The sequence below is a fragment of the Globicephala melas genome, chromosome 14 (genome assembly GCF_963455315.2).
Source record: "Globicephala melas chromosome 14, mGloMel1.2, whole genome shotgun sequence".
NCBI classification, from domain to species: domain Eukaryota; kingdom Metazoa; phylum Chordata; class Mammalia; order Artiodactyla; family Delphinidae; genus Globicephala; species Globicephala melas.
The window spans coordinates 70,947,528-71,091,706 of record NC_083327.1 but is presented as its reverse complement, the minus strand read 5'-3'; the positions used below and the strand labels follow the sequence as shown (position 1 = coordinate 71,091,706).

At 41.3% G+C, this 144,179-nt stretch overlaps 1 protein-coding gene across 1 annotated transcript; it reads right to left on the bottom strand.

Moving 5' to 3' along the window:
* Positions 1–84,106: 84,106 nt before the first annotated feature.
* On the bottom strand, positions 84,107–138,293 carry SAMD5 (sterile alpha motif domain containing 5). Its single transcript, XM_030852853.2, has 2 exons — positions 137,557–138,293; positions 84,107–84,598 (listed from the first exon to the last, which is right to left on the bottom strand). Exons 1-2 carry the CDS (start codon positions 138,019–138,021, stop codon positions 84,536–84,538), a joined length of 528 nt encoding a protein of 175 aa, XP_030708713.1. The 5' UTR covers positions 138,022–138,293; the 3' UTR covers positions 84,107–84,535.
* Positions 138,294–144,179: the final 5,886 nt, after the last annotated feature.

The following is a 144,179-nucleotide window of genomic DNA, read 5'->3' as shown; positions in this document are numbered from 1 at the left end:
AGAAATTTCCACTTAAGTGTCCCACTAGCACTTCACACTAGACTCAACCTCCGCAAATCTGATCGCTTTATCTTCCACCCCACTCAGAGCCAGTTCCTTCAAACTCTGAATCTTTGTAAATGGTGTTACCATATGCACAATTCGCAAAACCAGAAATCTTAACTTCATCTTTTTTTTAAAGTTATTTATTTATTTATTTTTGTTGTGTTGGGTCTTCGTTACTGTAAGAGGGCTTTCTCTAGTTGTGGCAAGCGGGGGCCACTCTTCATCGTGGTGCGCAGGCCTCTCACTATCGTGGCCTCTCTTATTGCGGGGCACAGGCTCCAGACGCGCAGGCTCAGTAGTTGCGGCTCACGGGCCCAGTTGCTCCGCGGCATGTGGGATCCTCCCAGACCAGGGCTCGAACCCGTGTCCCCTGCATTAGCAGGCAGATTCTCAACCACTGCGCCACCAGGGAAGCCCTTAACTTCATCTTTGATTATCCTCTCTCTCTCTCACCCCCTGTATCTATCTACTCAGTCACCATTTCTGACTTATTCTACCTCTTAAATGTTTCTTGCAAACTTTAATGGCATTTCCACGTCACTACTCTGCTTCAAGGCACTATCCTCTCTCCTGGATTACTCCAATTACCTTCCGAAAGATCTCCCCATCTCTGTGATCATCTCCATATTCACTGATGTCCTCAATCTCTTCTCTCCACATTGTAGCCACAGTAATCATCTGAAAACTCAAATTATCAAGTCATCCCCTAGTTTAAAACTCTTTGTGTAAAATCAACATGAAATGGATTAAAGATTTAAATGTATAAAACTATAAAACTTTTAGAAAAAATATAGGGGAAAAGCTCCTTAGCTTTGGTCTTGGCAGTGATTTTTTTGTATACAATCTCAAAAGCACAGGCAACAAAAGCAAACATAAGCAACTGGGACTACATCAAACTAAAAAGCTTCTGCACAGCAAAGGAAACCATCAACAAAATGAAAAGGCAACCTGTGGAATGGGAGAAAATATTTGCAAACCATATATCTGGCAAGGTTAATATTCAAAATATAAAAGGAACTCATACAACTCAAAAGCAAAAATCCAAATAACCTGATTTTTTAAATGGGCAAAGGACCTGAATATACATTTTTCCAAAGAAGACATACAAATGGTCAACAAGTATGTGAAAAGATGCTCAAAAATCACTTATCGGGCTTCCCTGGTGGCGCAGTGGTTGAGAGTCCGCCTGCCGATGCAGGGGATACGGGTTCGTGCCCTGGTCCGGGAAGATCCCACATGCCGTGGGGCGGCTGAGCCCGTGAGCCATGGCCACTGAGCCTGCGCGTCCGGAGCCTGTGCTCCGCAACGGGAGAGGCCACAACAGTGAGAGGCCCGCATACCGCAAAAGAAAAAAAAAAATCACTTATCATTAAGGAAATGCAAATCAAAGCCCCATCAGATATCACCTCACACCTGTTAGAATGACTATTACCGAAAAGATAAGAGCTAACAAAGGTTGGCAAGGATGTGGAGAAAAGCGAACGTTTGTGTTCTGCTGGTGGGAATGTAAATTGGTACAGCTACTGTGGAAAACATTACGGAGGTTCCTCAAAAAATTAAGAATAGAACTACCATAACATCCAGCAATCCCATTTCTGGATATATATCCAAAGGAAATGAATCAGTATCTTGAAGAGGTATCTGTACTCCCATGTTCACTGAAGCATTATTCACAATAGCCAAGATATGGAAACAACCTAAGTGTCCATCAACAGATGAATGGGTAAAGAAGATATGCTGTACACACACCATACATACACACAATAGAATATTATTCAGCCATAAAAAAGGAAATCCTGCTATTAGCAACAACACAAATAAACCTGGAAAACATTATGTTAAGTGAAATAAGTCAGACTCAAAAAGACAAACATTGTAGGATCTCACTTACATGTAGAATCTAAATGTCAAACTCATAGAACCAGAGAGTAGAACACTGGTTGCCAGGGGCTGGTGGTAGAGAATGTGTGGGAGGAACGGGGAGCTATTGGCCAAAGGGTACAAACTTTCAGTAATAAGATGAGTAAGTTCTAGGGATCTAATGTACAGCATGGTAATTAAAGTGAATAATACTGTATAGTATACTTGAAATTTTCTGAGAGTAGATCGATCTTAAGTGTTCTCACCACCCATAGATGTGTTAATTAACTAGACTGTGGTAATCATTTCACAATGTATACATATATTCAATCAGCATGTTGTATACCTTCAAAAAAATCACATTGTACAACCTAAGTATACACCATCTTTGTCAATCATAACTTAATGAAGCTAGAAAAAATAAAACTCTTTGTTTTGCCCCCTCTGCTTTATCTCTCCAGCTTTATCTTTCCTTGCCATCTTTCATCCCTATCTTGAATGCTATCTCCAGTTATATCAAACATCTATCACTTCATAGGCGGTCCCCCGTCTTCTCACCTCTGGGAATCCTACCTACTTATGCCTAGAACACCATAAATCCCATCACTATGATCTTCACTTAATCAACTCCTACCCACCCCTCAAGGCCCAGATGAGCATCACCTCCTGGAATCCTTCTCCTCTTGTGTGCTCCTTAAGTATCTTACCCTTGCCTTCATCTGCTGTATTTTAATTAAAATAAACTATAAGTCTTCTGCATTTGTCTCATTTCTTATTGGATCCCTAAAGCTTAGCAAGTCTCTGAAAGATATTACGTATCAATAAATATTTGCGAACTCAAACTCTGAGCTTGAGGTCGGTCTCCTTTTCTTCTGACATACTAGCTACTAAATTCCACGTGAGTTACCTAACCACACCAAACTTCAGTATCCTTATCCGGAAAACAGGATAATAATACCTATTTCACAAAATTGTGGCAAAGATAAAGGAGCTCACAGATATAAAACACTTGGCACAGGGCTTGCCAAGTGGAGTGAGCCACTCCATTGGCTCATGGAGTGAGCCAATTGGCAATGACCCCAGCGCACTGAGGAACCCAGCGCCAGTTCTGGCCTACAGATGCATTTCACTGGGCTCAAAATATTAAGACTGAAAATTCTCAAATAAAAACGTGAGCTTTACTTTCTTATGAAAACAAGTCTTAAGAGTCTTAAGATCTGACAGCCCTGGATCGCTATCTTTTATGCAACCATCAGCTAGAGCCAAGTAACACCAACTCTTCTTGGATGATACATAGGCCTTAGTTTTCCTCAGACCCCACTAATCCTTATGCTCTTATCCCTGACCTGCTTCTCAGCTGAAGACCATCTGTGCTTAAGACCCTCACTGTACAAAATTATGGAAAATCCTCTGAGATGAAAAGTGTTAGCATACATGTGCAAGATTATACCTAGTACAATGGACTTCAATGTAACAGGCTCTTTCCCTTTCTCCAGATGGCCTATACATGTTTAAGCTGCCGTAAATGTATAAACATATTCAGCTATAGAAAAATGCTATGATTCTAACCCACAGGTCAGCATTATCACCACAAGCAGAGGAAGGGACAATGTCCCTTTTGTTTTAAAAACAGATTGCGTGAGCTTAGAGAAATGAAGTTGGAGAGTGCTTTTTCAAAGACAATTTCCAAACCCTCTTCCACAGGTGGTGCTGTCTGGAATGTTGACCTCACATAGCCCAGGGGAGCTGGCCTTTTCTCAATTTCTTGAAAGAAAGATGTCAGGCTCAGTGACCCCCAAGTGGGGATTGTCTTCCCTCTTTGCACTTGCCATCAGCTGTTGGTGGCATTTCTTCAAATCAGCGAGGCGTCCCGTTGTGCGGGTGGGAGGAGGGGTGCTCTAGCCCAGCAGTCCCACAGAGCCTCTGACTGAGGCATCTCCTTCCTAAAGTCCCTGGATGCTGGTGGTGTTTCACATCACAAAGAGGGCTTCCCGGGCGGTCTCTGATGTTCGGTTTTGTTGTGTCTTTTCACAGAACACAGAAACCCGTCTGTGAGTATCTTGACCTACGATTCTATGCAGATCAAACTACGACCAGCATGTTTCAATAACGGGCCCAAAATTCAGCGCCATTGGTGAGCTCTAATTCTAACCCCGATCCTAATTTATTGTTTGACCGAGAGGTTAATCAAGGGGCTTCTATGAATCTTATTTCTCTGTGATGATTTGGAGAATTACTGGCTTAAAACAGTTGACACACATACACACATACATATACAGGCACATAAAATGATTTACAAACATAACCCTATAAAATCATGTTCTACTTTAATATAATGAAATGAAAGCACTATGAAGCAAAGTGGTCTTGAAAAAATCAATCTTTTCAATCAATGAAAGTATTTGATAATGTTTGTACAAAACAAAAAGAAATATCTATTTTTTGACCAAGTTCTGAGACTCTCTAATTATTAAAGCCTTGAAGAGACTTTGTTCCTACAGTCTCACAGTTGAGAGTTGTGTTTATTTCCACAGAGATATTAACTTTATAAATAAAAAAGCACATTAGATCAATAGAGAGAGGAATTTTAATAACATAAAACAATATAAGAATACATCTAATTTCTTCTAGAGGCTTTAAAAATATTTCCTAAGGAATGTGTGTAAAATGTCTTGGTCCTCTGACCTCTAAACAGACATATTCTATATATTCCTGGAATATACTGCCCAGTTCCTCTCTCACTTCTCCTAAACAGAAAGATAGACATTAAGGGAAATCTAAACCTCAAAAGGGCAAAACTCCAAGTCTCCTTGCCTCTTCTGATTGGGTTTAAAAAAACCAGTTTTCTAATTGGAGCAGCATTTCAGAAGCATACACTTCTAGGCTTGGCGTCTACATTTTACAGTCAGTAAGAAATATTGTTTATAATTTCACGGAAGGTAAAACATTTCACCAAGGGCAAACATTCATCACGCCAGTGAATCAACGACCAGTCACCTTTATCCCCATTCACATGCAAATATCGTCCCGATTTTCCTACTTGTCATTATATGTGACATTTAAACCCAGTTACTTTGGACCTACAACACTAGTTAACCCCAGGCAAGTTAAGATCCCAAACAAACCCTTGCTAACCTGTCAGAAGCTCATTTCTTTCTTCCTTTGTGTCTAGTAAAGTCTTCCATAAACATATACCACATTCTGTGCAACAAAATGCTTCAGACTATACACTTTACCCAAGCAGAAAAGCACAACTTAAAATTGCTTCTTACTGGTAAATAAGTGACAAGTCTAATGAATTTGGGATGATTTTCCAGTTGGAGATTTTATCTTCTTCCCTCTAATTGTTACCACAGGGTAAAAGAAAGAAAATTCAAATCAGACAAATGGTCCACTTTTTTTCTTTAAACTATATCAAAGTCAAATGAAGGAAAAGAACTACTACTCACAGTTGGATAAAATTAGCTTCTTTACTGTGTGTTTTAGTTGCTCTCATCCCCACGCCCATAGATAATTAAGAAAAAAGTCTACCCACAAGATTTAAAGGACTGTAGAAGGGACACCTAATTGTTAAGCAAATATTTAATTCCTTTAAAAAATGAATGGAATGTTAAAGCCCATAGAAAAATACATTTAGAAAAATATATCAAGTATAGAGAAAAATATATAGTGTATATAGAATAGAGAACATATATAAAAATCAAATATGTGGAATATATTTGAGTTAACAATAAATAAAAATAAATTCTTAATTTTTAAAAGAAGCATTAACGAGTGAATGAAACATGGTCTCCTCAACTTACAAACACTTTTCAGGAGCTCTCAAGGTATTACAATATTAAGCTATTATTCAGGCCTCATTGCATACACCCTTCTAGTATAATGATGTCACCTGTTGGTTCAGTCATTTTACTGAATACCTTTCACTGAGAACCTGTGACTTAAAATGCCTCTATTTCATACTTTTTATATAGGTGTTTTATGGTCACTTGGTTGTGAATCCTCCCTCCAGCCCCTGTTGCCCCAGTTTAAATCACTGAGGTTTACCTTTTTATGTGCTGATCACTACCAAACAGAAAACTATGATCTTCTATTATAGAAGCATATGGATATTTTTATTGAATACACAGGGTTCACCCATGAACATTGCACAAGTCATCACATTCTTCTCTTTCCGCATTCTTATACTTTGGTCAATGGGCAGAATTTGCCATTTCTCCTGCTTCCATATAACAAAACTTACAGATTGGCTGTGACTCACTGTGGCACTGGTTGTGGCAGAGCTCTTGGTCCAGGAACCATCAGGCTACTTCTCAGTTTACCACGTATCTGGTATCGTTAATTATACAGAGGCAACAATATACTTTTATTTGTCCCCTCATGAAAACTGAGGTCTTTTCTTTAGTCTAGCTACAGTATTTTTCCTTTCAAGGCATTTAAACAACAACAACAGCTGTTTGAGAATCTGTGAAAACTATGGATACCTTTCTCAAAGCTATGAGCCCATGCAGACCCTTCTCCCGGCATGCATAACCAAATTTGGCTTTCAATTTAGGGAGAGCCTTGTTACAATAGCCGTTGTATCACCTGATGTCATCCTGAAATCCCACACTAGTCCCATTACAAATGACTATTTAAGCAATTTAGGTTGTTGAATGTTTGGTGGAGATGTTGCTTCAGATGCTTCAGCTGGAAAGGCCTTGGGTAAACCTCACCAAATAAAATAGAATGATACTTTTGACATTGTAGGAAAATGGAATGTTACGATGGTGAAAGATTTGATGAAGTTTTTTTCATCCCAGCTGGAAGGATCAATCAGACTAGGGATATCTCTGGAATCCAACCAAAATTTCCAGCAGGTCTGAGTTGTGGACACAGGAGGTAAGGTCACCATATCTTGCCCAACCTAATGATCTAGGTCCTACCTAATGATCTAGTCCTGGAAGGAAAGTCAGCTCCACAGGCAAAAATATTGCTAAAGATGGAAAACTGTTTCCACAACCAGCTTTATGAATTTTCAGAGTTGTACTCATTTTGTATAATTTGAAGGTCTTGAAAAAAAGATGAACAACAGAAATTTGATCCCACACCTCCATTCTCATCTCCTGCCAGACTTTCTCCCATCACATCTTCATTTCTCTAGGCCAAGCAATTCTTTCCTTCTAATACATTCTTAAGTTTATCAGAGGACTAGGCACAGAGCATTAAATTTAAAATATAAATCTCTGGCATGTGCAAAATGCAAGCACTAAACATCTCAATCTTTTAAGATGAACGGTAAATAAAGTAACTATTCACATGTCTGTAGACGTGAGAATTTGCAGGATCAAGCAGAGTATCAGAGTAGAGAGCATGAAACAGATATGAAACAACTAAGTGTTCCTCACCAGAATAAAGAATAAAATTATTACATCATGATAAGTTTATTGGCTAAATTTCTTGTATCTGGGTAAGTAATAATTATCTCCATAAAGTGAGACACACTTAAGTGGTATGTATTTTCTGTTTCTTTTCAGTGACTTTATTCTGAGGTGACAATGGTGCAGATGGCAACCAACTAACCACTGGGACCAACCCCATTCACATTCGCACTGAGCCCCTCCACCCAGATAAGCAAGAAGGCAGCCTCAGAGGCAGTGGGAAGACTTTGACTGTACGAATATTTTAGAGAATTAGCTTTGAAGTTTTGCAGCCTTGGTTTGGGATTATTTATAGTAAGACTGGGGTCCCACAGCTATTAGAAAGCAACAAAAAGTCAGTTTATTTGCTCTCACATTGTTGTTTTAATAAAACACTGTTTTGTTTTCCTTATCTGTAAAATGAAAAGGTTGGGATACATGACCACTAGCACTAAATGCTGGTAGATGTCTCTAAGAACGAATGTCTTTCAGGGAACATGTAAAAGAGGACCTTGCAGCTTGAATGTAAAGGTCACGTGTCAAAAATGCAGTGCATGAGCAGGATAATTCAGTCACTGTAATGACCTATTAACCTTGATTGCTGCCATGATTATACTGTCATCTGAACTGAAGGTTCAGCAGCAGAATACACATTCTTTTCAAGTGCACATGGAACATTCTCCAGGATAGAGTGCATGCTAGGCAATAAAAGAAGTCTTAGTAAATTTAAGAAGACTTAAATCATATCAAGAATCTTTTCCAAGGGCTTCCTTGGTTGCACAGTGGTTGAGAGTCCGCCTGCCGATGCAGGGGACACGGGTTCGTGCCCCGGTGCGGGAAGATCCCACATGCCACAGAGCGGCTGGGCCCGTGAGCCATGGCCGCTGAGCCTGCGTGTCCGGAGCCTGTGCTTCGCAACGGGAGAGGCCACAATGGTGAGAGGCTCACGTACGGCAAAAAAAAAAAAGAATCTTTTCCAAAAATAATAATATGAGACTAGAAATCAACAACAAGAAAAAAAAACTGCAAAAAACACACGGAGGTTAAACAATATGCTACTAAACAACCAATGGGTCACTGAGGAAATCAAAAAGGAAATTAAAAAATCCCTGGAGACAAATGAAAATGGAAACATAAGGATTCAAAGTTTATGTGACCCAGCAAAAGCAGTTCTAAGATGAAAGCTTATAGTGATACAAGCCTACCTCAGGAAAAAGCAAAAATCTCAAATAAACAACCTAACCTTACACCTAAAGGAACCAGAAAAAGAAGAACAAACAAAACCCAAAGTTAGTAGAAGGAAAGATATCATAAAGATCAGAGCAGAAATAAATGAAATAGAGACTAAAAAACAATAGAAAAGATCAATGAAACTAAGAGTTGGTTCATTGAAAAGAAAAACAAAATTAATAAACTTTTAGCCAAACTCATCAGGAAAAAAAGAGAGAGGGCCCAAATCAATAAAATCAGAAATGAAAGAGCAGAAGTTACAACTGACACCACCGAAATACAAAGGATAATAAGATTACCACGAACAATTACATGCCAATAAAATGGACAACCTAGAAGAAATGGATAAACTCCTAGAAACATACGATCTTTCAAGACTGAAACAAGAATAGAGAACATGAACAGACCAATTACCAATAATGAAACTGAATCAGTAATAAACAAAACTCTCAACAAACAAAAGTCTAGGACCAGACGGTTTCATGGGTGAATTCTATCAAACATTATCATGGTGATCATTTCCTATGTACGAAAACGTCAAATCATTATGTAGCATACCTGAAACTAACATAATATTTGCACACCAGCTATCTTTTAATTAAAAAATAAAATAAACCAACAAATAAATAAATAAATTGGAGCTTCAGAAGATTTCTGGGATCATCTAGGGTACATTTTACTGATAAGGAATCTGAGGCCCAGAGAACTGACATTTCTACCAAGGATATTATTCAGGGCCTTTTTCACAGCCTGTGATATATGAAATTAAATGCACCAAGAACACCAATGAATAAGAATGAGAAAAGCTGGAAGCTAAAAATTTTTATCAAATCTTTAAAGCATGAAAGTTGAAAAGAAGATGGATATTTTTTTAACTAAGAAATAATTACAAGTGCCACATACATTTTGCAGTAAGCTATAATCTAGCTCATTATTTTCCTACAAAGAAAAAGAAAAAACATTGTGTGATGTGTGTGTAATAATCTCATTGTGTGTAATAATCTCATTGTTCACTTTACAGGAAACAAAAGGGAACGTTTTAACAAAAGGTGTAATTCGTTATTTCCAGACTGAAGGAATTAAAACAGAAGAATAAAATAGGAAAACAAATCAAACATCTTCATGTTAGACTGTCATTGCTGTAACAAAAAAATCAAGTATTCCAGGGCTTCCCCGGTGGTACAGTGGTTAAGAATCTGCCTGCCAATGCAGGGGACACAGGTTTGATCCCTGGCCCAGGAAGATCCCACATACTGCGGAGCAACTAAGCCTGTGTGCCACAACTACTGAGGCTGCGAGCCATAACTACTGAGCCACACCCACAACTACTGAAGCCTGCGCACCTAGAGCCCGTGCTCCGCAACAAGAGAAGCCACGACAATGAGAAGCCCGCGCGCAGCAACAAAGAGTAGCCCCCACTTGCTGCAACTAGAGAAAGCCCACGCGCAGCAACACAGCCAAAAAAAAAAAAAAATCAAGTATTCCAAGAATATTATTTTTCCTCTAAGCATTTTATAACTGCATTAAGAGGAAATTAATTTTAGTAAGTACATCATGAAATCAAACTCCAATGAAGCAAGCAAGAATTTTACTGCAAAACTCTAAAAGTTAAGTTATTCCACGTTTATAGGTAAAATGAATAGATTCTGTATTGCTTGCCTCCCATCATACACTATAAATGTAACCACACAAGTCTTGCAATGGCATGTGGGGCAGAATACCAAAGAAAGCTCACAGCAGGGTTTGAGACAGCTGGATGCTAATCACGTACAAAACTCTTGAAAATTTAGGATCTGAATCATTTAAAAACACACACTCTTTATAGACATTTTGAAATTTTATGATGAGAGTCTAGTCATCCAACCATTAAATTTTTGAGCAAATAACTTAAAAAGACAGAGAGAGGAAGAGAGTCAGAGTCACATAAGACAATAACCAAGTTGGAGAGAGCAACCTGACATGCAGAAGTTCTGAAAGGTGCCCTTCCTTGTGCCTCTCTCCTGAACACTGCATTTTACTATGTCCAACAGGTCCATCTTCCCAATGGGGGTGACTTGCTCCATCACACCCACTGTGAAGAGGGCTCTTTGACTTCACTGAGGCCAATGAATCAGCTAGCATCTAAAGAGAGCCCCCCAGCAAGTGGGCAGAGGACTGACTGCATCACGCGTTGTTGAAGCCCCTTTAATGGAAGGACTTGGGAAAAGAAATTCTTGGGGGAAATCTTCCAATCTTGGACCTCCAACTTTGAATCAAATATTTCAGCTGCAAGAGCTGAGCACTGAACGAGCTGTTACAGGCAGAAGAATTCAGGGATCAGGTTAAAAATCTAGACTTCTCAGATCTTGTATCCCCACCCCACTCTACAAAGCAATGCCCATCCATCATTGTCCAACTATTATTAATGTCTCCTGGATGTTAAAGCAGGTTTACAGAGGATTAAGGAAACTGAAGTTACTATTATGCAATTTTAAAGTTTCTACAAGGGTTCAGTGAATCTTCAAAGGGATATTTGAGGAGTTGAGGGGGGCAGAACAAGGGAAGCTAACATGAAATTAAAAAATACTTAACTGCTTAGCAACAAGATAAGCATCTGAGTGATCTTCTTGAAGACAAAGTCCCCAGGTCTAACTTTGTAGGTCATGGCTTTGAAGCAAAATCTGACAAAGCCAGTGGCCGACTGACTTGGCAACTTTTCTAGGTGCTTTTCCATTTTGGTATTAAGGCAAAAGCATCATAAAATTTTACTTTTTTTCATAAGGAAACTTCACATTGAACCTGTTTTAAATGGGGTGAACAAAGTAATCCTCGTTTACTGGGTAAAGTTCAAAAATGTATCTTTCTTCAATTTGTGAGCACATTTTAGCATTTTAACCATACTTTACGATTCCTCCTTAGAACTTGACGAGGTCTTGAAGAGCTCTGCTTAATTTTACACTCATAATCCCTTACCTCTAAGCCTTTTAACTGCAATGTGTACAGCCTCAGCTGAATAATTCAAATAGTAACTTACTCTTTTCCCCCAACTTTACCCTCACAAAAAAACCCTGCAACATTCTTGCCCTTTATAATCAGAAGCAACCTTTCCTAATAAAAATAAATCAATAAATAACTGTCTCAATTAGAAGTTGTCCTTGTTTCTACATGGTTATTAAAAAAACCTACACTGAAGTTTTTAGGGAATGGGCAGCCAATCAAAACAAAGTGGATGTTCAAACTGATGAATCTGAATAACTATTATGATTTTCTAAGAGGGAACATATGAAAATCCTTCCAGAGAAAGAAGCAGAGGAAACATTTATAAGCATGTTTTTCAATCTTTCTGAGTCAGAAAGGCAGCTAGCTGCTCTGAGGGAATGCAAGCCTATTCTCTTCTCTATTCCTGCTTTTCTTCCAGGCCTTCTGGCTAACAAAAGAGAACTTTGGTGTGGGGAGGATGCAGCACCCACACTTTGGTAACGGAGCCCGCTGAGCTGAGGATGAGCCGTCACTCCTCAGGGGCCCCCAGAGCAGCAGCTCCATCCTTCCTGACCAGCGTGAGCATAGGTTTGAGCTACGCATGAAGCTTGGAGACATCTCATATTGAAAATACCATTCACGCTAGTAAATGTATACATTGGCTATACAGAATAAAACTTTAATATCCTCACCTTGAACATACATATATTTTCACAGATCAAGTACTGGATAAGGTTCAGCATTTTTCAAACTACAAATTTCATTACTTGTGCTTTTTTTTTTTTTTTTTTTTTTTGCGGTACACGGGCCTCTCACTGCTGCGGTCTCTCCCGTTGCGGAGCACAGGCTCCGGACGCGCAGGCTCAGCGGCCATGGCTCACGGGCCCAGCCACTCCGCGGCATGTGGGATCTTCCCGGACCCGGGCACGAGCCCGTGTCCCCTGCATCGGCAGGTGGACTCTCAACCACTGCGCCACCAGGGAAGCCCTACTTGTGCTTTTGTATTTTGTTACTAATTCATATTAACTACAGTATTATACTTAGATCAGAATTGTAACCACGTCAAAGTTAGAAACTCTGGCTTCCTGGCATGGATTCCAAGACTATAAAAATTTACAAAAGGTTAGAAACTGAATAACTTTCATTTGCCAAGTATTTGCAGATTACAGCCTAAATAATTGACTTTGTCTTGTCTATCTTTAGAACCAGAATACACAGCACAATGCCTGCACAGAACGTATCCAGGTCAACTGATGTCTACATATGTGCCCTAACTGTTCTTTCTTACTGGGAAAAATCAGCAAGTATTTGGTCTGAAACAAACAAATTAATAAGCGTGTTTGAAAACACTAGTCTACCAAATCATTAGCTAGTAAATGAGTATATTATTAAATTTGAATCAAAATGCACATACAGGTAACACAAAATAAACTTAACAGCACTGTCCCTGAATTAGAGAAGGTCACCATCTAAAACAGAAAATCCCAAAGCTGACAGACTCATGAAGAATAAATTGTGCCTTTAATTTACCCCATAACAGGCTATAAAAGTGTCTGGCATCAAGGATGGAGAGCCCCACACTATTTACCTGAAGATGACTTGGCCAATCTGCTGGTCATGGCACACGCACGGTTACTCAGGCCCACAGTTCTAAAAATGATACCACACAGCTCAGGGCAGGCCCTGCTGGGCAGAGCTGAATTTCAAACCAGGCTCAGGAGACGGGGCGAGCATCAGTACCCTCAGACACCAGTCTCCCGTGTCTTACATTCCTAATCAAGCTTTTCAAAGGCATTCCCAAGGTAGCTGTGATTCACAGAATGGACGGAGAAAATGTAATTATGCTACTTTAAAACAAAATCAAATTGCCAAAGTATATATCCAGGCAGAAAAAAAAATCTTTATTTAATTCCTTTGAAGCCTTTGGTGAACAAAGGAAAAATTTTCAGTAGTGTAGATAGATGGACTAATGTTCCTAACTGACAAATAAGTAAGTTACATGTGCTATAACCGTCCTGCTGCTTATCAAGAGCACAAGCATTTTCAGAAATAACCGTATTTTAAAATAGCATCAAAATTGACTTTTCCTTTGCTTACTGCTATATTTTTTCCAAATATTTGGTGGAAAGAGAGAGATTGAGAGCACAGGAGCAAGCAGGTATAAATGGTAATGCTTTTCTCTGTAGTCCTGTTACCATCACTAAGTGTAATTGAATGTATGAGGAGGTCTCTGTTGGGATGTGATATGCTAACACACTCTAATTTTCATTAGTTTCTCTAAACTGTCATGTGAGGAATTTAAAATATGTTCATGAGAGAAATTAATAATGGCTGTTACTGAACAAAAGTATTAAGCTTGTTGAAGTGGAAAAAAAAAAAAAAGCAGACTTTGCCCATGAAAAAGAAGACATATAAATCATACACAGGAAAGTGCTCTGATGACAGTCCCCCATTCATTTTCCTGAAACAGCTGCTGTGCCAAAGAGTAAGAATGAACCCATTAGTCCTCATGTCCCCATCATGGTGAACAGCCTTTGGTCGCACAGGGGGGTATTTAGAAAAGCTAAAAATTTTGATGAGACGGTTTCTTTTTCTTTTTTCAAAATGAAAAGGCATACAAGCATCAGCTAAGCCTTGCCGGCTAAACTGCATGTTTTCTTTAAGAGAAGACTGTCGATTAAAAAAAAAAACAAAGCTTTGCTGAGATGTTCATACCTGGGCATCTTTGGGAAGTACCAAGATGGCAACAGCTTTCTAGTCCTGCATCCCTTACATCCAACAGGGACATGAGGGTTTGTCCATTTATATGCAATATTTCATTCCAACCATGAAACAACCCCAAGGGCAACAGGTAGGTATTATCCTCTCTGCTCTACAGAGAGGAAAAGCTGTGGTTCAGAGACATAAAGCCATACTTGCTCATGATGAGGCAAGTTCACCAGGGATCTGGAGCTAAAACGAGTTTATTCCTTCAATGTTAAGTTTGATGGAGAACCTTAGGCGCTGAGCTGAATATGGGGGGCACCCTTCACCGAACCTGGACTCCCCCTGTCGTGGAGGGATCTTCTCTCTGCTTAACGGGATGGGGGCTTGGCAGATGGAGCCGCGCTGCCTCGAGTGTCTTGGCGGGTCCCAGAGAACGGTGGCTGGCCGGCGTTTGGGCAGCTCTGTGCCAGGTGAGCAGTCCTCCATGGGTTTTCCAGCACCCAGATCTCAGCCTGCTGCCGGCTGCTGTCACTTCTCTCGCCTTGCTGTCCTCACATGGCTGGAATATTACTTGCTGTGATGAGTGATTCTAACACACATTCCTCTATTCACCCAACCGATGTCTTTTTTAAAAAAATTCTCTAAATCCTTCTTTCATCTAAATTAAAGGTATACTTAAAATTTGTCTGTTGAGCATTAGGTAGCAGCAAGGGACCCCTGTGTCTCAGGAGCCGTTCATCAAGGGTTTGGATCATACTGTGAATAATAGTAGTTAACATTTGGTAATGGTCTGCCACGTGACTGACGCTTTATAAAGGTTACTTGGTGTAGAGCGGCTGGATCTTCACCCAGGTCTATCTGACCCCAGAGCCTAAATGCATAACCACTGGGCAGCAACATGCCAGGCAATGGCCACAGAAAAAACTAAAAATTGGTGAGAAGTGACAAATATAGGAATCCAATGACAGGTATCTTATTTTTTATGATCCAGGCCAGGTGACATAAAAAGAACGAAATGAGGGGATTTTGTATTTCATTTCTACAGTTTCATGCAAGTATCTTGATCACGTGCTCATACAAATGAATTCTTGGGAGATATTCTAATTTTTCAATTTTTGATGATCGACATCTAATTTCTCAATTTTTGATGAGGGTGTTATCTCTGTTTGCTAGAAACACGATTGCCAACCTCATGAAAATGTACATTTCTTGGTGTTCAGCAGAGTTTAATCCTATTACTTGTTACATATATTACCTTGCATTCTCATAGTCCCTTAGCCTTTCTGGATACATCCAACCATTCATAATATTCTCTTCTTGGAACTCGCAGAGCATAGATTTAGCCACCTGCTAGGGCACTAACCAGCTTTTATACTGTCTTCTAATAATGTATGGACACATCATCTTTCCTGACTAAATAAACACCAAATGCAAGACAATAAAAACTTTACTGGGGCTTCCCTGGTGGCGCAGTGGTTGAGAGTCCGCCTGCCGATGCAGGGGACGCGGGTTCGTGCCCCAGTCCGGGAGGATCCCACATGCTGCGGAGCGGCTGGGCCCGTGAGCCATGGCCGCTGAGCCTGCACGTCCGGAGCCCATGCTCCGCAACGGGAGAGGCCACAGCAGCTAGAGGCCCGCGTACCGCAAAAAAAAAAAAAAAAAAAAAACAAACTTTACTGGATGCATCTTTATAAGCCCAACACCTGCTACAGTGACTGACACATGGTAGACAATCAAATCAGCCTTGGCGAAATTAATTACTAAATAAATGAAAGAACAAATAGATACCATTATAATAGTCAAAACTGCTGCTGTAGGTCAGTGTAACCTTCCACCCCAACCCGGTTGCTTGCAGTGTCAAGCATTTAGTCTCATGCTCTTAGATTTGTGCAGTTAAGCTGATCCGAGTGGGTTTCAGGTTAAGGGTCAGCTGGGCTTGGTGCCCGGCAGCTTGGCTCAGGTCTGCTCCACACATATTCATTTTAGGCCCTAGACTGAAGGGGCAGTGGCTATTCAGGCATCCTCTTTTTGTGATGGATCAATAGAGCATGAAAAGCCAGCCAAAGAGTGCAAGCACATTTAAGGCCTCTGCTTATATCATGTCCCTTAATGTTCCAGTGGTGAAAGCCAGTCACAGAAGCCCAGATTAGTTGGGTGGGAAGCACATGCCATCCACAGGGAGAACAGGAGGGGTGTGAATATTTACTAACAGTCATCCAAACCACCATAACTATGAAATCATCACCAAGTCAAAAGGGACTGAAGCAGAAACTGGATTAAAAGTTTAGGAGCTACGGGGCTTCCCTGGTGGCGCAGTGGTTGAGAAACTGCCTGCCAACGCAGGAGACACGGGTTCGAGCCCTGATCCTGGAAGATCTCACATGCCGCGGAGGAACTAAGCCCATGCGTCACAAGTACTGAGCCTGCACTCTAGAGCCCGCAAGCAACAACTACGGAGCCCATATGCCACAACTACTGAAGCCCACGTGCCTAGAGCCTGTGCTCTGCGACAAGAGAAGCCACCGCAATGAGAAGCCTGCGCACCGCAACGAAGAGTTGCCCCCGCTCGTCGGAACTAGAGAAAGCCCACGCGCAGCAACGAAGACCCAATGCAGCCAAAAATAAAATTAATTAATTAAAAAAAAAGACTTAAAAAAAAAGTTTAGGAGTTGCAACTACAAATTACTTTAGAAAAATGTATGTATGGCTATCAGAGTCAGTAGTCAAATCTAATTCAAATTCCAACCTCACTTTTCTCATATGTAAAACTGGGGCTATTAATAGGTCCTACCTCATAGAATTGTTAGGAAGACTAACAAAATAACACATGTAAAATGTTTTAGGCTAGAGTCCTGAACACCAAGAAACGGCCATTTTCAAAACATTTCAATATGCAGTCAATAAACGTTCACGATGCTTCTGCTGATGGTGGTGTGACAATAGCAGTGACATGATGGTGATGGCGATGATGAAGACGGTGACAAGCCACAAAAATGTCAATTATTCATGAATGAACTAGTTTCCCATTCTAATTTCAACAACTTCATGATATCTATAAAACTAAACAAATAAAACAGAGCAAAATTTGGCAGTTGTCTCTGCCAAAATTTTCAACATAATCTGTGATAAATACTCTAAAATTTTGGCTCTTAACTCAAACTGCTTCTGTGTGTCTATGCGTGTCTCTGATTGGCTATTCCTGCTCTCTGAACCTTCTTTCCAAGGTCCTCTGTGTCCCACTAAGGTGCTTTGCCCCTCTTCTTTATTTTACTCCTTTTCAAATTTCATACTCTTTCAATCTATTATGTCAAATCATTTCTCTCACTGTCCCTTTCATATCTTTCCTTCAGAACCTTCACTCTGCCAAAGCTAAGAGAACAAACTCATTTTTTCCACATATACTTCTATAACATCAATTCAACACTATTGAATTTGCACTATATTGCAGGTGTTGTATTATATGTTGCAGAAAACAAGCCTTGTAGGGGAAAAAAAATCCCTGCCCTTAAAATACTTATAATCCAATAGATGAGCTAAAAACTTTGAGACCTCAAGAAGAGAAAATGGAAATATGGTATATCTGTACGATGGAATATTATTCACCCATAAAAAAGAATGAAATACTGATTCACGCTTCAGTGTGGACAGACCTTGAAAACATTATGCTAAATAAAAGAAGCCCATCATAAAAGACCATATATTAGACCATCTAAAAGACCAGACATATGATTCCATTTATATTAAATTTCTAGAATAGGCAAATCTATAGAGACAGACAGCAGATTAGCAGCTGCTGAGGGCTAGCATTGGGTAGGAGTTGGGGATAAGTGGGGAGTGACTGCCAACACATACAGGGCTTATTTTTTGAGGTAATAAAAGTGTCCTAAAATTGACTGTGGTGCTGGTTACACAACTCTGTGAATATACTAAAAATCACTGAACTGTATACTTTAAATGGGCGAATTGTATGGTATGCGGATGATATCTCAATAATACTCTTTTTAAATAAAGGGGAAAACAAAGTTTGCACCAAAACTTTTTAAATTCTCAAAAGGAAGGAAAGGAAAAGGAAAGGGAAAAGAGGAGGAATAAGAAAAAGCAGCAGTAGCATAACTTTCTGGAATGCTGTAAAAAAATGAACTGGAATGTTAAAATTATATACAAATTACCAGATCAAGTTAAATGCTTTGCCCAGAAGCTGTTGTGCATCGGCCTCCAGAGAAAATTATTTCCATACCAATATCAGTACTTTACTTGGAAAAACAGCAGTTGTCGGCTCATGTGGGTATAAGCTTCCTCCTACAGCTATCTCCACAAAATGCTAGACTGCGCTAGTGTGAGCAGATGTCCCCAGTTACTCCCGATCCACTCAGCAACCAGCAAAGCGAACGCTGTCATTGGCCATCCCACCCCCCCACCCCCCCCACCCCCCCCCCCCACCCCCGTGACAGAGGTAATGAGAAACTGCAGCCTGAAGGCCAGGAAACCTTACAAAGAGAAGTGAGAGCAAGAGGGGCCAGCTGGAATTTTTTATCTTCTCAAAGCAAGTAGAGTATAACCCCTGGCGAGAGTTTATCTGCAATAATTACTACAGTTTTAAAATAAAGAACTAGGTACTTGGCCTCAAAAATGCTCTATTTGGTGCATTTTGGAAGAAACTGCATTGAGCCTTAGGCATTGAGTAAGATGGTCTCTTTTAAGAGAGTAACCAAAAACTAAAACTGCCCGTGTATCTGTCATTTCATTCAACTTACTTCTTAGTCCAAGGGTTACACCTGAACACTGACTAACCGACCTCACTTTATTCTTTTTGCTCTCCAGAACCTGTGGCATAGAAAATGCTTAATGTGTTGAAGGAACAAAGGAGAAAAGAGGTTAAGACAGTGAGAAGGGAAAAATGTGAAAAAAGAGAGAAGGGAGAATTTATACTAATTATAAGATTTTAATTATAATTAAATAGCCTGTTAAAATTTGCTATGAGGCACAAATAATGGAACTGATCTAATGTTCTCCACAGCATGAGTTTGGAAAGAATATTATTTTTAAGGCTTATTGTTATTTTTTAAAGAGCATTAGCCATTTACACACACTTTCAAATTTCATGACTCAGGACTAGATTAGAAGTGAAAAAACAGTCAAAATCAGTCTGTTGTCACAGGACACATATCAAGTCTATGGCCTGAAACATCCCTGATTCTTTGATTCATCTTTGTAAAGAATGAATGAAAAACTAGGTCAGTTTTGTCTTAAGAAAATCCAAGGATCATGACTCATTAAAAACTCTTCAATGGATGGGAGTCGGACTTGGATCTTTCAGAGTAATCACTGCCGGTGGCTAGAATGGCAGTCAGGATGCCGCCTCCGTTGCCTCTGGGCTGTGAGGAGAGGTGGCACAGAGAGGAGTTTCTTGATGAACCCCCTCCACCCACACACACACACACACACGAAGAAGCTATATGGTCAGGAATCTGGGGATCACAGTTCATGTAAAGTAAAAGTAAGTCTGACACAGAGCAAGTACTTAACAATCATTATTACAATACTGAACCCCACAGTTCAGATTGGTTCTGACAGTCAGTGAATGTGAGATCCTGTGTTGCCCTGGCCCAGATATTAACTTTTTACTACTTTTGACTACCAATTATTTTAAAATTGACTGAAACCCCCAAACCTTTCTCATACTTGCTGCTAAATTATATCCTCTGTCTTGTATGCATATGACTGGTTTTAATAACCTAAATGCAGAGCTTTTCATCTATGCCATTGCATTTCATCCTATTGGATTTCCTATCACTCTACCCCTTGAGAGCTTTTTAGAGTCTGATTTTGCTGTCCAATATGTTAATATTTCCTCTAGCTTCATATTCAGGAATTTGATCATCACCAATGTCTTGATCTACCCAAGAAATTTAGAAAATGGGAAGCATGAGAAATAGAGGATGAATGAATCTCTGTGACATTCCATTGCAGGAGTATTGCAGAATGTCATCAAGTCAATAATGAGTACTATTTGGGTATGGTCCTTCAACCAATTACGAAACCAGCCAAAGATGTTATTCTATATGCCAGTGGCTTCCCATCTGTTCTCCATAGAGTATTATGAGGTCCAGGGGCTGCAGGAAATAAAGGAGCAAAGGGTCGGTACTCTCTCCTCTCCCTAAGCCGACTCTTTCTCTTTTCTTTTTTCTTTCCTTTTTATTTTTTTGCATACCATATTTCCTCATGATCTTTTGTTTGAAAAAAAAATCCTTTGTGTTCAAACGAATCTTTGAAAACCATTGATTTAGACCAAATTTCTCTATTTTCTATGAGTACATCAGGAGATCCTTTGACAGATGTCTTTTGAAATTCAGATAGACTGTCCTGACCTCTCCTCACTAGCACTCCCGCAATCCTACCATCAGAGCAAATCATCTTAGCAAATCCACATTGGGTCCTGGTGATCCACTCTTTTTTTTTTTAATTCTCAAAATATGTTTGCTTAAGAAAGCCTCTTATACTAGACTGCAATGGGCATTAAGGCCATACTTGCCAAACCATAGAATTTCAGAAATTATCGTTTATCCCACAAAGCCTTCAAAATGATTAGTAATGGTTTATAAATACAATTTTCAAGTTATTTCAGTATGTTAGATTGTAAATCATTCATAGCAAGAGGTTATAAAGTCATTTAAAGGAGCCAGAAGCTTTCTTATAATCTCCTTGTATTTGGGGCCTTATTTCCCCTACAAAAAGCTTGTAATGAGATTAAAGAAACTTCACCAACATTAGGGGAATCAAACAACAAGCACATCTATCAGCAATATCTATTGGTGCACAATAATAATTTCATTCACGAGGAACTATACCTTTTCACAGACTGAAAATATTTACTAGGCTTTCCTTCAATAGTAACTATTCTGAACAAATCCTGGGCACTGAGCTATGGAGGCCGATATTATTAACCTTTCTGCACATATCAGAGGCACAGAACAGGGCTTCCCTGGTGGTGCAGTGGCTGAGAGTCCGCCTGCCGATGCAGGGGACACGGGTTCGTGCCCCGGTCCGGGAAGATCCCACGTGCCGCAGAGCGGAGCGGCTGGGCCCGTGAGCCATGGCCGCTGAGCCTGCGCGTCCGGAGCCTGTGCTCCGCAACGGGAGAGGCCACAACAGGGAGGCGCCAGCGTACCGCAAAAAAAAAAAAAAAGATGTAGAACAATAATCTAGTGGCAGGAATAGCTGTACAAAAAAGAAATAAAACATCAGTGGAATGTGAATAGTGTCTTTAAAACTCTGGTAAAATTTCGTTTTTGCCAGTAGCTTGGTTCCTTTTGAGCCAAATTTCATGGAGGTATAAGGCTGGCAATACTTTAGGCTATCATCCAAATACAAAGAAATTTTCACGGCAGATTTACTAGACAGCACAGCAAAATCTAGACTGGGCCTCGTGAAGAACACAGGAAAAGGGAAGCATAATTATGTAAAGCCAACATGTGACTGCATTGTGTGTGGCTGGCAGACTTCTCCTGACTCACATTAATATTCACATCGGGCGCTGTTTAATGATGCCATTCAGAATGGGGATTTGGAGCAGGAAGAGGTATATAGAGGCAAATCAAAAAATAATTTATTGCAATAGAAATATTCCTCCTTTTGAAGCATCACTTTAGAAAGAGGCACATTTTTTCCCCTGTTCCTAATTTTACTAAATAGATTCTCTTCCCTGTCAAAACCCCAAGGGTACTTTATGAGAAATATAAATTGGTATGATAAAAAAATCCTACACAAAATGTATATCACTCAGGTGACACACCACTTGGATCCTTTAAAAATCAAACTGTGCTAAACATAAGCAGAGGCCTTCAGCTGGTAATAAGGTGCTTTTGTAAATATCTTTTTCCAGTTTACCCAGGTAACATTTGAAACCTGAAAGAAAAAGAAATGCTTCCTTTGCTGTCTTTGTACTCCAAATCTGTCCAATATCAAAAATTCAAATTAAGGGCTTCCCTGGTGGCGCAGTGGTTGAGAGTCCACCCGCCGATGCAGGGGACGCGGGTTCGTGCCCCGGTCCGGGAGGATACCACATGCCGCGGAGTGGCTGGGCCCGTGAGCCATGGCCGCTGAGCCTGCACGTCCAGAGCCTGTGCTCTGCAATGGGAGAGGCCACAACAGTGAGAGGCCTGCATACCGCAAAAAAAAAAAAAATTAGAATTAAAATTCAATGAGAAACCATCAGGCTGTTTCCAACCCTGAATTTAAAAGTTTAAGTTTCTCCTCCTTCGGTTAAGTATTTCCTGAGTAGTTCTAAGGCCATTGCCTTTGTACTATTAGTAAAGGGGTGCAGGTCCATATATAACTTAAAATGTTTATCCTTTTAAGTTTAAGACCCAGAGAAAGAAAGAAAGAGGAGAAAAAGGAACAGGGGAATCAACAATAAAACAACAGCAGCAACAATACACATTTCTGAGCCGTAATCATGTGCCAGACACTATGCTAAATGCTTTACATGCATTAATTTTTAAGCCCCCAAAGGACCTAATGATGTTAGGTACTATTATTATTCCCATTTTAGAAATCTGGAAACTGAAAGGGTAAGTAATTTTCCAAGGTTACAAAGTTTATTTAAAATGCATAAATTAACACAAATTACAAAGGCTAAATCTATATCAGGGTAAGTACTAAGGAGGTGGGGCAATTATGGATAAAAATAAAGAACAAAAAAAGTCCAGTAACTCTTGATTGACCAGAAACTATTTGCTAGGAAAACAAAACAAAACAAAACTGGAAACAATTGGAATTTTTGGAGTGGATCATGCCCCTATCAGTAGGAAGATATTTCACAGCGAGTAACAGACAAAACCATTGCAGTGGCTTACGTAAACATGGATTTAATTTTCTTACACACATCTTGAGATAGGTGTTTGCTGCTCTTGGTTTAATAATGTAAAGGCCAACGACCCTGCAGTCTTCTTGGCCATTTCCTCATGGTAACACCAGCCATCATATCACATTCAAAGAAGTAAAACAGGGGCCGTCAAATCAGAAAAGCAAAAGCTTTCCCCAAACCACTCCCAGTCCCCCAGTCAAAAGATTTCCACTTAGGTCTCACAAGTCAGAACTAAGTTACATGGCTACTTTTAACAACAAAACAGGCTGAGAAATATGAAGAGAATCATCATGACTGGTTGGATCATTTGTGCCCAACTATCTGGAGCTAAGAAGCCTGCTGCCTGGGATTGAAGTGGGGTTCTGTTAGCAAGGCTGGGACTGGATTTGGAGTTACCATGGTCGGGTATGGGCCTTAGGGAGTCTGAAAATTATTCCTGTAAAGAAGCTGAGAGTAAACATTTTAGACTTTGAGGGCCACATAGGATCTATGCCATATATTCCTGTTTGTTTTTGTTTTAACAACCCTGAAAAAATCCTAAGCTACCTAAAAATCGACTGTGAGTGGGTTGCAGTTTGCCTGAGGTTTGGGACAAGGCTCCAGGTATGAAATGTAGCACTGAAGAAATTCAAATCAGTTAAGACTGGTTAGAAGCCTTAACATATCCCTATATCTAAACTTTCATTTTCTCAAAAGAAATAAGACTGGAAGTTAGGAAAACCAAATTCCTACCGTAATAAATTAACTAATAAATAACTGAGTGATTTAATAACGGAATTATTTCAGTAACTCACCTAATAATTTTAGCTCTTTCAGCCAGACCACATTCTGTAGAGTGAGAGTTAGACCAGACAAGCCACAAGTCCCTTCTAGCCCCAATACTGAGAGATTCTAACCTTAGGAAAGCATAAAAGATGAAAGCAGCAGCATCTATCATGATGACTAAAAGCCCAAACAGTGGGAACATCCATCCACATTAACCAGAAAATATTATCGGATTGATTCCATAACCCCCTGGGAGACCCTGAGCCCTTCCCAGACATGGGATATTCACATGGATATACGCTGATACTCACATGGACTCTCCATGTGCACCCCGCACCCCAGTAAAACCCACCCCGATGGAATACCTGGTCTAAAATAAAAGAACTATTTCTCTCCGTCTCCCTATTTGAGTTTCACTCCAACTCCCCCCTCCCCTACAACTCCCAGCCTAAATGCCACGCTGAAGGAGGACTACCCTAAACAGGCAGTTTTTAATTTTTTAAAAGTTTAATTAAAAAAAAAAATCAAGCTCTTTGTGCATTCTCTCTATAATCTACCTCTGTTTGCTTTAACATAAAAATAATGTTTTTCTTTACTTCAAGTTAAGTAAAACCAGTGCCCCAGGCAGATGAGCCATGGTTCCCGAGGCCCTAGTTACTGGAGGACCTCCACATTCCTGGGGAAGGGGCAGGGATATGCACGCCCCAGCCAGGACTCACTTTCAGGTTCCTTGTTAGCCTAACTGGGGGTTTTTAGATTCTTTTCTCTCCTTTGATTTCAGAATTACAAAAATTTGCAAAGTAAAAGAAATTTACCCAGGAAATAAACACAATAAAAAAACAAATGTATATGCCCTCTGTTAAATTTCAGTCTCATTGAAATTGGCATCTACCATTTACCCATTCTTCCTTTCTCTAATGTGTGCAATCTTACTTAAACTCAATGGCCCTTTGAGGTCACAGGTTTTCAGATACACTAGGCAAAATGAGGTCAGAGATATGATGAGCAAATGCTTATTTTTCCAAAATATACACTGTTTTTAGGAAGAACTGTTACAAGGATCTGCTGAGTTATATTGTCTTCTTCAATGAAAATGTTCTAACAGGAAAATAAATCATAGAAATAGCAAAGATAATATCAGATTACACCATCTTCCCTATTCCTTCCTGTATACGTTTCAGTGCGGGAGGAGGCCAAACACCTCTTACAATGCTAGTGTAGTGTTTGCTCAATGCAGCTCAAAAGCATAGCATACGACCTAAAATATAGACATATGATTTTTGTGTCAAAGTCCTTTGGTATTAGAAGAATGACTTTGACATTAAAATAGTTTGCCATAGGTGGCTAATTCTCCATTAAGAATCCTATTGTGGGAATTCCCTGGTGGCCCAGTGGTTAAGACTCCATGCTTGCACTGCGGAGGGTCCGGGTTTGATCCCTGGTCAGGGAACTAAGATCCCACAAGCCTCCCGGCATGGCCAAAAATAACCACAGGATCCTATTTGTGCGTGAGGGGTTATTGGAAGATAGTAGCCAATAAGCAATAAGAATATAAGAACAGTAGACATGTTTTGGGGAGCCTGGGCAGCTCACAGGGAACCGCCTGGCTTGCCCCCTGCCCTTCACACACACACACACAGCTACCCTGCTTGTGCACTGTAATCTCACTCCAGAGCAGCTAATCACACCAGGCCAGACTGTCTGCCCAAGAATGTGAGATTGGGGCCAAGTAACTATATTCCTTTGGGGATGGTCTCCGGAGAAGAGAGACAGGAAAAAGTTCCTGGTGCCTTTGACAATGAAGGATTCCATCCCTCCCTTATTTCTTACAAATGAAACTTCAAAAACTCCCCCTAGGACTTCTCCAGCCTCTCTCCCCTTTCTAGCCCAAGAAGTATATAAGTACCAAAGAAGCTTCGCTCCAATTATAACCCTCCACTAGGCATAAACTTCACCGACAACCCAAACTTCAAAGTAAAACGCCAGCTCAGCAGCCAGGCGTGGAAGAAGGCCCTGTGTGATGACGGCGCTGATCCATCTTTTCAGCCTTATCGGCTATTGCTACGCACGCAAGAACCCAGTCACATGCACAAACACAGAAAAACACAGAACTATCTCTACTTCCTCCGTCTAACCTTGTCTCCCTTGCAACTGCCCCTCATAGCAACAATCCCGACGTCCAAATCTAGCCCCTCTGTAAGAAAGTGTTCTTACCGTCTTTACATCAGGATACACACGGGAAATGACCACTTCTGTACAGTCCACCGAGGTAAACTGATCTGGCTGGTAACCTCCAAGCCGGCCAAGCCTTCCATGGCTGTTGGGCTCACCTGTATCCTATTCTCAGCACCCGAGGGAAGAAGCGCTCGCTGCTTTAGGGAACACAGCCTCCTTCAGGAAGCCTCTCCGGTCCTTCCGTAAGTGTTTTCTCCCCCCGGTAATTTACACGCTCCTGCAGCATGTGATTTACGTGCTCTTGTGGCCTTGAGGCAGAATAAGTTATGCCTGTGTCTTACCTCCCCCCGCCCCGCCCCCCCCCACGCCCCCACCGTGAACTCCTACCCAGGCTTTGTCCCTGATTCGTATTCAGGTTACAGGAATGAAAGCGCACGTCAAATACTGTGCACTGTGGCCTTGGTTCTGAGAGCAGAGCTGTGTAGGAAGTGGGCGAAGTCGGTGGCCAAGGGGTCCTACAGCGGTAAGGCTGAGGCTAGAACCTGTGAGGAAGAGAGCAGTAAGAGGCACTGAGAAAGAAAAGGGGCAGGCTAGCCATGCGGGTTGCGCTCCGAGTTTGCTGAAGTGGAGCAGACAGCAGGTAGGACGGACGCAGGACAGCTAGTGAAAAGGGATGAGACCCACAGGGTGGCCCGGGACCGAGGAAGAGCACAGTGCCCTGGCTCTTTCCAGCAAGGGTAACACGTGGTTCCAAGGAGGAAGCATCAACAGTCAATCGGTTTTGATGAAATACATTGTACTTCATACAGAATCCAAAACAGCTGAAAGGGTGATCATGTAGCCCGAGGCCACTGACCAGAAAAGATCGGCAGCAGAAGCTTCCGCAGTCTACTAGAACCCCACCAGACCTTCCCTAGGGAATCTACCAGGCACTAGCCTGCAGGGGCTCCTGGTACCCTAATGCCTGGGTGTCAGTCTTTGGGGTAATCACCACGAGAGGGCGCCCTCCCTTGCTAGGCTGCCTAGCTGAGATGCGAATGGCCTCTCTAGATATAGCACAACAATGACTATGGTCCAAACACTCCTGCAACCAGGAGTGAAAAGGGATGAGAATCTGTGAAGAAGAGAACAGTGTGGGGCACTGAGAAGAGAAAGGGCAGGCTTACTTAGATAAAGTAAATAGTTATCTCTGGCCCCTGATACTGAGAACAGTTTTCTCCTTTCTGCTCTGTTCTTCAAAAATTTCTGAAGGGGGCAATTCTCCCTCACTCTTAGAAATCACACTGAAGCAGAAACGGTACAATTTCCTCTCCGATTCACTTATTTAGAGACAAAAAAACAAGCATCCCTTCTTGTATTGGGTAGGCCAAAAATTCCCTCTACGGAAAACTCCGAATGAACTTTTCAGCCAACTGCGATATAATTTGTGACTTTAGAAGTCACAAATTTACTTAAAAATCTCCTTAGGAATAGCATATCTGCCACACTTATCGAGAAATGCTTATAAATATCTCCTTAGGAATTGCATATCTGCCACACTTATCGAGAAATGCTTATATAGAACTCAGGAAAGTTTCTCTCCAGATCAAGGTATTGTGCTTCTTTTCTGTCAGGTTATAGGAACTAGATAATCCAGTGCATTTCCCTTTTTACCTTGGCTACTAGGAAGTTCAGATATAAAGGCAATGTTCACTTACGTATTTAATTCATTTCAAGTACACAGTGACTTTCTATTATTTATTTATTTTTATTTTCCAATTTCATGTATTTCTTTTTTTTTTTTTTTTTTTTTTTTTTGCGGTACGCGGGCCTCTCACTGTTGTGGCCTCTCCTGTTGCAGAGCACAGGCTCCGGACGCGCAGGCTCAGCGGCCATGGCTCACGGGCGCAGCCGCTCCGTGTCATGTGGGATCTTCCCAGACCGGGGCACGAACCCGTGTCCCCTGCATCGGCAGGCAGACTCTCAACCACTGCGCCACCAGGGAAGCCCTCATATATTTCTTTTAAATAAGAATGGGGAAGATGTTATTTTTGAACAGTGTGAAAGCATAGCTCCCATTTTACTATGTTTTTGCAAAGAGTTCTAACTTCCTAGTTAGAGACACATTCTCCTTTTTAAAGAGGAAGTAACTTAAAAAGCATTGATGTGCCGTGGGAATGTACCACATGAATACAATACTTGGAAGAGACAGACGTGTGTCGCTCAAATGACTTACTAAGAAATGGGATGCTCAGGAGAACAAGCTTGGATGGTTTCTTTAAATGTCTTTTCTGCACTCATGAAGTGGCCACGTACCCCAAGGGATGCATCCCACATTGGCCAAAAGCTTCAGCAGAAACAAAGCTCTCCAGGCTCGCTAGATAATGGGTTACCCACTGAAGTCTGCGTATTAGAGGTGCTCTCTGTCTCCTCACATATGGCTTCAGGGGCGGACAGTCTCCCTGAGTTTCTGGCCTCACCTTGCTCTGTCTGTTCCGTTCCTGATAGCTCACTTTACTTTGACCTCTGATATTTTAACCACTGGCTTCAAAGTCCAGCTGCTCAGTGTATGCTCCAAGCTCCCTTTTGACCCACCTTTCTCTTAGAACCACACCCACCTTCCCCATCATTTGGTCTAAAGTGCTTCCAGGTGTCCCTCCACGGGGCTGCATCTTTAGCGGGTCCTCCATCTTCAGGCCGGTCAGTTTTTCTATTCTTGTTCTCCCTCCAACTAGGCTTTAATGTCCTTGTGCTTCAGGCTGTATCTGATTGATCTGTGTGTTCCTAACACCCAGCACAGTGCAAGCACATTTAAGGCACTCAGCAAATGGTGATCAAATATTTAACCTCTTTGCCTCAGTTGTATCACAGCTTCCTCACTCATAAAACAGAGATTATAGGGCTATTGTGAGGATTAAGTGAGCTAAAACGTAAAAAGTAGAGTGTTCTGGCATATTCTAAGCATTCAGTAAAATTTAACCATTATTATTAAGTACTCAATAAATAACCAAATTATTTGGCATTCGATAAATGTGAATAAAAGACTAAATATGGATATAATGACAAAATCAGTATTAAAAATTAAATGACTCACTTGCCCAGTAAATTTTGCCTTTGAAACAATCTATGTCAGCAAACCTGTGCGGTAGTCATGGGATGTAGATATTATTATTGTACAAGGCACGTGCCTGTCACAGACAGGGCTGGAATGCCACCAGAAGTATATACTGTATGGGAGACAGTGGCCAACTTCCCTTTCTCCTAGGTCTGTGCACTTTCCTAGAATCCAGGCCAGTATGACAAGTTTTACATGTGCCGCTGGAGAAAGTGACCCCCATCAGCTAATGTAACCCAGCATTTGTTTCCAGCGTCTGCCAGAGTAATTTCAATTAGCTTCCAGAATAGACACTACTGTGCAGCTGATGCAGCAATTTCCATTGAAAGCACTATGAAGCAATTTCATTTCATAAAGCAACCCCTGCAGCTTAGATTGGAGAGTATGTCGCATTTGCAAAGATGGAAATGACATAATTATGTTCTAAGTCAAGTTTATAAGTCACAAACCAATTCCAAAGGACAATGAATCTGAAAAGTTGCTTTTCCCAGGTATCTTTTTCAGTCTTTTGGGGCCCAGTGGCATGGCGGCCAGAGCTAGGCACACAGCCTACACAAGAGATCTTGCTTTTACTGGGCTTCCTGCATGTTTCTCCCTTGCTTTTCAAGAAATACTATTAATTTTTCTTAATATCTTTTTGGGTTACCATAGCCCTATGCAAATCTCCCATTCAGAGAACAGCATCTTCTCACACACCAGGTAAGAGTCACCCAGAAAAAGACTGTTCACAATATCCCTCCTATGATGAAGAGAGAGAGAGAGATCCACGTGATCCCAATTATTGGAATTCACAGATGAGAAACGTTTATCCCATAACTTCAACCTGCTGTGTCCAACATGAATGTATTTATTAACACTGAAAACAAGGAAGAAAATCTATCTGAACCAAATATCACTCACTCTCTTCTTAACTAATTTATCTTCTGAAATTACCATACGGTAAGTGAACAGAACTATTAAAGCTAAACGCTACTGTATGAGTAGCTAATAGAGGGATGGCAGTGGCCACGGTATCCCCAGGAAAGGAGGGAGAGAGGGTTGGAGGGAAGAATTTATCGAGCATCTATTATATGCCAGACCCTGTGCTTTCATGCATTCACTTTTCACGAGGCTACACGTGGCGGCAGGTATTAGTAGCTGGGATTCCATTTCTCAGCAAGTCATTTAAGCAACACGCGTCTACCAATAGGATTCATCTCTTCCAAACATGAATCCTTGTTTCTTTGGTACACCCCCAGGGCTCACCAATGTTTTTTAAGTTACTTCATCCTTAAGGAGAATGTCTCTAACTAGGAAATTGGAACTCTTTGCAAAGACATAGTAAAATGGGAGATATGTTTTCAAACCATTCAAAAATAACATCTTCCCCATTCTCATTTAAAAGAAGTATATAAAATTGGAAATGAAAAAAAAAATTAAAAGTCACCATGTACTTGAAAGGACGTAAGCACTTAAGTGAACACTGCATTTATAAGTGAACTTCCTAATAGCCAAGGTAAAAGGGGAAATGCTTTGGGTTGTTTAGTCTCCGGGGTCTTCTGCAGCGTTTTCTCTTACCAACATAAAAGCCAAGATTAAAGTCATGACCTCTGGTCCAGAGTAGCAGAGTTACAGTGAAGAACCTGTTTATGTCTTTGGTATATTTCAAACTGTGCCTAATATAATTTATTTATTAAAAAAATACTCATGCATACACTTTTAGTTCACAAAAAATATGAATCTTTGCAGCCAATATTTTCATATCACTCTGTTAAGGGAAGTATGTTTATACTGACACACACCCCAGGCACATTTCAAAGAACTAAACATTTATTAATATTTGAATTTCACTAGTATAGGAGGCACGGGAACTTCCTCAGCTTTTCTGGAGGGCTTTTATAAACAAGTTCACAGTCATGAATGAAATAATGGAGACTTTGCATCTCAAATAAATAAAAATCTCAACTTTCTTCAATTTTATTAATTGTTGATATAAATAAAAATGAGTACTTTTCCCGAAGTCATAGAAAATAGGTGTCCCAAAGGCATGAGACAAACATTATCAGTGATCTATTTTTAAGTTGATAAATATTTAAAGGTACCCATTTATTAAATCTAATCTTCAGATCAGAACTATGATGTATTTGCACGGTGTTAATGCAGCCTAATTTTAAATTTCAACAAGCTTGTAAAAATTGGAAATATAAATTGTAAAATCCGGGCTAGTTGTTTAACAGACTTTCTTTGTATTGGTATTTTAAATGTACTATTCTACCTGTAAACTTTCTTCTACTTAGCCTTTTTTTTAATTGCAGTATATTTCATATATAGGGAAATGAAAAAACCTTGTGTACACCTTGATGAATTTTTATATACGTATGCTCCCGTTTCCTCGCTACCTAAATCAACACATAGCAACTTTACAACATCACAGAAAGTTCTTTTGTACCCCTTTTCCCAGGTATTACCCTCCAATTCCAGGTAATTACTTTACAGCTTCTAAAATCATAGATTAGTTTTGCGTGTTCTTCATCTTTGTAGAATGGGGTCATAAGAATGTCTCTTTGTGTCTGGCTTCTTTGACTCAACATAGTGTTTCTGAGATTCTGAGACCGTGGTATTGTCTGTGTCAGCCCTTGTTCTTATCAGCTCATCTTTTTGCAGGCTGGTCTCCCAACCTCAGATGCCACCTTCTTTGCCTAACAAATTCTGCTGATCTTGTTGGGCTCACCCAACGCCATCTCCTCCATCAAGCACTTCTCGATCTCCCCAAGACAACATTAGCAGCTCCTTTTCTGATCATGCCTTTTTTAAAAAGCATATTTCAATCTGCTTCCTGGGGTGTGACGCCCCCATTCTGCAGAGCAATCGCCAAGAGAAGATAGGAAGGGTAGCCAAACGAATAGTCACTTAGTGGATGAATGTGAACGGGAGGTGCAGCTGTGGAGCACTGGTTGAGAAAAATGTACAATTCAGACAAAGACCAGTTCTCGCAATTTTCCCTCTCTCCTTCCTCTTCTACCACCTTCTGTGCCTCTGCTCTCTCCATCTCTCCCCCTTCTTTACTTCTCCCTCCTCGTCTTCCTTATCCCTTCCATCTCCCCCTCTTTCACTTAATCTAATTTTCTTTGCTTTCTTTGCATTCATTTTTTTCTTCTCTTGTGTTAGTTGATTCATTTGAAAAACACTTAATGAAATATCAGGCTACTGAGTTCCCAGAAGTTTCATTAACCCTGAGCCCAGGCATCACGTGATGTGCCTGGTAGTCGCTGCACTGTGTCTGGTGATATCAGGGTATCAGGAGGAGAAAATGAATGACTCAGGTGTGCCAGTGCAAGAGAAGAGCTGTTAGGTGTACAGAAAAATCCCTGTATGAGTGAACAGGTAAGTGCCCAAATGTCTAACTGGCCAGAAAGGTATTAGACTGTGACCATGGGTTCGACTGGTCTCTTAGCACATGGGGCTCTAAGAAGGCATTTAAGAGGCTCCGGGTGCTCAACAGGGAAGCAAAGCTACAGATTCACAGGGCAGAGACCCACTGTCTGTACACTCTCCCTCTGCACTGCACAGTCACTCTAGGGGGTGCAGGAAGAGGGGGCGCAGACTACAGAACAAGTGACTCTGTAAAATATAATCATAATCAACTTTCAAACAAAACCTGAGACTTTAAATGCAATGATTTTAGAAAAGAGAAAGAGAGAGAAGACTGAGTCCACTCCCTGGCTCAGCCCTCCAGGGGGTATAAGAGGAAGAAAGGAACTTACATAACATGAGGTACCTTAGTATATTCTGTAACTGGCACAACGGCCCAGAGAGGACAGTAACCCATCCAATATCACACAGCAGTTTCCTCTGTTCTCTAGCAGTTTTTTGAGTCCAAGTCTAGCATTGTGCCTGTCACATTTCTCAAAAAAAGAGGTTCAGGAGCAAAACTTGATAGGGAAAGAAATTCAGAGAGCAATTCAAGATAGTGGGGAAGGTTAGAACAGAATACTGTTGGAAAAGAAAGTTAGGAAGGCAGTTTAAGGTCAAATTACTAAGGATTTGCATGCCAAGTAAGAAAGTGTAAATTTGTAATGAAATTAAGGACTTTTTTTTTTTTTTTTGGGGGGGGGGTACGTGGGCCTCTCACTGTTGTGGGCTCTCCCGTTGCGGAGCACAGGCTCCGGACGCGCAGGCTCAGTGGCCATGGCTCACGGGCCCAGCCGCTCCACGGCATGTGGGATCTTCCCGGACCGGGGCACGAACCCGTGTCCCCTGCATTGGCAGGCGGACTCTCAACCACTGCGCCACCAGGGAAGCCCCTGTAATGAAATTAAGGACTTTTTAATCGGAGGATATGGAAGTAAAATCAATGTTTACGGGCACTGAATTAGTCCAGCAATGATGCACACTGTGGCTTATTGGGCTGCTTGTGTTTGGGTGGCCAGGCTGCAGGGTGGTACAAACCCACAGCCTCTGCCACAAGTCACCACGCTCATGCCATGTGACGGCCAGAGGCGGGCCCTTGACCCAAGATCAGTTCCCCTGCCTGCTGGAAAGCAACTAGGCCATAGTCCAGCCAACTAAACCAACAGCACCCTTGCTTTGTGCAAGCGTGAACTTGAGACTGAATAGATCAGCAATGGGTGGTGGCGGTAGAAGCTGAGGCAGATAAAGGAAAACAGAATCAGAGAGAGAAGCGAACTACATCGATGGCCCCCGCAATTCATTTTTAATTTTAGAATTTATTAAATAAGGAAGCTTATTTGTTAAATAAGAATTTGAACAAGACGGGGAATAGACGTTTATCGAGAGCCTGGTGTGCTGGGGCGGCCGGAAGATAATCATAGGTCCCAGCTGTCTTAGAGCCCTGATGATAACTATCCTTTTCCCAAATGACATGTGTACGACTGTTCCCAGGGGTCTAGGCGACCTGAGTGAGATTCCTGCCATAGATCCGTATAGCCAGACTACATCGCTCCAGGTGACTTCAGGGAGTCTCTCTTCCTCCTAAATAAAGAATTTAGGCGGCAGAAAAGTTGAGGACTGTCTGACTCAATTCCAGTCTTCAGAGGAGTCCAACGCACCCTTCCCTCTCCCATCGTGGAAAACCCCGCTGAGGTCAGGGCAGTTGCCGCTCATTCTCTCTGGGTACCTTGGAACAGCTTCCACTTTAATCAATTCTCAGTCTCTTCTCTCAGCTTCCTCTCTTGCACTTTCCATCTGAGAGTGTGCATCTGGTCGCTCCAGAGCCAGGTTTAACTTCCTACAAAGACCTCTGGCTTTTATGGACCCCACTGGTTCTTTCTGCCTCTGTCTCTCCCCCGTAGAACACCCATCCCAGACCATGCCTCTGGCCCCAATCCCAAATCCTGATCAAACCGGTTGCAACAATGAGGGAAATGGAGGCCAGACCCTCCCGAGAAAAACTGGCTCGGGGACGTCGGTCCATCTCATAAGACTGCGGCTCCAGGACAGTGTGTGAAGGTCAGATTTAAAGGAATAATAGGTGATCTGAATTTCAAAGATATTCTGCTGTTACTTTGACATGTCCAGCAAGTGTCTCACTCATAGGAAACTACTAGTAATAAGACAAATTTCAATTCCATGCTTGAATACGTTTTTTTAAAAATTAAGGGGGGGGGGCTTTGGTTTTGTTTTTTTATAAATTTATTCATTCATTTTATTTTTGGCTGCATTGGGTGTTTGTTGCCACGCGCCGGCTTTTTCTAGTTGCAGCGAGCGGGGGCTACTCTTTGTTGCCCTGCGCAGGCTTCTCATTGCGGTGGCTTCTCTTGCTGCGGAGCATGGGCTCTAGACGGGCGGGCTTCAGTAGCTGTGGCACGCGGACTCAGTAGTTGTGGCTTGCAGGCTCTAGAGCGCAGGCTCAGTAGTTGTGGCGCACGGGCTCAGTAGTTGTGGCTCACGGGCTCTAGAGCGCAGGCTCAGTAGTTGTGGCGTACGGGCTTAGTTGCTCCACGGCATGTGGGATCTTCCCAGACCAGGGATCAAACCTGTGTCCCCTGCATTGGCAGGTGGATTCTTAACCACTGTGCTACCAGGGAAGCCCTGAATATGATTTTATAGGAGATATATTGCACAACAGATGGTGGTGGGGAGAGACTGCGGGAGAATCATGTCCCCGGGGCTCTGCTTACACGCAACATCGCCTGGCTTCACAACTGCTCCCAGGAGCGTAGTCACTGCACCAGACTCAGTCATGTCTTGAATAAAGTCTCTGTTGAAACGGGACTTTTTTCTCCTATTTTTTACTCCAGTGGGGTGGATCAGCGAGGAATAATAAAAGTTGCAATGGACTAAATGCTTCAGGTAAATTACTTCCTTCCCTCCATTGTGTGTTTATCAGCCAGCCCAAATACGTTTCACATATAAATGTAAATGGAAACCTGAACACGTATAATGTAAGATGTGTAGCAAGACCTGTGTGCCCAGCATGGAAAGTATCTCATAAGTGAGAAAATTATGTGCATCGTCTACAGAGCACAGCATCGAGTATAATGTGGGATCTTCACGCTTTGTTGGTGGCTATTTTCCCGACTGTTTAATGAAAGCAACAGAAGTCACAACGAGTTGCGTTAACGTAAACTGGGCTGTTAGAAAAATTAAATCCAGGCGTACTTGAGGAAAATAAATATTTTATATGAGGCAACTGTTTTCTCTGATCTACCAAACATATTCTCCTGTTGGCAATCCGGTAGAGTTGTGAAATAATGTCTTTAAGGGAGTGCATTAGTTTTGCTGGGGCTGCCATAACAAAGTAGCACAAACTGAATGGCTTCAACAACGGATTTACTGTCTCACAGTTCTGGAGGCTAGAAGTCCAAGATCAAGGTGTTCACAGGATTGCTTCCTTTTGCAGCCAGTGAGGAAAGGATCCATTCTAGCCTTTTCTCCTTGGCTTGTAGATGTCTGTCTTCATGTTCACATGGTGTTCTGTGTGTCTACCTCCAGATTTCCCCCCTTTTTTTTTTTTTACTTTTTTTTTTTTTTTGTGGTACGTGGGCCTCTCACTGCTGTGGCCTCTCCCGCCGCGGAGCACAGGCTCCGGACGCGCAGGCTCAGCGGCCATGGCTCACGGGCCCAGCCGCTCCGCGGCATGTGGGATCCTCCCGGGCCGGGGCACGAACCCGTGTCCCCTGCATCGGCAGGCGGACTCTCAACCACTGCGCCACCAGGGAAGCCCAGATTTCCCCTTTTTATAAAGATACCAGTCATATTGGATTAGGACCCACCCTAATGAGCTCATTTTAACTTGATTACCTCTATAAAGACCCCATCTTCAAATAAGGTCACATTTAGAGGTACTAGGAGTTAGGACTTCAGCAAATGAATTTTAGGGAGGACACAGTCAAACCCTTATCAGGGAGTTTAAAAATAATAACTTTTAAAGGTAGCTCTTGTTTACCTGATACAAGAAAACAAGCATCCTTTAAAACATAATCGCTTTCTGCTTTCAAAAAGAATTTCAAAATTCCACCTGAGTTTATAAAAATAATTCTAAAAACTAAAATGAAGTGGAAACATCAGCTCTTCCTGCCACACATACAGGGTATAGAGGACCCAGTGTGGGCCACCCAGGCCTGCCTTATCTCACCCATGGCTTTTTTTTTTTTTTTTTTTTTTTGCGGTACGCGGGCCTCTCACTGTTCTGGCCTCTCCCGTTGCGGAGCACAGGCTCCAGACGCACAGGCTCAGCGGCCATGGCTCACGGGCCCAGCCGCTCCGCGGCATGTGGGATCTTCCCGGACCGGGGCACGAACCCGTGTCCCCTGCATCGGCAGGCGGACTCTCAACCACTGCGCCACCAGGGAAGCCCACTCATGGCTTTTTTATTTTGTTTTGTTCTGTTTCAATAAATCCGAGGGCACTAGTAAAACCTCAATGTTTGCCAAAACAGAATGAAGAAACTGAGTAGGAATCCAAGAAAAACAAACAAACAAAAAAGATCACTTTACAGCATGTCAGAGTCAAAAAAAAGCCAGCAAAGTCCCCTGACCCCATCTTCCATGCACTTCGTGAAATCTCTCCACGGCAACCACACTAAAGGGACATCCAGTCTGCACTGAGCGGCGAACTCACCCAGAGGATGACGGTGCCCCTTTACACAGTTGGGAGGTAGAAAGTTCTCCCTTTTACTGAGTAGAATGGATCCTAATTCTATCTATGCGACCAAACAGAACCTATCTAATTCCTTTCACATGACAAGCCCCAAGCATTTGAAACCTGGTACTCATGCATTCAGCAAATATTTGCTGTGTGCGTACTATGTGGCGACAGAGTCCGACACCGACTAGAATCTTCTCCGTGGTAAACACTCTTGTGCCTCAAACGTCCCTCATTGGAAACAGTTCTATTCCCTTTACCATTCTGGGTTTTCTGCTCAAAAGAGGAATTTTTCTCCTTTTAAAGTATATTGCCCAGAACCAGATACAGTCCTAATGGTTAATTTGTTTATCTTTTGGGTTCAACTGGTCACTCCATCTTGAATTACTTCATGATAAATTTGCAAAATGTTGAAAACTAATGAGTGTAAATTCCGTTGAATTGAAGAAAACATAAAGAGGTAAATGGTTGCTTTTTATGGAATTTCAATAGATTTTTTTAATGGGTTAATATTTTTTAAAACATCCCTCCTATCCTCCACATTTTCTGTAAGTTGTTTTGTTTATTTAAAAAAAACTTGGGACTTCCCTGGTGGCACAGTGGTTAAGAATCTGCCTGCCAATGCAGGGGACACGGGTTCAAGCCCTGGTCCAGGAAGATCCCACATGCCACAGAGCAACTAAGCCTGTGTGCCACAACTACTGAGCCTGCGCCCTAGAGCCTGCAAGCTACAACTACTGAGCCAGCATGCCACAACTATTGAAGCCTGTGCGCCTACAGCCCATGCTCCGAGAGAAGCCCGTGCACCACAACGAAGAGTAGCCCCCGCTCGCCGCAACTAGAGAAAGCCTGCACGCAGCAACGAAGACCCAACACAGCCAAAAATAATAAATGAATAAATAAATTAATTTAAAAAATTAAAAAAAACTTGAAAAATATTTAAATTTATTTCAAGCATCTTACATGATTCTTTGGTTTCCGGAATAAAACTAAAGCCACAAAGATTACTTACAGATTCTTCACCATCCATTCCTACCAATACATTTTATAAAATTAAAAATGCTGCTAAAAACAGCAACATGAGCACGACGTTAACCTAGAGCTAAAAGTGACACACCAGATAGTGTCAGAGAAATCTTAGATGTGGAAACACAACCAGACCATATTTTAGTGCTCAAGTCTCTGATTGTCCCACACAAGATATAAATCAGCGGCCATAGCTTAGAGCTTCAGAAGTTCTTATGACAAATATTTTTGTTCACCACTGTCTTTTTTTTAAGTAACTTTCCTACTCTCCATCCTCCAGTTATCCAACAAGGTACAGCCTGGAGTTCTCCTAACAGCACTCGTGGAAAGAAGGTTTCTAGGTGATGTACGTGGGGTGCTGTCAGTAAGGCAATTACGAACCAGGTGAATTCATTTGGTAAATTTGCCAGGCTTGGTTCACAAATTCCATGATGCTGAAGCTTAATTAAGCCAGTGGGGCAGAGGATCAAAAGAATTCTTCCAACCAAGCTGAGCAAAGGATCTGTGGTACTTCAAGGAAAGATAAGCCAACACTAGTTCCCTTCTCAAAAACCAGAATTGAAATTGGATTCCCATCTAACACTGCTGGCACAGTCTTGTGTGTTTCAAAAGTCCCCAAATCTGCCAACTGTTTCCCCCCTCCTGAAAATGACTTTGTAATTACATAGCACTTAACCTAATAGGGAAACTATCTCCTGGCTCAGATTTACATGGTGGGAGGGAAAAGGGCATAATTTCCTCACAGTCTCATACCAAATGCAGAACACTTTTGCTGTCTTTTTAAACTATATTCATCAAGAACTGCCCCGTCTTTATAGCAGGAAAAATTAAGCGTAGTATTAAAAACGAGATGTTTTTCACTGATCTAAGCACTAACTCAAGCCTTAAGTTTGAGATGCTAATATTTATGCATCATATAGTTTTAAAAAAACAACAGTTAGTACATATTACATAAAAAGCGATCTTGTCAGTCTGGCATAACTCACTTTTGGTGCTTTCATTAAATCTAAAATTTCTCCAATTGTCAGTCTTCATGTTAGAAACAAAACATTATTTTCTAATAATATTAAGCCTATATCCCAGATTAAAAGCCAGAGTTATTAAATTTAAAACTATGTATTTTTAATCCAGCCACTACGGAAAAGTAAGGCCTAAAAATATACATGTGGCCCCATAAACTAACACAGAAGGCCTTTTAGAAAAAGTATTAGAGAATAGTATCTACGAAAGCTAGACGCACACAGTCCATCCTGCCCAGCTTTCAATTCCTGCACAAATACGGGAAAATCTAAAAAAACCTGTGTCTCCCAGCAAAGGTGGTTTTTTGTATCAAATGAGTTTGCTCCATTCAAAGATATGCTAAAATGTCAATTTACCTGAAATCTTTGTGCACCAACTTTGTGGATATGGGTCAGGAAATTGGGAAACCTGGCTTTTCAGAGAACTAGTTCTGTGACACAGCAAGTCACCTGCCCTCACTGGACACTGAAAAAGCTAGAGCAGACAGCAGGGAAGACACAGGCCCTGGGGTTCTGAGACAGGGCGCCACTTGCTCATAACTTCCCCCAACTCAATCGACTTACTATTGTCAGTTTCTAACAGGAGCACACTTGAAACACTGTTTCCAGTAGTTTTTTCTTTTTTTCCTCGCAGTCGGAACATTTAACATGAGACCTACCTTTTTAACAGTTTTTTTTTTTTTTTTTTTTTTTTTGCGGTACGCAGGCCTCTCACTGCTGTGGTCTCTCCCGTTGCGGAGCACAGGCTCCTGACGCGCAGGGTCAGCGGCCATGGCTCACGGGCCCAGCCGCTCCGCGGCATGTGGGATCTTCCCGGACCGGGGCACGAACCCGTGTCCCCAGCATCGGCAGGCGGACTCTCAACCACTGCGCCACCAGGGAAGCCCCAACAATTTTTTAAAGAGCACAAGGCAGTATTGTTAACTATAGTTACAGTGTTGTACAGCAGCTCTCTAAAACGTATTCATCTTGCATAACTGAAACTTTCTATCCTTTGAATAGCAACTCCCATTTCCCCTTCCTCCAGCTCCAGAACCACCATTCTACTCTCTGCTTCTATGAGTTTGACTATTTAAGTCACGTCATGTAAGTGCAATCATGCAGTGTTTGTCCTGCTGTGGCTGGCTTCTCTCACTTAGCATAATGTCCTCCAGGTTCATCCAAGTCATCACATATTGTAGGCGTTCCTTCTTCTTTAAGGTTGAATAATATTCCATCAAAAACACATACCATGTTTTGTTTATCCATTCAACTGTCGATGGACATTTAAGTTGTTTCCACATCCTGGCTATTATGAATAACGCTGCAATGAACATGGGAGCACAAATACTGCCTGGAGTTCTTGATTTTGATTCTTGTAGTTTGAAAGTAAGGGCTGCCTCAGGGAATACCTGACTCTAATAAAAAAGACAGAATAAAACTGGAAATCTGATAAACTATATCTCTCATTTTGTCAATATAAACCCATATTAACATCTATATAGACCTCCACACACACAAAAATTATTGTATAAAGCACTAAAAATATTATACTTGCTTGGGTAATATTATATCAGTGGGTCTAAAATATGCTGACAATAGACTGTTTTATTAATAACCTGAGATCTCTTCCTCCCTAATACTCAATTTAATTTCTGTTGTAATCACCGAGAAATAACTTCAGTTAACATATCTGATGCAATTCCTTAGGAAGAAACGTAAGATCAGTTTGCTTTTTAAAGAATTCGAATCTTGAACTTAAAGTCTTATCTTTTCAATTTCATCTTTACCTTTACATGGCTTTAAAATTACAGCATGGGTACTTGCTTCATACTTAGAAAATGTACTTCCATTACATCCATTCTAGTTGATGCTTATCAACTTGAAATAATGTAGCTGTTTTTACACTAGTTCCAGTGAATTGTACGCTTTCGGAGTCCCCCATCTTTCCCATCCCACACCCTTTGTTTCAGTATTCCTGACCAAATATTTCCCTATTCTATTTTTAAATACCTAACAATTTTCCTTATTCTGGAACTATACTTACACCATAGTGGTGAGAAATTTTTGTGACTATGTTTCCACAATGATCCCTTCAAACAGAGTAAAGGCACACTTCTGAAATATGACCTAATATACTATTTCCATATGTAATTTTAAAAATAGGTTAGTATAGGGGCTTCCCTGGTGGCGCAGGGGTTGAGAGTCCGCCTGCCGATGCAGGGGACACGGGTTCGTGCCCCGGTCCGGGAGGATCCCACATGCTGCGGAGCGGCTGGTCCCGTGAGCCATGGCCGCTGAACCTGCGCGTCCGGAGCCTGTGCTCCATGACGGGAGAGGCCACAACAGGAAGAGGCCCGCGTACCATGAAAAAAAAAAAAAAAAAGGTTAGTATAATAAAAAACTGCAGAATTAATGACACTGACTCAGCACTGCCATCCTTTCCAATCCAGAAGTTCTGTTCTGAATTCAAAATGTCATGTTGAAAATGATGCACTTTCATAGCCAAAAAAAAAAGAGCATGAAGTCTTCAGCCTATCCAACCTCAAATGGGAATGAAAGATATTTCATAAGTGAGAGATTTTACCAGTTTTCAGGCTGTTATGGCGCTCTGAATCTGTGCTAAAAATTTCAAAAATGTAAAATACATTTCTGTCTTTTACAGAGTAAGACAGCACACATGAAATGAAACAAGTTGCTGCAATTTGGTGTGAGCACATTCAGGCAGCTGCTGCTGTGCTAACGGGGCTAGAGGTTATCTCTCCAGCTCTGCTGAGTCTTCAGCCCCTTCCTTAAGGATAACTGAGCGCTAATTCAAGGGAAGGGGGCAATGGACCAAGATCGTTTTCATAAAATATGAACACTCCCAGCACACACGTCCCTTCTGACATCTGCTTCTTCATGAAAATTCTGAAATGCACCATCACATACACAGTGAAGTTAGCTGTGTCAAGTCTGTGGGTTGGCCAACAGATCACAATTAATTCTTTTGTGCCATATGGGATGAGAATAACAGTAATATAACGTGAAAAATCATGCTTTGATGTAATTATTTAATTTTTTTCTTACTTTATATCTTCTTAACAAGTTTTCCGATCCATAACTAGGACTGAGGATTGTAATCCAAGGTACACTTGTGTTCGTGCAATGCGGATATGTGTTCATTTGTGAAGGTTTGAAAAGAGGGTGCTCTCAAGATGTTTTAAAGTTTCAAGTCTCTGAAACAATTTTAAGCAGACACACATACACGATGGTATTTCTAAAAAATACCAAATCACAAGTTACAGTTAAATACAAATCTTAAACTAAAATAAACTCTTACATGAGTTAGAGAAGTTGTTCTGGATAGAAAAGTAACCTGATTCTCCAAATATCTGAGGGAAATAGTTGCATGCAGATCAGCAGAAAATTCTAATTGTTGGTGTTCAGTGTGTATGCAATTTATTAACTTGTAATCTATAAATTCAGGTGGCAGAGACCTGATGGATTTCATGATTTGTTTATTTTTGGATACCCCTTTCCTAATAAATCACTGCCAACTTGCTAGCTATGCTGCACTGATCCAGAGTAAAAGACGGATCTCACACAAGAAATCCCATTGCAGAAGCACATAAATTCGGTCTGGTCTGTCTTGGGGTCATCTTGTGAGTTCCATGTAAAGCCTATGACAAGCTACTCTACCTGCTGGCCTTTCACCTTATGTTTGTCGCACAGTCATCAGAGTCCAAAATCCCAATCACGGCAAGAAAAACCCACATCTATTTTTGAAAAGTCTACTCTTGTGGATAGCTCGTTCTAAGTTTTAGCATTCAATCCCCATTGCTCAATGAACTAGTCACACAGTCAAGAACGGAACTGCTCTCGTGCTGTTTCATTCCCTTAAGGAATTCGGATTTGGTGTTGCCTCGCCTCACCTCTGCCCTCAACCGCAAGAATCCATAATTTTTTCTCACACTTCCCACTTTCTCCAAGTCTCTTGAAGGTGTCCTATTACCATCTGACAGAACATAGAGACCCTGTGATCAAGTCTTGACAAGCTTCATCTCATTAGTGCCTTTTTTAATCATCAAGGGTGACAACCCATGATAAATTCTGTCAAAACATAGGATTCTAAATGAGGAGAGAGAAAGTGAGGGAAAGGAATGTACTCCAAGAATAGATGCGTTTATTCACCTAATTTTGAAATTAAAGAGAGAGAAAGATAAACCCGAGAGGGTAGGGGGCACTTTGAGCTAGATTGGGATGGGGGCGGGTGGCAGGAGAAGTGAGGAGGAAAAATTGCAAATGAAACTCCCCAAAAGGGAACAGATGGAGGGGAGCTAGTCATTTCTCAGTCCTGTTTAGTTACCTCTTTTACCTATCAAGGGATAGAGAATTTGTCTGAATCCAAGGAAGGAAGGAAGGGAGGGAGGGAGGGAAAAGAAAAGAAAACGAAGGAAAAGAAAAGAAGAAAGGTAAGGAAAGAAGAGTTCGGCATCTCAATCTGCAGACACTTGGTTAGTTCTTCTGCAGAAACAGGATGACTCCTCCATAAACTCCCTGAAGCAGAGTTGTCTGGAAGAGCAGGGACCAGGGAGAACCACTGCAAAAATCACTACCATTCCCTGCTACACGGAGCATCCAGGAGGGGCCCTTCCCCCAAGCTCTTCCCACTCTAAGGGAGTTTCTCAAGGACCCAGAGGCTGAATATGTAGCAGCTCTGACCACACTGCCAAGAGCGTCCATAGCTGCTTGTCACTTTCCTTCCCCTCTCTGCTACTAGGAGTGACTCTCCCTCCTAAACATAAAAGACTCCAGGGGAAGACAGGCAGGGGAGAAGGAAGGGGAGAACCCTGAGCTCCTGCTCTAAGGCTCTCCCTGAGCCCCAGTAAAATTTTTTTTTTTTTTTTTTTTTTGCGGTACGCGGGCCCTCTCACTGTTGTGGCCTCTCCCGTTGCGGAGCACAGGCTCCGGACGCGCAGGCTCAGCGGCCATGGCTCACGGGCCCCAGCTGCTCCGCGGCATGTGGGATCTTCCCGGACCGGGGCACGAACCCGTGTCCCCTGCATCGGCAGGCGGACTCTCAACGCCACCAGGGAAGCCCCCCAGCAAAACTTTGAGTTTAGCAGCTGTTGCTGCCTCACAGGTCAGGCTCATCCAATAACATGTAATGACTGAAAGAAAGAGCCCAGGATCAGTTTGATGTGGAGGGATCTTTAGTTTTACCAAGTAGTCAGGCAAAGATGTGCTCTTTTCACAAATCTCTTATGACAAGGAACTGACTGAAATATGACCTGACAATGGGTCTGGTTCTCATTGCTTCTAATTCTAACTCAGGAAGGAAACATCTGAGTTGAATGCTGAGGCATCCAAGATGTTCACGAAAAACTGTTTGGATTGGTTCTTTTTCCCCCAAAGTATTTCACTAGTCAAAATATCGGGTTTAATCTCCAAAAAGAGAATAAAAGATTTAAAATAATGCATTTTCCCTCCAACTCTGACAAATGCTATAGCTATATTAGATTAGAATTTATATCTTACTTTAATCATTAAAATGGAGGTGATATATCAAGTTCCATTTTTATCATTGTAGAAACCTTATTTCATTGCAAATTTTGCATTTTTTGGGCAAGCAAAACTGTCTGGAACATATCACAACATGCTCAGTCTCCTTCATCTCGAAAAACAAACCCGTCTTAACTCTTCTTGCCTCTTTTATTGCCTTCTTTCCTACAAAGCCATGCTTTTTTTTTTTTTTTTTTTCTTTTGCGGTACGCAGGCCTCTCACTGTTGTGACCTCTCCCGTTGCGGAGCACAGGCTCCGGACGCGCAGGCTCAGCGGCCATGGCTCACGGGCGCAGCCGCTCCGCGGCATGTGGGATCTTCGCGGACCGGGGCACGAACCCGTGTCCCCTGCATCGGCAGGCGGACTCTCAACCACGGCGCCACCAGGGAAGCCCAGCCATGCTTCTTTGGAGAAATCTATATTTCTACCTTCCTATTCACTTCTAAAACTATGACAGTTTGGCATTCTTTGTCAGGACTGCATAAGGTCACCAATATCTTGGACTTGCCCAATCCAAGAGACACTTAGAATTTGTCCAGATGCCCACTTGCGCCTTGGAACTCTTCCTTTGTCTTCTGTGACACCACCCACTGTGGCTCTCACCCCCCGTTTTTCTCCTCCCACTCCAGCCATCACACCTCCTTACTGTTCATTACTGACCCTCTTCTTCTGCTCTCCCTGTAAATGTCTTGTTCTCCACAGGTCCATCCTCAGCCTTTGTTTTTTTTAATTTGCATACATTCATGCTGGTGACTTCAGATGGGTCCACAGCCTCAACTACCGCCCAGGGCTTTTTCTTTCCTCTGCTCCTCTTCTCTACCCTTATGCACCTAGGACACACCTTCAAGACATAAATCAACACAATGTTGGACACATAATGGATGCACACTTAGTACCATAGGTACTGACTGAGGAATGAATGAATGAATGCATCCGATGTACAGAACGTTCTTCCAAGGGCTGGGTTTCCAAAGAGGAGCCTGGATTACATTCAGCCTTTCAATAGCTCAGAGCTACCCTGTAAAGTCAGTATCATCATCATTACCCTCTGTTTAATATATGTTCAAATCCAGGTCTTTCTGATTCTAAAACTGATGTTGTTTTTTGCTATATTATACTGTCCCACAGAAACAGAGGGGAGAACCATTCTTTCCCACTTTTAAAAAGAATACCCTGCAGCTTTGTCACCTCATGGACTCCACTGCATCAGTGGGTCAGTGAGGCTGCGCTGGACAGCCTGGCATAATTGAGCCAAAGTAATGTAACTCCAGGAAGGAGACAGCTACACAGCAGGACTGGCCAAGCAGAGCTGAGGTGCTGGGTGGCCTTCAGCGGACAAGGGTGGTTCTATCTCTGCAGTAGATGCATGACAAAGGGACAGAGCAGTTCAGCCACGCCTGGAGGAGAAAGGCAGGAAGGAGGAAGCCATTCCTTTACCTACTAGACAATGACTCCCTGGGGATTCCCAGGTATTGTCCCAGAAGGGCTATTCCTGGGACCTGGAGTCCCTCATGAGCTTAAAGCAAGACTCAGGAAAGTACAGTTTGCCACAAAAATTTTAACCTTAGAAAACAGTAGCTCTCACAGAAGTCATGAAATTTAGATGACTAGAAATATCAGTATAATTTCCTTGCTTTACTGAAATAAATAAATCATGTTTTAGAATGTGATGACTCTTCTCTTTTCAATAGGAATGTTTAATTTTGTAAATACACTTTCCAGTAAAGTAAGGGGAAATACATCTGAAAAGCTATTAAGATTTTATCAAATGTTATCAATTCATGACACAGAAGTATGTCACATATGAGAGTGAGAAGGATATCCTGAGATAATTACAAATAGATTTTTGCTCATAGCAAACCCACAACAAGCTCTGTTATAAATAGTCTCCTTTTACTGTAAAGTTGAGTAAGTGAAAGGGATTAATCCATGGTCTGAAAGCACATCCCAGCAGTGCTCAAGGGACAGTATCTCAACAGACATCTGGAGAAACCACTGATTAATTAACAGATTAATTAATCAGACAGCTGTACTCATAGGAGAGAATTTAATTGTTTAGATTAATAACCCTACTAATTAATCCTAAAAATCAACAACCTTACAGTTGAGAAATTGCTGATTGTCTGAAGACCTATCTGTATGATAAACATCCTTCTCAAACGCTCACGGCTAACGGGACAACAGCATCCCAGGATGCTCAGTACCATCAAGAATCTGGGTGATTTTTCAGCTGGGTCAACACTCTTCCCCCCTTTCTCCCACGCTCATAACTCCATAAGCCCTTATGGCAGGAAGGGAACTGTCCTTAGATGGTGTCTGTTTGAAACTTGAAGCATGTGGCACCAAAAAAGTATGCCATTTCCTAGAAATAAGGCTCTGAATAAATTTAAAGAAAGATCACCACCAGCTGGCATAATTCGTTCACATGACATTTTTCAACATGAAATAAAAGCAGGCAGACCCTTCTTCCATAGCACCTATCTAACAGATAAAACAGGAATGTACAAATATTAATAAATGGTCATGTTTGTCAAGTAAGGAGGAAAAAACAGATTTTGGGGTAGCAGCTTATTAATAATTGGGGACAGAGATACACTAGAGTGTTTGATAACTCACTATTCAAATAGAATTTTTTCAAGTGACATTCTTAGAGCAAAAGATGATGCCATTTCTCTGGAAAATGTGTGTTTAGAGAATGGATATTAGTCTCCAAGTATCACCTGCATATACACACAAACCAAAATTTTGCCAGAGTAGCAATTATGGCCATAATTAAACATTAGTAAGTTTAATAAATAGGCAACCAGAGATACACTTTGTAATCAATTTCTTTCAAATCATATTAAGTTTAACAACTTGAGAATATTTTATAAGAAAGTTTATAGTAATGAATGTACTGAGATAAAGACACAGTCATGAACCAAAAAGTCCATCTACATTATGACATTGTTTGACAAAAGTAGAGGAGGAGGGCTTCCCTGCTGGCGCAGTGGTTGGGAATCTGCCTGCCAATGCGAGGGACACGGGTTCAAGCCCTGGCCCGGGAAGATCCCACATGCCACGGAGCAACTAAGTCCGTGTGCCACAACTTCTGAACCTGTGCTCAAGAGTCCGCGAGCCACAACTAGTGAGCCCACGTGCCACAACTGCTGAGGCCTGTGCACCTAGGGCCCGTGCTCCGCAAACAAGAGAAGCCACGACAATGAGAAGCCCGTGTACCGCGACGAAGAGTGGCCCCCTCTCGCCGCAACTAGAGAAAGCCCGTGCACAGCAACGAAGACCCAACGCAGCCAAAAATAAAAACAAACAAATAAATAATTAAAAAAAAAAAAAGTAGAGGAGGAGTCATTAAGAAAAAAAAAACCTACAGGGAAAAAAAAAAAACAAATACATAATCCTGGCTAGGAGGAAAAACGTAATGAAGATAAAAGAAATACTAAAATAATCTGGTTTTCTAGAAAAATTTTAGTTACTTTCACATGGCCTTGAGTATCTCACTTAACTGGGAACCTGGCAAACACAGAAGGCGTTACAGCTAAACACATCATGTAAACAGGATGTATCCCAAATATATTTTCCTTCGATACCCCTGGCCAGAGAAATCTAGCTGCATAAGTCTATATCACATTCATTTGTGTCATAATAATAAAATAGTAACACTGAGCTGTATAAAGGACAGTTGTTATCATTATTTTCCAGATAAGAAAACAGAGGCATGAAGAGTATGGATGATTTGCCTTCAAATTAAAATTTAGGTAAATGCTGAAGAGGGTGTGGAGAAAGAGGAACCCTCCTACACTGTTGGTGGGAACGTAAATTGGTGCAGCCACTCTGGAGAACAGTATGGAGGTGCCTTAAAAAACTAAAAATAGAACTCCCATATGACCCAGCGATTTACAATAGCCAAGACATGGAAGCAATTAAACGTCCATCAAAAGATGAATGGATAAAGAAGATGTGGTACATATATATGATGGACTACTACTCAGCCATAAAAAAGAATGAAATAATGCCATCTGCAGAAACATGGATGGACTTAGAGATTATTATGCTAAGTGAAGTAAGAGAGAGAAAGACAAATATCATATGATATCATTTATATGTGGAATCTTAAAAAAGGATACAAATGAACTTATAACAAAACAGAAATAGACTCACAGACATAGAAAACAAACCTATAGTTACCAAAGGGAAAAGGTGGGAGAGGGATTAATTAGGAGTTTGGGATTAAAATATACACACTACTATATATAACATAGATAACCAACAAGGACCTACTGTACAGTACAGTGAACTATATTCAATATCTTATAATAACCTATAATGTAAAAGAATCTAAAAAAGTATATATATATATATATATATATATATATATGAATCACTTTGCCGTACACCTGAAACTAACACAACCTTGTAAATCAACTATATGGCAATAAAATTTTTTTTTAAATACAGTAGTGCAACCACTATGAGATGGAGTAGGAAGTGAGGGGCACGTAGCCCACAGCACACTGACTCTCAGGGAGGCCTAAGAGCAAGGGGATAAGGGCTCTGCTGAAGACGTGAGTTAGGAGCTGGACTCCACTGACTAACTCCTGGGAATGTTATTCTAAGTTGCAAACTATTAAATGGGAAAAATAATAGCTCTACCTCATAAGGCTGATGTGAGCATTAAGTTATTTATTTCATATAAAGCTTTTTGCACTGTGTTAAAATGGTAATGCTTATTGTCATTACTATGAAAAAAAAAGAGTTCACAGTCTGTGTAAGCATTTCAAACATAGTGGGGACTTTTTAAGGGGCTGCTCAAGAAGCAGTGAGTCTCAGAGCTAGATCAGTTCTCAGAATGACATATTATGCAGTGGTGTTAACAGGTAGAGCAAGTTCTAAGGAAGTTTATGAAAATTATTCTACCATACAAAATTAAATTAATAGCTTTACCAAGGTTTTCTTCTGTAGCTTCAGGCAAGTAGACTAAATTCTGTTCTCCAGTTGGGACTGGTGGAGGGATGTTCAATTGAATAAATATTCCGGTAATAGAACAGTCACATTTCAAGGTGCACACATCACCAACTTCTAAGGAAAGCATACGCAAATATTTTAAAATAACACCAAAGGTACTTCAGTTTTTTATAATTCTTCAGAAGATGCTTTGAGCTCTTGAAGTACCAGAAGACCACCAGGTTGAACCTCAATTTTCCTCACATGGCCAGAATTCGGAGACATGCCAGTTGGTGACAATTTCTGATTAACTGATTGTTAGTGAGGAGTGTTTAGAGTTTTCTTTCTGATGATATGGCTCTAGTTTGGATGAGCTCAGAACTCCCCCCTGCTCCATACTCCTGCCTAGTATCTTTCTCCTTTCACTATTGGAAAGAATCAGCCATAATAACTCTCTGAAATCTGTTTAATTACATACCTTAAAGTGTAAACAGCTATTTACCAATACCTGCCCTTGTAACATAATGGATTAGATGAAAACTTGTAAAATATACTCAGTCTCAATTATCTCTGATGCTCAGAACTTGGAATAATTAAAGTTGATGGCATTATCTGTAAACATCATTATAATCTTGTAATCTTATTTTACCTTCAATCTTCTCAGCCACCAAAACCTTTTACAAGAGCTGTTAATCAAAAGAAAAGAGACTATTGCATTCTCCTATTTCTGCTCTTACATAACCTCTGATCGAGTCTTAACAAGCAAAGAAATGAGAGAAAGATGAGCAAGAGAGGGGAACAAAAAAGATCAAAGTGCTCAGATAATACCAAATGGATTAATTAAGGCTGGGAAATGGAAGTGCTCTTGTTTGCACTTTCCTCTTTGGCTCCTGGTGATTTTTATTTTATTTTCATGGGGACGAGTTTACACAAAGACTAAGTAGACCTCCTACAATGGATATGTTCTCTAAGCCTCAGGACATGCAGCAGGAAACTACGTACAACAAATGATTTGGGGGAAAAGGCACAATGGAGTCCGACGTTGATGATTTTTTTTTTTTAATAAATGTATTTATTTATTTTTGGCTGAGTTGGGTCTTTGTTGCTGCGTGCAGGCTTTCTCTAGTTGCGGCGAGCCAGGACTACTCTTTGTTGTGGTGCACGGGCTTCTCATTGCAGTGGCTTCTCTCGTTGCGGAGCACGGGCTCTAGGTGCACGGGCTTCAGTAGCTGAGGCTCATGGGCTCTAGAGCGCAGGCTCAGTAGTTGTGGCTCAAGGGCTCTAGAGAGCAGGCTCAGTAGTCGTGGTGCACGGGCTTAGTTGCTCTCACTCCCTCTTGCAAGAACACCAGAATCACAACTAACTGCTGAACAGTCATCGACAGGAAGACACTGGAACTCACCAGAAAAGATACCCCACATCCAAAGACAAAGGAGAAGCCATAATGAGACGGTAGGAGGGGTTCAATCACAATAAAACCAAACCCCATAACTGCTGGGTGGGTGAGTCACACACTGGAGAACACTTATACCACAGAAGTCCACTCACTGGAGCAAAGGTTCTGAGTCCCACGTCAGGCTTCTGAACCTGGGGGTCCGGCAATGGGAGGAGGAATACCTAGAGAATCAGACTTTGAAGGCTAGCGGGATTTGATTGCAGGACTTTGACAGGACTGGGGGAAACAGAGACTCCACTCTTGGAGAGCACACAAAAAGTAGTGTGTGCATCAGGACCCACAGGAAGGAGCAGTGACCCCAGGGAAGACTGAACCAGAACTACCTGCTAGTGTTGGAGGGTCTCCTGCAGAGGTGGGCGGTGGTCCTGGCTCATGGTGAGGACAAGGACACTGGCAGCAGAAGTTCTGGGAAGTGCTGCTTGGCGTGAGCCCTCCCGGACTCTGTGATTAGCCCCACCAAAGAGCCCAGGTAGGCTCCAGTGTTGGGTTGCCTCAGGCCAAACAACCAACAGGAAGGGAACCCAGCCCCACCCATTAGCAGTCAAGCAGATTGAAGTTTTACTGAGCTCTGCCCACCAGAGCAACAGCCAACTCTACCCATCACTAGTCCCTCCCATCAGGAAACTTGCACAAATCTCTTAGATAGCCTCATCCACCAGAGGGCACACAGCAGAAGCAAGAACTACAATCCTGAAGCCTGTGGAACAAAAACCACATTCACAGAAAGATAGACAAGATGAAAAGGCAGAGGGCTATGTACCAGATGAAGCAACAAGATAAAACCTCAGAAAAACAACTAAATGAAGTGGAGACAGGCAACCTTCCAGAAAAAGAATTCAGAATAATGATGGTGAAGATGACCCAGGACCTCAGAAAAAGAATGGAGGCAAAGATCAAGAAGATGCAAGAAATGTTTAACAAAGACCTAGAAGAATTAAAGAACAAAAAACAGAGATGAACAATACAATAACTGAAAGGAAAAATACACTAGAAGGAATCAATAGCAGAATAACTGAGGCTGAAGAACGGATAAGTGACCTGGAAGACAGAATGGTGGAATTCACTGCTGTAGAACAGAATAGAGAAAAAAGAATGAAAAGAAATGAAGACAGCCTAACAGACCTCTGGGACAACATTAAATGCAACAACATCCGCATTATAGGGGTCACAGAAGGAGAAGAGAGAGAAAGGACCAGAGAAAATATTTGAAAAGATTATACATGAAAACTTCCCTAACATGGGAAAGGAAATAGCCACCCAAGTCTAGGAAGCGCAGACAGTCCCAGGCAGGATAAACCCAAGGAGAAACATGCCGAGACACATAGTAATCAAATTGACAAAAATTAAGGACAAAGAAAAATTATTAAAAGCAAACAGGGGAAAACAAAAAATAATATACAAGGGAACTCCCACGAGGTTAACAGCTGATTTCTCAGCATAAGCTCTACGAGCCAGAAGGGAGTGGCATGATATACTTTAAGTGATGAAAGCAAAGAAGCTACAACCAAGATTACTCTACCCGGCAAGGATCTCATTCAGATTTGACGGAGAAATCAAAAGCTTTACAGACAAGCAAAAGCTAAGCGAATTCAGCACCACCAAACCAGCTCTACAACAAATGCTAAAGGAACTTCTCTAAGTGGGAAACACAAGAGAAGAAAAAGACCTACAGAAACAAACCCAAAACAATTAAGAAAATGGTCATAAGAACATACATATCAATAATTACCTTAAACTTGAATGGATTAAATGCTCCAACCAAAAGGCACAGGCTTGCTGAATGGATACAAAAACAAGACCCATATATATGCTGTCTACAAGAAACCCACATCAGACCTAGGGACACACAGAGTCTGAAAGTGAGGAGATGGAAAAAGTTATTCCGTGCAAATGGAAATCAAAAGAAAGCTAGAGTAGCAATACTCATATCAGATAAGATAGACTTTAAAGAATGTTACAAGAGACAAGGAACGACACTACATAATGATCAAGGGATCAATCCAAGAAGAAGATATAATAATTGTAAATACATATGCACCCAACATAGGAGCACCTCAATACATAAGGCAAATACTAACAGCCATAAAAGGGGAAATCGACAGTAACACATTCATAGTAGGGGACTTTAACACCCCACTTTCACCAATGGACAGATCATCCAATATGAAAATAAATAAGGAAACAGAAGATTTAAATGACACAATAGACCAGATAGATTTAATTGATATTTATAGGACATTCCATCCAAAAAGAGCAGATTACACTTTCCTCTCAAGTGTGCATGGAATATTCTCCAGGATAGATCACATCTTGGGTCACAAATCAATCCTCAGTAAATCCAAGAAAATTGAAATCATATCAAGCATCTTTTCTGACCACAACACTATGAGATTAGAAATGAATTACAGGGAAAAAAAATGTAAAAAACACAAACACATGGAGGCCAAGCAATACGTTACTAAATAACCAAGAGATCACTGAAGAAATCGAAGAGGAAATCAGAAAATACCTAGAGACAAATGACGATGAACACGACGATCCAAAACCTATGGGATGCAGCAAAAGCAGTTCTAAGAGGGAAGTGTATAGCTACACAAGCCTACCTCAAGAAACAAGAAACACCTCAAATAAACAATCTAATCTTACACCTAAAGGAACTAGAGAAAGAAGAACAAACAAAACCCAAAGTTAGCAGAAGGAAAGAAATCATAAAGATCAGAGCAGAAAAAAATGAAATAGAAACAAAGAAAACAATAGCAAAGATGAATAAAACTAAAAGCTGGTTCTTTGAGAAGATAAACAAAATTGATAAACCATTAGTCAGACTCATCAAGAAAAAGAGGGAGAGGACTCAATTCAATAAAATTAGAAATCGAAAAGGAGAAGTTACAACAGACACCGCAGAAATACAAAGCATCCTAAGAGACTACTACAAGCAACTCTATGCCAATAAAATGGACAACCTGGAAGAAATGGACAAATTCTTAGAAAGATATAACCTTCCAAGACTGAACCAGGAAGAAACAGAAAATATGAACAGACCAATCACAAGTAATGAAATTGAAACTGTCATTAAAAATCTTCCACCAAACAAAAGTCCAGGACCAGATGGCTTCACAGGTGAGTTCTATCAAATATTTAGAGAAGAGCTGACACCCATCCTTCTCAAACTCTTCCAAGAAATTGCGGAGGAAGGAACACTCGCAAACTCATTCTATGAGGCCACTATCACCCTGATACCAAAACCAGACAAAGATACTACAAAAAAAGAAAATTACAGACCAATATCACTGATGAATATAGATGCAAAAATCCTCAACAAAATACTAGCAAACAGAATCCAACAACACATTAAAAGGTCATACACCATGATCAAGTGGGATTTATCCCAGGGATGTAAGGATTCTTCCAATATATGCAAATCAATCCATGTGATACACCATATTAACAAATTGAAGAATAAAAACCATATGATCATCTCAATAGAGGCAGAAAAAGCTTTTGACAAAATTCAACACCCATTTATGATAAAAACTCTCCAGAAAGTGGACATAGAGGGAATCTACCTCAACATAATAAAAGCCATATATGTCAAACCCACAGCAAACATCATTCTCAATGGTGGAAACCTGAAAGCATTTCTTCTAAGATCAGGAACAAGACAAGGATGTCCACTCTCACCACTATTATTCAGCATAGTTTTGGAAGTCCTAGCCACGGCAATGAGAGAAGAAAAAGAAATAAAAGGAATACAAATTGGAAAAGAAGAAGTAAAACTGTCACTGTTTGCAGATGACATGATACTATACATAGAGAATCCTAAAGATGCCACCAGAAAACTGCTAGAGCTAATCAATGAATTTGGTAAAGTTGCAGAATACAAAATTAACACACAGAAATCTCTTGTATTCCTATATACTAATGATGAAAAATCTGAAACAGAAATTAAGGAAACATTCTCATTTACCATTACAACACGAAGAATAAAATACCTAGGAATAAACCTACCTCGGGAGACAAAAGACCTGTAGGCAGAAAACTGTAAGACACTGATGAAAGAAATTAAAGATAATACAAACAGATGGAGAGATATACCATAGTATTGGATTGGAAGAATTAATATTGTGAAAATGGCTATACTACCCAAAGCAATCTACAGATTCAATGCAATCCCTATCAAACTACCAATGGCATTTTTCACAGAACTAGAACCAAAAATTTCACAATTGTATGGAAACACAAAAGACTGCGAATAGGCAAAGCAGTCTTGAGGGAAAAAGTCGGAGATGGAGGAATCAGACTCCCTCACTTCAGACTATACTACAAAGCTACAGTAATCAAGACAATATGGTACTGGCACAAAAACAGAAATATAGATCAATGGAACAGGATAGAAAGCCCAGAGATAAACCCACACACCTATGGTCAACTAATCTATGACAAAGGAGGCAAGGATATACAATGGAGAAAAGACAGCCTCTTCAATAAGTGGTGCTGGGAAAACTGGACAGCTACATGTAAAAGAATGAAATTAGAACACTCCCTAACACCGTACACAAAAACAAACTCAAAATGGATTAGAGACCTAAATGTAAGACTGGACACTATAAAACTCTTAGAGGAAACATAGGAAGAACATTCTTTGACATAAATCACAGCAAGATCTCTTTTGATCCACCTCCTAGAGTAATGGAAATAAAAACACAAATAAACAAATGGGACCTAATGAAACTTAAAAGCTTTTGCACAGCAAAGGAAACCATAAACAAGACGAAAAGACAACCCTCAGAATGGGAGAAAATATTTGCAAACGAAGCAACTGACAAAGGATTAATTTCCAAAATATATAAACAGCTCATGCAGTTCAGTATTAAGGAGACAAACAACCCAATCCAAAAATGGGCAGAAGATCTAAATAGACATTTCTCCAAAGAAGACATACAGATGGCTAAGAAGCACATGAGAAGCTCTATAATTATCACTAATTATTAGAGAAATGCAAATCAAAATTACAATAGGGTATCACCTCACACCAGTTAGAATGGGCATCATCAGAAAATCTACAAACAACAAATGCGAGAGAGGGTGTGGAGAAAAGGGAACCCTCTTTGTTGGTGGGAATGTAAATTGATACAGTCACTATGGAGAACAGTATGGAGGTTCCTTAAAAAACTAAAAATAGAATTACCGTATGATCCAGCAATCCCACTACTGGGCATGTACCCAGAGAAAACCATAAATCAAAAAGACACATGCACCCCAATGTTCATTGCAGCACTGTTTACAATAGCCAGGTCATGGAAGCAACCTAAATGCCCATCGACAGACTAATGGATAAAGAAGATGTGGTACATATATACAATGAACTATTACTCAGCCATAAAAAGGAACGAAATTGCGTCATTTGTTGAGACGTGGATGGATCTAGAGAGTGTCATACAGAGTGAAGTAAGTCAGAAAGAGAAAAACGAATATCATATATTAACACATATATGTGGAACCTAGAGAAATGGTACAGATGAACCGGTTTGCAGGGCAGAAATAGAGACACAGATGTAGAGAACAAACGTATTGACACCAAGGGGGGAAAGTGGCAGGGGGTGGGGGGTGGGGGTGGTGGGGTGAATTGGGAGATTGAGATTGACATGTATACACTGATGTGGATAAAATGGATGACTAATAAGAACCTGCTGTATAAAAAAACAAATAAAAATTTAAAAATAATAATAAAAAAATAAAATAAGATTAGGACTAAAAAAGTAAAATAGATAAACAACAAGGACCTACTGTATAGCACGTGGAACTATATTCAATATCTTGTCATAAACTGTAATGGGAAATAATCTGAAAAATAAAAAATATATATGTAAAAACGTAATAATAATAAAAAAATAAAGTAGGTCCCCCACTCCTCCTCCTTAGTCTCCTGTCCTTTTGCTTCAACACACTGATCATGTATTTATTTGAATATTTATTTGTACATAGTCTGCCTCTCAACTAGACTGTAAGCACTGTTAAGACAGGGAACCAAGTCTGTTTTGTTTGCCATTACAAATTCAGATATTTTCCAGCATGATACAGAATAGGCTCTCAATATTCAATAAAATGAGTGAAAGAATGGGCAAATGCATGTGTGCTGGAATTCAGTCCTGGCCACTAAGTTCTGATGTGATCTAGTGAAGTCACTCCCCGCTACCACAAGTTCTTTTCCCTCTACACAGCCTTAATTACCTCTGTAGTATCCCAGAATGGGACTTCATAATTTTTAAAGAATCAGCTCTCCAGACCACATGATATTAAAGGTCTCATCTGACTGCAAGAGCCTAATTCTACCTCTGCTTGAAGGAGGTTCAAGATCTCAATGTTGTATAGATGTTTCAGATCCTGAATACAGCATGAGAAAACAAGTAGTGGGAACAGCTGTTAAAGCCAGCTATGAAGGCCTGCTCGATGCCAGGTACCAGGCTGGGCATTTTACATGTGTTCTCTCACTCACTCCTCAAGCAACCCTGCAATATGGACATTCTTACCTCTGTTTTGCAGATGAGCAGGTTGAGGTGCAGATATGTTAAACCTCTTGCCCACTGCTTTAGTTCATGACTATGAACTGAAGTTCTTAGTCATCAAAATCACTGAGTACCCACCATGCTGGGTATTATCAGCACACGGACCCAGTCTCCTAGGAGCTTGGACTCTATTGGAGAAAAGAACAAAAGAGAAAACTTGTGTTTTCTCTACTCATTGTAAGAAGAATGTAGATGAGTGATCTTGGACCTGAGTGAGGCAAGGACTTTATGAGTCAGAGAAGAGCAGAAGGCAGATATCAATGGGACCCAAAAGAGTGTTGATGGGCGTGTAAGGTTGAGAAGCGGCAGAGTAAGAAAGAAGTCAAGAAATGTGGATGAAAAATGGATTGAGTAGAACTTTAAATAGCTGGACTTCATTCTTTAAATCATCAGGAACCAACGTCCTGGTTTTGGATGTGCTGGTAGTTTAACTTGCACACCTCTTCATCTAGGAGCCTTACCTGAACACCTGATAGGTGCCTCGCCTGTGTTTGCATGGCAAACTGTGCTCACCCCTTTCCTAGCACTGACTATACCCTATTATAGCTGCCTCTTCATTTGTGTGGTGAGAGGAAAACATTCTCCTTTTTAACAAGAGCTAAGCGAAGCCACTGGGGGAGTGGAACAATCATACCAGCCAAGGGAGGGCTTTGTTTAAGAAATAGCTGGGCGTCTCCTTGAATACAGAAGGTGAGGCACTCCAGGGCCTGAAGAGAGAGCAACACTCTCCTGTTTTCCAGTACTGATCTGACCTGCTTTCCCCTATGGTTGCCCTCCCCCGAGGCTGGGAGAAACTGGGGAGACCTTTGGAGACAGAAGAGCTGCTTGCTCAGGGGCTATATCCCCAGAGCCCTTCTTAGCAGTGGCTCAGGGATTCTGAGCTTCACGCTCCGGAACCTGTAAATGTGGGTGCTCTATCTTGTCACAGCTTGTCATTTTCCAAAAATGTCACAGTGATCCTTATATTCTTATTCTAAGCACAGTAAGTCAAATTAGTGAAAATCTCCTATTTCTACCAAATAAATATCCCCATTTCAATGGAGCAACCCATTACCCAGATATATGACTGAATTAAATTTTGCTAGAACGCTGATCCTCATTGCAAGCTATAAAATGTAAGCTGGTCACAAAGAAACGTTCAAAACTTTGCATTCAAATGTCACTCAGTGAGGTCAAGTAGACTTCTTATTACTGAACTTTGTTCCTGGTAAACAAGAAGTGGAACGAAAAAAAGACCATGAAATCAAGCAGTGGCTGACACCCTCCTGTGGGGTGCAACCCCCTTCACTTCAGCAAACGCTCACTAGTTTCTGACGGGTACAGGGTCTCATGCCAGGTATGTGAGGGATACGAGATACTTCATTCACTGAAGAAGTTTGTATTCCCCTGGAGTTACACCTTCTTTGAAGAATGCTAAAGAAATAAAATTTCTCCCAGTTCTTATGTGGAAATAGCTATGGGCCATTTAAAAGATAAATGCAATCTCTCTCTCCTGGAAAAACCCAAAGAACTATTTAGGACCATTATTAAAGCATCACAATTCTGGCTCTGACTTCAAATAAACAGGACAAATAAACCCTCCTTTCTCTGCATTTCTAATTTAGCAAAGCCTTTATACACCCTCTAAGAGCAAAGCGGATTTCACATTTGCATCTTACCCCAAATGTGCTGGCATTTCACTCGATTTTTTAACTGCAGTTTAGCAGCACTGAACTGCCTGCTTGGGGATACAAAGCCGTATCTGCTCAGAGTTCCTAATTCTGGGTCCACATATACACACACATGAATGCACATATTTAGGATATCTATGATGAAAATATTTTTGCTGGGACGAGGAGGGAGAAAACCCAGAGACATGCCAGGTCAGTATCCAGTAATACCACTAGATCTCATTTAATGAGTGCTGACTGTGTTAGGCACTTGCATTTATACCATGTTTAATTCTCAGAGCACTAATAACGATTGCCAACATTTACCCAGCACTTTCCATTTGCCAGGCTTTATTTTAAGAACTTGTATATATGTCAGCTTGTTCCACGCTCTCAGCCTTAAGTTGTGGCAGAGCTGGGATTCACACTCAGGCAGCTGGGCACCGGAGTCTAGGCCTGTAACTGCCTCCCCATGAAGTGCTACTGCAACCCCATGTGCAAATGAGGACACTGGGGCTTGGGGGGCTGGCTAGCTGGCCCAAGGTCACACAGCCTGCAAATGGTCAAGCCGGGCTCTCAAACTAGGTCATCTGTCTCCAGCTCTCAATCCTTTATGTCCTCATGGTATAATGGCCATGCTAGATTTATCTCTGTAGCATATGTGAGAAAGGAAAGCTTGTTGTTTGAGAAGCAGAGGTGGAGAAAAGTGGGAAATGTTTAAAGGATGAAGAGGTTGTTCTGAAAGTCCTTATAGATTGACTAACCACATAAGTTACTGTCTAAAGTTTTGAAAGTGAAATGGGCACTGTTAATATTAATGCCAGGACAACAGGCATAAAACAAGAGGTATGGTCACCACCAGAACTCTGATAAAATCATGCCCATATCTCCATGAATCACCTTATTAGTTGAAGTGCGTAAAAAGATGCATGGGGGGCTTCCCTGGTGGCGCAGTGGTTGAGAGTCCGCCTGCCGATGCAGGGGACACGGGTTCGTGCCCCGGTCTGGGAAGATCCCACATGCCGCGGAGTGCCTGGGCCTGTGAGCCATGGCCGCTGAGCCTGCGCATCCGGAGCCTGTGCTCCGCAATGGGAGAGGCCACAACAGTGAGAGGCCCGCGTACCGCAAAAAAAATAAAAATAAAGATGCATGGGGGAAAATAACCCACATACCTCTTTTTCTAGGTTACGGGATCCTTACAAGTAACAAAAGTATAAATCATCTTGATAAGTAAATGATGTTTTTTTAGTAGTCCTCTAAAATCTATTTCAAAAATCACATCACAGAGTAAGAAAACAAATTGTATTCAGGGAACTGAAATGATTGTCTGAAACCAGTTAATATTATTCACATCATATATTTATCTAAAATACTTGAAAACAAATTAGATGTTTCAGACTCCTACAAAGATTTGTTAATTAGCATATAATAATTTCTCTCAAGAATAAATGAGGGAAATTTAAAGCAACTTCACCCTGGTCTTTGCTGCTCATCCTTCTATTGCCTCATATGATGGCTTGTTTCACCTTAATTTCTTTGCTTCCGTTTTATAAATCCTGTAATGGCAAGTACCTACCATTGTAAGAGTCTCTAGAGAGAAGTTTAAACTTTAAAAGTGGAAACAGATCCTCATTCGTTTTGCAAAATGCAAAGCTTCAAACATGCAAAGTTTCCAGGTTGTAGAATATCCTTCAGGGAAATGAGTCCTCACAGTTCAACTCTGTTCTGGAAACTCAAAGGTGAAACAGAGAAGAGGGGCTACCTTCTAGGAGCTTAAGGAACAAAATAAGTCCTTACTCTGGCAGGCTGGGAGGGGCAAACTATGTCAGACTGTAGAAGGGAAAACTCAGAAGAGGAGAAGTCCCACCAAGTCTTGAAAAAGCTGCAATAGAAAAAGTAATCACATGGTAAATTCTGTGGCCTGCAGGTGCATCCCTGTTGCTGTGCTAGTATATTCATTACGACATGAATGTAGACTATCTCTTAACCGTCTATATTTATTTATTTTACAAGATTTTAGATTTATTATACTGGATGATACTTTTCCAGAGCAGCATGTCTTCAAGAGTCATTGAAAAACATATTTTTAGCAAGAATTATAATCGTTGTTGCAGGTAGTGGGAATACAGTGATGAAAAAGACATAAGCCTTGCCCTTTAGAAGCTTACAATCTAGAGGGGAAGACAAGAAGTAAACAAGTGGACACACAAATAAATACTCAAACTCCATAACTAAATCTAATGGGAAAATAACATTCGTTTTGCGGGCATTCACATTACAATCAACATTGGAGAACAGCAGCTATTTTCTTCAAAGTCTAAAAGAATGTAAAACCATAGACAAGGAGCAACGGAATACATAATTTATGTACTAATAATTGTTTGTTAGTTCCCATAACCATTTTTCTTGCAGCCTATTGGAAAGAGAAAGATGAGAAGCAAGAAAAATGGAAGAATGCTAATGTATTTCTTCATTTCGGCTTTTCTTTTACTAATTGGCCTTTATTTTATTTTTGCTGCCGTAGGTGCTTTTCCATACTCTGTATCTTTATGTTTATATCATTTATATCTTTATATTATTGCAATATAAATTATAATAGCTAATACTTTAACCCCCATTATTCTCACAGAGTATGGAGGAAATGATTTTTTTTTTTTTTTTTTTTTGCGGTACGCGGGCCTCTCACTGCTGTGGCCTCTCTCTCGTTGCGGAGCACAGGCTCTGGACGCTCAGGCTCAGCGGCCATGGCTCACGGGCCCAGCCGCGCCGCGGCATGTGGGATCTTCCCGGACCAGGGCACGAACCCGCGTCCCCTGCATCGGCAGGCGGGCTCCCAACCACTGCGCCACCAGGGAAGCCCGGGAAATGATGATTAAAAAAAAAAAAAAGTCTAGGCAATGTGGACTTATTTAAGAAAGACCATGGTATTGTTGATTAGTTTAAATGTGGAGGTCAGGCAGAAATATTCTAGTCTCTCTACTCAGCAATCTCTCTGTAAACACCCAAAGAGCTATTATCATCAACATTAACACAGATATTTCTTCTCTAGTTTGTTCCCCTTGTGAAAGGCATAAACATTTTTATTAAATATATGAGTGAAATTTCATAAGATTGGGTGTTTCTGAATATACGTACACAAGGATTCCCCCCCCTTTTAAAATAAGTTAAATATTTCTGTTTCCAAAGCTTTCCAAATACACACATCCTAACAAATTGGTTTGTGATGATATGAGACTAGGCAGCTTGCCCATAATTGAAGACATTTTGCCAACAAGTCACAGGCTGCCAGGAGAAGCGGTGACAGCGCTCTGAATATGAGTGTATGATCCCTATGTAAATACCCAGGCTTTCTGCCCTTTTCGAAGCAATGATTCAAGCTCATATGACTGGCAGATACCTTAATTAATCATGGCACCATGATTAATTGTGATGGCCATCCTTAAGGATGACTGCTATCTCAGCTCCATGATTAATTGTGATGGCCATCCTTAAGGATGACTGCTATCTCAGCTCCGAGCTAATATTCATTTCCCACCCCATTCTTTGATGTGACCCATTTCCTTTTGTCATGACCACATTGTTCAGAACTGAGGCACCAAGAAAATTTCACTTAAATTAAAACTCATCTTTTTTGTGGTCCTTTCTGCAGAATTTATGTCAACACTGAATTTTCACTTTTCGCTAGCTCTTTTCTGCATTTGCGGTGTGAAGATATGCATATATTTTCTCTCTCAAACTGAGATGGCATTATGACTTAAGAAAATCAAAGTTCTTTCAAAATTCATAATTAAAGATCCAAAATAAGAATCCTTGAAATGACAAAGAAATGGCAGGTTCTTCATACTGTATATGGGGTTTGTTCCTCCTGAAAAGAAGGAAGTAAATCGCTACTCCTTTGGAACACTTTTTCAGGCTATTAAGGAGAGATCTCTTACGCTGGAGTAGTAATTTATTAAATGAATTCCTAGTGGCCTGAGAGACTTAATGCACCTACTAACAGGAGCACTTTGCTGCCTTCTCATTGATAGTTCTTGCCTAGTACATAAAGTTCATAAGAGGCAGCAGTTAGCCCATCACAGTTTTTAAGAGCAAAATCTTATTCTCTTTGGTGAGATTGATTATTGACTTTGGGGGCATGTTTTCTGACTTAACAATCACTGGAAGAAGGGTTCAGGCTATAACTCCATCAGCCTCATCCTTTCCTTCCTCCATTCCATCTCATAATATTTACAGCTGCATTTGGAGTTACCTCTGTAACTTTTCATCTGAAACTGTCAATGTTTAAAAATCCTCCACTGGCCTCCATCCCTCTCCATTAACAGATCCTCATCTAGTTGCCATGATATTCTCCAGATTCTTATATCACTATCAATGGTTCTCAACCTTTTGTGTGTACCAACACAACTCCCATAAATAAGAAAGGCTCACTCAAGTGGCTGGGGCATCAGAGGTTGGCGGCAAAGCATATAGAGTCAATGTGGATGGGTGCAATTTTTAGAACCCCCCTCCACATATACTTTTTTTTTTTTGGCGGCATTGGGTCTTCGTTGCTGTGCACAGGCTTTCTCTAGTTGTGGCGAGCGGGGCCTACTCTTCGTAGCAGTGTGCAGGCTTCTCATTGCGGTGGCTTCTCTTGTTGTGGAGCACGGGCTCCAGGGTGTGCTGGCTCAACAACTGCTGAGCTCTAGAGCACAGGCTCAGCAGCTGCGGAACACGGGCTTAGTTGCTCTGCGGCATGTGGGATCTTCCCGGACCAGGGATTGAACCCATGTCCCCTGCGTTGGCAGGCGGATTCTTAACCACTGTGCCACCAGGGAAGCCCCCCCCACAAATACTTTTAATATAACCATACATTTACACATCCTTGATGATATAAAGAACCATTGATTTGCTACATCTGTTTCTACCAGCAAGCTACTCTTGTGAAGTCAACGATTTTCTCTCATGCTCTTTTTCTCCTTTCTGTCACATTTTCTAATAAGGGTTTTATAACTGATGCTGCCAAAGATAACACACGAGTTACATTTTGCCAGGCACTCACAGAGCTAATCTAATTAGTTGCTTGAAACACTTAACAATAAGTATGTGTCCTCATTTACTTACTCTAAGAAGGTATGTCACACTAACAAAATATGTATATAATTGTAATTTATATAATAATTCATCAGTGATAAGACACTGTGTAGAATCAGGGGAACAAATGTCATCCAAAGCCATGTTCCCACACCGCCTGGCATGGTCCCTGGGCTTCTTATCCAGTAATAAGGAGAGGGGTGTGGGCCAGGAACTGGCCAGAGCAGGAGCTGTGAGGCCAGATCAGCTCTGGCTGGGCTGGAAAAGCAGGTGGAAGACTTGGGCTCTGGGCAGCTTCAGGTTAAGTGAGCCCTGCTTGAAACCAGTGCTGTGGTCTTTGGTATCTTAGGATAAGGAACACGAGTGGCAAAGAGTTAAAGGAGCAGTGTATCAAGTTACAGAGATTAAAGAATTCCGTTATAAATCCAATATAATGTAAAGACAAATGACAGTTCTTTGAGAAACAAAAGGAAGTCGTTAGTCAAGAACATCTGAATGGTGTTCATGAACTCTCTATAAAAGTGTGTGAAACACTTAGGGGTTATTTTTGGTGGGTTGTGTTTTAGTAATCATGGAAGTAATACATGCTCAGAGCTAATATTCATTAATAAAGGAAAAATCATAACAATGCCTATCATCATACCAATCAGAGATAAAAAATATTACATACTGCCATTTGACCTTCCGGTATTTTTCCTACATGGATAGACTATATAAATTTTTACTGAAATCCTATATGCTTCAGAGTATGTTAGAGTATTTTAAGGACTTTTTTTTTAACTTGGCAGTACAAGTGAACATTTTATCTTTATACATTTTAGAAACAGAAGAATAGTCCAGAGACATAGTTTTCATTTGTAAAAAAAAAAAAAAATCAACTAGTTTTTTTCTAATAAACTTCTTCCAGGTAACTTGTCAATTTTTGCAGGGTTTTTTAAAATCCACTGTTTTACATAATTGTCAGGTAACTCATTCTAGAGCAATGGAATCCTTCCATAAATTTCTCTTGCTCTTCATTTTAACACTCCTCGCAGAATGGCAATAGGTTACAGACTACTTCATGAGTAGTTTTTCACTTCAGTATAGGGCCGATGGTTCCTGCATAAAAATTACCTATAACCTTCTGGATCTGCCTTTCAAGTAGCTGTGCATATGATTTAATATGCTGGCCCAGGAATGTTAGAGTCAGCTAAATATATAGATTGTATGTGTCAGCTCTTTCTCATAAATAATAATGTTATACTTTCTCTCTCAAAACAATTGGCTGCCACAACGACAACTGATTGTAGGAAAAACAAAGAGGGTTCCTTGTGATGGATCCTTAATAGGTTTTAAATAATAAAAATTACAACGTGATAAGCACAGAAGCATAGCAATTACATTTCCCTTGTTCAGAATGTAACCCAAATTCTCGCATTAATTCCATGCTGTGTGTTTAAATTTTGGTTCACTGAGGCTTACTGATTAGACCAGACATATCTTGTAGTATTTCTTTCAATATCTAACTAACTGTGGTGTTGGACTGAGTAACTATTCCCTCCAGAGCCCTGGTGTGGCATCTGGAGAAACAGCTGCTCTGTTTCATACTGGAGAAATATTCACGTGATGAAATGTTTATGTTGAAAACTAGATATGGATATTTTACATACAGTTTTTATGTAATGAAAAGGGTACGTTATTTTAAGAAATCATTAAGTATTTTAATGTTTAGTCATATTTTCATTTTGCATAATAAGACTCTCAGAAGCTGATGCCACCCAGATCCCAGCCCACCCCATCCGCCTGAAGCAACTGTGTTTTCTAGCACCTGTGAAGGCAATGACGGCTTCAGCTGTGCACCAAAGCAGCCAGGCAGGCAGGCACCACGGACCCCTGCCTCACACAAACAGGTGCTTCTAACGCTGGGCCTCTGGTTGCAGCGCTCATCCAATCCGAAGCATAGCTCACAGCGTTTAGGGCTCTGTACCTTAGAAACTCAAGGATGCATTTTGGTAGAGTTTTAAAAATTAAAACCACACATCCGCAGTACAAACTGCAGAGAGGAAAACCCAAAACGATTACTGTGCTCGCTTCCAGCTTTTAACTTACTCAAGGGGGATACCCAGAGCTCCTCTTGATTTTATTATTTTTTAAATTTATTTATTATTTGATATTTATTTTTGGTTCCGTTGGGTCTTGGTTGCTGCGTGTGGGCTTTCTCTAGTTGCGGCGAGCGGGGGCTACTCTTTGTTGCGGTGCGCGGGCTTCTCTCTTTGTTGTGGAGCACAGGCTCTAGGCACGCGGGCTTCAGTAGTTGTGGCTCGCAGGCTCAATAGTTGTGGCTTGCGGGCTCCAGAGCACAGGCTCAGTAGTTATGGCACAAGGGCTTACTTGCTCTGCGGCATGTGGGACCTTTCCGGACCAGGGCTTGAACCCGTGTCTCCTGCACTGGCAGGCAGATTCTTAACCACTTCGCCACCAGGGAAGTCCGAGCTCCTCTTGATTTTAGAGCCTCAGGACTGCTTGTTGCTGAGTCCTGCAGATGACAGTGAACCCGTCTCTTTCATAAACCCTAGACCAACTTCAGAAGCACAGCTGATTTGGATGGGGACTCTTTATGAGTATATTTCTATTAGGGTAAATATAAAGGTCACTTTAGGGATACAGAGAATCTTAGACATAAAACTAGTTTTGGCAAAGCCAGTGCTCAGACAGGACTTTCTCACCATCTACTGAGCCTCTTAACTCACCCGTGGCCACACTGGTCCTTTCCATCTTAGACTGAAAGTCACCCCTCTCTCTGCCTAAGGTTGATGTCTCCCCCTCCACCTGTTCCTGGACCCCAACCATCTGCCCTTCTCATGAGCCCCCTCCCTGGATGACCTGCTCACTCCCTTTCTCGTATCACACCTTCAACCCCTCTCTATGGACCCCTCAGCTTGAGCCAACTCTAACCTACCTTTAGAACTAAACAAAACCAAATCCAAACACCTCTCCACCCATCTCACTTTCCCTCAGCTACAGCCATTCCAGCTCTCTCCCCATTACAACCAAACTTTTTTCTGAGTAGTGGAACATACTTGCTGTCCTTGTTTTCTCACCTCCTACCCATCCCTCAAAGCTGTGTCACCTGTTCTCACTGGTGTCTCTACTTTCCATGTCATGTGGCTTCATCTAATGGCTACTTTTCAGTCCCTCCTTAACTGGACCTTTCCACAGCACATGACACTGTCAAATGTTCTTTTTCTCGAAACTGTCTCTCCTTTTGTCTTTGGTGCCTGTCTTCTCTTGGTTGTTTCCTCCTACCTCGTTCAAAGCTCCTATTCTTCATCCATCACGTAAATACTGATGCTGTGGCTACGTGCTGTCTCTCATCCTTTCCTTTTCTCACTCTACACACTGTGTCTGGGCCATCTTATCTTTCCCGTGGCTTTAATTAGCATATGCCAGTGACCCCCAGACATTTATCTCCAGAACAGATCACTCTCCAGAGGTGCAGATATACATCCCCCATCCAACTGCACATCTCACCACAAAGACCTCGAACTCAACGTGTCCAAACTGGAGCGCATCACCTCCCCGGCCCTGCTAATGGATTTCTTCTCTTGTGCACCCATGAATGAATGGTACCACACATGGAGTTGCCTGTCAGGTCATATGTGAGCCCTCCCTCTCTTTCACCCCACATCCCTTAAAAACCAGGAGCCAGTGAAGAGGAACCATATCACTTTGCAGGGTACCTTTTTGTCGAAACAGACCTACCTCTTCTCTCTTGCAATTCTTACCCTGAGGTAGCTTGTTTAGAAAAAAGAAGAAGAAAAAACCCCGTTCTTTTCCTTGGCTAGAGACTGGCAAGAGGTAGATTAAAATAAAAAGCCACAGTAGAGCTGTACCCCCGAGCTGGCATCTCTTTCCTGCCTGCTAGAGGACCACATGTAGACAAAGAGCAAACAGCAATGTCACTCTCCTGCTCCTCAATCTCGTTGAGAATTTTAAATTAAAAAAAAAAAATCATAGATTGGCTGCAAAAAAGAATTCCAGGTACTTGAAAACTAGAAAAATTTGCCAGATATATGATTGTCAAGGAAGTAGAACATGGCATTGGACATTTTTTATGAACGTCTAGATCTACACCATTTAATATGTTACTGCTAGCCACCTAAGGCTATTTAAATGTAAGTTGATTAAATTAAATTTAATTTAAAGTTGCATTCCTGGGGCTTCCCTGGCGGCGCAGTGGTTAAGAATCCGCCTGCCAATGCAGGGACATGGGTTCTAGCCCTGGTCCTGGAAGATCCCACATGCCGCGGAGCAACTTAAGCCCCTGCGCCACAACTACCGAGCCTGCGCTCTAGAGCCCGTGCGCCACAACTACTGAGCCCACGTGCCTAGAGCCTGTGCTCCGCAGCAAGAGAAACCATGGCAATGAGAGGTCCGCGCACTACAACGAAGAGCAGCCCCTGCTCACCGCAACTAGAGAAAGCCCGTGAGCAGCAACGAAGACCCAACACAGCCAAAAATAAATACATAAATAAATAATAAAATAAAATAAAATAAAGTTGCATTCCTCAGTAGCACGAGCCATAGTCCAAACACTCAGCAGTCACGTATGGCTAGTGGCTACCGTATTGAACGGTGCCGAATAAAACACTGCCATCATTGCAGAGAGTGCTACCTGACACTGCTGATCCAGAAAAGTAATGACAGAAATGAGCACGGTAAATAAAACGAAGAGAGGTAAGACTGAATGAGAGGAAAAGGCCGGTGGTGGATCTGCACTGTCAGCCGCTGCGCCTTTAGCCTGTGGTATAAAGGTGGTGCCGACAAACAAGTAAGAGCAAGTCTCAGGGGAAGCCCAGGGAAGGGCTGCCCGTGAATTCATGGAATGACGGTGCTCACAAGACTAGCCTTTTGTTTGTTTGTTTTTTCACACCAGGCAGCATGCAGGATCTTAGTTCCCTGACCAGGAATTGAACCCGTGCCCCCTGCAGTGGAAGCGCGGAGTCTTAACCACTGGACTGCAAGGGAAGTCAAGACTAGCCTTAATATTAGCATCCTCTGGTTTCTTCTCAGATCACATCCCTTCCCTCCTGAGCGGCAGTTGTCAGACGCTCAGAAGAGCTGGCATGGATTTTGAGTGTACCAATAATCTGCTGACAAGTATATATAAAGCAGCAGTTCGTGCATAATTAGCAATTTTATGCACTAGGCTCTTCCTATCATAACCACATTACCATGGATTTGCATTCTAATATGCCTTCTTGAGTTAAAGACGAAAGGAATAGGCACTAAAGGACCCACACCTATATTTCTCTAGAAACATGCTCTCCATGATGGCAGGATTGTGTCTAGTTTTCCCTAGCACTTAGAACAGTGCCTGGCATGAGTAAGGAATCAATACATATTTGTCGCATGAAAATACATCGTGCATGTGAATGCCATCCAGCCGTACACCTCGAGAAAGAAAAGCTTGAATAGACCCAGCCTACAAAATAAAACATGTCCTCTTAGTATAATATTTAAGTATCTGAGACCTGCTTCCAAGCTATGACAGACGTATCTTCCTCTTATTCACCTATCTGCCCTAGGTTCCTAGGCTCCAGAGCCACTGGCCAACATCCTTTCCTCCACAGACACCACCCACTTTCACCCCTTTAGTCCTCTGTTCATGCAGCTCCCCAATCTGGGAATCCCTCCCCACTTCACTCCTCTTCCAAGCCCCCAATAATCAAAATCCTACCCACCTGTTAAGACTGTTCATCTAAATCATACACATCTCTTTACTTCTCATCATGTCCTAGGAATTTACTTGGCACTAGTGCCATTTTGTTTTGATAGAGTTTGAATCCTCTGCACACGCACCTCCTCCTATACACAGTAAATCCTTTGTTCATTCCTCCTTGTGGTCCCTTCAGAGCCCAATGTGGTACCTGTGGGCATACTGCTCAATAATTCCTCCTCAAACAGCATCATTTAGGAAATGGGCTTTGGTTCATCACACAGTCTTAACAGTATAGTTGTCAAATATGAAAATGAATTCTGATGACAACTGCTAACTAACATTTATTGGGCACTTATTATATGAATTGAACTACACAAACAGTTCATATAATCCTGACATAGGTAAGGTAACTTGCCCAAGGCCACATCGATTTAGGTGGCAGAAAGGAATTCAAACCCACATGTCTTTTCTTTCCACTGATTTTTGTGTTTTCTTTTCTTTGCACTGTGTTTTATCATCTGTAATAAGTGTGGATAGGTTTGATTTTTTTCACTTTGAAGATATTACTCTTGATGCTATCTATAAAATATGAACGATTATTACCCACAAATGACTTTCAACCTCTGCCATACGTTTTTCCTGTGGACATTAACTCCAAAATGTTTGAAAGCATTTTTAACTACAGGATGTGGGCTACAACCTATTAATATTTATGACTCTCTATGTCTACTGTAACCTTTACTATCAAGGGGAAAATCATGCTTAATTTTTTTCTGTGACTAGATAATGCCTCAGAATTATTTTTGAATCACGCAAAAAATAAACTCATCCTTTATTGTGAAGAAATATTTACTCATTCAGTTTTTGTTTATTTGTTTGATTTTTGCTGCATCATGCAGTATACAGGATCTTAGTTCCCCGACCAGGGATCAAACCCATGCCCCCTGCAGTGGATATGTGGAGTTTTAACCACTGGACCACCAGAGAAGTCCCTCTCATGCAGTTTTTTAATAACTGATGTGAGTTAAAAGCTCCCTCAGTATCTCCAAGGTGAGCAGAGAGGTGCATTACCCAGTGCAGATTACCCTCCTAACTTAAGGTCACTCTTCCTTTGGGAGGTGGGAATGACAATGGGCATAGCATTTTAGCTGCTGAACATTATTTGCTGTTTATGAAGCCAGGTAAATTATACATAAGTAGACCCTAAATATTCTACTAACACCACAACTAAGCAGCAGAGTATCAAAATGATTAAACCTTACGCAACTATTAATTAGAGTCAAAAAATCCAAAGGCAAGATTCAAAAACCTTATAAAGCAGAAGGGCAGTAAACTTCTTCCGATGGGCAGTAAACTTAATTCACAGCACTTTTTTGTCCTTCCTTATTCTGTCAGTTGTATGTAACTCCATGAAGTACGCTTTGTAAATGTCTTCCAACTTCTCCTCACTGTATGACACAAATGCTTTGCCTTATTCCTAACATTGCATTTAACAGACCTATTATGTTGATAGATTGGACTTCTAATTTTATTTTTATTTATTTATTTTCCAGTACGCGGGCCTCTCACTGTTGTGGTCTCTCCCGTTGAGGAGCACAGCCTCCAGACACACAGGCTCAGCGGCCATGGCTCACGGGCCTAGCCGCTCCACGGCATGTGGGATCTTCCCGGACCAGGGCACGAACCCGTGTCCCCCACATTGCCAGGCGGACTCTCAACCACTGCGCCACCAGGGAAGCCCTGGACTTTTTAAATAGTATACTCAATGTTAGAATACAGGCCCCATTGGTTTATTCTTTTCCAATTATTGGTTGAGATGACACTATGGTTTGTGTTATAAAAACACTAAACACTTGATATATATATATATATATATATATATATTTAGTTGCTACATGCTTTCTTTAAAACTCATTCATCAAAATCACATACAACCTAGCTATTTTCCTTACTACAAATAGCTATTTTGGTTTACATCAATGATGTCTCTGGAGATTTTAAATCTAAAAAGAGATTTAATTTTTCATTCAAAAATCACTTTTTTTACCAACACTTTCCTCCCTCCAAAACCTAGGAAATGTGCCAAGATTTTCAGAAAATATATTTACTTATTCTTTGAATGTACTTGGAAGGAGATTAAAGCATAGAAAAATAAAAGCAGATGAATAGGACTTGTGGGCTGAAAGAGATATATTTGGTTCATTTCGTTGTCACTTCCAAGAAAGAAAGAGAGAAAAAGAAGGAAGGAAAGAAGACAGGCTCAAAAACTTAAGGCAATGATTTTGATGTTTCCTAAAACTATGCCTTAATCACTTACATCTATCAAATTCTTGAAGGGCTTCTTTGTCTTAATACGTATATAAACACTACCCTGTTTTGTATTTTGTTGGGCATTGAAGTAATTTTCTAAAGGGAATATTTCTAATGCTAACACTGGGATTTTATCAAGATAGGAACTATTGGAAGTTATAGTTTGTTATGTACCTAACTGGATGATCATTGGTTCATTAAAAGTACAGAAGATATTAGGTTTTGTCACCCAAAGGTCCAATTAAAAAATATTTGGTCACCAAATTCCTTCAGTTTAGGAATCATGGAGAATATTCACAAACATTTAGAAATGCTTGGACCTTGGTATGAAGCTGCCTACTGGGTTTTCTGAGTAAAAAAAAGGATTGACATGTACACACTGCTATATTTAAAATGTATAACCAGCAAGGACCTACTGTATAGCACAGGGAACTCTGCTCAATACTCTGGAATAACCTAAATGGGAAAAGAATTTGAAAAAGAATAGATACATATATATGTATAACTGAATCACTTTGTTGTATACCTGAAACAAACACAACATTACTAATCAACTATACTCCAACATAAAATAAAAAGTTTAAAAAAATTAAAGGTTATCAATCACTTAAAACAAAACATGAAAAATCAATATGTGTAACAGAAAACAATTTGGGGGGATCAAAAATTCCAAAATGGGGCTTCCCTGGTGGCGCAGTGGTTGAGAGTCTGCCTGCCGATGCAGGGGACGCAGGTTCGTGCCCCGGTCCGGGAGGATCCCACATGCCGCGGAGCGGCTGGGCCCGTGAACCATGGCCGCTGAGCCTGCGCGTCCGGAGCCTGTGCTCCGCAACGGGAGAGGCCACAACAGTGAGAGGCCCGCGTACAGAAAAAAAAAAAAAAAAAATCCAAAATGTTTATTTTTCCTCTCAGAATGTATAAGGTGATTTCAAATGGCAAATTATTACACCTTAGGGCATGCATGGAGGAGGAAAATAGCAATTAAAAACCAGTGTAATAAAATTAGTTTCCATTTCAAGCACCTGATATATGCAGTGTGTTTTCAGGATATGGCTAAGTACTCACAAATAATCACTTTTATAAATCTAAGGACACCGAGAATGAAAGAGGTGAAATAAATTTCCTAAGGGACTTAAAAACCCTGAGTCTTAGTTTCCTCATCTGTAAAATGGAGCAGTAGCAGCAATTACTTCATTGGGTTATTATAAGAATTAAATGGAATTTGTATATACCTTGCTCTGACCAGTGAAAGCACTTGCTGTTTTTTCACCAAGGCCACTCAGTAGGGAGTTTGGTATTCCTTTCTTCCTGGTCCCAAGGCCCCACCCTCTTTCGGCCACACCACCCATAATACTCTGAGCACAAGGAATGGAAGCCTAAGAGCTCCTGAAGACATTTAGAAACTTCAAATATTTTAACAGGTCCTAATTTTTAAAGGTCAAATAGTAAATTATGGGGCTCCCCTGGTGGTGCAGTGGCTGAGAGTCCGCCTGCCGATGCAGGGGACACGGGTTCGTGCCCCGGTCCGGGAAGATCCCACATGCCGCGGAGCGGCTGGTCCCGTGAGCCATGGCCGCTTGGAATTCTAACTACAGTATAGAGTATTTCTTACCCTGAAGCATTAGTGAGAACAAACTCCTGCTTCCAACGGTGGGCAGGTACATTGGTGCTATGATAGTTAACTCTATAATGGGGCATCATTATTAAAGGACTAAACTAAAAATTATCATTCCATGGGGGAAGGTGCTAAATGCTATAAAATAATATTTAAATCATTGTTAACAGACTCTCCATGAGCCAGAGATCCCCATGAAATACAGAATACAGTAAGCCAAATTTACCAATATGCATTATGTGACTATGGGGTAAATCATGTCAGAGAGCCCCTGGAGAATAATGCTAGCACAGGCTCAACTACAAAAAAGTCAAAAGAAATTCTTATTGAGTCTAAGATAGCTACAGACAAAATTACTAATATATAATTATCAACAAAGTAGAGGAACGTAAAGTAAAATGAGATAGGTGGTCTAATTTTCCTCATAACTTAACACACAAGTGTATTTTGTGGATTTGAATGCACACTTTGTCACATTTCAACACCAGGGCTGAGAACAACGGAGGGGGAGCTACAGCTGATGTTGACCAGCGGCTAGCGATGCAGTTGCCCCTAGGTGCATGTATGCAAACGCAGATGCCATTCCTGGTGGCACAACTGCAGAGCCGAAAGCCCACATTTCAGCTTACAAACCACTTAATGACCATTTGAAAAAAAGAATGAGACGCTGTCTGGAAACCTTCTGCAGTCAAGTAAGATCAAGATAGTACGAGCATCTAAACTCGTAGAAGGGTTTGGATGAAATCCAGAGATGACAGAGGCGCTCTCAGACAGGCTGCGCTAGCCATCTTCCTGCCGACCATGACACTGTGAGGATGGACCCGAGTGCAAAAGTGACTCAGAAGAGTCTGCCTAGAAAAATGCTGAAGGATTACCTCATACTTGCTTAACTTTACTTTTATAGTTACGTATGTCTGAGTGATGTCATAAACATCTATGTATAAGTTAAGTCCAAGACAGCTCTGTCAATAAGTTGAAAATAAAAACCTTAATGGAAAAGCAGGATCGTGTACCAGCTGAACATTTCTTCTTTCTCAGTGGCACTTACTAGTGGTCTTACCCTTTGTGGCACCTAAGACTTGCAATATATTTCACACCTTCTTCACCTTGTCTCCTGACCCCTCAAGCACTCCCTCTTTTAAGATAAACCCTACTCTCATCCTCCTGCCCTCTCCTACTTCTTAATTTATGGCCCTTATGTTTGGTCTCATAATAATTTGGCCCCATAAACTGTAAATAAAGGTTAAGCGGAGAGACTTAAAGTTACATGGCTGAGACTCAAATTCCGGTTTTCCTGCTTGCTGGCTGTGTGGCCTCAGGGAAATGATCAAACACCCGTCTTTACTTCAGTTTCCTGAGCTGTAGAGGGCAAATAATGATAACATCTACCTCATGGGGTTGTCGGGAAGATTAAAAGAGAACATACATGCAAAGTGCTTTGAACTGTCCTGGGTACCATATTAAATATCCTTTAAAGTGTTGACAACTATATGTTTTAATGTTGTTGTCTGTAATCAAGTCGAGGCGGTAAGCTTTTTTCTAACAGACCTGGAATACAATTTTAGTTCGTGAGTCACAAATTGTTCTTCAGTGTCCTGTGTCTCTACTTCCTACCTGCCAATATTGCCCATCGGATCTGTGCTAAGGACTCGTGTTCCTTCAACACAAGACCTTCTATCGGCTACAGGTTAGTTTGTTCAATTTCCACAAGACCTCTTTGAGAGGGTTTTATTAACCTCACGTTTCAGATGGCAAAACAGACCTGAAAGAGTTCAGTAACCTGCCTACAGTCACTGAGCCCAGTGTGGGGAACTGGGATTTGCATCCAGGTCTTTGTGATTCCAAAGCCTTTAACGTTCTTCCCTTCCTTCCACGTGATCCACACATATCAGCACAACAGAAGAAAGACAAGACCTGTGACCACTGTAGAGTCACAAGTTTCCTTCTAGATCAAGTGACTGTAATTCTCAGTGCTCTCTGGGATTCAAATCCAGTCGGAACAACCCTGGAAGGACTGGGTTTTTTTAATTTTTATTTTAAATTGGAGCACAGTTGATTAACAATGTTGCATTAGTTTCAGGTGTACAACAAAGTGATTTAGTTATGCATATACATATATCTATTCTTTTTCAAATTCTCTTCCCATTTAGGTTATTACAGAATACTGAGTAGAGTGTCCTGTGTTATACAGTAGGTCCTTATTGGTGATCTATTTTAAAAATAGCAGTGTGTATATGTCAATCCCAGACTCCCAATCTATCCCTGCCCCCACCTGTTTATATCACTCGTGGAATGACTATTCTTAAATACTCCACTCTTTTTTTGCCTTTCTAATGGTAGAAGGTAAACATAATCTTTAGGGAAGAAATAATTATTTCCAAGGACAAAACCATAGGTCATATATTTATATTAAATATATCTAAAAGGCGGTGTGTCCAAACTGCAACAAAGAGGGAAGTTACTATTTGTAGGACAGGTTATCAAAATATCTTTGTATGTTGTCTAGTAGCACACCATACACTAGCGTGCATATGATAAGTATATTTATCATAGTTTGATTAGCTTTAATCGCAAGAATAGATTGATATTTTGTAAGCTTTAATTGCAGGAATAGGTGATACCCCTCTCACAATTCAGATTAGGAAAATACAGCCAAAAGAAAATCATAATTCAAATAGTGTACCATTTTAATACTTCCAGATGCCTTCACAAATTATAATATTTAATACATTTCAGCCAAAAAAACACTAAATGAGCATGTAAATTTTTATTTTATAAAATATTTGCATTTATAGTTTTATATAAAAGGAAACAGGAAAGGCAGAGGACTTGAATAACAACAAAACTACACCCCAAGGTGAACTTCTGATAAAAAGAAATTTGGTTTCCCGCTTCTTGGAGTGAAAGGCATGCCCTCCTTCAAACACAAAGGGCATGGAGTTCCTGCAAATTCCCTGAGACCAGGAAATGCCCTGGTAGAACCAACTGATACAACTTCAGTGTTCAGTTTCCTTAGGCACGTGAGAAAGTTCACTTGGTTCTTCATCCATTCAACAATTTTATGGAACACGCACAATATGTCAGAAAATATACCAGAACTACAGAAGTACTAAGCCGGGAACAACTCTATTGGGGGCGAAAGAGACATGCTCACAGCCTCGGGAAGGTCATCGTAAAAAACCAGACCATGGCTCTCTGTGACTTTCTTCTAAAGGGCATGATGGTATTCACAGATACCATCTGTTTCCCAGACCTTTCACAGGGTGTGTTTAGGTAACACTGTTCACTGGACACTTTTACAGACATGAGAGCTGCAAAGGGGTAAAAAGAAGTGGTTAGACAGCTACTCACCAAGAAAACCAAGACTGGATTGGATTCAGGGCTTCTGATTCATCAGTCAGGACTTAGAAAGAAATTAAATGTATATTCTTCACTCAAAATGGCTATTTTTGCAAATGCTATTTTGTAGATTGATTAATTTCCAAAATGAAGTTGAAGTTAAATTGATGGAGCTCAGCGGATATAAAAGAATGCACACGGAATGTATACAGTTCATGACTGGTGCTCATTTTTCAACCAAGAGACAGATGAGATTCCACAGACATCCTGTTAACGGTACATGGATATAATAAAGTAGAGAAGGTGGGCCAAAAAAGTGTCCATAATTACATGAAGGCACTCTGTCCTCAGAGTAATTCTAGGGTAGGGGAGGGAGGGAAGTAAGTTTTTCACTTAAAATTGTTCAAGGTTCCTCTTTTAAATTAAAAAGTCCTCAGTGGGACAGCGTATGACCTGGAATGAGACTAAAAGGTATTGATTTTCCAGATTCAGTTGACAGACTTTAAAGGCTGCCCTAGGTCAAGTGATTTTATTTATGATATAAACCATCCTACTCTTTATCAACCGCTCCTTACTCGGGATTTCTACTGCATGCTCGCATTTTCCCTTTTTTATTTTATTTTATTTTATTTCTTTCTTTATTTCTTTTTTCCTGTTTTGCGGGCCTCTCACTGCTGTGGCCTCTCCCGTTGCGGAGCACAGGCTCCGGACGCGCAGGCTCAGCGGCCATGGTTCACGGGCCCAGCCGCTCCGCAGCACGTGGGATCCTCCCGGACCGGGGCACGAACCGGCGTCCCCCGCATCGGCAGGCGGACTCTCAACCACTGCGCCACGAGGGAAGCCCTTCCCTTTTTTAAAAATACATTTTAGTGCTGTTCACCAATATTACTGACTCTTCTATTATTGACTTTTTCGCTGACAAATCAACGAAGTCTTGAAGCATACGATTTTAGAGCTGACAGATTAGGTTTTCATACCATAATGCTGGTCCCTGCAGAACCCTGGGGCTGGTTGGAGCTTTAGTTTATGAACAAAAGTATTCTAAGGCTATGTCTTGAAGACCATGAATCTAAGTTGAAATTTAGGACAGTACAGAAAGATGGGTCTTTTTTTTGAAGATGCCACATATCTTAGGTATACTTTCTAGGATCTGACATCAAACAAAAAGCTGGGATTAGAGAACCTGGGAATAACCTCGACTGTCTATCACCAGCCCAATGTCACGGTGGGTGTGCCACACACTCTAGGCTCCTTAGTGTCTTAACTACACAATTTCTCAATCCATCTAGGACATCCTCAGGTCCCTTTTCATTTCTAAAAACCAAAAATGTAGCTATTTCTTCCTAATATTTACTCCACATCTTCCTTGCTTTAAATTTACTTTCCTTTCATTTTGTATTCAGCGTGAATAAAAACAGCTATTCATCATCATCAAAACATATCACATGATGCCATTTATACAGAACCCAAAACACTATTACAAAACTTCTTTGAATTAATGTTCGGGGCTGCTTATCATGTGCTAATTATCGTGTTAAGCATTTACAAGAATTATTCCATTTGCTCAAGGTCCTGAAGGAAGAAAGTAGTAAGGCTGGGATTCAAATCTTTAGGTCTCATGACCCCTGAGATGCTGCTTACCTATAATTGAATCACAACAACCTTTGGGTGGAGATTCAGGGACTCTGGCAGCCACAGCAGGATCCCATATGGAGAAACTCCACATATGACCCCGCCTACCACCTAATATACACCACGACGTCACCTCCCACTGCGGGGGGCCACAATTACTGGCACGGAATCGCATGCTATCACCCTCAGAAGTATTTTTTTAGTCAGAAGCGGGGTGGGTGGAGAAGGGCGAAAGCCACAACATACATGTATAACAACCATCACACAAAAGCATCCAAGCAAACATCATTAAGGATTTATCTGAATTTTGCAGGCAGTGTGGGGAGCCCGGCTTTCTCCTTTCTTCTGGGTTCGCACTCTGATTCCCCATGCTAACCATAATGCTCCAGTACCATAAACATTTATATATTGTCCATTTAAATAACGCACATACTCTGTCCCATTCATCGAAATGTAAACGATCACAAAAGAGTCAAGGCGGAAACCGCAGTGAAAGCTGTAACGTTTATTGAACAGAGGACATATGTTTGCAAATTACAGCGCTGCACGAGCACACAGTCCCGGGTTCATAATGCTGTTCCAATTCGGCTCTCCAAAGGGCCTTCTCACACAGTCCCTTTTTAAAACAGTAACTGAAAGGAAAAAGGTGTCAACTGCAGTTACATGCACAAAACCACATGGCAACTTTCATTTAGAATGAATCTCTGCTCTACTACTTAGATGGACACAAGGTGATTCTTCAAGTCCATGCACACGTTTTTGTACGGTCAGAACTTTTCAAAGAATAATGCTTTTGTAACCCATAGAGTATCTCAGGATCGTGTCGAGTTTAGCAAGCAGGGCAACAGCTTCAGTGAACAACAGAATTTCTAACATTTGCCCCAATCAATATCCTACTTTGCCCTCAAGAAATTCAACACAGTACTTCATTTTTGGAATAACAAGGGAAAATTCATCTGACAAAGGACATGATACGGAATACACCTATAAAAGGGATTTCTCATCTCAAACAATGTTTAATAGTCGACTTCTTTCCTTTTGTTCCAGTGGAAGAAAGGTTGGTCAAATTGTCAAAAAAATACCACCAGGTTCTTGAGGTAGACTTTAACCTCCAATTTTCCTCTAAAAGTTATATTTTAACAACAAAATTTTTTTAAAAACTTAATTTCCAGGAATTTAAACAATTTAAAACAAAATAACTATTTTTATAAGTAAAAAAAGTTATGTTTTTCCATTTTCTGAACTACATTCTATCTCTTTTTTTTTTTGCCTTTTATGGAAATATCTAAAATAGTGATCATGGAGTAGAAAGTTATTAGATTTTTATCTCCTTAGAGATTAATAATAGAAAACTGAAGAGGATTTTCTAATCAAAGAATCTGATAGTATAAAACATCTGATGTAGGAATACTTAATTGATGACCACTGAGACTGCTAATTAGAATAAAATTCAAAAATTCTAGAAGAGAAAGCCTAGCTGATTCACTTTGCTCTGCACAACTTATCTGGTTTAATTTAAGACAGCATCTCTGATGATTTTATTCTAAGCATAAGATGCCAGCTGGTCTCTTCTAAGAATTCTGTCACCCTGCCCTTGGTCTGAATGGTGAACTGGCCACTTTAGAGGTGTAGCTGTTGCTCATTTCTTGCATATGTCTCTGGATATACTTTTCTACTCTTTATTCCTTATTCACTTTGAAATACAGAAATCCTCCACCTGTCTGAACATGATATTTTGACACGTAATTAAATATTACATGTAAAAATGAACCATTTTGTCAAAGAATTTAATTTTCTTCAACCTTCCTTTTTATTACTGTTCAATGCCCATGCAAAGGACCTGTTTACAACACCCAGATTCTTCATAGAGGACATTCTAGGCAGGCTTATCTCAGTTTGCTGGCAGATGCATCCCAGTCACTTGCACATCTGGTTTCTCTTTGCATAGAAAAGAGTTTGCCATCCACCATCATCTGCTTCATGTCTTGGCTGGATTTATCCCAGAAAAGGCTATGGGGGAATGCCCATTTGCACTCTTAATTTGTAAATCACAGTCATAAAATCAGAGGGAATGCATATCTGCCCGTCCCTAATTTGCACACTAAATTTATAAATCTAAAGCTGTTTTAAAAAGGGGCAACTTAAAGAATACCTTTATATGTGTCTATGTGACAATTTCCCCAGACTTGAAAAATGTTGGCCTTAGCTATTCGCTCATTGTTTTTAAAAATCACATTCTTTTCATTCGATCAATAAACATTTACTCGACTCCTACTATGGGCAGGCACTGTAGCTCTCCTTTATCCTTCCTAAAAGAAAGCAAAGGGCCTTATTCAGTGGGTTTAAGGCATCAATAAGGACAATTTGTGCTTGAGTCAATTTATTCTTGAGTGTTCTAGTCAGTTTTAAGGTAATCTCTTTCATATAAGAGAAAAAAAGAAGGGAAGGGAGCGAGGCACTGCGCACCTACTACGTGTCAACACCGAGCCAAGAACTGTGTGGGTGTATGTTGCAGAATTCTTAAGCCTCTTAAGAACTAAGGGAGGGTATGTATTCTTCCCATTTTATGGACAAGGATAAAAAGCTTTGATGAGTTTAATAATTGTTCAAGATCATTTCTCATGCTACATTCTTAGCTTATGTTCTTAACAGATTCATGACAGGAAAAAGCTATCAACGTGATTCTAGAATTTGAACTCAGATCTGAGGAACTCCAAACTAAAAACTCAATGCTTATTGTTTCTGTTATTAATTTCACAACACCAAGATGCTGTAAATTTCTCTGGATTGAAAAACTGCTTGAGTACAGCTATTCTATGTTGCTGTAAATTCCTTTGTGAGGAAAGAGCCCTTAGAATCATGCATTCCCTATGCCAAGAATATGTGCGTAAAATCTTTCTTTCCTCACCTTAAAAATTTTGTTTTAAGATGAAATGAAGAAAGTGTTGCTATAATCCTCCCATTTCCTCAATATTATGAAGTAAAAGTCTGTAATTAACCTCTCTTGATGTTCTAGGAAATACAAATCAAGATAATCCTCTAGTTTTCATAATATATTTATTTGTCCCTCCGCTATTTCCTTTACCTTAAAAAATTAACGATATCATGAATATTAGATAAAAGAAAAAAACACTATGAAAAAATTACTCTTCTTAAGCTTAATTATCTCCAGATATAATTCATGGTAAGATTACTTCCTTTCTCTTATGTCTTATATTCTAACTCTTAACTCATCTTCATTTAATGCAAAAGAATTAATGGGCTTCCTTTAATATTTCTCTGCTGATTTTAAAGCTTTCTTCCTCTAGCTTTAGGTAAGAAGTCTTTAAAATCCATGGGCTATTTCACCGTTCTAGATTGTGATAGAGGATGGTTATTTTCAAATTCCAATAGCAAACACAAAGAGAAGATTTAAATTTGGCAAAATAATTGAAGCTAGACATTATATAAATAGAAAATAAAACTTGCAATGACCAAAGAGCCCCCTTTTTGGTTGCAGTAGATTGCATCATAATGCCCACAGTGAAAATACTAGATTTTTCAGAAATCGGGTCCTCTCTAGCAACAATTCAACAAATGCATGTAAACGTACATCTGTGAAATAAATCTGCCACAGATCCTGCACCTGGAAATGAGGTCTCGAACAGGAAGCCATTTATTATCACAATAAATTATATCTATAATCTACAGAGACCCCCCACTCCTTAAAAAAAACAAAAACCAAAAAAAAAACCTAACTTGGAAATTATAAAGACTCACTTGGGAAAAAAAAAATGATGAAAGGTTGATCGGCGTATAATTCTTACAAAACTGCAAGCAGTATTTTTTTAAACATGTAGTTTAAAAGACAACGTATACATGCTTTTAGAGCTTAATTTCCTTGCATTTGTACTTAAGAATGAGACTGACTTTACCCGGTATCTAAATTAATCTCTAGAAGTAGCTAAACTATGTCAACCTTAGATTTTTAAAGCAGTATTGTGATTAAAATAGCCCTTGGAGACCTTAACTGCCTACCCATTCCCATACGCACCAGGAAGAAATGAATGTACATCTACCTCTTTTTCTCCGAGGGTTCCTACTCTTGAGCATTACAATGTGATGTAAGCTTCAATCTCTTTTGTACTTCTAAGTAGTGCAGGGAAGATTCTGGAATACAGCACTGCCCAGCTGCTCTCAGAATCTGTCTGACCGCGGAGCTTGCTGCATGTCTAGATCTCTTCTGATGATCTCCTTTTAACTAAGTTTGGGGTCTGGTCAACATGATTGCATTTTCTAAGCAGAAAAGAAAACTGCCAACATCCAAAGGCAAAAACAATAGGAATTAGAAGAACTCCAGATTCATCTTAATTTCTTCCTCCCACCTCCTTCTACTCTCCTTTTTGGCTGTGGTTATACAGGGCTCTTAATGTCCACTGCCACGGCCCACCTCTCTGCCCCCCCCCCCCCACCAAAGGCCTGAAATCAGAATCTGGGGAGGGAATCTGGGCCATGGCAGTGTCCAGGGCTGAGGAAAACTGGCCATCCAGTCACACAGCTGGCCCTTGCTCCATGTACATCAGAGTAAGACACTCTTACATGTCCTAACACTCAAATTCAGCCAGATGAAACTTAAAAAGAGAAGTTAGAAAAAAGTTTCTTCCTTTGCAGATGTTCCTGAATTTGTCACCTTTATCATTGTACCTACATATGAAATAACTATATAAAGCACCTTAAAATAAGAATTCCTTCACCAAACTATTCTATAGAGAATTATATAAAATACTTCACCTATGAAAACAGTCCTATATAAAGCGAAAAAATATGTTAAAATACAAAATTAAAATGACTATTCTTGGGCTTCCCTGGTGGCGCAGTGGTTGGGGGTCCACCTGCCGATGCAGGGGATGCGGGTTCGTGCCCCGGTCCGGGAGGATCCCACGTGCTGCGCAGCGGCTGGGCCCGTGAGCCATGGCCACTGGGCCTGCGCGTCCGGAGCCTGTGCTCCGCAACGGGAGAGGCCACAGCAGTGAGAGGCCCGCGTACCGCAAAAAAAAAAAAAAAAAAAAAAAAAAAAAAAGACTATTCTCAACTTAAAGGCTAATTTGGAAATGATGTAATTTCTAGCTATTGCCAGAAATCTTTTTGTCTTGTATTACCACTTAAAATTAGTCAGTACCCAAATGCCTTAGCCAACCTCACTTATTTGCAGCAAGAATTCATAGTACCGAGGGCAGAATCCCAAAATATGTAGAAGACTGTATCTCACAATGGTGTGTCTTTAAAAAATGAACTCAGTACTTCTTTATGTGTGATATTTCACTGCCTTTTGTCTAGCTATTATAAGTTCGTTACCCAGTGTACTAAGTTGATTATTCCAGAATTTTTCCAAGCAAAAAGTTAGGCTGATGAGTATTTCCAGGGTCATCATCCATTTCCCTTTTTGAAAGAAGGCTCTAAATATGCCCTTTTCCAGTCTTCAGGCACCTCATCAGTCCTCCACGAGTTCTCAAAAATGATATCTAGCGGTTCTGTGATGACTTCGGCCAATTCATTAAGAACTCTAGGATGCCAGCCATTGGGACCTGTGGATTTGAACATATCGGGGTTATTTAAGTTCTCCTTTACCCATTCTTCCCCTAGTCCATCATGGATTCGTGCTCCAATTTTTAAGTCATACTTGTCCCTTTCTGGTTACCACATGGACTTCTGAAAACCAGCTTTCAGTCTCTGCTTTTTATCTATCAATTTTCTCTTTGAAGCTAATAAGAGAAAAATGTATTTTATTCTTCTCAAGCCTATGTTTTGTTTAAAAAAAAAAAAAGGTCTACTTCTCTTTCCTTTCATGTTTCTTATAAGAAAAGGAAAGTTAAAACGCAATAAATAAATAAAAGTATATCTTGTAATAGTTTGCCTTCCTGAAATCACATCACTGAATTCTACACTCTGGCAGCCTTAGTCATAGGTAACAGTCAACGTACTGCTAAACATTTCAAAGGCTACCTAGCTCATGCTCAGAGGGTACATATCCATCCAGCTTGTCTGTACAAGTGCTAATTCAAAATGTACCTTCCAAAATAAAAAAAGATTCACAATCATCTTTAATCATGATTTGTATGCACATAACTTTAACACATAGGCATTTAAAAAGCATAGTTGTGCATGAACTGGAAAGAGATGAAGAAGCATTTCTTACAAACAGTAACCTAGTTGAATTCATCTGCTATTGTGTGGTCATCGGCACCAGTGTTCTGGGATTGATATTACACTAATTATCTCCAAGCTCTGATCCGTGTTGACAGTTTTAACCCCTTCGTGGTCACCATGATTCCTCCAAAATTGAAAGACAGCAACAGATTACAGTTTCCTGCCCATCTGTCATAGTTATGCCCTGGGCCTAGAATCCCTTGACAGATCGAGAATGGACAAAGGAGAAGAAGGAAAAAAAAAGAGTGCAAAGGAAGAATGAGGATGCCTGGGTCTCTCCTATGATTTTTGATATGACAGGCAGGCTGTGCTGCTTGGATTCAACGATTTTCTTGTTGTTGTTTTTTAACTGGAAAAGCTTCTGGAAATGGTTGAATCAATTTTGCTCTCTTTTGTTTTTGTTTTGTTTTGTTTTTCTAGTCTATATCTCTCCAGTGGTACCTCCAGTTTTATCTCTTGCAAAAAAAATCATATTGCAGGCATTATTAAGACTTTTAAGAAACAATTCTGCATATTTCTCTAGGGCATAATAATTTGTTTTAGCATATGCCATCTTCACCCTTGCTCAAACCTGCCGATGGCAATATGTTAACTAATATGTCACCATTCATTACTTTGCGTAATATCATCTGGCAGTTGCATCTAAATGGATAGGAAGTATTACTAGCCATGCTCAGGAAGTTTCTTTCTCCAGAAAATCAAGCTGCTTTCAGGCCTTTTTCGCCCCTGTAAGACCAAGTAATAATATCTTACTACTCACTAATATATTCACATAGTCACTCAGATAAACCCATACCCAAGCCAATCAATGCCTCCATGAAAACGAAACTCCTGTTATAAACTATGTAAAAGTAATGTTCAATCTGTCTTGACAAACTAAGTTTTTTTTTTTTGAGGGGGGAGTGATCAAAGTTACCTTAACAGCACGAAGGCAAAACTGTTTCATTTTTAATGCTCTAATGAATGAATGAATGAAAAAGCATTGCAACAAAAATTGTATTTGCTATAGAGTGCAAGCTAACTTGCTATTTCTATCTGAAAAACCAGAAAGAGCCTCAGGTTACAGCATTAGGGTTACTAAGACCTCAGGAAGACTACAGCTGAATTCTGAAGGGGTCACAAAGGAAGGAGGCAGCATCTTGAGGACATTCTTATTAAAATGATTCTTAGATTCTTAGATGTCTGCACCACACCTGATAGGCTCTGCCTGAAGTCAGCAGGATGACCTTGTCTACTGTTAAAGGTCATTTTATTCCAGGAACCTGTGGAAATAAAGAAAACGCCTTTGTACAGACTATCATCTAGTAAACGGGCAGACACCCTCCACCTTAAACTTATCTAAAGATGTGGACCACGAAGTCATTCACAAATCTAGCATCAACCTAACAGCCTCGGAAACCTCTTGTGTCTTTGGTTCAACAAAAATAAATCGCATTCATTAAACAAGCCCAGCCGTGCAATTTGCTACTTTTCATTCTTTGGGGGAGGGGGTGGGAGGCAAACAGGATTTCCACAGTTGGGTCATGGAGAGTTTCAAGATGTGACAGCAGTCGCAGAGAACAGTAATTAGCTGAGCACATGGTGCTTCGTGATCATAGGAAACGTGAGTAATTTCCATGCTAGGAAGCCTCCTTGGAGCTCTGGCGCCTGGCATGCATTGTGACATCCCAGATCCTTTTCCTTACAGACCGCAGTCCTCAAGCTGAATAGAAATGAACAGATGTTCACAACTCTGACCAGCTTTAAGGAGATAACTGCTAGAAATACGTCTTATGGGCAAACAAGCGATGCCAGTCCAGCCTCATTTCACAGAGCTGCTCCTACCACCTCACATTTTTTCCTTTCATTTTCCCCCCTAAATAATCCGGCATACTCCTACAAAGAAAAAAGACCTTTCTTCACTCCACCAAGAAAAATAACAATCTGTTTATATGTGTTTACAGCCTTCTTTGGATATGACTAGGCTGACTTAACAAATCATGAAAGGAATTGCCTCAAACCTGGTCCTTTCTCAAAATTCATAAAAGTCAACCTCTGGACCAATAAATAGCAAGTTATATTTTTGGTTCTACTAATGCTCCTGAAGTTTTCCTGTTTTTAAAGTTTGTAAAAATTGAATGCCAGAGGTTTGTAATATGCCAAATTATTATCTATGTCTACGGAAACATTACTAAAAGGTTTATACTCTGGTTTGGCCTAATTCTTCCCCAATCTGCCTTTGAGCCCACTCTCAGATAGTCCTACATCAGGGCCATACAAACCTAATTCTTGGGCTGAACTGTGACTTTCTCAGTTTTATTTGCTCTAAGCTCTTATGGGGGATGGGAGGGGTACAGGGACAGTCTTTCATTTCACAGATACTTGGCAATTCTAATCTATGTTAGAGTTCCAATCTGAGAAACAGAGGGGGTGGGCAGGGGTGCAGAAAACGTTATTTAAGGAATAAAGAAACTATTATCCTGTGGTTAAACATTAAATGTTACGAGATTACGTTTTCTTGTTTCTCAGTTGATTATTCTGATTTTTAACTGGCTTCCAGTCTGTTGCTCTTTTCAGCTTGTGATTTTCCCCCTAATTAAAAGGCAATCCGAGTTATATGCAGGCTAAACCATTTAGAGGTTATTTCTCTACTGTGATATTAGGTTAAAGGATGTAGCTTCATTGCAGATGTAGAACCAATAAATTCTCCACACGTGGTGGCTGAGATAAAAAAAATAAAACTGGTGACTGTAACATAACAGGCCATGCAATTCCCTTGTGGGGGGGGGCGGGAGGGGGTTGACTCTCTCATAGGAAAGAACTAATAAAGAACAGTGGCGCAAATGCTGCCTTCTCTCCTCCTGGATGGCACAAGGCACACAAATCTGAATCTTTGGGTGGTTGGTGATAAGACAAGATTTTTTAACACGTAACTTTCTCAACATTCAACCATGTCACACTACTTATTGTTACGGAACCAAGGAAGGTTGGTAATTTGATAAGAGACCGGGGAGGTCGGCGGGTGTAAATACAGCCTCATTTTAGCTGTAAATTTCTCCAAAGGCAGAAACCACATTTTACACTTCTTTCTGTCTGCCTCGGGAATATTATACATAGCATGTCACACACTTCTACTGCTGATTGATTCAACTGTCCACAGTATAATTTTTACATACAATTTCTCAGTAAACAAAGTTGCTATTGAGAAATGTTAGTCTAGCAAGTCAGATAGGAGTATAGTTTCCTTTGCCTACACAACAGAGAATAAAATTGCAATATGTTCACTAAACCCATCTGCATCTTCACAGTCATCTTTCAGTTCCTCGAAAGGCCTCTGGTGGGGGGGGGGGGGGGCACCTCTCAGCTGCTGGGAAGGCTGAGGCTGCCTCCCAGCCCCCAGTAGGCTGGAGGATGCAATGTTATGTTACACAATGAGCTGGCATATATGTCCTTTTTTCTACAGGGGTTTTACAGGGTAGGTTTCCAGGGATTCTATAGAAAAATGTTTGGCCTGCTCCAGTATGATCCACGTATATTTTCTTTTTCTGACTTTAAACACAAATACCCAGACGCATTATAAACCATTCTGTACAACTATCCTGCCTCCATCTATGGTGTGTACTTGGTAAGTACTGATTTACTATCTAATTCCTGGAACAAATTAAACAGGTTATAATAAGCTGAACAGCTTCTCGCCACCTTCTCTGGACCCACAAGAGTTCTAAGCTTCACTCAGGACTGAATCTGCAGGTGTTAAGCAAATGGAAAGTATACTGGAGAGGATGGAAATTCTCCTACCCCTTATTATTCAGAAAACTCTCAGGAACAAATTCAGAGGTTAAAAGACAAAAGCGTCTTTATTAATGCTCTCCTCAGGGCATTCACCGATTTTATAATTTTTCCAACTGAATAGCTATGTAAATTTCCGATTTCTTAAAACCACTTTGTTATAGTCATCGTTGACATATTCTGAATATGCTAAATTCCCCCCACACGGAGGGCAGCCCACAGGGCTGTGGTCGGCAAGTGGCAGCAAACTCCAGGAGACCAGGCTTCAGAGGCCCGGGACCTCCTCGCTGCCCAGAGTTGGGTCATGTCTTATCTCTACCAGGAAGAAATGATCAGGGGTTTAACTGTTGGGAATTCTGAATTCTTCTTTCAACAATTTTATAATAATTAACAGCTGGTCACAACATGAAACTGGGGCTAGGTCACCACACTTTCAAGAAGTTTAATAGTACTGTTACGGAGGCAAAATAGTAGCTGGAGGGGACAGTGCTTTTAAGAACAAAGAGGGATTCTGAGCATGTTTACAGATGGAGTGGAAGGATTCCATGGAGAGAGACCAAATGCAAGAAAATAAAGGCATAATTATGGACCATAATTATGACTAGGGCCAAGGGTAGATACCCAGAGGAGGGATTAGTCTTAGAGGGGAGAGAAGCAATTCCTCATCAGAAACAGAGGGAAAGAAGAACAGATGGGCAAGGACGTCAACACACTTTGAGATGAAGGAGAGAGCGAGGGAGGTAGCTCGTGTGCAACGGACTTGCAGTTCTCAGGAACGATCTAGCCAAGGTCATCTGCAGAAGGGGAGGTGAGAGAGGAGCAAGGGTACAGTTTTAAGGCGCCTGGAGGCGGTAAGGGAGGCCTGAACTGGGACATGAAATCAGTTTGACAGCTGCAGGAGGGCAGACTCAGCTGGGCTGGACTGCATAGAATTACAGTGAAATGAGCTTTTAGAGTTTTTCTGTATTATGCTTCAAAGTCTCCAAATACTACCCAAAATAGGGATCAAGACACGGGCCTGGAAATGCTCAATACAAGTCCAGAATAGAAATAATGATAAGTGCTACAGTATGTTGTATATGAGTGTTCTGTCTTCCAGTAAAGCTCTTTAAGGCATATTTGATATGCCTTTGAATGAAACAGTGCCGTTGATGACTAGCTTGGTCTGTTTGGGCTGCTATAACAGAATACCACAGACGGGCTGGATTATAAACAACAGAATTATTTCTCACACTTCTGCAGGCTGGGAAGTCCAAGGTCAAGGTGCCCACAGGGTCAGTGTCTGGTGAGCCTGTCTTCCTGGTTCACAGACACCACCTTCTCACTGGGTTCTCACAAGGAAGAAGGGGCAAGAGAGCTCTTAGGTCTCTTTTATTAGGGCATCAATCCCTTCCTGAGGGCTTTACTCTCATAATCTAATCACCTCCCAAAGGCCCCACCCCCAAATACCATCACATTGGGGATTAGGTTTCAACATATGAATTTTGAGACATAGACATTCAGTCTATAGCATCATCTGTCTCTAACCAGGCTCCCTGGCTACCCATTTAAGGGTTTCTCACCTCTCTGTCCCTCCGTCTCCTTCTCTCTCATCTACATACTCACAGTAAAATCATCCTTTATTATGTACTAATGGTGCTTGAAACCACCATTAACACTAACCTGCTAACTCTGATTACAATTATCATTAATGTAATTACCATCAACTGTAGGTTTATAGTACCTATTACAATTATTACTACCTGCCTACCCCGCCAACAGTAAACGGCTACGAACAGTAACTGAGCGACCTTCTTCTGTGCCAGGCACTGTGCTAAGGACACAGTATATTTAAACATAATCTCCTTTACTTCTTACCACAAGCCAGCGTGATGGCTATCATGGACTCAGTTTTACGCATGGGGAATCTGAGGCTTTAAAGTGTAGATACCCTGAGAGGGTCAAAGAGCTAATCAGTGGCAGAGCAGTCCTGTCCCACAGCAAAGCCCAACCTTGTAAAACTATGTCTGCACTCCCCATCATTTTTGTTTTTATTTATTTTTTATTTTGGTCCGTGCAGCATGCGGGACTTCCTTGACCAGGGACGGAACTTTGTGCGTCCTTCAGTGGAAACGCAGAGTCCTAACCACTGGACTGCCAGGGAATTCCCCCCATCATTTTTGACTGTGAATGTATAGTAGTTAAATAGCATCCTCCAAAATTCACATCCACCTGAAACCTCAGAATGTGAATTTGCAAATACAGCCTTTGCAGATGGTTTAAACTCTGGAGATGAAATCATCCTGGATTTAGGGTGGGCCCTAGATGCAGCCACTGGTGTTCTTTTAAGAAGAGGAGAAGACACAGACACACACCGAGAAGAAGGCCATGTGAAGACAGAGGCCAAGAGCGGAGTAATGCAGCTACAAGCCCAGTAATGCCAGGAACCACCAGAAACTGGGAGGGGCAAGGGAGAATTCTCCCTTCGGGCCCTTAGAGGGAGCATGGCCCCCTCCCCAAACTGTGATTTCATATTTCCAGACTCCAGAACTGTGAGAGAGTAAACGTCTGTTGTTTGAAGCCACTCAGTTTGTGGTACTTTGTACAGCAGCTCTCATAAACTAATATGGAATCCTTTCACAGAAATACTTAATTTCTCAAATGCTCTTGGGAGTATTTTTAATCACTCCATCATTTTTAGCAATACACGCAAATGTGATTTTAGGCAAAAGGTATTTTATTTTTATTCAGGATACAAAATGTTGCATATAATGCTTACTTAGATATTATATTTAATGTCATTCATAATATATAAGAACATTTTAATTTTGTCCTATTAAATAAATGATGCAAACTGTTATATGATTTGTAAAAAATACATTAAAAACTATATGCTGTGTTTATGCATCCTCCATGTATATTAAGATGCAGACTGAGATTTAACTATTTCCTACAGCATCAAAAATAGAAAATAATCAGGGCTTCCCTGGCGGCACAGTGGTTGGGAATCTGCCTGCCAATGCAGGGACATGGGTTCGAGCCCTGGTACGGGAGGATCCCACATGCCGCGGAGCTACTAAGCCCATGCGCCACAACTACTGAGCCTCCCTGCGCTCTAGAGCCTGTGAGCCACAACTACTGAAGCCCGCGTGCCTAGAACCCATGCTCCGCAACGAAGAGTAGCCCCCCTTGCCGCAACTAGAGAAAGCCCACACGCAGCAACAAAGACCAAACTCAGCCAAAAAATAAATAAATAAAAAGATTGGCTTATGATGTTTAAAAAAAGAAAGAAAATAATCAGCAGTTGGGATGATTGTTTTCATTTTGCTTGATGTCCACGAGTTTATTTACTTGAATATTTATGATTTGCTTTAAGTTGCAAGACCAGAGGGAAGGCTACAGTGACTATTTGTAAGCATTTCTCTACAAATAACACGCTATATACATGACATTTTTATTTCCAATAAGTTAAAATTGAATGTAAACACCAGTATTTTTCTGTTTTGATATGAGTTATTGAAGAATGTGAGATTAATGTGCAATGTAAGCATATCTGAACTCTAATGAAGCTCTCATTTTACAGAGGAAAATATTTAAATAATTTTCATTGATATACTTAAAGATATATGATGAAACAGTTACTATTCCCAACCTGGAAACCTTTCTTGACTCTTTTGACAGCTCAGAAACCTCCAGCTACATAACATGGCCGTTTCTATATTAGCAGTTCTCAAACATTTGTTTCCAGGAGCAAACTGCATTTTTAAAAAACACTGAAGATTCCAAAGAGCTTTTGTTTATATGGGTTATAATTATCGACATTTACCTATTTGAAACTGCAACTGAGAAATGTTTAAAATATTTATTTAATTCATTTAAAAATTAAAATAGTACATGTATCATGTTAACATAACATTTTTATTAAAAATAAATCTATTTCCCCCAAAATTAATAATAAACATGACATTGTTTTGCATTTTTGCATATCTCTTTAATGGCTAGTTTTATAGGCTACTGAGTTCTCATATCTTCCACACTTGAACTGTGACAATATGTTGTCTTAGTTGAAATACATGAAGAAAATCTGTGCTATTAGAAAAAGGAAAATATTTTAATAGCTTTTTAAGATAGATAATTGTAGATATTCTTTTGCTACCATGCCAAAATTTGACAACATATAGATTCTTAAGTCAGTTACCGTGTGAAATCTGAAACCATATCAATGAACTTTTTGTACTCCATCAACTACATGAAAATCTTTGGTCTGTCTTCTACTATTAACAGATCTCTTGTTATACGTGATTTGGCAACATCATGCATTAATCATTTGGAAAATATTAGGTTCCTGAGCTATGCAGATCTTCTAAATGTTAACACATATCGTCATTCAATATCAAAAAAGTAACATTTGTTACTATCACCACCCAGCTCATCAAAAAAGCCTTCAAGTCTTGGGAAACTGTCAAGCTTGCTGTGGCAGACACAGGTTTTTTTTTTTAATGTAATTTTTACTTGAATATTCAAATTTTACCATTAACAAATATTATCCATTACTTTTCTTGAAATATTAGGTTCACTTTACTCGCTTTCAAGAAATTTAGCTGCTGGGACTTCCCTGGCAGTCCAGTGGTTAAGACTCTGGGCTTCCAATGCAGTGGGTGCAGGTTCAATCTCTGGTTGGGGAACTAAGATCCCACATCCCACGCAGCGTGGGCAAAAATAAAATAAAATACATATTAAAAAAGAAAGAAATTTAGCTGCCAAATACCCAATAAGTAACCACAATTTGTCCCTCAGTTGTTCTTCTAAGGCAAAATGCTGTTCCATGACTAAAGCAGCTAGTTGAGCTAGTAACTTAACAGCAGAAGTGGTTAGTGAGGAGACAAGGTTCATATGCACTTCCATTTGCAACAGAAGTCTTTGTGAGTAGTTCTCATTTTGTCACACAGAATATCAAAATAAAAATGTACTCAAAGGTTGAGAATTTAATCAACTTACTAATTTCTACGGCTTCATCAAGGATATTTTAAGGAAAACAGCTATTTTTTGGCATGTGCACAGGTGATGAATGCCATAAGCACTAATGCAGTTTGATGCCACTGCCTTGATTGGCACTAATGTGCCAGTATTTTTACCCACTGTGGCTTTTGTGCTACCAATGCAAACGTCCACAACGCGAAAAAGGCAAATAATGCTACAGTATTGTTATGAAATAATTATTACCTCAAAGACCCCTGGGACCCCCAAGGATCTGTGGACCACACTTTGAGAACCACTGTCTAAACCACTTCTAGATGGTACAGGCCACAAAATCAGCACCAGGAGATCTCAGACCAACTCATCAGTCTGGAATATAATTCTTCCCTTTGAAATAACTCCTTCTTAACAATCGCTCTGTATTTACCCTCCTGGCTCCCCACCTGCCTCAGCCCCATGAAACCAGAAAGGCTGTAGCCTTCCTGCCATGAAGGTGAGTTGACTTTGCTCCTGTCGGGAGAGGGTTTGCAAAGGTAGCTGGGCTGGCTGGGGGGGAAACGCTTCTCGGAGGGACAGTGCTTGCCAGATTTGACAAAAGCAAGAGCTTTTCATGTGATTTAGGCAATTCTGATCAAAAATAACCTGTGGTCTCTTGGCATCCAGTCCCAGACCCCTGAACACTGAAGCGTGGCCTCCACTGGGCCTTAACCTCACCTGCCAAATTGGAATGGGCAGGGAAGCAAGAAAACTGTCATAAGCCTTTTTAGCAATTCCTTGGAAAGCCCATTTGCATGTATAGTGGCAGCCAGAGTGAAGCACTACCCAGGGGATCTGTGCTGTTTTCCATTACTCTACCTCTTCTCTGGTTTTGGCAGGGGAAAAGAGGGACATTTTTAAATGTCTCGAGAAAGCCACAAGCTCTGATGCCATCATTCTGGGTCTTAAGGACCATCAGCTAATTGCTTTAAAGAAACAGTACTGGGCTTCCCTGGTGGTGCAGTGGTTAAGAATCCACCTGCCAATGCAGGGGACACGGGTTCGATCCCTGGCCCAGGAAGATCCCACATGCCACCGAGAAACTAAGCCAGTGTGCCACAACTACTGAGCCTGCGCTCTAGAGCCCACGAGCCACAACTACTGAGCCCATGTGCCACAACTACTGAAGCCCACGCGCCTAGAGCCCGTGCTCTGCAACAAGAGAAGCCACCTCAATGAGAAGCCCGCATACAGCAAGGAAAAGTAGCCCCCGCTCGCCACAACTAGAGAAAGCCTACACACAGCAATGAAGACCCAATGCAGCTAAAAACAAAATAAAATAAAATAAAATAAAAGAAAGAAAGAAACAGTACTTATGAAGTCATCTGAATAATCCTCAAGATGCTGGCCTTGTTCAAATAAACTCTGAGGACGTGTAAATGGGTTACCTGAAGCAGCAAAATATGTAAATAGGACTGAGTTTCATCATACACTGAAGGTCTTCACCACACACACACTTGCTGTTATGAAGTGACACTTCTAGAAGGTTTGGGAGCAAAATCCAAATCGCAGCCCTTCACATGGTTACAGTTCAAGGTAGCCTAATGTCACTGTGTCCAGAGTGAGCCCAGAGTGACTCTTTGTGTGTGTGTGTGTGTGTGTGTGTGTGTGTGTGTGTGTGTGTGTGTGTGAGAGAGAGAGAGACAGAGACAGAGAGACAGAGACAGAGAGACAGAGAGACATTGAGGGTTGGGGGTGGGGAATGGAGGACACCTGGGTCTACCTCCTCAAACCAAACCAGCCTATCCTCCAGGTATCCTCAGCAGTCAGTGCATCCCTTCCTGCCAGGACAGAAGTGAAAGCCCCTGGTGGGAAGCAGTGCAGGGCTAGAGACCCATGCTCAGACTCTGGAAGGAAACCCCAGGTTTACTACTTTCTGGATGGATGGCCTTGGGCACCTTACTTAACCTAACTGCTCTGTACTTCAGTTTCCCATCTGAAATGAGAACAACAGTGGTACCATTTCAGAGAGCTGTTATGAGGATTAAACGAGTTAACATTTGCAAGACCGTTTAGAACAGTATCTGGCACAGTGTCAGCCTATATAAGTGGATGTTTCTTCTAACACGTACCCCATAAAAGGCATGGAATTCTATTTCTTCATTCAATCACCGAGTGATATAAACCCACCCCTAAGGAGGCATAGATACTTAGGCACATTTTCAGAACAAAAACATAATGGATGTGCGGCAACATTATTAAGTTAGTCATCCACAAATGTTATTAGAATAAATCATGAATAGTGTGTATGCTTTAAGCACTGTCTAGCCATTAAGTTTGAAAAATTTCATTTAGCTTTGTGAAGCATGCCCTATAGAACATAACTGCCATAGCAGTCGTTCTCAGCTTGTTCAAGCATAAAGACCCCTTTAATCGTTTTAAAACGTAAGTCACACCCCCCCGCCACAGGGCGTGTGTGTGAGTGCACGCATCCACACACACACACACACACGCGCGCACAAAAGAGAGTAACTTCACTATTAAATTCTTCTTACTTTCCTACCACTCTTTGAGAAAAATCGTTGCTTTAAAAGTGATCAAGAATGTAAGAATACCTTCAAATAAATGAATATGAAACATATTATTTATGTACAGATCCACTGAGGATACTTAGTACCCAAGTAGGTTCCAACTGTTTTTATTTTGGCTACACCGTGCAGCTTGTGGGATCTCAGTTCCCCAACCAGGGATCGAACCAGGGATTCCACGGCTGTGAAAGCCCAGAATCCTAACCAGTAGGCCACCGGGGAACTTGGTCCCAAGACTCCTGTATTAATTCCTCAAGGGTCTGGGTTTCTCAGATTAGAAGTCACTTTCACAGAGGAATGGAATCATCAGAAGCTAAGATCGTGTTCTTGAAGAAATTCAAATATATTAAAATAAAAGTTGATTAACCAAGTGAAAGTCAAACCCCAGGATCCCGACTTTAATCTAACGCGGAGTGGGCACCCCAGGCTTGCATCGGTTAGCATGTGGCAGGCAAGAAGTATTTCAGCACATCTGAATACAGCAGTATTCCAAGAAGCTAAAGGCCAACATTTTTTATGACTTAAATCAGAATAGCTTGCTTTCCTCTCCACACAATCTTCCACAGTTGAGCCTCACAATTTTTCACTGTTTACCCCTTCAGGAATCTGACCCTCTGCGGCAAAGATGTTAAACAGAGAAACAGATAATACCATGTCGTTTCTACAGGAAACATGCCTGGTTCCAGAGATAATAGAAAGGACCCAAATTTCCTGGAACTAATACAGATCCATGGAAACATCTCCAGGCAAAAACAGAGAAGCTCAGTGGACTGGGCATTTTTCAGACAATTCAAAACTAGGATAACAAGAGATTTTAGAAGCTCCCTACTGTTGATAGGACTTTGCTCTGTATGACATGGAACGCAATCCCAAGAGCTGACTTTTTGTCCCTCAGACAAAATAGTATTTGAAATAGGTATAAACGTCTGCTGAAATTACATTTAAGAACAAGTTCTTCAGTTATTTTCTTCTGTGCTTCTCATTCCCTTTGAGAGCAAATGGAAAACAACCTCTCATGTAATTGCATTTTGCTATCACTTTAAAGGCAGAGTTGTTTTTATTTTAGGACATAACGTGCAAAATCATGTTATTTGACTCTACCTTATATTCACAGGTCATGCAAGCTAAATAAAGACACCTTGCTGATTTCTTAATATAGATTCAGCTAAGATTAGTTATGCATCTGCCACCTTAACATTCAGATTGGGGGGAAGAAAAGCCTTAGTTAAAAATCACACTTGCATTGGAAGCACTTATAATTTCATGGTTCATTTAAGAGCATCACAATCAAGAATTTAATTATGTCAAAAAAAGAACGGTATCTTTTTAACAACCAGAAGTGCATCCCCCTCAATTTCTCTCCTCCCCCGCCCCCAAAGTGGGTCATTCTTCTTAACCTTTATGGGCTTGTTTTCTGACCTAGGAAATAACGAGTGTGATTAGATGATCTTAAGATACCCTACAGTTCTATCATGCTGTGATTTTAAGATTTCTAGGGAATAGTCTGATGCGGAGGCAAAGGCGAAACAGAGCCAAGATGCTATGGGAACTCGGCCAATTCAGCTCCTAAACAAGGCAGTAATTCCCATGATGCAGACACACATTCCACTGGGCACTGTCAGTGGACTGGCAACTCGAAGCTACCACAGAACAACAGTTCCACCAAAACCTCAACTCCACATTAACATTTAAACATCTGCCTACACACTTTATTTAATCCGTTCTATGGTTAAGGCAAGGATCTCTATGACACCAGTTAGAAAACAAAATATTCAACTGAGTATTGGCTTTTAAAATAAGTAAATAAAAATGAAACAAATAAACATCTGCCTAACAATATGCCATTCAATAAATCACTGAACCTCAAAAAAAAAAACAAAAAAAAAAACCCATGGATTCCTCCCAACTAAGGTCTGTGTCAAGGCATCAGAATGGACTGAGAACTAGTAACAGGAAATTAACCTCTGTAGGGGGGAAGGGGAAAGTCTTATTTTTGGATCAGCAAATCTAACAATAATTTTCAGGTTGAGTAACAAAGTGTTTATGCTTTCCAAGTTTCTATAAATGCATAGTATAATCCTTTACACCGCTGAATTACTTAAATAATTCACTCTGGTGGTGGATAATGTTCTGATTGGTCCAATTAAATGAAGGTCTGACTGGTTCCCCCGCCAAACAGAGCCTGAGACAAAAGCTTAGGTGCAGGTCGTTTATTTGGGAATGTGATCCCAGAGAGCAGAAGTAGGGGCCAGGGAGAGTGAAATAAAGAAGGGAAAGGCAACACAAGGATGCATCTGGAGTTGGCCACTCAGTGACGTGCTGTTCAATTCTGTAAGACCTTCAGGGGAGCCTTAGGAAATGCATCTCAGAACCAGGTATGTGAAAGGAGAAAGGAGGAACATTTAGACCTCACCTTCTATTACCCACTTGCCAAGGTTTTCCCGGTGGGTGGCAATTTTTCTGCACTTTGTATTTACACACGGTGAGAGCCTAGCCAGCTCCCATAGGAGTGAAGGAAAAAATCAAAGCAGCTCCTGGCTATAAAGCAAGAAGCGCGGGCTTGAGCCAATGAGCCGTTAGGCTACACTTATGTGCTACCTGTTTAAGCCTGTGCAGAAGTGTTCACTCAGCAGTGGGTGGAATAAGAAACAAGGCTAAGATGATTTGAACTGGTGCACACAAGCATCAGGCATGTGTATGAGTCAGGATGGGCCAGTTATGCCGCAATAACAAATGACCCCACGATTTCAATGGCTTACAACAACAAAGGTTTATTTTTTACTCTTGCTACAAATCCAAGGTGGGTCTGCTATGGCTCTGGGCCATTTTCTTCACTCCAGGACCAAAGCTGACAAATCAGTCTCCATCAAAAAAAATAGCCAGGGCTTCCCTGGTGGCGCAGTGGTTGAGAGTCCGCCTGCCGATGCAGGGGACACGGGTTCATGCCCTGGTCCGGGAAGATCCCACATGCCGCAGAGCAGCTGGGCCCGTGAGCCATGGCCACTGAGCCTGCACGTCTGGAGCCTGTGCTCCACAACGAGAGAGGCCACAACAGTACTCAGAGACTACCACTTAACAGTGGCAGATTGACATCCCACCTCTCACCATCAAACCACTGTTTTACTGTCTTTAAAGACCTACCCTAATTTGAAGTTATCTTGGTTATTTACATGTCTAATTGTTTATTCTCTGCACCCCCTCCCCCCTCCCCAAAGTGTACACTCCATGTACCGCAAAACAAACAAACAAACAAAAAACATAGCCAGTCATTGTGACTTGAGGGAAAATATTAAATTTGTGAACTATGCACAGTTTTATAAAGCTTCTGCCTGGAAGAGGTCTACATCACTTCTACTCACCTTTCATTGACCAAAACATGCCATCTGCCTATTCTTAGTTCAAAGGGCTGGAATATATAATCCTCCTGCAGGGAGGGGTAATGTAGGAAGAGTGATTTGGAATACAGTAATACAGCCTATTACTCTATACTTTCATTTTCATGGGAGAAAAGCCAAGGGTAGGAGGAACAATTAACTTTAAGGAATCCTGTGAAAATTATTTCATAGCACCAATTTTCTTTGGGCACATGGCAACCAATATTTAGGAATATTGGGCTTCCTTGGTGGCGCAGTGGTTGAGAGTCCGCCTGCCAATGCAGGGGACACGGGTTCGTGCCCCAGTCCGGGAAGATCCCACATGCCGCGGAGCGGCTGGGCCCGTGAGCCATGGCCGCTGAGCCTGCGCGTCCAGAGCCTGTGCTCCGCAACGGGAGAGGCCACAACAGTGAAAGGCCCGCGTACCGCAAAAAAAAAAAAAAAAAAATTTAGGAATATTCAGTCTCAATCAAAGAAAGCAAATCTTTTTCCAATGAGAAAAAAAAAGCGTGGGGGATACCTCATGGGGAAGGATAAGAAACCATCTACTTCCTGTTTTGTGAATTCCTTCATTTTATAGATGTTCAAATCCCAAATGAAGTGACTCCTGAGGAAGTTAATGAGAGACCTGGGACTAGGCTTCAATTCTCTGTATTCCCCATGCCAGGACAGAGTTGATAGAAAACATTAGTCATCATTTTCTGTTCAAATTACCTGAAAAGTACATACATTTTACAGAAAATATCTGTTTCTTTTATAAAGTTAACAACCTAATGTAACAATGAAACAATTTAAAATAGCGAGGTAGGCACTACACTGACAAGACAAAATTCAATTTAATTTGTTAATAAATTAAAGGAAGCATGTTACAGTTAGAGCATTTGATTTACCAGCCTGCCGACCAGAGATATCACGTTCTTTGTACAAACTTAAGAACCATCAGAATTTTGTCAGATGAAACAACCAAGAGGGAAGAGGGAAGAGGTTAGACAAGCCTCATTTAAATAAAGGGAGTCCCTATTTGGGAGAGAAAACTGTAACCTCCAAGCCTTTACCTAATTTGATCTGCCTTAGAGGCCAATGATGAAAGCGTGGCAAACTATTCCATCCGTTTATTCATTCAATCCGTTTTTACTGAGCGCCCATGCTGTGCACAGCACAGTTCTAGGCACTGGGCTGACAGCGAAGGGCAAGGCAGCAATGTCCCCCCTTCATGGAGTGTACGCTTTGGGGAGGGGGTGGGGGGTGCAGAGAATAAACAATTAGACATGTAAATAACCAAGATAACTTCAAATTAGGGTAGGTCTTTAAGGACAGTAAAACAGTGGTTTGATGGTGAGAGGTGGGATGTCAATCTGTTAAGTGGTGGTCTCTGAGCAGGCATCATGTGAGAAAATTATGACGCTATTTATGTAAAATCACAACCCAGTTGTTAGTAACGATCAGCAACATTATCCTTTAAGGCTATTGTTACTCTAGTGAGATCTTTGAATGGATTTTACCTCCACTTCCCATTCCCCACTAAATCTCTCTTTTAATTGCCCATTACTATATTTTTCTTGTTTTATTTATTAAATGCACTTTTATGATTACAGACAATTTAAAAATGAAGTAAGCTATTTTATATCCCCATTACCCAAATTAAGTTGCTTTTTAAGTATTTTCTATACATCATGAAGCCTTTGAAAGAAAATTCATCCTCCCTCCTCACCACCCTCAGTTACCCCCTCTTCTCCTACCTGAATTTAATTCTGGTGGTAGAAAGATTTTGTACCTTTCAAGTCTGGATTTGGGCAAAAATACAGGTTCTGCTAAACAAAAAATTCCTTTCTGACCTGTCCCGGGCAGAAACACATACCAGAGGCAGAATTCTAAGAATGGCCCCAGTGACTCTTGCCTTTGTCCAAGTCCCTGCCCTTTGAGTAAGGGTGAAACCCATGAATACACGATGTCACTCCCATGATTAGGTTACACTGTATGACAAAAGGCAGATTCTTCAGGTTGGCTTAATCTAATCCTAGTCATTTAAAAGCATAGTGCTTCTCTGGCTAGAAGACAGGAAGACAGAGAAATCGGGAGCATGAGAAGGACTTGGCTCACCACTGCTGGTTTAAAACAGGAGAAGGAGGGCTTCCCTGGTGGCGCAGTGGTTGAGAGTCCGCCTGCTGATGCAGGGGACACAGGTTCTGGCCCGGTCCGGGAAGATCCCACATGCCGCGGAGCAGCTGGGCCCGTGAGCCATGGCCGCTGAGCCTGCGCGTCCGGAGCCTGTGCTCCACAACGGGAGAGGCCACAACAGTGAGAGGCCCGCATACCGCAAAAAAGAAAAAAAAAAAAAAAAATAGGAGAAAGGAATGCAGTCAGTATCCAGATGCCCACCGCTAACAGCCAGCAAAGATTTGGGAACCTCGAATCTACAGCTGTGAGTGGAGTCCTGACCACTGGACGGCCAGGGAATTTCCTGCAAGGAATTGTATTCTCCCAACAACCTACCACCTTAGGAGCAGATTCTCCCCCAAATCCTCCAGATAAGAGCCCAAGCTGGCTGATACCTTGACTTTGGCCTTATAAGACCCTGAGCAGAGAACCCAGCCAACTTGCCCAGACTGTTGACTTACAGAACTGTGAGGTAACCAATGGGTATTATTTTTAGCCATTAGGTTGGTAGGAATTTGTCATGCAGCAAGAGAAAACTAACACAACATGTAACCAGATTTATCAACTGAGTGTTCTATTGTTAAACAGCTAAATAACGACTCTTCCCCACCTTCAGAATATGCACCATTAATTCTAATGAAACGAGGGGAATTGTCTGGGAGAAAAGGGGGAGGAGGGTCAGTGATGGAAAAGTAGGACCCAATGTGGGACAGACTAATGGCAAACACTGTATCATTTACCATGCCCGGTTGCAGTGTAACATGTGCTGGGCCACCAACTACAGTGCTCTAAAGGAAGGAAAGAGGCAGAACAGCTGGGATAAACTAAAATGTGCCATGGCACAAAGTGACAGGAAACTGGGTACAACCAACTGTCTTTCTTTCAATTCTTAGTACATGGGGTGGGGGAGAGAGGGGAGATGATGAAATTGCTTAAATGATGCCATGCCTTTCTGGCATTTTTCCAATTATAAATTCACATGATTATATGCAGAGTTCAGATGTATTTACATATTGCAGCAGAGGAAACACTGTGTGTTCACCTGATGCCCTTTCCTTTTCCTTGGCACAAAGGAAGGCTACCATTTCAGGCTCCTCTACAAATATGTTGGGAATACGATGGAGTTCTGGCAAATGGGATGTAAGTAGAAATAACAGAAGTCACTTCCAGGTCACCTCTTCAAAAATATCGTGAACCAATCTGAAGTTCTCTTGTCCCTGAAGAGGCCACGTGTTGAGGGAGCCTGGATCTCTGAGTCACTGCACGGAAGAGAGCCTCCACCAAGGTACACTGGACTTTGTTGGAGCCAGAAATAAGTATCTGTTAAGGTTTTCAGATTTGGGGGGGGGAGGGTAATATTCTTATTACAGCACAGCTTAATAATATTCACTTATCCTAAATAATACAAATATATTTTCTCCTTGGATTTAATTTATTGACAGGTTTAGACAGAATCTCTTTATCTTAGACTTTTTCTTGATTTAGTGTAACACCCAAGCATTACACAAGGACATTAACACAGGAATTTGAATATCAAATTTAATTACTGTTAAAAGACACTCACATTCCGACACATCTGATATTTACACTGGATAATTTCTGTCTTAACGTAAAACTACAATGAGGAGCACACATATACATGCAAATGTACACATATACATGTAATTATTAATAATAGGAATAATGACAAACTCCTTCCTGCAATGCCAGTTTAAAGTATACTTAACCTCGTGGAGACTTATTTATGCAATAACAAGACTTTTAAAATAAAACTAGTGTAACAACAACAAAAAAAAGTACACTTAACCTTAACCACATCTCCATCCCCCACTACCCCCACACCCCCCTCAGAAGATGGGCCCAGCGCTCTGATCTTTTCAGCCTAATGTAAGCAATCAATGTCAACCTGGAACAAAGACAAGTTTCAAGTGAAAACTAGCATTTGTTTAGCAGGCAGAAGGACTCACAAGGAGAAGTCAAATTATTTTTCCGGAACATTCAGAAAAGGTGTTAACCACTTATAAACCAGAAGGCAGAAGTGAATATACCAGGCCTTCTAACCCAATCACCCATTTTGCCATTTACTTGAAATGAATTTCAAAAGACCTAAGAAGAGACAAAGGGCTAACACGTATTCCTTTAATGTACACGATTATAATTAACCCAAAGTCTGTTTCAAATTTACTGTTATCTATTAAGGAGTAAATAATTTTACAGCCCTCTAATACAGCTCTTAAGCTTTAAATCACTGACCATAACTAATAAGCAGCTTAATAGCAAGAATACCCTAAATAGAGCCACAGACCGCAATTTCACCGAGCATAAATCATCATCATTTTTAATGCAAAGGCAACAGCAAATCTCTGTAATTACTGGGTGCATTTTGAATCACTTTTATTATTACTGCACTGGCCCCATTAAAAATCCAGAACACTGAACTGCATGGAATATAAAACTGGAATTATGATACGCTACAAACGCGAATTGAAATCCATAAATTTTCTGCTAGTATTCAGAATTATTTTGTTGCCAAAGAATTTCAGCTATTCAGAAATAACTTTGAAAGCGTTTGCTTTGTCTAGAGCAATAAGTAAGAGCATTTTACACTGCCAAACTGGGGGAGTTGATTTCGGAGCAAAACTATGTGGATGGTTTCTTAAGCACTCAGGATTTTACATTTCTAAAGCAAATCATAATATGCAAAAAGAAAAACAGAATAGAAAAATCAAATAGAATCTACCATCCACGAAAGGATATCAAATGGTGCGTCCCTTCCCAAATCACTTCCATAGCCCCCCTCGCCCAATGGGATGTGATGGGGGCTACAAGAGACCCGGCAACATCAGCATCAATCCCCTTACTACAAATGACCAGGGGGTGTCAGGACATTTACAAAAAGGTAATAACAACAACACTGCTATTTGTGTGCATATGAGTAAGGAACACAGGATCGGCCACCAAGCCACTGAGAGGGATGGTGATAATATGAATATAACTTTAAGTGTAAGTTTAATAGCTAATGATCTAATAACTCCCTCTTAAATATATTCCGTAAATGCTGGAGTTCACATGCATGTATGTATCTATGTAGATACAGTATTTACTATTTACGTCACATGGATGAGTATGCAGTGCAATCATTCTATTAAAAGTAAATTTCCTATATACTAACTCCTACTAATTTGCCTAATGTCCACAATAGACGTTACAGCCCTGAAAGACCAACAATTTTCTTTCAATGAGGTTGTGCCACCACAGAAAGCCTTTTTATAAATTATATGCGCTATAATTTTCTATTCACAGTGTACTGGCATCTGAAGGGCCTTAATCTCCTTTGAGTATCTTATTTTTGAATATACTTTTCTACTACCTTTCAAAAGAGAGGATCTTGCTCTCCCTTGAACAGTCCTTGCCCACTGCTTATATGTGTTTACTTATATATATTTTTTCATACTTATTACCCTTTATAAATCCAGTTTTTTTTTTTAGTTTCTGCTTTATAACAAAGCGACTCAGTCATACATATACATACGTTCCCATATCTCTTCCCTCTTGCGTCTCCCTCCCTCCCACCCTCCCTATCCCACCCCTCTAGGTGGTCACAAAGCACCGAGCTGATCTCCCTGTGCTATGTGGCTGCTTCCCACTAGCTATCTATTTTACGTTTGGTAGTGTATATATGTCCATGCGCCTCTCTCGCTTTGTCACAGTTTACCCTTCCCCCTCCCCGTGTCCTCAAGTCCATTCTCTAGTAGGTCTGTGTCTTTATTCCCATCTTACCCCTAGGTTCTTCATAACATTTTTTTCTTAGATTCCATATATATGTGTTAGCATACGGTATTTGTCTCTCTCTTTCTGGCTTACTTCACTCTGTATGACAGACTCTAGGTCCATCCACCTCACTACAAATAACTCAATTTCGTTTCTTTTTATGGCTGAATAATATTCCATTGTATATATGTGCCACATCTTCTTTATCCATTCATCCGATGATGGACACTTAGGTTGCTTCCATGTCCTGGCTATTGTAAATAGAGCTGCAGTGAACATTGTGGTACATGACTCTTTTTGAATTATGGTTTTCTCAGGGTATATGCCCAGTAGTGGGATTGCTAGGTCGTATGGTAGCTCTATTTTTAGTTTATATTTTATTACTTTCTCCTGGAATGCCTCCTCTCCTCCTCCCGACTCATATCTAAACTTGACTCAAACTCCATCCTTTATGTTATAAATCCCCAGATCACCCCATCCTGAAGAATTCATTCTCCTTATTCTAAACTCTTAGTTCATTTAGCAGCCATCCTGCTTTCCCATCTTTGCTGCCTTAAGCTATGCATTTAACATTTTACAAATTTCTGTCTTTTCTTATCAACTATAAGTTCATCAACAGAAATTATGCCTTAATGCTGAAGTATTTTTAAAAATTGTCCATAATTCTCAACACTCAAGAGTTCCATAATTTTAGGACTAGATGTTCTTTCTCAGGTTATTTAGACCTAAATATTGTATATTCTGGTCATTATATACGATTTGGCTCCAAGCAAATCAAACACACAAATGGCAAAACACATGGCCAAAAAATTTTTTTAATTAACATTTTCTCACTTCTAGATAAGTTCTCACTTCAACTAAGTTCTATAATTCTGACCTTGCTCTCACTAGAACTTTCTCCAGAGGAGTGAACAGAGGATGTTCTCATTTGAAACCATAAAAATGTTTCTAGATGTCAGAATGTATACACGTGTTGAAGCAAATCAATGCAAGTCAGGCCAAATGACACAGCTTTCAAACAGAGAAAATAATTTTGCAGCCAGAAGGAATGTGACTTCAAATCTTGATTTTGTCATTCCACAAGCTTGGGATGTGGATTCAGTGGTTTAGAAAACAGGGATGGGAAAGTAGGGTTAGAATGACATGGATCAGTGATTCTCAAACCACTGAATTACCCAGCCTGCTGTGTGTTTGTTATCTGACTCTTAGTCCTTGCCCTAACCGTTCATTCAGACAAGCTCCTTTTAACTCTGTTTGGGAATTCCTTATGAGATTTTTGCTTCAAAAAAGGCATCATAGGGCTTCCCTGGTGGCGCAGTGGTTAAGAATCCACCTGCCAATGCAGAGGACACGGGTTCAAGCCCTGGTCTGGCAAGATCCCACATGCCATGGAGCAACTAAGGTCATGCTTCACAACTACTGAAGCCCACGAGCTACAACAACAGAGCCTGCATGCCTAGAGCCCATGCTCTGCAGCAAGAGAAACCACTGCAGTGAGAAGCCCGCACACTGCAACGAAGAGCAGCCCCTGCTCGCCGCCACTAGAGAAAGCCCACGCGCAGCAACAAAGACCCAACGCAGCCAAAAATAAATAAATTAAAATTTTTTTTAAAGTACTATAAGAAAAAAACCCTGAAAACCCCAGTCCTTTCACCTCTGACGTGGCATGCCTCTACAAATGCTTTCATTTAATATGGAAGAAAATGCAGGCTGGAAAGGCTAAAGGGCTCACCTCCCTCAGGACCCCAAACTAAAGTAGCCAATGGCAGAGCAGGGATTGGACCCCCATATTCCACTTGTAGTCATTCTGCTGCATTCTAGGTGTAGCAGGCCATCTCCACACTGTGGCAGGAGGTGACCTGCCCCCCCCCACCCCTTGTTGTGGTCCAGGTTGAGAACTTGCACTGGGGCTTGTGATGGTTAATTTTCTGTCAGTGTGGCTTGGCAATGGTGCCCCGAAACAGTCTAGATGTTGCTGTGAAGGTATTTCTTAGATGTGTTTAACAGTAGATAATAGAGTAAAGCAGCTTTTCTTGTACAATGTCGGGGGGTCTCATCCAATCAGGTGAAAGCCTTAAGAGAAAAGCCTGAAGTCCCCCAAGAATGAAGAAATTCTGCCTTCAGACTGACTTTGGACTCAAGACCGTAACATCAATTCTTCCCTGAGTCTCCAGCCTGCCCTGCAGATTTAGACACACCAGCGCCCACAATCACATGAGCCAATTTCTTAAAATAAGGCATCCTCACGCCCTCCTTCTCTCTCTCTACACCTACACACACACACACACACACACACACCCCACATGCACACACCCTATTGATTCTGATCCTCTAACACAGGATACTCACCCTGCTGGATTTGCAGTAAGTCTCTCACTGTCTTCTGCCACCACTGAGCTTCCTCCTGTCTTGCAATCCTGTTGTCTATCTTCCTGATCTCAGCCTGAAAGCTTCGCCTGTTCTCTAAAATGTTCCCTTTGCTTGATCAAAGGCAGGTATACCATGAAGGAGAAGCCTCGAGGCTCCTTACCTGGGCTTTTCCCAGGCCTTTTACCTAATTGTGTATTCTGTTTCTTAAAAAGGGTCCTCTCAATTTGATAAACCTCATCTCCAAAAGACCTGGCTCCACCCCTGGGTTCCATGGATGTGTGGGCCTGGGTCCCTACGTCGGAGTCTGAGCTCTGAACTTGCCTGCCCCGCCTCTGGCAGAGCTGCGGGACTCTTACCCTGCCCAAGGCCTGACCATTCCTGGGACTAGGCTGCATGGCAGGTGTGTAAAATCTCAGCTCAGAAGAACTTAAGTGAACCTTGACTATCCAAAATCTTAGAAGTAACTCCAGTAATAAGGCCTCCTCAGTGTTGTGCTGTTAATATTTAATAACCGGCTCCCCAGGGGGAAGAAATGTATACATACATACACATTCATAAATATATTATACATGTTACTGATATAAATGATGTGTAGCCCGTAATTTACAAAAAGATAAACTCTGTGAAACCCCTTATTGTGACTCCATAACACCCAACTGATTCTCATAGAATGCTTCTGTTGATTTGGGCTGAACTCTTGTATTGGAAGCCAACCCGTATCAGAAGAGTAGAGTTCTGACATGAATGTTGGCTGCTATGTTTGTTTAAATTAAGGAGCAAGATGAAAATGGCGGCAAGCGTCCTCTTGGTGCACATTCCATGGAGTGGGTGCCTGCCAAGCACTAGGCATGGGGTCCGGCCTTGGGGCTGAAGAAGGAAATAAGTCACGGGCCTGCCTTCACATCTTACGGAACAAAAAAGACTGAAAACAGCAATTATCCTGCTAATCATCTAAGATTACAATTAAATACTGTAATTTCAGGCAGAACAGTTTAAATGCTGAGCCAAATTCACTTCTACAATTTACATAATCATAACTGACTATTATGACTTGAGTGTAGATTTCATGTGGACTGGACTTTATTCACGTAAACAAGATTAAAGTGTTTTTTCTAAAACATTAGAACAAAAATTAATTGAGAGTTTTAGAGCCTAAGGAACCTCTTTGATCTCCAAAATTGAAAAGGAAAAAAAACCCTATTATTTTTAAATCCTTGAAAGTCTAAATGTCCTGGGGTAATTGAAATACATATTCTGGTTTTGTTATAGAGATTTCTCGAGCCAGAAGGGATCTACAGTAGGAAAAAAGGCATATGTTTTATAAACAGAACACTGTTTAATGTGCCATAGTCATGACAGTAGTTTACAATTTCAAATAAGGCTAATTCTAAGTGAAAGTAGGTCAAGTTCAGAGGGTAACTTGGATTAACCTGGATCTCTGTAACACAATTTGGTAGTTCTAAGAATAACAGATGAAGACACCCGATGACAGAAATTGCAAAGAAGGCTGATGATGCAAAATGCCCAGGGCTCAGAACCCAGGACTTTTCTCCCAGTGTTTGGGAAATAGTGGCCTGGCCATGCATCTCACTAGTTCCTTAACTCCACCCCAAGCCACTCTGCACCCCAGCTCTCTGCCTTTTAGTTGCTGATTCTTAGCGTTTACAGCCAATCCTCTGTAAAGTCTGTTCTGCTTATTAAATTAATTTCACAATCTTCAACAATCACCACAAAGATTTAAAAAACAAAACAAAGCAAAAACAAAAACTACAAGCCAGCTGTGGTTGAGAAGGCGGCAGCAGGGGCTGGATGGCATGTCTCCAGGATGCCAGCTAAAGGAAGCAGTGGGCTGGCCCCAGAGGGCACCATGGGCTGCTTCACTTTACACTTCTCTGCAGAAGGAAATGAGAACTGACATGCCCTATCACTCATAAAAAGCCGTCTGCACCTGCCTCCTGCACACTGCCCACAGGCCCTACTCCAAGGTAAATGCCAACAAGAAAAATGTGCACGTGTGTGCACACACGTGGCTACAACATGGTAGTAACTAACCGTATCGCCAGAAAACATTCCTCCACTAATACTGAAGTATTTCCTGTCCAGGTCGCATCTGTTTATAGTATAAAAGCGAAGGCTAATTATTACTAAAGAGAAATCCCAAACACAAATATTTCCGTTCCCGTGGCAGAACCTCTTAATATGTTTGCTGGATAGTTCTGCTTGTAGTTTTTTTTTTTTTTTTTTTTTAAAGCAGAACCTAAATATTAGAAAAGTACCGTCACCATATGTAGTAAAGACTAAAACCCACTTTAAAGAAAAAAGAAAGGTCACCAAAAGAAAAGTTGCTGAAGTATCCCAACTGTTGACAATATTTTTAAATGTCCTTTCAACCCATCTCTAAAACTAACAAACCTTTCCCACTAACTTTATTCTTTTAAACACGCAATACAAATCTTAAGTATCTCAGTTATCATTTGTATTGTATAAACTGGGCAACCTCTGAAAGAATTATTTTATGATAATATTCAAAACAGCCATATATTACAAAGTATTTATAAGTGCCTGACTCATTTTTATTGGATATTTCAAAATTTTCTAAAACAAGTATAGGACTAGCAAAATAAGTGGTATGAAAAGCATTAATAATAAACTGCTTTACTCAAGGTGGGAAGAAGTAGGCAGAAAGTACAAAAGGTCCAAGAAAATCATTACTGATGAGTTTATTCAGCATTTTCTACGAGCGCCACCCTTCCTTTATGCAAACCACCTGGAAGGCTTCCTATGACATTATCTGTAATGAAATGATAATGGTGTCCAATTGTTTTGTGTATCTTAACAACACAAAGAAATAACTTATTTGTATCTATACCCCAAAGACAATTAAAGTTTATACTATTAACAGAATCCAATGTTCAATTGTAGAAGATAAATCGACCTAAGTTACATCTAAATTGGTATTCCTCAAATTGTTGGATTAAGGCCAAGGAAAGTTATTTTTCAATAATACTATAGTGTACACAAGAATAAGAAGTATGTTTATTTAATAAGGGTATCAGAATATTTATATTTTTAAAATATATAAAACATTAAAAATTATTTCTGCTATTTATATAAATATGGCTACAAAGACTAATATTTTGCTATAGTTCTATTGCTAACATGCCTATGAATAGATCCACCATTTTCATCTTTAATAGCAGCTAACATTGAATACATATTAGATTAGTTAACTTTCTGAGTGCTATGTACCAAGCACTGTGCTAAATGCTTGACCTACATTTTCTCCTTTAACCTTTCAGAACAATCCTATGAGGTAGGAAGCATTATCTTTGATTTATAGATAAGGAAAGAGTGGCAGAGAAAGATTCAGCCATCTGCCTGAGGTCACACAGATCAAAAATGATAGAGTCCAGTACACCTGACTTGACTCATCTCATCAACTATACCGTTTAGCACTTGCTTAGCTGGTGATGCTCTAGTAAATGTCGTACAACTGTGCTCTGGATTTATGTTCATCCTGTCCAAACTTACTTAAAACTATTATAATATGGACTGCCAATGGATTTGGTAGAGACTGAGCACTTCGGAAGGGATCGCTTTCACTAGGCAACAACCGAGTTCCATCAGCTTCTGAGCAACTAGCCACTTACTTAGATTCAAGCTTAGATCCCAACCACATGTGACACAAATTGCCTTGAACCCCAACAGTATGATATCCTGTCAGGTGGTAGAGCACGGATGTAACTTCTCAGGTCAGTGTTACGGGTTGAACTGTGTCCCGTCCAAAATTCACGTGTTGTAGTCCTAACCCCCGGTATTCCAGAATGTGACTGTATTGGAGATAGGGCCTTTAAGAGGTAATTACGGTATAATAAGGTCATATGGGTGGGCCCTCATCCAATATGACTGACTGGTGTCCTTATAAGAAGAGGAGATTAGAAGATTAGGACACAGACAACAAACAGAGAGGAGACCATGTGAGGACCCAGTGAGAAGATGGCCATCTGCAAGCCAAGGAGAGAGTCCTCAGAATGAAACCAGCCCTGTCCACACCTTGATCTTGGACTTCCAGCCTCCAGAACTGTGAGAAAATAAATTTCTGTTGCTTAAACTACCCAGCCTGTGGCATTTGGTTATGGCGGTCCCAGGTAACTAATACAGTCAGCAATTAAATCCATGTTCAACCTCTGCAGGAATACCTTGTTCCTGAATTACATGCTTTTCACCAATAAAATAGGAAAATTAATTGATTACCATTAGAGCAATGTAGGAGATAGTTTTTTAAAACAAAGCCCCAAAGATGGGGGTAGGGTGGAGCCCAATAAACTGGGTGCTTGTGGATAAAGAGATTCAGAACTCCTGAGGAGATAACAGGAAAGAAAACAAAGAATGGTGAAAGCATGAAGGAGCTCTGTAAAATAAATAAGTTTAGGTAACTCTCCAGGTCAAACATATCTGACAGGTCCCAGGTAGCGGAATAAATTCTGAACTCCTTAGCACTATAGCAAAGTCCCTCAAAAACCCAGCCAGGGCTTCCCTGGTGGCGCAGTGGTTGAGAGTCCACCTGCCGATGCAGGGGACGTGGGTTCGTGCCCCGGTCCGGGAAGATCCCACATGCCGCGGAGTGGCTGGGCCCGTGAGCCACGGCCTCTGGGCCTGCGCGTCTGGAGCCTGTGCTCTGCAACGGGAGAGGGCACAACAGTGAGAGGCCCGAGTACCACAAAACAAACAAACAAATAAACAAAAAAACCCAGCCCAGCGCTCAATAAGCTACACCCTATACCGTATAAACACTGGCCCGTAGCTGAGCACCACCCATGGCGGACCACTCACCAATTTACATTATTCCCCTCTCTACTCTGAAATTTGGGTGATGATGTTTCATGCATGCATTCATTCAACAAATGTTGTGTAGCAAGGTGCTGAATATTCAAAAGTTTATAAAATGGACAAGTTATAAAATGGATGGTCTATTTCCGTCAGCTTCCAGTCCCTAGTCCCCACTGTAGCTCTGCCTAGTGAAAGCTACCATTTACTTTCCAAAGATCCTCCCAACCTCCAATCAAAATGGACAGCTTTCTCTTTGGTACCCCCCAAAATTCTGTTTATATTTCATTTTGGCATTCATATCATACTGAAATATTATGTATACTTACATATACACATATTTACTATGTATGGATTTGTGGATGTATTTGTGTGTGTACATAGATATCAATACAGAAACAGATATATCCATATAGGTTGTCCTCTAGATTATAAATTCCATTAGAGCATAATTTATACTTTAGTTACCTTTGAATTCCCCACATAACACCTAACAGTACTTTGCACATTCTTGGTGTTCAAAAAATATCTGCTGAACGTCAATGAATTTTTAAATATTAATGAACAATAATCAATAATATGCTAAGGTACAGAACTAAACAAAAATATGAAACTCACCAAATCTAGGCCCCCAAATTTCTAGGTTTACAATGTTTTCTCTGCAAAACACTGTTGCCCATTCCCTCTGCAAATATTTTTACTTTTTATGAGCTGAACTGCCACAGCCCACTTCATGATGCCTGGACTCTGCCCCAGGAATTCATCTCTAGCAGGCCATCTAGAGTGTGGTGTGTAGGTGACGCTAACAAAATGACAAAAGCCAGCCAGGTATGGTCTCTGTGGTATATCCAAGGATAATGGCCCAAAGGTGGGACCTGTACCTGCCTGCTGGAACCTAAGATCGGTTTAGAAATTGATGCTTATCGTATCATAAACCGTCTAGCTTTTCAGATGGCATACTGGCTTTCTTAGTTGTGTTTTTCTACCTGTAGGTAAAGCATATCAACAGACTGATCCTTCTAAAGCATATTCAGGGACATTAACAATCAACAGTGCTTCTCTAACACAGGCTGACAGATGTTTCTCTCGCCATCAGGTTTTGAGACACAGGCTTCAGATGATTTTGCCCATGCAGGAACCTACCACCATGGTTCACGCCTCAGTTTAAAAACCTTGACTGCTCTCTTCAGGAATCTGATGGTTGTGGTTTAATGTGACATTTCCATTGTGACTAACAACAATGCCATGTCACAAATGGGAAAAGTTAGAATCTGATCCCTTGTAACCTCCAGCTACCTGAACTTTGGATATCAACTGATTTTACTAAAAGGTCAGATACTATTTATACAGATCCAGTTCTGTTTTTTAAGTTTCTTTTCCTTCTATATCAGTGTTCCATGGACCTTTAAAAATGTATTTCCACTCCCAAACAGGCCAACTGATGACCAGCTTGCATCAGGGGTCAGCCACATCATCACCTCCTCCATAAAATCTTCCCGCTTTCCAGATCAGATACCCACTCCATAGAGTCCCATAACAGGCTCCCATGCCTACTCATAGTACTTATCCCAGTCAAAGCATTGTAATCCCCTACTGAGTGGTCTGTTTTCACAGTATGTTCTTGAGGACACAGACTGAGTCTTATTCTTCAAGACAAACAATGTCTAACAGAGAGAGAGTGTCCAGTTAAAAAATTTCAAATGAATGCAGAAATGAGTCTATGCAATAGCACAAGCAAACATCAATTTTGAAGTAAAATTGTGTGGACAAAGAATGTCACCTGCCACTTCAGTAAACAAAGGATGTTGCAGCCGTCAAGTCGTCAGCCACTGCAGCCACCCCTGATGGTGCACCTGAGGGGAACTCAGGGTGGAGAAAAACAGGATACTGGCCCTACGTAGTTAAGGTGCACATCAAAGGAATAATTTCAGTAAGCTCAGACTCTTGCATCTTCCCATACATAGAAAAGCACTAAACTCATTAACATGAGATGTCTCTTTTTTCTTTAGTTAACAGTAATCTTTTGATGTTCTGACTACATGGGTTTTGGGGTGTTTTTTTTTTTGGCAAAAACTCCTATCTATCCTGGCTCCGCTCTTACCTCTTTAGAACAGTCCCTCAGAGCTATCTGAGAGGCTATATCTGGGGTTTAAGTCCTCAGTAAGTCCATCAAATAAAACATAACCCTCAACTTTTAGGTTGTGCATTTTTTTCAGTTAACGATAGTAATGTTTCTCTAAATCCTTACTTCAGGTTATCACAACACATGGACATCTAAGTTTTCAGTCCCCTATTATACACAGAAGCTAAAGCAGCACAGAAATAACATTATTTGAGTATTTACTATGTTCTGGGAATTTTTCTAAGTCCTTTATGAGTATTATTTAAATGCTCACAAAAAATTCATATAAGGTATGTAGGACTGCTATCCCATTTTATAGATAAGGAAAATAAGGACCCAAGAAGTAAAGTAACTTGTTCAAGACCCCTCACATAGCACAGCATTATTGTAGACAGAAAGTACCAAAAGTTCTTAAAATTACATTTTAAATTATTTTCTGAGAACTTACTATATGTTCGTCTATGGTTTAATAGTGTCTTTGGACAAGTTTGTTGAAATATAATTTGCATACAATAATTTACCCTTTTTGTCTATTTGGCTCAATGAGGTTTTGTTTTTGTTTTTGTTTTTGTTTTTTTTGAGGTACACAGGCCTCTCACTGCCGTGGCCTCTCCCGTTGCGGAGCACAGGCTCCGGATGCACAGGCTTAGCGGCCATGGCTCACAGGCCCAGCCGCTCTGCAGCATGTGAGATCTTCCCGGACCGGGGCACGAACCCGTGTCCCCTGAATCGGCAGGCGGACTCTCAACCACTGCGCCACCAGGAAAGCCCGGCTCAATGAGTTTTGACAGATGTATACAGTCATGAAATCACAACCACAATAAAATATATAACATTTTCATCATCTCAAAAATTTTCCACATGCCCTTTTGCAGTCATGCCCAGCCCACGGCAATCACTGATCTTTTTTCTGTCACTATAGTTTTGTCTTTTCTAGAATATCACACAAATGGAATCGTACACTATGTAGTCTTCTGTTCTGGCTTCTTTCATCTTGCATAAGTCTTCTGAGGTTCATCTATGTTATTGCCAAGTATCAGTAATTTGTTCCTTTTTCTTGCTTGGTAGTATCTCACAGTATGGATATATGACAATCTGTTTATCCATTCACAAGTACATGATGATTTGGGTTGTTTCCAGTTTGGGGCTATTTTAAGTAAAGCTTCCATGTATATTCATGCATAGGTCTTTGTATGGACATACGTTTAACGTCTCTTGGGTAGAGAGCTATGAGTGGGGCTGCTTGGCTGTATGGTAAGCTTACACGCACCTTCATAAGAGACTGCCGAACTGTTTTCCAAAGAGGCTGGACCATCCTGCATTCTCAACAGAAACGTATGCGAGTTCTACTTGCTTTATATTCTAAACGGCGCTTGGTTTTGACAGACTTTTTAATTCTAGACATTCTAATGGCATCTCACTGTGGTTTTAATCTGCATTTCTCTAATGACTAATGATGTTGAGCATCTTTTCATGTGCATAATTGCAATCCATAAATCTTGTTTGGTGAAGGTCAAAATGTTTGTCCATTTTCCTGTTGAAATGATTTTCTTACTACTGAGTTGTTAGAGTTCTTTCTTTAAGCAGACAGGCACTTTGCAAATTCTTTCTCTCAGTCTCTGGCTTGAACTTTTATTTCCTTAATAATATATTTTAAATGTATTCCTTAACAATATAGTTTGTTGTTGTTTTTTTTTTTTTTTTTGCTGTACTTGGGCCTCTCACTGTTGTGGCGTCTCCCGTTGCGGAGCACAAGCTCCAGACGCGCAGGCTCAGCGGCCATGGCTCACGGGCCCAGCCGCTCCGCGGCATGCGGGATCCTCCCGGACCGGGGCACGAACCCATGTCCCCAGCATCGGCAGGTGGACGCTCAACCACTGCACCACCAAGGAAGCCCCACAATATAGTTTTTAATAAACTTTATTTTTAGAAGTTTCAGATTTACAGGAAAATGGAGAAGATAGTACAAAGAGTCCCCATATAACCCCATACCCACTTCCCCGTTTTTAACATCTTACATTACTATGGTACATTTTTTGTAATTAATAGCCATTTTTTAAGTTTCTATCTGATAGTTGCAACGTCCTGGTCATTCCTGGGTCTGGTTCTATTGACTGCTTTTTCTCTTGGTAGGTTAATTTTCTTTTCCCTTTTTATTCTGCATATCTTACAGATTTTGATTAAACACAAAGCACTGTATACAGAAAAGCAGCTGAGACTGGCGTAAATGAATTTACTTCTGGAATGGGCATATCTCTTCTGTTGTCAGGCTATTACTGTGAGTGCCTGAGTTAATCTAAGAGTACTGAGGTGGGTGTGTGTTCTGTTGATGCTATAGTAACTTTTGGTACAGCAAAAACTATGAATTCTTCTAGCAGTGATTCCAGCCACCTTATGTTTAATGTGAGATCTGGGGTAACAGAGGGTTTTTCTTAGAGTTCCTGTTCCACACCAATACATGGTGGGGTCAAAGGAGTTTGCTTTATTCTCCTGCTGCAGCCTCTGTCTGTGACAGACCTTGTGCACCTGAGCTTCAGAAGTGAGGCTTTCTCAGCATCCCTTCCTCTGCTCCCTATGAATGACAGCCAGTCTCTACCTTGCACCACTGGTGGATCAGTGGATCGTGAATCCAAGCCTGCTCCTCCCCAGCTGATGGGCTTTATCCAGCATCAGTGCAGGGCTGAGACAGTATATTTTCTACCACTATTTCAACAATGTGCCAAACTTTGCCTGGATCCAGGTTTGGGCAGGTTTCTTGCCCATCCCTGCCTATGACAGCTTTTGTGTCCTATGACAGAAGTTCTGGGACACTGGTGGATTTTGTGCCTGTCTCCGAGGGGTAGAGTTCGTCATCACCTACATGCCTGCACCACTGACAAGCTTCCTCTGGTTTCCTGCCCCACTCATTCTTTCTCATGAGTATTGAGTTGAAGGCCTATGGTAAAAAGTGGTAAGTACTGATAGAAGCAGATCCTCTTTGTATCTGGCGTCCCTGACAATTTAAAATTGTCATGTTAGCCCATGCTAGCTTTTAAAAATTCACAAAAATTTTACTTGTTGTCTTCACATCTGCTTTGATGGCTGCTAACCCTCCTTCTCGGGCCCTGCTAAAGACAAAACAATGATGTGTCCCTTCTCTCCTTGGAATTTAGATCATCTGACTACCTTTAGAACTCAAGTCTCTGATGGGACCAAAAATAGGCACAATACTGTACATTATCCACCTTTTTCTCATGGTTAATGTGGGACCAGTGTATTCCTGTGGCTTTCTACACCGTAAATGAAAGCAGAACTCTAGAGTTAAATATTATTTAAAACAAGTTAATGATCCTATAGGACTTTACAGTATAACAAAGGCTTTCTCATTATTTTGAAACTTTCCTTTCCTTCTTTCCAACAAAATTAAGCCTCATATTCAGTATGTGAGTCTTTTTTCAGACTCAAATGATATGAAGGTATCCTAGGAATATTCCCATTAAGACACAGTGTTCACAGATGTAACATGGGCTGAGTCTTACTGGAATTGAATAATATGTCAGCTAATTCTTCAGAAGAGGCTAATTCCCTCTTTTATAATTAAGGCCTAGAAGACAACCTGCTTCTCCAAGTTTATAATTGCTACTCAATTTCAAATATCTATTCTTAATTTCAATTGCAAAATAAGACCATTAAAACACATGAACCTAAGCAAAGGGGACACTTATTACAAACGACTAAATAGATTTTTTAAGCAAAGAAATCAAGACTTACATATGACCCAAAAAGGTACCTTTAAAAGTAATTTTTGTAAATAGTGCTGCAATGAACATTGGGGTGCACGTATCCTTTCGGACTATTTACAATAGCCAAGACATGGAAGCAACTTAAATGTCCGTCAACAGAGGAATGAATAAAGATGTGGCACATATATACAGTGGAATATTAGCCATAAAAAGGAATGAAATAATGCCATTTGTAGCAACCATGGATGGACCTAGAGATTATCATACTAAATGAAGTCAAACAGAGAAAGACAAATAGTATATGATATCACTCATATGTGGAATCTAATTTTAAAAAAAAAAGATACAAATGAACTTATTTACAAAACAGAAGCAGACTTACAGATATCAAAAACAAACTTAGAGTTACCAAAGGGGAAACGTGGGGGCAGGGATAAATCAGGAGCTTGAGATGAACATACACACACTACTATATATAAGATAAATAACTAACAAAGAGCTACTGTAGGGCTTCCCTGGTGGCGCAGTGGTTGAGAGTCCGCCTGCCGATGCAGGGGACACGGGTTCGTGCCCCGGTCCAGGAAGATCCCACGTGCCGCGGAGCGGCTGGGCCCGTGAGCCATGGCCGCTGAGCCTGCGCGTCCGGAGCCTGTGCTCCGCAACGGGAGAGGCCACAACAGTGAGAGGCCCGCGTACAGCAAAACAAAAAAAGAAAAAACAACAAAGAGCTACTGTATAGCACAGGGACCTCTACTCAATATTCTGTGATAACCGATATGAGAAAAATATCTAAAAAAGAATGAATATATACATATATGTATAACTGAAACACTTTGCTGTACACCTGAAACTAACACAACATTGTAAATCAACTATAACCCAATAAAATTAAATTTTTAAAAAAATTTTAAAATAAGAAATATTTTAAAAATAATTTTTGTTGGGAGACAATGCTTATTAAAACAGTAGAGCTATGTACATGATCAAGATATTAATAAATCGTTTCTCCTGAAAAAAGTTCTAAGAAAATCAGACTTGTCTCGTGATAGTCACATTTCTGTTTTGTCTTACTTTTTATTTGATTGTTTGGTATTTGGGACTAAAATAGGACTACCCCACTAACTAACTTGTTTACCAAAATGACTTTCAACTGTTTCCAAATCCCACCTCAAACACCAAATATGCCATTATGGATATTCAAAACTGTGCTGGAGGCTAAGAAAGCAACTCAAATTAACTTCAAGAAGTGTTCCAAGAAAGAAAAGAATCATTTGATTAAATGCCTGCTTCCAATACTATTCTCCACTGTCTAAAAGAAGAAAAGCCCCGATCTTAAGAACTTATCTTAAACTAAAATCACAAGTTATGTATTTATTAGCAAAGACATTAATTCAGTAAAAACTCCTGAAAAGCAGAACCAAAGAAAACCAATATTTGCTTTGCAGTGTATGTACCACAGTAACAATCATACACAGTTAATGATGGCTACTCACTTCATTAGTGAATGCTCAAGATTAACAGGGACTTTTGTCACCAAACTGGTGTGATTTAATTTATATATGACTTTCTTTCCAGTCTCCTTTTGCCAATCAGTATTTGTAATGCACGTGGAAAGAATGAAGGAATTCTCCTTATCTTAAATCAAACACGAAATATGGATTCATTCTACCGTAAGTCTATGAAATTTACACTTATTAGTATGTGATTAAATTTTAAAAATAAAGTAAAAATCTCTAGGACATATCCACTCCCTACCCCACAACTATGCCTCATTTTTCCCACCTATAAAACAAGGATAGCAAAAATAGCATCTTCCTCAGAGACCTGTGATGAGAATTGAATGAAATAATGTGATAAAGCACTCTTAGCAAATAATATAGACTGTTATCACTATTATTATCCTGCACAAGGGAGGTGGTTCGAGGAAGAAGAGAAGTCCTCCCCTGATGTGAAGAGGAAAATCAGACGTAGCCATAAATAATTCATATAAGGTTGAATAAAGAATAAGTCTAAATTTCACAGTGAATGAAATCAAAGCACAGAGAAAGGTGTTCAGACTACAGGGTGAGTTCCCTACTCTAGGAAGCTCTTGCTTTTTCAATTCGCCTGCTTTCAAAAGAACACCATCCCTCTCCCCGTTGCCCTACAAATCACTCTTGATATAATTTAGCATGTGCGTCCCCAAACAGCAATCTTGGAGATAACAAAGAACATCATGCTTCCTATCAGGGAGCAGGACTAATATGCCTCAGCAGGTCAAGCATGTCACCGTCACAATGTTTTAATAAACCATCAGAAGATTCAATTCACCCCCATTTTCAAGGTAAGTATATCAATACAAGGAACCATATTAACAGAGATAAACATATGGCCCAAACTGCTGTGCCAAGAAGTGGCGGTGAAAACTCTGATTTAAAATGATACAGCAAGGGTCTTCCCTGGTGGCGCAGTGGTTAAGAGTCCACCTGCCAATGCAGGGGGCACGGGTTCGAGCCCTGGTCTGGGAAGTTCCCACATGCCGCGGAGCAACTAAGCCCGTGTGCCGCAACTACTGAGCCTGCGCTCTAGAGCCTGAGAGCCACAGCAACTGAAGCCCACGCTCCTAGAGCCCACGCTCCACAACAAGAAAAGCCAGCCACCGCAATGAGAGGCCCATGTACTGCAATGAAGACCCAGTGCAGCCAAAAATAAACATAGATGAAATAAATAAATTTATTTAAAAATAAATAAAGGGCTTTCCTGGTGGCGCAGTGGTTGAGAGTCCGCCTGCCGATGCAGGGGACGCGGGTTCATGCCCCGGTCCGGGAAGATCCCACATACCGCGGAGTGGCTGGGCCCGTGAGCCATGGCCGCTGAGCCTGCGTGTATGGAGCCTGTGCTCCGCAACGGGAGAGGCCACAACAGTGAGAAGCCCATGTACCGCAAAATAAATAAATAAAATAAAATAAAATAAAATAAAATAAAATGACACAACAATAAAACTCAAAGTTAATGTCACCAACCTAACTCCAACTCTCCACCACCCCTCCGTGACGAAGTAGGTCTCAAAAGAGTAAACTATTTTGCACACCCTCTGGCTCCACTCTAATCTATAATGGATGCAATATGCATATCCTGAATTTTTCTCCTACTGTGCAAACCAGAGATACAGGGGGTTCGTGCAATCCCAGATAGCAACGAATCCCCTCTTTTCTTTAGATGCCTTATCAATGACAGGGACTAGAGCACTGAACTTGGATGCAATTAACAATTCACTGAATTATCGTTTTTTTCTTTCACATTTAGGTAGAGCTATTTTTCACCTTAACTGGATCCTGTAGTTAGCAAGTTCTAAGAATTGCTCAACGGTTTTTTATGTAAAATATTTTCCTCTTCATAAAGATTATCTACTGCTTTATTACTTTCTGGCCATGAAAATATTGCTGCTACTTAATGCAGTACTACTTTTGTCAATCAAGAGTTTCCCAAAGGAGCACCTCCTAATCCAGCAGTGTTCCATTCTGCATTGATATATGGTTACTTTAAAGTGCCTATATATTTATTGCGTGATTGACGGCCAGCTTGGGAAGCGTGGGGTGCATCCATTTCTACACACTGAGCTGAATTCAGCACCTGAGGTAGGTATTTCTTCCAGAAACATACCATTCTGTACCCCATCTTTAATCCTTGCTTCAACGACCTTTTAAAAAAGTCATTCTTTTTGACCTGTCAACACGTTTAAATGTAAATCAAGGATTTGTTATAACAATATTTCTTACAGAGTTTTCCAACTTCATCTTTGTTACAATTGGGCTACTGTTTCTACGCAAAGCCAAACATTCAAATTAAAATGAACGCCACTTCAATTTCTTTTGCAAAGGTTTTCAGTTTAACATGGCATCTGGCAAGCAGCCCCCATCTGTATTGTCCACCAACAGGCCTTGGGTAGGGTGAGGGCAGGAAGGGAGCAGACTAGTTGATGAGGGAGTACAAGGGGGTGGGGGGAGTGGGAGAGTGGGAGGATGAAGGAAAAGAATATAATTCTGGAATCTGGGAGCAATTTCCCGAACTATACTTAGGGGGGAAAAAAAGCCCATTTTGGCTGTGAAAACAGTAAAATCAATAAAGATTCAAGTTAACCCCTCACCCCCCTCAGAGTCTCTGCCCTCTGGTTCAAAAACAAAATGTCTGCAAAACCAGAAAATTCAATCGTTACTCACAACTATCTGGCTGTTGTCTTTTGAAGGGTGCGGGGCTGGTCCCCACATCTCACTGCTGTCGCTGCCTCTCTTGCTTGTCTAGACAGAGACGGCAACTTCCAAAAAGCTATTGGCAGGAAGTCAACTGTAATAATATCATGACAACAACTGCCACAGTAGTTACCAAACTGAAGGTAAATGTCAAACATCGTTCCTGAAAGAAAAGCTATGTAATGTAAAAGAATGTCACAATAATCTGGGAGTAAGATCACAAAATTCCTTCTCTCACACTCAGGTGGCTTCAAAAGAGAACACTTAAGGATGGTTTCATATTAAGAAATTTGTTCATGCAATACATCACAACATTAGGCCCAGGAAGAAAAAGACTTTCAATTATTTTTAAGTTGCTACAAAGATATTTAATAGAATCAAATATCCATTCCCAATAAAAATGCCTACAAAATTAGGAAAACAAAGATGCTTTTCAACATCATGAAGAGTATCTTTTTTTGGGGGCGGTTGTTTTTTTTTAACATCTTTATTGGGGTATAATTGCTTTACAATGGTGTGTTAGTTTCTGCTTTATAACAAAGTGAATCAGTTATACATATACATATGTTCCCATATCTCTTCCCTCTTGCGTCTCCCTCATGAAGAGTATCTTAAGCTGAGAGCCGATGGCAGAATAATAACAAAATACTTGTAGCATGTCCATTAAAATTTGGAATAAGACAAGAACATCTAATTATCACTATTATTTAACAATGCTACATAAATTCTAGCCAATGCAGTAGGACCAGAACACAGAAATAAAAGCTGTAATTCCTGTAAAGTAGGTGATAAAATTATCACCTGTGTATGATTACATATAACATTAGAACTCCATCTTTTTTTTTTTTTTTGCGGTACGCGGGGCTCTCACTGTTGTGGCCTCTCCCGTTGTGGAGCACAGGCTCCAGACACGCAGGCTCAGCGGCCATGGCTCACGGGCCCAGCCGCTCCACAGCATGTGGGATCTTCCCAGACCAGGGCACGAACCCGTGTCCCCTGCATCGGCAGGCAGACTCTCAACCACTGCGCCACCAGGGAAGCCCAGAACTCCATCTTATATCATGTCCCAAAATAAATTTCAGATGAATTAGAGTTAAATGTAAACCTAAAACCAAATAAATTAATTAGAGATGTAGGTAAATATTAACTGATCCTGGACTAAAGAAGGGATTTATTATAAGAATAAAAGTAATCACAAAAATAGATTGATTATACTTCTCCATTAAAAAAAAAGGTTCAATACAATCCCTATCAAATTACCAATGGCATTTTTCACAGAACTAGAACAAAAAATTTTACAATTTGTATGGAAACACAAAAGACCCCGAATAGCCAAAGCAATCTTTTTTTTTTTTTTTGATTGATTTGAGTCCTCTCCCTTTTTTTCTTGATGAGTCTGGCTAAAGGTTTATCAATTTTGTTTATCTTCTCAAAGAACGAGCTTTTAGTTTTATTGATCTTTGCTATTGTTTTCTTTGTTTCTATTTCATTTATTTCTGCTCTGATCTTTATTATTTCTTTCCTTTTACTAACTTTGGGTTTTGTTTGTTCTTCTTTCTCTAGTTGCTTTAGGTGTAAGTTTAGATTGTTTAAATTTTTTAATTAAATTATTTGTTTATGGCTGCGTTGGGTCTTCATTACTGAGCACCGGCTTTCTCCAGTTGTGGCAAGTGGGGGCTACTCTTCGTCGCAATGCGTGGGCTTCTCATCGTGGTGCCTTCTCTTGTTGCCCAGCACAGGCTCTAGGTATGCGGGCTTCAGTAGTTGTGGCACGCGGGCTCAGTAGTTGTAGCTCGCAGGCTCTAGAGCACAAGCTCAGTAGTTGTGGTGCACGTGCTTAGTTGCTCCACGGCATGTGGGACCTTCTCGGACCAGGGATCGAACCTGTGTCCCCTGCATTGACAGGTGGATTCTTAACCACTGTGCCACCAGGGAAGTCCCCAAAGCAATCTTGAGAAAGAAAAACGGAGCTGGAGGAACCAGGCTCCCTGACTTCATACTATACTACAAAGCGACAGTAATCAAGACAGTATAGTACTGGCACAAAACCAGAAATATAGGTCAATGGTACAGGATAGAAAGCCCAGAGATACCACGCACCTGTGGTCACCTAAGCAATGACAAAGGAGGCAAAAATATACAAGGGAGAAAAGACAGTCTCTTCAATAAGTGGTGCTGGGAAAACTGGGCAGCTACATGTAAAAGAATGAAATTAGAACACTCCCTAACACCATACACAAAAGTAAACTCAAAATGGATTAAAGACCTAAATGTTAAGGCCAGACACTATAAAACTCTTAGAGGAAAACATAGGCAGAACACTCTTTGACATTAATCACAGCAAGATCCTTTTTGACCTACCTCCTAGAGAAATGGAAATAAAAATAAAAATAAACAAATGGGACCTAATGAAACTTAAAAGCTTTTGCACAGCAAAGGAAATCATAAACAAAATGAAAAGACAACCCTCAGAATGGGAGAAAATATCTGCAGACAAAGCAACTGACAAAGGATTAATCTCCAAAATATACAAACAGCTCATACAGTGCAATACATAAAAAACAAACAATCTTCTCCAAAGAAGACATACAGATGGCCAACAAACACATGAAAAGATGCTCGACATCACTAATTATTACAGAAATTCAAATCAAAACTACAATGAGTCGTCACCTCATACCAGTCAGAATGGCCATCCTCAAAAAATCTACAAACAATAAATGCTGGAGAGCGTGTGGAGAAAAGGGAACCCTCTTGTACTGTGGGAGGAATGTAAATTGATACAGCCACTATGGAGAACAGAATGGAGGTTCCTTAAAAAACTAAAAATAGAACTACCATATGACCCAGCAATCCCACTACTGGGCATATACCCAGAGAAAACCATAATTCAGAAAGAGTCATGTACCACGATGTTCATTGCAGCACTATTTACAATAGCCAGGACATGGAAGCAACCTAAGTGTCCATCGACAGATGAATGCATAAAGATGTGGTACATATATACAGTGGAGTATTACTCAGCCATAAAAAGGAATGAAATTGGGTCATTTGTAGAGACGTGGGTGGACCTAGAGAGTGTCATACACAGTGAAGTAAATCAGAAAGAGAAAAGCAAATATCATATAATAAAGCATATATGTGGAATCTAGAAAAATGGTACAGATGATCTTATTTGCAAGCAGAAATAGAGACACGGACCTAGAGAACAAATGTATGGATACCAAGGGGGAAAGGGATGCGGTGGGAGGAATTGGGAGACTAGGATAGACACATATACATTATTGGTACTATGTATAAAATAGAGAGCTGATGGGAACATACTGTATAGCACAGGGAGCTCTACCTAATGCACTGTGGTAACCTAAATGTGAGGGAAGTCCAAAAGGGAGGGGATATCTGTATGTGTATGGCTGATTCATTTTGTTGTGCAGTGGAGGCTAACACAACAGTATAAAGCAACCATTCTCCAATTAAAAAATAATTTAAAAAAAGAGAAAGGAAAACCTAAAAGGCAAATGGTAAATTGAGTAAAATATTTTCAATTATTATAACAAACAAATTACGTACGTTATTGTTATTTAAACAGCTTTCTGAAATATGGAAAGAACATTTAGCCTCAACAGAATCATAAGGACATGAACTAATAATTTAAGATAGGTCTTCATATTGAGAATAACTTTATAATCAGAAGATTTTGTATTATACAACAAAGATTAGCCAGATGTTTTGAGGAATTACTGTCAGTTATTCTTTGAGGCACTTTTCATATACTGTCTCTCTGATTCAACACCCTTAAGAAGTAGGTAATATTATACCCATTTATAGATGAGACAACTGAGTTTTAGAAAGATTAAATAATTTGTCCAAGTAAATGGTAAAAAAGAATGTAACTTCAATTCTATCCAAGTCTGTACCCTCTATATTCCTCCAGTCCGGAAGAAACAACTAAAATTATTGATAAGGTGGAATACATAGGAGTTTTAAAATTTTGGACATCCAAAAATAAATCATTAAAATCTAAGGTAAACCACACTCTGAAAAATCTCTGCAACCTCTATGCAACAATGATTATTTTCCTTAATATATAAAGAGCTCTTGCCAAGCAACTGGAAGTGGTCTAAGACCAACAGAAAAAACAGGCAAGTACAGTGAATAAGCAATACATAATTATAAAAGCCACAAACATGAAATTATGTAAATCAATAATCTAAGAAATGTCATTCAAAGAATGATGAAATATTATTTCTCAAACATGACATTTTCAAATTATGAAGAAATGTAAATAATCAATAATAACATGGGTGAGGTTTCAACCCAATAAGAACATGGTTAAATTAATTATGGTGCTAAACTAAGATGGAATACGTCTTAGCATTAAAATCACTTTTCAAATGATATCTGCCAACATAGGACTAGCCTTATCCTTACTCTTATCCAATACCAGATTTATGCATGTGTATAAGACAGAAATTCTAATTCATAGGTGATTTTTAAAGAAATACACTGTAGTGTTAGAAACTGTAAAACAGACCATTTTAAATTTCTTCTCAGTCTGCTTCAGTGTTCTCCAAATTTTCTCAATTCAGTCTATTCACTTTTCAATCAGAAATATTTTCAAAATTGTATTAGAAACAATGATTTATTCACTATCAGTAAGAGCCCTTCAAATTTGTGAAGTTCTTTTAGAATTTACAAAACAACCTCATAAATATTATCCCATTTAATTCACACTACAACCTTTTGAGATAAATACTGGCATTATTTTACAGAAGAAATAACGTTTCTTAAACTAAAAAGATCACATTTCCTCATGTCTTCCAAGGACAGGGCAGAGAGAAAGGGCAGGCAAAGAAGGGGCCCTTAAAACAAAATGAAATTTTAAATTATGAACAAGACCTATAGAAACTCTAAACAATGTCAGTGATAAAACACTTCTCCCTGAAAAAAACCTTTTGTTGGCCTAACTTCTAGCTGTCACAGTTACTGTCGAGTTTCAATGGCATTTACATTTGCTTCAAATTAGCATCTTCAAATTAGCGGGCCTCTCACTATTGTGGCCTCTCCTGCTGCGGAGCACAGGCTCCGGATGCGCAGGCTCAGCGGCCATGGTTCACGGGCCCAGCCGCTCCGCGACATGTGGGATCCTCCCGGACCGGGGCACGAACCCGTGTCCCCTCCATCGGCAGGCGGACTCTCAACCACTGCGCCACCAGGGAAGCCCAAATTAGCATCTTTTATTACCTGTCCTTTTATAGGCATTGTGTCCTACCTGGGAGTTAATTCACAGAACTCCTGGTTATATGGTTGGCACCAACCCACGAACTTTGTTTTAAGAGTCCTTTCCAAAATAAGTTTGTAGGACTTCCCTGGTGGTGCAGTGGTTAAGAATCCGCCTGCCAATGCAGGGGACACGGGTTCAATCCCTGGTCCAGGAAGATTCCACATGCCGTGGAGCAACTAAGCCTGTGCACCACAACTACTGAGCCTGTGCTCTAGAGCCCGCGAGCCATAACTACTGAGCCCGTGTGCCACAACTACTGAAGCCCGTGCGCCTAGAGCCCGTGCTCCACAACAAGAGAAGCCACCGCAAGGAGAAGCCGGTACACCACAACAAACAGTAGCCACCGCTCGCTGCAACTAAAGAAAGCCCGGGTGCAGCAACGAAGACCTAACACAGCCAAAAGTAAATTAATTAATTAAAAAAAAAAAAACTTAAAAATAAATAAATAAAGTAAGTTTGTAAAAGTTGTCATGTCTCTCCCATGGTACTACATGAATAAGTTAAACTGTAGATTGAAAATAAACAATGATAGCATTGTGATTTGTAAAAACAAAACAGAAAAACGTGAAACTCGAGTTAGTTCAATTCCATTATTCTTATGACCACTTAGAGTTTTTATATGTGTTGAAAAGTCAAAACAGTGAAACAGAGTACAAACTGCAATGTGCAATATGTTAGTTTGGTTAAGTGCAAATTCTATTTTATAGATGAAATGTTTTTATTAAATTTGAATTCTTTAAAACTGAAATATATTCCTTATTTTAACTGTTAACTGTTTAAGACTACAGAAGAAATCAAGAAAATAATTGCTGTGTATTATTCCATGACTTTTACTTAAAATAGCTTTGTCAAATAGAGGTAGGGTGTTAAAAAAATATGGGTGTCAAATACAACAGGTACACTTCTAGTCTTATAAAATTATGGTATGCGCTAGGGAAAATATCTTAAAATTCGGATTTTGGTAAAGAATACAATGCTGATTGTTTTCCTCATCTTTCGGACATGTTCCAAATGAAGTAGGTCTTATTTTGTTTGTATTTATAACTTTATGGAAACATAACAGTAAGGTTTTAAGAGCTCATTAGACCATTTATTTCAATTAGAAGCAGTAATGAAATCTCTTTAAACTATTAGATGTCACTTAGTCTCTATGTAAGACGGATTGTATGCTTAATGCCTTTTGGCATGATCCACAATTATTTGCCCTTAATACTTTTTATATTGACTGAAAACAAGGATTCCCTTCCTACTTCTCCCAGGCATCCTCAAGTCCAAATCAGCGGTTGATCTGAAATAGCATTTTTCATAAAACTTAGCAAATAACTGTTAAAAACTTTTTAACTCAAGTGTTAGCAATAGTATAATAAGCCTTAGCTATAGCTAAGGACTCGATGCTGTTTCTAGCTCTACACAGACTATAACCTTGAAAAGTTATACCAATCATGGTCCTGGGTGTACTTTCCCTCACCATGGGCAATGTTCTTCCAAATACCTTAGGATATCCCTTGTTAATTTCAAGCACCAGCGTTGGTTGAGTCCGTGTCATCTGACTTACCTTACTTCAAGAAAATTCATTTCAGAACATATTTCTGGTGAACTAGAATCTAATTACTTACATAATCTGAAAAAAATGTGCTTTTTATCAAAATTTCTTTCTTATTTTTCATGGCATGCATTAGACAACTACCTAAGAGCAGAAAAGGTTCATGAGGCCCCACCCTTAGTACTGCTAACCCTGCCCTGAGCATCTTTTCCTCATTGAAGAGTGAGGAAGGAAGAATGAGCACAACTGAGACCTCTTTAAGACTGGAGATGCCAGTGCAGAGAAAAGAGCTTTCTTTTTTTTTGACCTTTTTAATTTTAATAAAAATATGAAAATAATAATACGTACCAAGAAGGAATAGCTGTATTTTTCTTCCCATCCACAGAGGCAGTAGTTAAGAGTGTGACCTTGGGCAAGTTGTATGACCTTGGGCAGGTTGCTTAACCTCTCTCTTTTTTTTGCTCCTTTTTTAGCTTCCTTTTTTTTTTTTTTTTTGCGGTACGCGGGCCTCTCACTGCTGTGGCCTCTCCTGTCGTGGAGCACAGGCTCCAGACGCGCAGGCTCAGCGGCCATGGCTCATGGGCCCAGCCGCTCCGCGGCATGTGGGATCTTCCCGGACCGGGGCACGAGCCCATGTCCCCTGCATCGGCAGGCGGACTCTCAACCACTGCGCCACCAGGGAAGCCCTTAATCTTCCTTTTTAAAAAAATTTTCATTGCAGTATATTTGCTTTACAATGTTGTGTTAGTTTCTATTGTACAGCAAAGTGGGTCAGTTATACATACATACATATATATATATATCTCCCCTCTTTTTTGGATTTCCTTCCCATTTAGATCACCACAGAGCACTGAGTATAGAGGTCCCTGTGCTATACAGTAGGTTCTCATTAGTTATCTATTTTATACACAGTATCAATAGTATATATGTCAATCTCTCACTACCAGGTGACAGTTTTGAACATTCCAACCGAATTTTGAAAACCTAATTTTTGAAGTTTTTACAAATAATTTTCATTATTGTATCCTCAGGCCTGCAGAAATGACTGCGTATCACTGGTACTAAAAATTTACTGCTGATTAATTACCAAATCCCCCTATTATCAGGAGTAAGACCTGGGCCAACAGGCTTTCCTGTACACAGCCAAGACATGACCACTATGATGGCGGCTGAAATGTCTAAGCAAGGACAGGTACGGGGTGGCAGGAGCCAGGCCACCCATCTGGCAAATGTTGTTTGCTCAATGCCTGCTAATATCCACAAACTTGGTTATAAGAGTCATTTTCTAAAATAAGTTTGTAGAAGTTGTCATGTCTCCCATGGTACTACACGAATCAGTCAAACAACAGATTGAAAATAAACAATGATATTAGCACCATGAAGGCAGAGACATTCTTGGGAGAAGGAATATTTACTGTCATTTCAGCTTCTGCCAGGACCCACGGCACAACTCCAAAGGACGTAAGCATGTTCTCTGCCAACCTCTCTTTCCTTTCTAAATATTCTTTCTATATCCTTCACCCTGGCCCCAAAAAACAGAAGCCCTCATGCCACCTGTCTCTCCAAACACCTCCATCCCAAGCCATCTCTCCCCAAAATCCATGAATAACCCTGTTACCATGAGAGTCTTATTACTTACGGTAATTAAATTCACACTGAGGCGTGAATGAAGCTTAACACTCCTACAGCATTTTTAAAATAACATTATATTAACTCAGCTCTACTTGGTAGTGTGTGGCAAGGAGATATTTTTCAGTGAAGAAGTCTGTACACCTTCCCCGTCCACCATCTACCCTAGAGCCTGCCTTCCGCTTTTCCAAGTCTGCTAGAAAACAGGATACTTTTACAGTCCCATACAACCCACATCTACCACAACCCCCAGGCACAAGCACTGCCAAACTTACAGGACGCAATACAACATCACATAGCTTGTAACCTGCAGCGCAAACATAGGAATGGTGAGAGTACTTTCTATTCACGTAGAGCTATATATATCCTACAAGCATTATTGTATAACGTTTACATTTAGGCATAGCTATAAACACCAGATGCATAATACCTAGTATTTGTATATTAACGCAATACGCTCCGTAAACCTCTGATCTCTCCATCTCCCCCCTCACTGGTACCATGTGAGCAGACAGAGAAATGAGGGCTCTTCAACGCCATCCCCACAAAGTTCCCAGTCTCCTCATCCACCCTTCCTCTCCGCCCCTCTGTCATGGAGAAGGCATCCCCCCACACACTGGAAGTGTGTTCCCCTTTTTTTTCCAGTGCTCTGGACACAATTCCCTCCCACCTCCTTGATCTCTTGGGTGGTCTCCCTTCTCCCACATCTTCACCCGCTCCCTCTCTCTGGCTCCCTCCCACCAACATTTAGACATGCTGTAACTTCTCTCATCCTTAAAAAAAAATACGAATTCACAAAACTCTTCCCTTGACTCAAAGTCTCCCTTCTTCCTCCAGCTATAGCTTTAGTCTATTTTCTCAGTCTGGCTTCATTAAAAAGTTGCGTATAGTACATCCAGACAATGGACTATTACTCAGGGCTAAAAACAAATAAGCTATCAAGCCATGAAAAGACACAAAGGAATCATAAATGCCTATCAGCAAGTGAAAGAAACCAATCTGAAAAAGTTATATACTATGTAGCCTTTCCAAATATGTGACGTTCTAGAAAAGGCAATACCGTGGAGAGAGCAAAAAATCATTGCTTGCCAGGAGTTGGGGAAAAGAAGAATGAATGGGCAGAGCACAAAGGACTTTTAGGGCAATGAATATACTCTGCACGATACCATAATGATGGCTACATGTCATTCATTATACATTTGTTCAAAGTCAAGAATGCACACCACCAAGAGTGACCGCCTGATGTAAGCTATGAACTTTAGGTGATTATAATGTATCAAGGTAGGTTCATCAATTGTAACAAATGTCCCACTTCTGGTGGGAGCGAGGAACACTATGCATGTGTGGGACAGGGGTATATAGGAACTCTCTGGACCATCCTCTCAATTTTTCTGAGAACCTAAAACTGCTCTTTAAAAAAAATTAAATCTTAAAAACAAAAGTTGTCTATGCTCCCTGTTTCCACGTCCTCTCATTGGTCCATCACTTGAACCTGCTATTTCAGAGGTCCCCACTGGCATGGCTGCTACTTCCCATGGCGTGGATACATTTAGTTCTCGTCCTGCTTGACCGGTCTCTGACCTCCTGACCAGTCCCTCCTCCTTGAAGTGTCACTGCTTCCACTGACTCACCCTTTCTGCCTCCCTCGAAGGTTCTTCGTCCTCTGCCCATCTCCCAAATCCTGGTGTTCCCCAAGGTTCTGTCCTGGTCCCTTCTCCCTCTACAGATGACTCGTATTTGTGGCTTCAATGTGCAGACTACTCCCAAATCTGTATCTTTTGTCCCAGCATCTCTCCTCTGCTCCACAACTGTATTTCCAACTGCCAACTAGACAAATATGTTCAAATATGCCTCCGGCATCAGTATATTTAAACCTGAAGGCAACATCTCTGTTTCCAAACTTGCTCTTTTCCTGGGCCCCTTGCTCAGGAAAGGGCATCGCAATCCTAAATCAGAAATCTACACGTCATCCCAACCTCTCTCCCCTCATCCCTGTCGTTCAAACAATCATCCAGTCCCAGCAATTCTACCCCTCAGTTACCTCCACGGCGCCTCCCAGCCTGTCGCCACGCAGTTCAGGCTGCCGGCAAATCTCTCCTGACACTGCAACCTCGTCCTAATCATTTCCTCTATCTCTGGTCAGGATCCATCAATAGCTCCCCTCTCGAGATACACTCCAGCGCCTACATATTACTCCAAGGCCATCCAGGACCAGCCCCTGCCTGTCTCGCCATCTCTTGCCACTTCTTCCAAGCATTCCGTGCTCCAGCCAGACTGAATTCCTTTAAATTCCCGGTGCCCTGCTGCACTTCTTCCCTTTCTGGCCCTTTGCACACACTGTTCTCTATACCTAGAACACTTGTTCCCTTAGGACCCTCCTCTCCTTCAGGCTAAACCCTCCATCCTTCAGTTCTCAGACCAAAGGCCAGTTCTAGAAAGTCTGCCATGATCCCCCTCCCCGCAAACTAGGTTGGAAGCAATCACTATACTTTATCATTGCTGTTCATCCCATTTTATGTCTTCCCCGCTAGATCCCAAGTTCCTTGAAGGCAGGACTTCTGCATCCTGCCAATCACAGTAACCTGGAGCCTGGCAGAGCCTCAGCATAGAGAAGCTTGATAAAGTATCGAGAACATGAACACAAAGCTTTTCCTAATCCTTACTTTGTGAAAACATATCCCCACTTCATTAAGGTAGAAATCACAGCAGTCGGAGAAGCTAAGGACAGAGCAGAAGAGGGATTCATCCAATGTTTTTAGATTTCAAGCAGCGCTCTTTCCAAGCTCCTGGTTTTCCAAAGCTGGATTGCCTTGGTACAGAGAGAAACTTACTTTTCTTACATTTTAACTCACCTAAAAGAGGAAAGTGGCAACTGTTATAAGACAATGAACACAGCACTGCAGCACAGTTCCCGGTAACATTAACTGTTATTGGGGCAAATACCACAATCCTGCAGTCCTTTCAAGTAATTCCTGGGAAAATTCCTCAACTTTCCTCTGTAAAGATTCACTATTCCTGCCTTGATCACCCTACATAAAATCCGCTTTCAAACCATCTAATATTCTCACCAAAGTACAAAAAAATTACAAGGATCAGCCATGCAAAGACTATAAAGGAGACGTGAGGCCTCTCTAACAAGCAGAATTCCAAATGCACAGAATGAACACTGTGTTCTGATCCTGACAGAGCCAAGGAATCTGGAGAAATTAAACAGTGGATCACACTTTAATGAAGAGTCCTGGGCTTCCCTGGTGGCGCAGTGGTTAAGAATCCGCCTGCCAATGCAGGGGACACGGGTTCAAGCCGTGGTCCGGGAAGATCCCACATGCCGCAGAGCAACTAAGCCCACAACTACTTGTGCGCCACAACTACTGAGCCTGTGCTCTAGAGCCCGTGAGGCACAACTACTGAAGCCCGCGTGCCTAGAGCCCGGGCTCCGCAACAAGAGAAGCCACTGCAATAAGAAGCCCGCGCACCACAACGAAGAGTAGCCCCTGCTCACTGCAGCTAGAGAAAGCCCGTGTGCAGCAACAAAGACCAAATGCAGCCAAAAATTAATTAATTAATTTTAAAAAAAGAGTCCTAACACTGTTGCAGAAAACAACTTCTTAGATCATTTAAAATCCAAAATTTAAGAAGCAATGCATACGTAGGCAACAAATTCAGAAAGAGCAACATGATCTGGCACTGTACATGTGCATGCTCAGTTTGGGGTACGTTAATTGTATTTTAGTTTCTGTTTCAGTGTGTGTTTTTCTTGTAACAAATACATGAAGTGACAGAATTTTTTTTACACTTAAATTCGTCAGCTCCATTTTTTTGGTCCCCACTTGGAGCATCGATGAAGGAGGTACACAAACACTTCTGGCCCCATTTCATTCTTCATCACTTTGAGAAATTACATATGTGTAGAAAGTGAATGAGGGTATATTTTTACTATCAAACATTTATTGTTATGGGATTTATATAGAAGTTGACAGAAAGTATTATTTACAAAAGTAAATAGTACTACAATGTAAGTCGAAATTTTCTTCGATAAATTGCACTTACTCAAATGCACTACCATCTCACACACTGATCTAGGCAGGAATGCGCTGTCCAAAGCCAATGCCCAGACATTCATGTCCTTAGAACCCTCTTCCACTTATCCTTTTCAGCTTCTGACTTTGATATCGAGGCCTTTTTAAGCATCAGAATCAAAATGTGTTACATCATCCCCACCTGCAGCCCACACTCTCCTCTACCCACCCAGCCCCGTACCCAGCTCTTCTGAAGAAGCAGCAAGCCCTAGTGATATGAACTTGTACCCGGCATCCCTTTCTGGCCAGGACTTGACCTCTGCCCTCACCAGGTGCCCAGGAGCTCACACTCTCTCAGCCTAAGCCCACCTCACTTCCCAGGATGTAATCACAAAAGTCTGACTGGCCTTGAACTCCTTTGACCTGCCATCTCCAGGAACGAGCCTTTATTTTACACTGATGTCAGAGTCACTGTATACACACTACACGTATCTCCACCTCTACCTGCCTGGGAAAACTGTGTTCTCCTCTTCATCGCCCTGTTTGGGGCACATAGCAGAAACACAGTCAGAGTGGGTAACTGGAACATGTGTTTAACTTAAGGCAAACTGTCCTCTGGACTTGCCCTCTTTATATAGCTCATACAAAACAAATTTATACTCTTAAGCAGGTTATCTCAGTTGCCTGTCTTACAAGATAACTTATGGATAATATTAAACCTTCTATTCTCATCTACCCTAGATATTTTTATCTACTTTTTACAAAGTTTTCTCTTGAACTTCCTTAAATCCAGACGTTATGACCGTAACTTAGGACTATAAAGCAACACAAGTGCCCTAGACAAGCACACAACATTTGGATTACCCGCATGTCTCTGCTGCGGTGCTGTGTCTACTCCCCTCCAGCTACAGCATCCTTGCCACCATTCTCCGCTGGGCTTCTCTCTATGTCTTGACTTTCCCACTGAGGTGCTCCTTTTCCTGGGCAACTCCAGGCAAGCTTGAGGATTCCATATACTGTTTACTTCTCCCTTTCAAGTCAGGACCCTCTACCTGGATGGCTGCAGAAGCCTGAACTGAACGGACTCAGCTGGGGGCCGAGCTCTTGTAAGAAATTAAGACTTTCCGTAGTTAATTATTAAAGGCCCAAATCCACAGTTCAGCCTTCCTCACAGATCAGCTGCCATACTTTCCCAGCTTCTCCCCAGGGAAGTCCTCACTGGTGACAGAAAATCTCACTTCCTTGTGCTATGCTCTCCTTTCCTACATGAGAATCCACTCAGGCTTTCTAGAAGTCACAGCTGTACCTGCTTCATCTCATCTGGATTAATAATCAACCAAACCGGTGACCCAGCACAGAACTCAGCAGCTCGCCCTCAGTGACCCCATTACCACCAATGTCCTTAGCACCCATTACCTCCCTATACTTAAGCTGAAGGAACTTATCCCAAGCGGACTGACTTGTGTTTTGTTAACTTTTCCCCTAGACTGTTCATGTCAATCGTTCACTTTTCAAATTTGCAGCTGGGATTCGACTTTATGGAATTGAGAGCAACAGGGCATCATTTCTCAGTCTTTGAAGGAAAGGGTCGGCCAATTTCCCTTGGGAGCTTCTCGAAAAGGTGAGAAAAAGAAAGGTCGAGAACAATGTGGGTTTTAACCAGTCTTCTGGTACCTTCAGACCCAAACACTCCCACGGAGGGTATCATGACTGTCCTGTGCTCCTGGAGAAGCACCGCGCACCCAGTTCCTGACCAAGCCTACGGGGACACTTGGTCCTAGTTTAGAAGTAACACCTGGGTGAGGGATCCTGTCGTATCAACCGTTGGTGGCACCGGGAAGCAAGGGATAAAAAGCGAACACAGAAAGAACCCAGAAGAGAATCCCAAATACCCAGAGCCGCCTCGTCTCCCGTCGTTTCCTGGGAAAAGCGGGCTGCCAAGCCTGGGCAGGAGCGGCCGGGCCGCGTCCCTCCCGCCGCGCGCCCACGCCGCCTCCTTACCTTGCGGGAGTACGGGGGCTTGCTCAGGTGGATGCCGTCGCGGACGAGCTTATCCCTGATCATGATCTTCAGCTTCAGCTTCGGGTAGCTCACCAGCTCCCTGCCGCGAGGGGCGGTCGTCAGGCTGCGGGGATCCCCGCGGGGGCCCTGGGCCTGGCCGCCGCAAGGCTCCCCCCGGCGGCGAGTGGGGACGGCGACCGAAGGCGGCCCGGGTGGCGCGGGCGGCGGCTGCGGCTCCAGCGTGAAGTAGAGGCCGGCGGCGGCGGCGTCCTGCTCCCGCAGCCGGCGCACGGCCTCCAGGATGCGACGCCGGTGCGCGGGCGCCAGCACCCCGATGGCGTCCAGGTCCGGGTCCCCGATCTGCTTGCACACCTCCAGGTCATCGTAGCCGTTATCCACGAAGGACTCCGCGTACTGCGGGAGCTGCAGCGCTTTCAGCCATTCGTAAACTATGTTGGTGCACATGGTGGGACTGGAACCCCCGCCGGCAAACGGCGTCCCAGCGCCCGAGCGGCACGGCCGGCACCAGTTCTGAGAACTTTTAATCCTCTCCTCCAAAGGGAAAGAAAAAAATCTCAGTGAAGTTTTCCTTTTAAAGAAAAGGATAGGGCCGGAGATAGAAAGCCATCAGAAGCCTGAAGAGGGAGAAGCGGAAAAGCGGCAAAGTGAATTCCCCAAGCAGCCTGGAGCTCGCAGGCACTGGCGGCTGGGGGAGCCGCTCCGCGCCGCCCCTAGATTCTCCGCCGCCGCCGCCGGCGCCTAGGGGAGGGGCGCGCGGCGGGCGCGCGAGGGGGCGGAGGCGGGCGGGGCCCGGGCACACCCCTCGGACCCGCGCGGGGTCAGCGGCGCCTCGCGCCGCCCAGGACTTTCCGCAGGCCGGACCGTCCTAGGGCTGCGCGCCGCATCTCAGTTTCTGGCCGCCGCCGTTGGCGTCTGAATGCGCGCCCCACGCTGCGGAGGCAGCTCCTCGGCGCAGATCCGCGGCCGCCCAGGAGCGCCTCGTCTTCGCTAGTGCGAGTCACTGTCGTCCTCCTAGCGGAGAGGGGGTGTCTCCTAAACTGCCGGGCTCCCGCGGATGCCTTGGGTTGCTTTTCACATTTGTTTTTAATCCGCTTTCTCTAGCTCGTGGAAACCTCTGCGCTCACTTCTTCCCGAACCTCTCTGGCTGCAGCCTGCGCGCTCGCCGGTCGCCCACGGGCACTTCCCCAGGCTGGGAGAGGCTGGGAGAGGCTGGAAGGTCAAGTTTCCCTTCTCCTTTCCCGATCCGCGTTGGATCCCCCTTGCTCGGAGCCCGCGCGCAAGGCCGGAGCCTGGCGTTCTGGCTTCTCCCAGGAACGGCCGCTCGGCGCCCGGCCGCGGCGCTTTGGCTCGGCGGGTGGGCGCGACGCGGGGACCGCCCGTTTCAGCCGGCGCTGCGTGCGGCCCCTCCTCGCTGCAGCTGGGCACTCTGGGCGGCGGGAGAGGCTGGTACTTCTGCCTGGCTCTCCCTTCCTAGGCCCCCGGGTCTGCGAAAGTTTGGGACGGGTTGTACGAAATTTCCCCTCCGCTGGCGCATTCCCTGCCGCCCCGCCCCACCCCCACCCCGGCGACTTTCTGCCGGGTTCTCTCACCCTCGTCTCCACTGTGCTTTCTTTCCGGTCCCCCCCACACACACCCCAGCACTCTGCCCTGCCTCTTCGGGTGCTCTACCCCCCAGGGATGACACTTCGAGGTGTTCAGTCCAGGAGCCTGGGGAGCAGAGCTTACGCCTCCCGCCCCGGGATCGCGTGGACATCGATACACCAGCACCCAGCTCGCGTTAGAGGAGACGCACCAACCTCCGCCCGCCACACTTTCTCTCTAGGGAAGAACACCATCTACCGATTTGCCCTTTCGTGCCCAATGCCTGAACAGGCGCCTGGGGCGGGGACCCGAGGAGCAGGTGGAACCGCCGAGTGCCTCGCCCGAGTTTCCTTAAGTGTGTTGACCTCTTCTTGGGGCTAAGGGAATTTTGGTCTAGGTACTCAGTGGGGCAGGTTCACTGCCTCCACTCTTCGCGAAAGGGCGTTTCAACTTCGCACCTGAGCCATTTCGGGACCTGAACTGGACACTTTTCCTGGAGTCGCCGTGGGGCGTGCCAGCCGCTAGCCCCGACTCGACGATGATTTCAGTGTCGTTTCCAGACCTGCTCATTTAGCCTTCAGGGCAGGGAGGGGGTCCTCTTTCCTAAATCAAAAGAGCTGAACCCCTTTGGGGACGTAGAGCCCTTAAAGAATCAAATGACAGTTTTGGCCCTTTGGGCGGGCAAAACAACCCACCTAGGTGCACCCAAAATATTGCCTATAGCTGGGGGCAGGGGGAGAGGGTGGGCCGGGTTCCCAAGCCTCCGGACTCGAGGATACCACATTAAGAACAGTTGCCAGGAAGGATCTGCCAGGAAGGAGCCTGGTGGGCGTGGGGAGTCGAGCGCGAAGAGCTGTGGAGCTGCATGTAGCCCGTGTCCCCCACCCCCGCTGGGTCGCCCGGGTCACGCCTGACGGAGCTCGCCCTAGGGTCGCCGGCAATGCTAGGTTGCGTTTCTCCCGCGCGCTTGGGTGCTGAAAGCACCAAGCCCCTTCCGCCCGGCGCAGCTCGCCGTCTCTCTCTCGCCAAAGCAGGCTCACAGTGTCCCCTAGCGATCGCGCGGCCGAATTTTAACGAGTTGTTCAAGCACCCCTACCCCCAAACTTACTCAGCCAAAGAAGTGAGCTTCAAGGCTTTATAATAGTTCCCCGACCCCCTTTTAAAATACAAATGTTTACAGCAGGTTTACCTTTGTACCCCGACACTGTTTCATAAAGACCTTTGACTTTTAGGAGGAAAATACTCCAGCAGTTTGAACTATGCTGCTAAGAACAGAAGTTACAGCAGGTTATTTATTTGTAATTTACCATACGCCAGGTACTTACACATATCTCCTTATATATGGAAAGCCGTATTATTATCCAGCATCTTACAGAAGAAGAAATGGAGGCACCGAAACACCAATTTGCCCACCCACCCCACCCCAAAGATGTCACTGTTCACGATAGAGCAAGGGCCAGAACCCTGGAGGAATAAATTCAGCGCCTGTCTTCCAGCCAGGAAACTTCCTCGTCTCCAGAGTGTGCTGGGTAACGTGCAGGAAAAATTGGTCTGGTTGTAAGAGGGGAGCGCTTTTTGTGTTTAGACTGTGAAACTGAAAGCTGCAGGGTTTTTTAGTGCTGTGGCTTTTTTCTTTCCCCCGTTGTGTGAAAAGTCCAACAGTGTTACCGAGGGGTTCTTTGCTTAGTTATATACAGCTTTTTCCCCTCTGGGAGCTTGAAGACACTCACCTTGCTCATTAATCCTCAGTGACGGCAGCAAGTATTTGTATTTCCGTTTTATAATTACGGAAACTTGTTTGGGGGAAGATAAACTACTTGTCCAAGGTCATACAGTAAATCAGGGCAGAGACAAGAAGAAACCTGCCATGTCAAAGTGTCTTCCCAACCGGTGGCTGGGATTCTCCCTTTATTTATGTGCAAAGCCACTATCCAATTAGGAAATAAAGCATCCTGGTGCTCCCTTTGAAAGGGAAGGCTTTTATAAATCAATCGCTGTTAATCAGTCATAAATAAAACTTACTGTTACCTGTAGAGAAAACCTGCTATGTGGAGACTTCACTAGTCTGAACTACTGAGACATTTTTTCCCTTCTACTTCTCTTATTTCCTACACTTGCTCAAGTCTTTTATTTGTGAGCCCTCAAGGCTACTATCTTTCTTCTGCTTTGCCTTAGCATACTGAACCTCTTAATAGATTTAGTTCCAGAGGCAACTACATATAATCGCAAATACAAAAGTTTTATAGGCTAAACAGGAGGGAGAGACACAAGGCTAAAGTCCAAAGTACAACAGGCAGTTTTAAGATTTAGAACTGTAGTGTTTGGGAGCTAGAAGGCCATTCAAGGTCATCTCAAACATCCATATTTACATGAAGGAAGTTGAAGCTCAGGAAGGTCAAATTACTTACCTAAGGTCACACCGCTAGTTTGTGACAGATCTAGGACAGGAACCCAGATCTGTTTCCTCCTATGTTCTTCACAATGCACTGCGTTACCTCATTTTTTGCTGTAAGCGCCTGGCTACTGTCAAAAACATTCATTTACTCATCAAACGTTTATTAAGTAGGCATTTCAGTGCCAGGCACTGAAGCAAAAAGAGATGAGGTTTCCTTCATTAATTGGAACTGGAGAGATTTCAGCATTCTAAATATGTAGAGAATAAACCCATAGTTTTTTGTATGTGAGTTCATGAATTAAGAAGATTACAAAGGTGATATTTTCTTCTATCTTTAATTAATTATTCAAATTCCATGAATCTTTACACTAGCCAAAATGTGTAATTAAACTATTTTACATCCAGACAGAAATGTATTTTAAAAAAACAAGTGGCTATTATGCTTCTAGGCACAGGCTTGGAACACCAAATTAATTTACTCAACACACATTGTCGAGTACCTATAATTTTACAAGTATTTTCAAGTGGTATTGCTTTATTAGAATCTTTTTCTTTTTATAAAAATGTTCAAAACATTTATGATGCTGATTATTATTTAATATGTTTGGAGCCAGATTTTTTTTTGCAGAGAGGACTCCTTGCCTGATGAAAATTAATGGGAAAATAGGTTGTAGACAACGTTTCTTTGTAGGCATTCTTTGAGAACTGTTCTGTAACGGTAATAACTACGGCAAAATGCCTGTTGATACTCAGTGTAATAAATTAATGATATTATATTCAAGTTTTAAATTCTAAATCTCAAAAGACAGCTTTTCTACTTTGCTCAGACTCTGTAACCTGATCTAAGGATATAGAGTGAAAAACAATTTGTTTTGAAATTTTCTAGGTGCCACTTAAGGTTTCATACCATTTTTTTTGGAATAAATTGTTTGCATGTAGGGTGTGTAAAAATTAATTTCCCTTAACATCTATTAAACATCAGTCCCCATTGTGTCTAGGCTTGTAGAAGTCAAGGATATATAATATTAATCTTAAAATGCAGAATATGTCTTGCCTCTGTTTAAACTATGAGCTAAAAAGCATCTAGGAGGAGTGGATGCCATAGGGAGAAAGGAGAATAATGGACTTGAGTGATGTAATAGGCAATGTGTTCTCTGGTGGCTGGGAGTCAGACGTTGGGTTGGCAACTTAATTGGGGGCAGGCTGGGTGGGGGCACCTGTTAATATGTCTGAGCTGTATACATTATACTTGTGTGTGACAACACGTATATGAAAGAAGGAGAGACACGAAGCAGTAGGGAGTAGCAGCAGGATTCCATTAGATTATTCATTTCTATTATAACAGGCCTTTCTTTCTTTATGGAAGGAACAAAGGGTAAAAAAAACAAAATGTTCAAAAAAGTCAGAGACCTGGAGATCACTAACAGAAAAAGCCAAGCAAGAGACTAATAGTGATAGAAAATAAAATGAGATCCATTAAAAAAAATAATAAATCTATGCTCTTATCTCTGGTAAGCCCGAAACATGCTGTATTTTAAAATTCACTCAAGAAGAGGAGGAAAGGATTGATTAGTTCAGTGTTTCCTAAAGTAAAGTTGGTAGGTGAAGTATTTTGTTAAATGATAGGCAGCTCTTAGGAGTACCTTTTTTTTTTTTAATCTAAATCAGCAAAGTTAACTTACCACCTGAAAGTTAGGTTGCATAATCTCATACAAGTGAAATGATATTGATAAAAACTATTTCAGACAAGTGCAAGTTATCTACCTAATCACAAAAATGAAATCATTCCATTTATGACCAGGTGTCAAAACTGAACACATACTAGCTCTTCCCATCTAACAGTTCATTTCCATTCAGGTGTTAGGACAAATGGTTTGGTGAGGCTACTTCCTGAGATCTGTTTGGCTCCCATGAGTGAGAGGTTGTAGGTGGTCTCTTTTGAGATAAAGTAATTTTATGTGTTTGTTTTCAAATCTTTCTTCCTCCTCATTTGGTTCAAATTTGCTATTGGAATATACACTCTAAAACTCTTGGACCCTTAACTTATAGGAAACCTGCAGTAATTGGGGCTCCTATGGAAACCTTAGGCCTTGTTCCTTTTCCAGCTTTAGAGAGAGGCAGGTGGACTGTCTGTGACCTTTGAGGTCACTTTGGATATACATAGGCAAACTCAGACCTCATTTATGGGTGTGTTAACATCCTATCTGAGTGCAGCACCAGATTCTTAAACCAGCAAAGCCCTGTTCCTAGAAGTGTGTTGGACAAACCCGGGAATAGTAGATGTTTTGAATACATCTTTAAAACTTTTCAGCCTACCAGTTTCACCAAAGCCAAATTTCAGACTCTTGGTGTTGTTCATCTGTCTTGTCCGAGTGATCCCAGACCCTCACAGCTTGGACCATGGCCATGGTCTTGGCAGCATGCTCTCCGCCAATGTGTCCTGACTTCCAAGGACTTGCTGGTTTCATGAGCAAGGAGAGCGGGGTCTTCAGCGTCCTGCCCAGAAAAAATATAAATGATACATTCCTTATACTGTATATCAGGATAAATTCCAGATGGATCAACAATTTAAAGATAAAGGTGAAACGATATACATACTAAAAGAAAATATGGGTAACTTGGGAGT

Bases quoted from the DNA above. Each gene is read 5' to 3' on its own strand.
- SAMD5 (XM_030852853.2), bottom strand. From the start codon at position 138,021: ATGTGCACCAACATAGTTTACGAATGGCTGAAAGCGCTGCAGCTCCCG. The intron at 84,599-137,556 runs GTAAGGAGGCGG...TCAAATCCACAG, and splicing joins AGCCCCCGTACTCCCGCAAG to GTCCCAATGGCTGGCATCCT.